Raw genomic sequence first — 113,992 nt, 5'->3', positions numbered from 1 at the left:
CGCAGAAGAGAGGTAAGTTTCTTCCTTTTACGCAGAGTAAAATCCACAGAATGTGCAAGTGTGTACTGACTACACCGTGCACTCACTTGAGGTTTCAGCGTGGACATATTCTGAAATCACTCTCTACGCCAAAAGCAAAGAAGTTAATCTATTTTTTCTACACCCAGATATAGCACGGGTGTCAACCTAAACGTATGGAGGGATTCGTTCAGTGAATTTTAAAATGTGCCAAATGAACATTATTTGCGACAATGGCTTTGTCTCAAAAGTTTAACAATTCTGTCAGCACCAAGCGGAAATTCTCTCAGGTTATTGCACACCCCTATTTCATACTGATCTGGTACATTCTGATACTCGGAAATATTTTCTGCTGGTTATTGGAACTCTACACTAACGCGTAACGGTTGGTCTCAACTGAATGAGTTCCACTATAAAAATAGGCAGCCCGATTAAGCCCCACCCTTTAGGTGTTCGGTTCCTCCCTGGCCTGACCCGACTTCTGAAATAAGGGTGGTGGCCCCCTCGGTTGCAGGCGAGTGGGTGACGACTGGTGAATTTCGTGTCAGCTGGATTAAGGGAGAGTGGGGTAATTCCGGACACGGGGTAATTCCGGACACTTCGATTTTCACTGGGTTCGAGTGAAGATAACTCAAAAGCCCGCCTAACAGAGGAAGATAATATGATAATTCCAAATCTCCAAGGTAGGAGGTCAAACCGTTTGGCTGTGGTCGCTTCACGAAATTTGAGTACCATCAAAAACAGGCGAAAGCTGCATCTTTACCTCGTATTTCCATGTACTTATCGTACCTTACCGTCAAGTTCAGTCCCATGACTAAAATTTTGCCATATTATATGGTCATTGGACTTTACTTTGGCGTTTCGGGAGTAGTCGTATGGCTCGCCGTTTCCTTACAATTGAACATCAAAGGTTTTCACTACCTGTGGGGTAAATCCGGACAAGAAGGGTTATTTTCTTCAATTTCCCGCATAATGTTAAGGTAGTGGGTTCAAAATTGTGGACATGCATCCCCTTCGTTAAGAAGGATAAAGAAAGAACGAAAAATAGCATTGCAGCTATGTTTAAGAGCTTTACTCAATATATTGTTGTCAATTTAGGGGTTTTGATAGAAACTATTCCTTATAATATGCTTTGAGTAATAATCAAGTACTTCAGTTCGCAGCAAATGTCCTTGTACGCCTTCTAAAAGCATGCCTCACATCAAAACAAGCGAAAGTAATCTCGAGTAGTGTCAAATTTTAAGGTCATCCGGAATTGCCCCATAGGCCGTCCGGTTATTACCCCAGCCTGGGGTTATTCCGGACACGTGCAGGGCTGTTGTTAGGCGCCTATATCTCCCTAACCGTTGCTGAGATTTGGCTTTCATGTATATCATTTTGAAGGTAAAGGTCCATACTTTACTCTCCTGTAATAACATTTGACCCAAAAAGCATATTCAAGCTCAAAGACCAAAAAGAAAAAAGCGTCCGGAATAACCCCACTCTCCCTTACGGATTACACGGATCACCCACGCATTAAGGGAGAGTGGGGTAATTCCGGACGCTTTTTTCCTTTTTGGTCTTTGAGCTTGAATATGCTTTTTGGGTCAAATGTTATACAGGAGAGTAAAGTATGGACCTTTACCTTCAAAATGATATACATGAAAGCCAATATCAGCAACGGGTAGGGAGATATAGGCGCCCAACAACAGCCCTGCACGTGTCCGGAATTACCCCAGGCTGGGGTAATTCCGGACGACCTATGGGGCAATTCCGGACGACCTTAAATTTGACACTACTCGAGATTACTTTCGCTTGTTTTGATGTGAGGCATGCTTTTAGAAGGCGTACAAGGACATTTGCTGCGAACTGAAGTACTTGCTTATTACTCAAAGCATATTATAGGAATAGTTTCTATCAAACCCCTAAATTGACAACACTATATTGAGTAAAGCTCTTAAACATAGCTGCAATGCTATTTTTCGTTCTTTCTTATCCTTCTTAACGGTGGGGATGCATGTCCACATTTTTGAACCCACTACCTTAACATTATGCGGGAAATTGAAGAAAATAACCTTCTTGTCCGGATTTACCCACAGGTAGTGAAAACCTTTGATGTTCAATTGTAAGAACGGCGTGCCATACGACTACTCCCGAAACGCCAAAGTAAAGTCCAATGACCATATATATGGCAAAATTTTAGTCATGGGACTGAATTTGACGGTAAGGTACGATAGTACTGGAAATACGAGGTAAAGATGCAGCTTCGCCTGTTTTTGATGGTACTCAAATTTCGTGAAGCGACCACAGCCAAACGGTTTGACCTCCTACCTTGGAGATTTGGAATTATCATTTTCTTCCTCTGTTAGGCGGGCTTTTGAGTTATCTTCACTCGAACCCAGTGAAAATCGAAGTGTCCGGAATTACCCCGTGTCCGGAATTACCCCACTCTCCCTTACGTCCGGATTACAAGAAAATAAAATTTCCTGGATTGCCTTTGGATCAAGCAGGATTACCCAGGACTACCTTAAAATTTATGGTCATGATGATCAGGGTACTAAGGAGGAAAGCTAGAACGGAAGAGGAGAAGAAATCAAGCACAAAGTATGAAAAAATTGTGAGAGTGAGCGTCTGCTTCGCCGTTCTGCCGCTTCCGCAGAGCTGTACGAATTCTCATACAAGGCCAGCATTTCTTCTTCTTGATTTCTTCTCAAGTTCCGTCCCAGCTCTTCCCGGAGGTAAGGGAGAGTGGGGTAATTCCGGACGTTTTTTTTCTTTTTGGTCTTTGAGCTTGAATATGCTTCTTGGGTCAAATGTTATCACAGGAGAGAAAATATGGACCTTTCCCTTCAAAATGATATACATGAAAGCCAAATCTCAGCAACGGTTAGAGAGATATAGGCGCCTAAAAAGGCCCTGCAGTGTCCGGAATTGCCCCAGGCTGGGGTAATTCCGGACGACCTATGGGGCAATTCCGGACGACCTTAAATTGACACTACTCGAGCTTACTTTCGCTTGTTTTGATGTGAGGCATGCTTTTAAAAGGCGTACAAGGACATTTGCTGCGAACTGAAGTGTTTGATTATTACTCAAAGCATATTATAAGGAATAGTTCTATCAAAACCCCTAAATTGACAACAGTGTCTCGAGTAAAGCTCTTAAACATAGCTGCAATACTATTTTTCGTTCTTTCTTGTCCTTCTGAAAGGTGGGGATGTTTGTCCACAATTTTGAACCCACTCCCTTTAAACATTATGCGGGAAATTGAAGTAAATAACCCCTCTTGTCCGGATTTACCCCACAGGTAGTGAAACCTTTGATGTTCAATTGCGAGAAAGGGCGAGCCATACGAGCACTCCCGAAACGCCAAGTAAAGTCCAATGACCATATAATATGATAAAATTTAAGTCATGGGACTGAACTCGACGGTAAGGTACGATAAGCACATGGAAATACGAGGAAAAGATGTAGCTTTTGCCTATTTTTGATGGTACTCAAATTTCGTGAAGCGACCACAGCCAAACGGTTTGACCTCCTTCCTTGGCGATTTGGAATTATCACATTTAACTGATTATCTTCCACTGTTAGGCGGGCTTTTGCGTTATCTTCACTCAAACCCAGTGAAAATCGAAGTGTCCGGAATTACCCCGTGTCCGGAATTACCCCACTCTCCCTTACCCTACTTGCTGTCAGCCGCGGGCTGCTGAAGTCGTTACCCCCTCGCTTGCAGGCCGTCCGACATCCGCTTCGTCGACTTCCTCGGTGCGCTGGCGACGAGATACTTGGCCGCGTCGCCGCGCAGCGCTCTGGTGCTGTGCCTCGCCGACGAAGGGACACACTTGCCCCGGATGCACCGGCTACTGCCCGCCGTGCCCGTCGTGCTGCTGTGCCCGAGCTCCGAGCACAAGACGCTACCCGACAGTGTAGCGGGCGTCATGGTGGTGGCGACGCCGCAGCGCGTGCAGCGGGAAACGTCGGCACTGTCTCCTCTGCCCGTCACCTCGCGCTGGTTCACCACCATGCTGATCGTGGTGCGGTCGGACGAGTACGCCCTGAGCCCCGCTTTGGAACCGCTCGTGCGCCAGCTGATGGCCACGATGTGGTCCCGGGCCTGGGGGCGGGTGGCGGTGGCGCTGGCGGGGCGCGAGGCGGCCACACTGTACGCCATGGCGCCTTTCGCCAACAGCTCCGGCGTGTGCGGCAGCCAGGCGCCCTCGGCCGTGCCGCTCGGGACGGTCCGTTTCGGCCGGGAAATGCCTGCGAACCTGCCAGCGACGCTCCACGGCAGTGGCGGAGTCGTACCACGAGACCTCGGCGGCTGCGTGATGCGCGTCAGCTTCCTGGTGAGGCGAGGCGACCGCTGCGACGACGCGGCCAGGAACGAACTCTCGGCCGATTCCAGGATCCTCAGGGACGTGATGCTGGCCGTGGCGCGCTACCGGAACGTCACCTTGCAGTGGCACTACCGGTCCGACGAAAGCGCCCTGGACTTCGAGAGCGCCGCCTTCTTGGAGGAAATGCGCCGGCTCCTGGAAAGCACCGACGTCGTCCTGGGGGCGCTGGTGATGACGCCGACGAGTGTGAGGCACATGCGGCCGACCGCGTCCTACCTGCACATGCCCGTGCACATCATCGTGCCGTGCCACGTCAACGCGCCCGGGTCGCACGTGTGGCAGACGGTGACGCGGAACCTGTGGGCGGGCGAGGCCGGGTCCAGCCGCGTCTTCATCCTCGTCGGTTTCTGCGTGTCCGTGGCGTTGCACGTGCCCATCTCGCGCCTGCCGGGACTCGCGCTGCCGCGGCCGCCGTGGTGGGCCGTGGTGCGCGAGGCCTTGCTCGGCCAGCTGGCCAGGGAGTGCGAGGTGCCGACGCCCGCGCCGCGGCTCTGGCCGGACGTGTGGTCCGCGCGCTTCCTGGCCGCCGCCTGGCTGCTGTTCGTGCTGCACTACAACGTGTTCATCAAGGTGAGGTGTGCACGGTAAAAACGGTACCTGGTTTTCCCAGGAAGCCTATGGTACACAGTAAATTTCTTACGGTGAAAGGCTGCACCAACGTATTGTCGTAGAGATTTTCTCCATAATATCAACGAAATTCGTCAAAATATGAATTTTCATTGGTATGTTACGAAGTCAGCTGCACCACCATACTATGGAACATTTTCACCATAATATGGAGAATCTTCACTGTAGAACATTTAGAGTGTAGAGACATAGACGATTTCCAAGGAGTTCCTGGGAAAACCAGGAACCGTTTTTACCGTGTGGGTGAAACTTTGCACCAAAATTGATTGAACTGATAAATTTAATTCATTCGATATTTTAATGTACAATATTCTTCTAATACCGACATCAAGTTCTAAAGGTCTGTGTTACTATGAACCCTTGAGAGAGTGGTTCATGTAACATGGACTGATGTGTAAGCACCTTTTCTGGTCACTTAACACTTACAATTCATGTCGAAAAAAAAATTCTACTCCGTCAACCGGCCACGCACACAGTTCCGTTTTATACTGACCATACTTCTTGGAGAGATATTTCAAATATCTGGCCACTTTCTCAAATCGTTTAACTTAAAGTGGTAAAAAATGGAGAAAACACAAACTTTTTCCTATAAAAAAATTGTTAAGTTTGGTCTGTCAAATCAAAAAAATAAAATTCAAATACCTCTCTGTTAAGTTGAAGTTATACGGGTCTAGGTAACTCAAAAACAAATTTCAGGTCATCGCGTCAAAAAACTTTGCGTGGCTGATTTTTCTACTGAACGCTTAATTTCAATGAAAACAGCCTACTGTGGCTAAATGGGAGGGTAGATTAGGATCAAATTTGGTGGGTAAGAGTGTCCTACCTAGTACTTAAACGCCCTACACTCAGTCCAGGAACGTGACATCACGTTGAAACGAACGTGACAAAATGTCACGTTCGTTTGAGTATTGTGTCACATTCATTCGGGTGTGAATTGGTCAAAAATCAGCTTGTTCACATTCAAACGAACGTGCCACAGCTCAAACGAACGTGACACTTTGTCACGTTCGTTTCAACGTGATGTCACGTTCCTGGAATGAGAGTGTATAGTTTCGGCCACCGCAGCCAATTGGTATAGAAGTGCGTCCATTTTCACCCACACCTCATCTCAAGGCGCTGCTCTTCACCGAGCGCGCCGCGCTGCAGCCCGAGCACTGGCCGCGGACCGTGGAGGAGCTGCTGGCCGTCGTGCCCAACCTCACCGTGGCCGTGGGGCCCAGCTACTTGCGCCACGTGGTGCGCAAGGCGGGCATCCCGCCGCAGCGCATCGTCACCTGCAGGACGCAGCGCCAGGTCCGGCAGTGCGAAGACCGCTTCGACATCGGCTCCGGCTTCGCGGTGGCCGCCACCAGGCAGCTGTCCCGCTTCCAGTGCCTGCGCGCCTGCCGCTACCCGCTGGCCGCGCAGCTCATGCAGGTAGGGACGCGATAGAATAATAGGGCGATGCATCCGGTCAGCAATGGCTACAGAGCGCTACGCCCTCCCAGAACGAAGTGAGAAGACCGACAACAGCAGTCAAAAATAGCAGTTAATATGCAAAATCTACGCGGCGAATGAACTGCCATCTCTCACTTCCGTTCTGGAAGAGCATTGGAATACCCTATCCTAACTGTCGAAGCAGTCCCAAGACAATCCTAGCTGTTGGTGTCGATTCAGAACTATATTAACTGCACATGACATAAAACGCGGTCTTTTCTCAAAGTCAGTGACGCCAACATACTCATTTAAGTTGCTTGCCGAAAAAAAGTTTTATCCTTGTTTTGTATTTCAGAGATATCGCGCGATTCACTGATGCGCAGCGAGGGTAGGTCATGAACACTTTTAGGTACCTCTACAGTTCGGATAGTTCTAGATCTGCGCTGACAGGATTGTCTGCGATCTAAGTCTGACAGTTAGGGTTATTCTTTAGGAGGTGTTGACATTAGGGATCTACTGTGTTTCATACTACAAAGCTAACTGTCAACTTCGTACGCACATGCTTAGCATAGAGTTATACGGCGCCAAGTATACGTTCGTAAGTGTCTACTTGCTAAGCATGCGTTTGTAAGTGTGTACTTCGTAGACAGTTAGGTTCCTAGTGCACCAGTAATTTACATCCCATCCTCGACCATGCTGCAGGCCAGCCACGTGAGCTACGTGAGGAAGACGTACGCCCTGGTGGGGGTCCTGGACGAGACCATCCTGAGGCTGCAGAACGGCGGAGTCCTGCAGAGGGAGCTGCTGCTGCAGCTGTCGATGAGGAAGCACAGGGTTCTCAAGGGCTGGATGAGGTATTTGAAAGCACTGCGTCGGGGAAGCGAGTGGTCCGTCGTCGTGGATCTCCTGCACGTGCTGTGCGCGGGTTACCTGGCGGCGTCGGCGGTGCTTTTGGCGGAAATTGTTGCTCACCGACTGGGTCACACCGAGTCTACACCAAGAAGCATGTTTCGCCCAACGTCCGGGTCTTTGGAAGCTACGCACAACTAGAGACCCTTGCGTCAGAGAGGGTAGTCCCGCCTGGCAGTCCCTGGGCCAGGCTAGTGGAGGACCCAACGCGATATCTTTTAAAGGGGGGGCCCCGGTGAAACTTTCAAGTAGGGTTCAAAAAATCCCAGGAAGTTGAAACTTTGCTTAATTATTAGGGTTTATTGTGGTGAGTTCCCCAAAAAAAAATTCAATCCAAAATGTTGAACGGTCTCTGAGAAAAGTGGCTTTTTTGTGTTTTTGGAGCGTTGGGGGAAAATCTTCCTGCGTTTTTATTGGGACGGAAAGTCTTGAAAATTTTTTTGGGTTATCCTAAAGATGTATTGAAGAGATTTTTGTGACGGAATTTTCAAATTCAACTTCTGTCCTGAGGTATGAGTTTTCAAAATTTAACATTAAAAAAAAGGGATTTTTTTCCCTTTTTTCGAACTTTTAGGTGTGTTTAAAAAAAAGGAGAGCTGATATCAAGATTCCGTCACTAAAATTTGTCGACAAGTCATCAATGAATAGAGTCCATACAAGACGACTCATGTAGGTGTCAACCAGGAACGCAGGAAGTCTTTCTACGACAAAATTTTTTGTCGACTGCGCAAAGCTGTGAAGTTGAGGGTAGAAGCCAACGACAACTGACCTCAATGTTATTTCCTTCCAAATGATATAGAAACTACCCACTTAGCTTAAAGGTGTTCAAAGTGTTAAATCTGAAACCTTCTATGCACATTTTTAGCTATGAACTTTGAAAATACTATTTTTTGGAATTTTGGCGATTTTTTCACCAGGGTCCCCACTTAACATTTTGTGTCCTAAAAGCCACCGATTAATCGGGCTGAGCTTAAGGGTTCCAACACCCATATGATGATTCCTCGATCGTAACTGCATCTTCTTGTTAAGCGTTGAAAATCATTAAGCTTTTGTTTGCTTCATTGCTATAATTTATTTCAGCTGTTCATAGGAAATGATTCGTGTCCCCTTAAATAAATAATTACACACAACGTTTTTAGAGCAACTGAACTCACACAATTGACAAAAAAATGCACAAACAATTTTTGAGCATATTTCAGAAAGTGGGAAAGGTCCTTTGCCAAAGGCCGCACCTAACACGAAACATTTCCGGGCAAACCTAATGTGCGCAGCGCACCCTAACAGAAGTCATAGCCTAAAAGAACGGCTTCACGCACTTGAAAGGGTGTCCGATTGTTTCCAACCCCGGACGTTTACGGCTCTTCCCCACCCTGACCCTACAGGGTTTCTTTAGAATACTGTAAATATACTGGATACGAGAAAGGATAGTTTTGAAGTGTGAAAACTAGCTTCATTGCAAGATTTTCGGGCCTTGTCACGATCCTTTCAGAGTTCAAAGGTGACACTGATGGTCAAGATTCTGCGAGACAACAAGTTGAAGACATGAATTCTCACCTTTAAATTTTCAGTTGAGACATCAGAGGAGACAGATGAGAAGTTCTGCGGAAGTGCCCTACGTGTTGCATGAAAAGCAGAGTGACGTGTACATGCAGGTTTGCGCTACCTGGCTGTACGTGGCAGGCGTGCTTCAACAACGCATCCTCCAGAAAACAAGGATGGTCTAGCGGTACACTGCTAGCGCTGGCCGGTCCATTCGTTTACACGGCCCTCTCATACCGCCAATTGGAGAGGTCTAGAGGGCCAAACAGCGTTAATGGGGCAGTCAGACGAAGCTGCCGGCGGCGAGGTGGGGCGTAGTGCGGCACAGCGTGGCGTGGCAAGCCCCTCGCGATGCTCCACTGGCAAGGCCCCCGGCGGTGCCCCAGTCGACCACGCTACTGACACGGTCAGGATGTCCCGGTGGTTTGCGTTCCTCCTCGCGGCGGCTCTGGTCGCGGGCGCGGCCGCCGACACCCCCGCCCAGGGCGGACTGGCCCGGGCGGGCGGGTTGAGTATTCCCGCCCGGGCCGCAGGCCCGGGAGGGCCGCGGGCCGCAAGCCATGGGCCGTCGTGGGCCGCCGTGGGCCGCCGCGGGCCGGCTGTTGCGACCGTGGGCCAAAGCAGGGCTGCAGGGTCGGGTCGGCCGTGGGCACGAGAAGGGCATGCCGCGAGCTGCCTGCGTGTCCTGAGAGTGTTTCCCGGGTTTCCGCACTGTGCACTATGAGAGGCCATCGGTCTCTCCGAGTGAGCTTTCGCTCCGCAGAGGAATTAGTCAACAGCTCGGGCCACGGCCGTTAGCTTCAGCCTCACTTGGTACCTAGTGTGAGGCGCGGCACAGTGTAAAAACAGGCAGAAAAAGTGCGCGTTGTTCGTAAACCACTGTTTTCAATATGAAACGATGCAGAATGAAGTATTTTAAGATTTGGGGTTAAGGGACTAAAGGTAGGCAGCCACCTCAGACAAAACACGCTTTTTTCGACTGTTAGAGTCTATTTCCAGCAATTATGAGTTTGGGCAGCCAAGCTCTTCTCGACACTTTAGTTTGGAGTTTTCTCTACAAAAGGAGGCCTCTCCGACCTGCAGAACGGAGGAAATGGAGACGTGTGCCTCCAAAGATCAAAAGACGGCTTTTTATTCGACCAGTTTCAGTAGGCCTATGTTTTCGGCAAACTTTGAATATTGTAAAATTCTTTTCAAAACCTTCGTTTTGAGCCGTATTATCTGTCCGACCGGAAACTGAAGATATAGTGCCTCCATGGATCGAAAAACGGCAAAACAATTGCAATAAATAAAGGTTTAAGCTGCCCCCTTTACCTCACATCTCGTGAAACTTCATTTCTTATCGTTGTATCTGACAAAAAGTAGTTTAAGCACCGAAAATTCTTTTTTCGCATTTTTTGGCCTTTTCTTATACTGTGCTGTGCGAGGGTGGGTTTATGAAATATGTACCATTGTAATGTGTGACCTCTCTTTATGCCCGTATATTGCATTTTTATAAAATGTATACGAAAATAAGGGGCTTATCTAAACCACCGCTCAGAACGCTGCTTTGGCATGAAAACATGGGGAAGACCGCCGGGGGGGGGGGGGGGGGGGGGGGGGTTGTGGGCAGGGCCGTCCGATGAATTTCCCGCTCGGGCCGTTTGGGTCCCAGTCCGCCCCTCCCCCCGCCAACTGCACGTCCGAGGACGTGGTGGGCAAGTGGACGCTGTGGCGAAGCATGCGCGCCGTCAAGCCCGGCACCGACTGCGCCCAGGACCCAGGTGAGGCCCACAGGAAAAACGCCACGAAGAATCGTTTCGAAATACGAAGGATACAAAGTCGTTGTAAAACCTACGTAGAAACGCTTCGTCAAGTCAATAAAAATAAATCGCAATACGAAGCGTTTATTCACTATACGAATTAATTCTATGATGCCTTTATTTTATTCGTAGCCTATCTGGAATGACCCGGTGATCTCACTGTGAGAAAAAAGTACGGAACATGTCTGGTCAATAATTTGCCTGGACCGTCCGTACTTTGCCAACTATGGAACGTTCCGTACCTTTTTTCCGTACCCATTTACATGGGTTCATATGGAGCAAGTACGGAACGTTCCGTACTTTTCTCCGTACCTCCGTACGATATTTTTCTGTACCATTTCCGTACAAAAGTACGGAATTTTTTACAGTGCTCGTACCCTAGGGCACTAGAATCTGACACACACTCCCAATTTCCTACCTGTTGTCGATGTTACTGACTTTGAAATTTATGAAGTAAAAATAGAATTGAATTCTGTCAGTATCTGAATCTGTAAGGAGTTGTGAGGATCAGCGAAACACACGTCTGAAGAGATTTGTTGTCTGATCCGAAGTAAGAATCACAGTACAAACAAAAAACAGTCATGGCGTACACGGGCTTGTAGAATGTCATACTAAAATTGCAACAACTTTCCCCCTTGTAAGGACAGTACAGCTGTATGTGCAGCAGAGGTACCTGCTCCAGGAGTTGTCATCTTCAAGGCTAGCAGTCACAGTCGGGAAAATATTTTGGTCGGGTGCAGGAGGAAGGTGGATCTTTGGGAGCTGAAGAAGAGTTATGTGGTCCGCATTTGGATCCCGCAGGAAAAAATGCTCAGCTGAAGTGTGCCGAGTTATTCCTTCCAATTCTGTCTGTCCACTGCCCCAGAAGTACGTAAACAGATAGATCCAATCCTGTCCAGAGTGTTGCTCGTCGTACAATAGGTGGCCAGTGGATGGCCGAGCCTAAAAAGACTACAAGAGGACACGTGATGAATTGACTTTGGAGACTGGTTGCATTCTTTGGGGTTCTAGAGCGGTCACTCCAAAGTAACTCACAACTTAGATACAATACATGTTGCATGCGGACCATTCAGGAGAGTCAAGGATGAAGAACTTGGCACGAAGCTATGTTTACTGGCCAGGCATAGACTCAGACATTGAAACACTAGTGAGACAGAGTGGGGCGTATCAGGTAATGCAACCGCTCAAGAAGAATATCCCAGAGAAGCCTTGGTCCTGGTCCACACTTGGACAAGAATCTACATGGACTTTGCAAAGACGAAGCCACCTTTCTCATCAGAGTGGATCACCATTCAAAAAACACCCTTTGTCCAGAAGATGGAGAGCACAACAACAGTAGCTGTAATTGATTATCTGTAGTGACTTCAGTAAGGTCCTTGTTTGCCCAGTTTTGGTTACCAACCGTGGCAGTTGCTGACAATGGGCCTCCACTCAATTCTCAAGAATTTGAGAAATTCCTCAACAAGAACCATGTAAACTTGGAGCATTCGCCTGTCAACCATCGCGCATCTAGGGGAAGCAGAAAACATGATAAAGAACTTCAAGAAGACACTCATGAAACAGCTCATTGATCCAGAAAGTTGTGACAGGATACCAAGTCAGCAAGTAAGGGAGAGTGGGGTAATTCCGGACGCTTTTTTTCTTTTTCGTCTTTGAGCTTGAATATGCTTCTTGGGTCAAATGTTACTACAGGAGAGTAAAGTATGGACCTTTACCTTCACAATGATATACATGAAAGCCAAATCTCAGCAACGGTTAGGGAGATATAGGCGCCTAACAAAAGCCCTGCACGTGTCCGGAATTACCCCAGGCTGGGGTAATTCCGGACGACCTATGGGGCAATTCCGGACGACCTTAAAATTTGACACCACTCGAGCTTACTTTCGCTTGTTTTGATGTCAGGCATGCTTTTAGAAGGCGTGCAAGGACATTTGCTGCGAACTGAAGTGTTTGATTATTACTCAAAGCATATTATAAGGAATAGTTTCTATCAAAACCCCTAAATTGACAACACTGTCTTGAGTAAAGCTCTTAAACATAGCTGCAATACTATTTTTCGTTCTTTCTTTATCCTTCTTAACGGTGGGGATGCATGTCCACAATTTTGAACCCACTACCTTTAAAATTATGCGGGAAATTGAAGAAAATAACCCTTATTGTCCGGATTTACCCCACAGGTAGTGAAAACCTTTTATGTTCAGCTGTAAAAAAACGGCGAGCCATACGAGCACTCCCGAAACGCCAAAGTAAAGTCCAATGACCATATAATATGGTAAAATTTTTGTCATGGGGCTGAACTTGATGTTAAGGGACGATAAGTACATGGAAATACGGGGGAAAAATGCAGCTTTTGCCTATTTTTTATGGTACTCAAAATTCGTGAAGCGACCACAGCCAAACGGTTTGACCTCCTACCTTAGCGATTTTGGGAAATTTTCATTTTTTAAATGATTATCTTCCTCTGTTAGGCGGGATTTTGAGTTATCTTTACTCAAAACCCCGTGAAAATCGAAGTGTCCGGAATTACCCCGTGTCCGGAATTACCCCACTCTCCCTTAAGTGCATTCCTTCCTACAGACGGAAACACTCCACATGCCTTAACGGGAGGTACGCGTTCAGTTCAGAGTTGTCCCTAAAGAGGAAAGTGAGAAATCATTTCTCAGAATTGAATCCTCTGGCCAACCTTGCTACGAAGATGCAGGCATCCCAGGTAGAGACGTCTAAGAACAGAGGAGGAACACCTAAGAGTTTCAATCATAGTGAACTCGTTTCCAGTCGGACAATTCGACTGTTCATAATTGATCCAGGAAGCGGAAGAAGGGGATAACTCAATTTTGGCCATTTTTCAGGAGAAACAAAAACTGTTAGCGGGGAAAAACTAAAACAAAACAAATGAATGTTGCAGATGTTAAAAATTTCAAAAAGCATGAGTAAAATTTTGGAAAAAAATCAAAAGTGTAACGTCACTCAGTAGAGGATTTCTGCGACTTATCACTTTCCGTTGAAATGGAAAACAGAGTCAGCTCACCTTATATTTCCTAAACAAAGTGGAATTTGGAGACAAGTCAAGTGGAACAATAGTCTGCATAAAGTGTACGTTACTCTGGTGTATTTTTGGACTTAGCTCTTTTTTCCAAATTGCAATTTAAAAATTTAAAGGGGGGGGTTTAAATTGAGTTGATTCTTTTTACACTAGATTCATAAAAACACAAGTTGAGTTATATCATTTTGCCAAATTTTTCAAACGGACTCATGTAGACTAAGGTTGAGTTATCTCCATTTTCCAATGAAATTTAGACTGTAAAAGGGGTTAAGTTGAGTTATACCCTTTTTTCCCTGTGGGTTTTTCTCCTAACTGCTTGGAATTCAGTCAAATAAATTTTGGGGTAATGATGTAAACCATTCTAAGGCACAATAATAAAATAAAAACTCAATTTGGGGATAAGTCAAGTTATTCCCTTCTTCCGCTTCCTGGATCAATTCCAAACGGGGTGACTCCGGTTTATTGAGTCTTGACTACTGAAAAGAGACTTTCGCCCTCGGACTTATTGGCGTTGTACTAATGATCAAGGACTATTGACCACGGACTCTTGACCTTGGACTATTAGATACACATTGGATACGTGGTGTTGTAAGAAGTTAAGTGTGACCTTCAAACTTTGTTCGCAGTGTGGGCGGGCCTTCCCTGGTTGCATTCGGTGTACGTAGACCTGCTGCTCCCCAACAAGGCCGTGGACGAGTTCGGCAATGAGGGCTCGTGGACCATGGTGCACAACCAGGGCGTCCACATCGACGTCAACGGCAGGACCTACTTCGGCTACTTCGCCTACTCGAAGGTGCGCCGTCGCCGCACTCTCGAAAGCTTGCAAAGGAAAGACTTTGTAGTCCGAAGTATTCTCCGGCTTTGTATTACGAACTGGCTTGCGAACTTTTTTCTTCGCTTTGCAAAGAAATAGTTCGTAAGTTGCGAAGAAAAAAGTTTGCAACGTTTCGAAGCATTGGTCAGTAACGTTGCAAAGCATTTTCTTTGCAAGTTGCGAAGTAAAACTTCGCAATGCAAAGAAAAAGTTCGTTACAGAATTTGGGAAAAAATGCTGAAGAATACTTCGCAAGTATTATCGATTGCGCAACCCTCACTGAGAACGGGAGTCTTCGTCAGTACCATAATTTAGGCAAAGTACACTTCATGACCTGAATTTGCACTCCCACGATCCTGCTTTGCCTTTTCTTCGTATTACGAACTAAAGGTTTGGTATTATGACAGCGCAGCGAATGGTAAAGAGCTCTCAGTAAAGAAACGTATAATCAGTTTCTTTTCATTACGAACAAATTTCTCTGCATTATGATTTGTTTCTATCCCGAAGTACTTGAGAATTGGCTTGGTATAATGACGGCACGGCGTTTCTCAGGAGTTAATTGGGAGTGTGAAACCTATCACCCAAATTCAAAGTCCTCTGGACCTGTGCTCAGTATGAACTGAACAATTTCTATCGCTGTAAACCACACGTTCAGGTCCTAATCGATGCTCGTGTTCAACAGGACGGACGGAAGATCACGAGCTACTGTCAAATGGTGGGCCGCGGTCTTTCCCACGACGTCAACATGCGCCACTGGGCCTGCTTCTACGGACAGAAATCCGGCTATGCGCACTCTAAGACCCACGATGACGTCCTTCAACCCCATGGTACGTCCAAAGCCCCCCGGAAGGATAACAGCCCTCCTCGACCCCTAGATAGCCGCCCGAAATTAAAGTATGGTGAAGATTTTCCTCATAAGACAAACGAAATTCGTCAAAATATCTATAAGGTACAGTGATTTTGCAATGGCATGTTTTTAAGTCAGCTGCGCCACCACAATATAGAGAATTATCACCGTATCGTAAACACGGAAAAAAGGAATTCGTTGACCCAACGAAAAAGTACGTTGATTGCGTGAGAAAAAATTTGTTTGTGACGAAAAGTTTGTTCGCGTAACGAAAAATTTGTTGGTACGACGAACAATTCGTTGGCGGAGCAAAACAGTTAGTTGGGGGAACAAATTATGACTTTGTTCCTTTGACGGATCTTTTGGTTGCGCTAACAGATTGTTAGTTATACCAACAAATATTTCGTTACTCAAACAAAGTTTTCGTAACTCCAACAAAATTTTTCCGTTATCACGGAATCAACGCACATTTTCGTTGGGTCAACGAATTCCTTTATTCCGTGAAGAATCTACAACTTTTAGAGTGGGTCACTAGACAATCCCACAGACAGTAGGCCAAACCTGCTGTCAGTTGCATACACCTCTTGATCTTAAACTTGAACTCGCTGGCGATCGCAGGCCCCCTGGAGGGCCATCTGACCAAAGAGGACCACCAGAGGGTGGTGGCCGCCGTCAACGCGCGCACCCAGCTGTGGAAGGCCGAGCTCCACGAGCCCTTCTCCACCCTCAGCGCCGAAGACCTCCTGCGCGTCCGCGGGGGCCGCAACTCCTGGACCGGGCCCCGCCCCCGCGCCGCCCCCGCCACTCCCGAGCAGCTGCGCGCCGCCGAGCTGTTGCCCCCCGCCTTCGACTGGAGGGACGTCAACGGCGTCGGCTATGTGTCCCCTGTGAGGTAGGCCAGGCCGCGAGCGGACACTAGTGAGATATAGAAGGCTGAATTTTGGTGTGTGGCGAGCCAGGGACATCCCGAATGACCTTGACTCACAGCCAGATCGGCCGAGCCGATCAGTGCACACACACGCTTTCAGACGGACAGAAAAAGTTTGTGTGTGTACCCCACCTCTTTTTCCCAATCGGACTTGCCAAATCTGTTAGACTTTTCAACGAAATGCCATTTATGTGCAGACACGTCAAATAGTTTTAAAAGGCTGTGAATCGAAGGATGAGAGTGATAGGGTGGGCGTGGTTGGCGGACAGGGACCAGGGCTCGTGCGGCTCCAGCTACGCCTTCTCCTCCGTGGGCATGATGGAGGCCCGCCTGCGCATCCGCGTCAACAACACCAGGACGCTGTCGCTGTCGCCTCAAGACGTCGTGAGCTGCTCCGGGCTGTCCCAGGCAAGGGGCAACAAGTATTCCAAATACTTTGTGCACCGAAAGTTTATATCGAAATGCAAAGAAATTGGGCTGCAATTCATTAAAATTTACCCGAAGTTCATGTTCAGTCTACTCACCAATATTTGCAATTAAATAAAATAGTCACAGCTATTGTCATTATTAACAAACCCTCCTGCTCTACCATACAAATACTAAAAAGTTATGAGCACTCTCTTCTATAGTCCAAGTCATGTTTGAAATAGGTTGTTTTTAAATTAATTCGCCTAGTGGTTTGTTTCTAGCAGAAAAATGTGGATTTGAAGCGTGCACTGCTAAGCCGGTGGTAAGTTTGCTTGCCACAAATTTGGCAACCCGTTTTGAATGCCAAAAATTGGTAAGCTTGGCCCGGCATTACCACTCGGCTTGCCAAAATTTGGTAAGCGTATGAAGATTTCCGACCAGAGCTTGCCAAATTTCGTCATTCAAAACGGCTTTGCCAAATTTGTGGCAAGCGAACTCACCACTGGCTTTGCAGTGTGTGTACACTAAAATTCAAAGTCATTACCCCTTGGTCCCAGGGCTGCGACGGCGGCATCCCCTTCCTCATCGGCGGCCGCTACGCCCAGGACTACGGCATGGTGCCCGAGCAGTTCGCGCCCTACACCGGAAGGGACAGCGCCTGCCCCCGAGAGCTCTGCGACCGTGTATACGCGGCCAGCTACGAGTACATTGGCGGTTGGTTGTCCCTCAAACTCCCACTAAGCTTTCACTTCGTAATTCATATCAAAATGTTGGTTTTATGACAGCAAATCGCAAGTGGACGATTCTTGGTAACTTACGTAGGGTTCTAAAAAAGCGTGAAAAATAAAATTTGGAAAAAAAACCATGAAAAAAAACGGTTTTTTTCCGAAAAAAACGGAAAAATATTTTTTGAGCCTGAAATGTCGTTTAAACGGGTGGCGCGAAGCTAGAGGGGAAGGGGGGGGCGTAGTGGCGCGTTAGGTGGCAAAAAACCGAAGCTCACGCGGTGAGGGGCGGAGGGCAGTGGAGGCAGCGGAGGGGAGTGGCCGAGTGGCGTAGGCGGCAAAGGCGCGAAGGCGCAACGAGTGGCTTTATAGCGAGGAAATTTCTAAAACGTGAGTTGTGCCTTTTACTACTGCCTTACCAATCGGTTCATGTGGCATGGCTATCTTTTTTATAGATTTTTGACGTAATGCTGTGTCACATGTTTGTCACACGATTGGTCTTATTGAACTGGCATTGATCTAAAGTAGGGTTATGTAACTAACTTTATATTTATTATTTCACAGCTCTACAGTATGGGTCGTAAAAAAGGAAAGGTGTGGGCCCATTTTGAAACGACAGATCTAGAAAGTAACCAAGCTGGAAAAAAGAAGTCTATATCTGTCTGCAACTATTGCAATACTTCATATCACTTTCCCAACGCACCAGACTCAATGAACACTTAGCATCTCAGTGTTTGCCCTGCCCTCAGGATGTTAAAGACGACGCCAAGAAAGCTTTGAAGGGCACCAAGTCAAGCAAGGCAAGCAAGAAAAGATGTGATAGTGACAGAAGTGAAAGTGTGGATGACTGCGATGCTTGTGATATCACAGAAGTAGTTAAGAGTGCATCGAATGTCAGTGCTCAAGAAATACAGGTGACCAAATCTCATGATCATCCCATGAAGCAATGTCCATGTCTTCTTTTGTGGAGAAGACATCTGATGACAAAAAAAAGAAGATTGATGAGAAGATTGCTCGAGCTATATATGTTTCTGGAGCGGCCTTGAGTATGTTTGAGAATCCGTACTGGATAGATGCCTTGAAAGAATTGAGGCCTTCATATAGTCCTCCCTCTGCATATGAATTTTCCAACCCACTCTTGAATGCTGAATACTCAAGAGTAATGAGCAGTGTTTCTGGTAAACTTAAGTCTGCAGTCAGTTGTGCCTTACTTAGTGATGGATGGTCCAATAATAGGCGTGAAGGTATTATTAACTTTCTTGTCTCAACGCCTGCGATAGTGTTTATTAAAAATGTTGTTCCAGGGGAGCAACGTGAGGATGCTGACTTTGTTTCGAATAAGTTGATCACTGTTGTTGAGGAATGTGAAGAGAAATATGATCTTAACAATAAGAAGTTTTTTATTCTGATAACTGACAATGCATCAGTGATGAAAGCCGCCTGGGTTTTATTTCTAGAACGCTTTCCCCACATGACTGCAGCGGCTTGCAGTGCTCATTCGTTCAATTTATTGTTGAGTGACATCATGAACTTGCAATCACTGTCTGATTTTTATTTAAAAGTTAAGGCTGTTGTCAAAGCGGTAAAATACAAGTCTGTTGTCAAAGCTGTGTTCAAAAGTAAGCAAGAGTCAAATGGAGTATCACTGAAACTTCCACCTTCAACTCGTTGGTGTTATGTTGTCATTTGCTTAGAGTCATTGTTGGCCAATAAGTACCCATTGCAAGAAACTGTGATAAGTGTGCAACTTAAGGATTTAATTTCTAAAGAAGTGCGTAATGATGTCTTAGATGATGATGGCTTCTGGGAAAATGTCAAGAAGTTCCATGATTACTTACTTCCTTTGCATTTAGCTATTAAGAAAGTGGAGAGTGATTCTGCTACTTTGTCTATTGTACCTGAATTATCACATGATATCCGCACCAAAATGCAAGTGAATTATTGTCAAACCTTAATATAACATCAGGGAGGAAACAATTGTGCAAAGGGCTATTACTGAAAGATTGTATCACTGTAATTTAGAAGTCCACTTTGCTGCTAATTTACTAGACCCTCGCTTTAAGGGGAGAAAATTGGATAGTTTTGAAATCCATGCTGCAATGGATTACATAAACCAACAATGTGGCCACCTTGGCCTCAACAAAGGTTTAGTTTTAGCAGATCTAGCTTCATATAGAACAAACACTGGGTTCTATGAAAGGCAATATTTGTGGGACTCTGCCAAAGCTCTTATGCCTGCTGTTTGGTGGGGTGGGCTGTGTGCGAGTCAGCCGTTGGAGCCCTTAGCTTCTCGCATACTCTCAGTGCCCCCAACTTCAGCTGGGTGTGAAAGAGATTGGTCGATCCAGGCTGGAATCCATACAAAGACCAAAAATAGATTTAAGAATGAAAGAGTAGAGAAGCTGAAAGCAATTAAGCAGAACCTTCAGTACTCTGCAAATGCTTTGTTGTCTAAAAAGAAAAAAAAAGCAACATCCTCTGATGATACCCAAGTGACTGAAAATTGTGATAATGATAATGCTGACCCTGGTCCGGATGAAAATGGGATTGAACCGTTTGATGAGTTTGCTTCAACTGACTCGGGTTCTGATTCTGACACCGCTGTGTCAGATGCTGAGTCACAATTTACAAGCGGGGATGAAGAACCCCTTTCTATGGTTAGGGATAATGACGCCTAAAAACAGGCAGAGAGTATGACTAAAAAGTAACGTCCTAGTTCATAAAATGTGATAAACATTTTCTCTTAATTGAAAACTATTACTATATGTGTTAATTAAGATACATTCTATGTATGTTTATGTTCTTAAGCAATGTTTTGACATTTTATTTTATTTTATAGAAATGTTTCTTTGTTAAACATGTGTCCATCTAAGTCACAATGTATGAGTGTCTTTTACTAGTATTGACATTAAAACCAATTATTTCAAAGTGTGTTTTTTATTTTTATTTTCATACCTGGGTGTTGATATTGACCTAACTAAGCTTGCCAGCATGTCAAATAAGCACAAATAGCAAAACTACATCAAAAAGTACCAAAATTAAGAAAAAAACATATTTTTCCGGAAAAATTGCTGAAATAAAAAGCCGAAAAAAACAGTTTTTTTCCGTTTTTTTCATGTTTTTTTTCCGGCCTTTAGAACCCTAAACTTACGACCAGTTTCCTCTTACAACAAATCAGAGACTTTTGTCTTACTGTGCTGGAAAATAGATTAGACGAGAGGTCTCAGTTTGACGACCCTGCCGCACAGACATCTCTCAAGTGGGAGCCCGACATTCTTGGGGATGAGAAATGGTGGCATTATTTTCACAATATTTAACAGCAATATCAAAATGCTCACCTTTAGAATGCAAACAACAGTCATACCACAAAACCAAATCTGCCCTCCACTCCCCTTCACCCAACTCCCTCTACCGAGATCAAAAAAGGAAATAAAGTGAAGGCAGTTTAAATCCATTTTAAAACAGAAATAACCACTACAATGATCACAACAGCCATCAGAAATAGTAAACCAAGGTTTTCCTAACCTCAACATCAAAACAAACCGACGACCCAAGCTTGTCTCTCTCCCTGAAATGAACAGCACATTACTAAAACTTGCAGCAAAATTGATCGGGAAGGAGCCGGTTAAACGTCACATCAAAAGTTAAAAAAAATTCTCGTTTGGATTTCAGATAACTATTCGGTTTCCGAAGACGCAAAGATATAAGTGAGAACACAGTGTTTCACTGTGGGATATTGAGGGTTCTATGACAGTCTGTGCGCCTGATCGCGCCCCTGTTTCAAGGTTACTACGGTGCCTGCAACGAGGCCGCCATGAAGCTGGCCCTGGTGCGGCGTGGGCCCCTGTCCGTGAGCCTGAAGGTGCACCCCGACTTTATCCACTACAAGACGGGCGTGTACCACCGCGTCACCCTGGACTCCGACCTGGAGCTGACGCCCGACTTAGAGGTAGGACGCCGAGTCTTTAGTGTGGAAACTAGAAGCTCTGCACTTCCAAGTGCTGCGGAGACCGAAAATTGCTCACCTCCGAACACTTGGTTTCACAGTGTCCTCCGTCCGGGATGCCATTCGAATTTGCTTTCCTGACCGCCACCCTCTCACGCCCAAAATTCTACTGATCTTCTTCTCAATAAGGTTGATAATCGCATTATTTTGAAGGCACAACGGGCACGCCAGGCGGGACAAATTGCCTAGTGAAAGTACAAGTTGCAGCTGGCGCCGGACAAAATGTGTCACCAGACGGGAACAAAATTGTATCAGCGTCGGATGTGCTTAAAATTGCATAAACCGTGGGACAAAAAAAGTCCCATGACATTTAGTGTGTAGTAACAGTGGAGATCAGTGACTTATGACCTGTTTCTGCGAATTACGAACAAATTCCTGTGCAGGTAATAGAGTAGTACGCAAAGTACTGAGAATAAGCTGACCGTTTAAACGGTTCATGGTTTTCCCCGCAACTCCCTACAAATCACCTACGTCTCTACTAAAAGACTGTGGTGTGGTAGTCAATTGACAATTTCCAGCCTATCCTTACAAGGATGCCGTAAAACATTGAAAGAATCAAGTTCAAGCCCTCAAATCAGCGACCCTAAAGGAAGTAAATCTGGCCCCAAACACAAATGATCCAAAATCATCCCAAACTGAAGCAAAGGAAAGATTCGAAGTCACCGTTGTGATGACATAGTTGTCACCCCATGCAGTAAATGCAGGGCAGGAGCTTAAATGAAAATGTCACCACTCTGTGATGGCAATGTCATTGTCATTATTTCTCAGTGATTAAGATTTAATCCACGATTGAGTCATTAAGTGACCACAAATTTTTACACACCCTTAAAACCTTACGAAGTATTTTGAACATACATAAGTACAAACTAATTTACTTTGTTATACGAAGAAAGAGTTCTTTAATTACAAAGCATTTTCTTTGAAAGCTTATGTCTGCTCAAAATACTTTGTTACAACAAACTGATTTGCTTTGTAAGGCCTGGAATAGTTTGTAAGGTTTTCTCAGTGCAGTGAGGCTACCTGGGGAAACCGCAGGGGCATTTCCCAGTGGGACATCGGGAACGCGCGGCTCATCCATGTCGTGGCTCGTTGCAGGTTCACCACGCCGTGCTGCTGGTGGGCTACGGCGTGGACGCGCAGAGCGGCGAGAAGTACTGGGCCGTGAAGAACAGCTGGGGCCGCGACTGGGGCGAGGACGGCTTCTTCCGCATCCGCCGCGGCCAGGACGAGGTCGGCATCGAGAGCCTTGGCATGGAGGCCGAACCCATCCCGTTCTAGAGGGCAGCACACTGCAAGATGTAGTGCCAATGGTACCACAAAAGTACATCGAAAACTGCGCGAAAAAAAAGTGCCAATGGCACAACAGTGTACAAGTATGGGAAATTATCACATCACAACACTAGCATCTACGATTATTTCTTTTTTTTCTTATTCCTGAAACATCGACAACAAATGATTAAGGTAGGGTGAAAGTGCGGTGAGAAAAACGGCAACAGATCAAAAAAGTCACCATAATTAGCCTTCCCACAATGTATGAAAATTCTGTTGCAGGCTCTCCGTAGGAAACCTGGAAGGTTGGGGCGCCCCTTTTCCACAAGTGTATTCAACAGCCTTTTGATTAACCTCCATGGCTCTCGAGCCTGTGAACAATACCACCTGTTTGCCGCCAGTGAGCAGTTGGGAAGGACTTTACAAAACTTATCATTTCACTGATGATTGGCTGATAGTCAATCTCCAATATCCAGGAGGGGAAGAGGTCTGTAATGTTCCCCATAAACTTACAAACACCTGAACTGTGGAGACCTGGTGTTGATTTTCTCTGCTAATATGTGAAGCATTTTTAACATAACACAAGTCACCAGAGTTCAGGATCGAAAACTGCGAAAAAAAAGTGCAACGAGGCCTTCTTGACTGGACTGCACTCGTCATGCCGGTTCCACTATACTTAGTATCAGAATTTTTGTTCTTAAGAAGGACATAAAGTTCCCGAATCAAAACTTGGCAGGTATTCTCGCAGGTTTCTTGTGTTTCTTCTCGCAGTGCACACTCTCATCCTCTGTAGACATTTTGTTTGTGAACCGCTGACGCTTGGGTGCATGAATGAGATTTTGTTTGTAAGCTACATGAAAATGTGAGCAAGTTACATTGATAATAAGCTATTTTCATTAATAAATCCGTTTATAACCCTATTTGCGCCCTATAGTCAATAGGTTACTGGCAACATAATCGGTATGAGATTGAGGGTGCATCTCATTTACCGAGTACTGACGAATGGTGTACAGACCACTCGGAATTACGCTGTGTTATTGTCGCATTAAACTTTTCCTACGGCAGTGAAATGCAGCAACTTGGTCACAAATGGGAAGTTGCCAAAATTAAGGGTCCTTTTGGCTCCTAAAAGAAATACAAAAAATATATCGTTCTAAATTGCTTTGAATTTATTCCTGTATTACAGTGGGCATTCTAAACACGTTTCCGAAGTAGGACAGGATTTTCTCGTTGGTGCATCTCTGTCCAGCAGACTTTCAAAAGATAATCGAGATATCGATCTTTCTTATTCCTCATGTTCTTCGCTACAACGCTTATAAGCTTATAATTTTCGAAACATAATTTCTACTCTAATTGTCTGCGTTGTATTCTGAATACCTTCTCTCCAATTCATCAACAGGTTATGGGCCCAGGTATCGTTCCAAGTGTTCTGAGAAAGTGCTCTGTTTTGAATTGCCAAAAGTTTTCTGTCGTGCAAAGTGCTCTGAGGAAACCTGTCAAGATGACAGACAAACCCGGTAACTACAACTTAACGATCCTGAAACATGCAGTTACGTATTCCATGTGGTCCATGTTTGACCGCATATCCAATCAGTTGTGTCTGGGCGGAGCTGGCAGCTGGCACGCAAGTCATAAAAGTTTTAATTAAGACCATCCCCCGTCCCGGGAAGCTAGTTCTGCTCCTAGGCATTAATGGCATTCCAAGGAAAAGAGATCTGAAGGGCACCTGGCAGATTTATAGTGCGTACACTTATCGGGAAGGGCAGGGTTGCCACTCTTTTGAACTTTCGGATTTCCCTGACATTTCCAGGTTTTTCGGAGACATTTTTTGTCAATTTCCCTGACATTTTGGCCATTTTTTTCGAGGGAGTTGTCGCGCGTGGAAAGAATATCCCATCCGGCGGGTGGGCACTTTTTGACTTTTTGGAAAGAGAGTTGAGATTTTGACCTGCCTTCCACAAATTTCCCTGACATTTCCAGGTTTTCCCGGTTCTCCCTGATATGGTTTCATTTTCCTTGACAATTCCAGGTTTTCCCTGTTTTCCAGGTGCGTGGCAACCCTGAAGGGGTGCCTTGTTGTTGCCGCTTGCCGATCCTTGTTGTGTCCCGCTGGCCCCCAAGGTGACTCAATTTAATTTTTGGATTAAAAGCCTTTCTCAGCAGCCTCCTGTGCACCTGCTTGGGTTTTCCAATGCCTTTCTAAAGTGTGATGGCCCGGTCAATGAGGCCTTGTATGTCCCACGCTCAGCCAGGGGTATTGATTTCATCCATCCCAACTCGGCTGGACTGAAGGTCCTCCATGCCATTATCGTGCAGGCTGTGAGTGACTGAGGGCGGTCCATCGCTCCGGCATGGGCTTCCCGTCTCTGAGGCCGCATGGTAGTATGTTTGGTACTCTTGGTTACATTGACACCTACTAGTTTCGTTGCTTTTAAATCTCCTTGAAAGAATTGTTGTTTGCTTAGCGGCTTAGCTGCCGCTTAAACTTGTGGTTTTTATTTTTAAATTTTGCTTGGTTTCGGGTTGCTTGTCGCATGTGTATCTAGCATTGTAAATAGTATGCTTTCATGCTTATAATTATTTGCAAAAATATGGGGCGGTAATCGCAGGGGGACTATTTACTCCCATACCGATTGCCCCTTTGCACCTGACCCTGTTCTGAAATCTGTGCTAAGTAACTCTTCCAAGAAACATCAAGGCAGTCAAGAAGAGGACTGTGAAAGAAGTAATCCAGTGTTGTTGCCAATTTACTGAAGACAGAGTGCCTCTATATTCTAGACCAATACGCCATACTTATGCAAAGTCAATTTTCTTGTTTGATAACGGTAAAGACAAGCCAATCTTCAGAGTGTCTGTAAATGACTCTGTTATTGATGATGGGTTGGAAGGTTTTACAACTTCTTAATACAATGCCTTAAATCATCGGAAGTATACCACGAAGCAAGTCCAGGGCATTCCACCTAAAAAGAAACGTCGCCGCTTGGCAGTGCAACCGGAGACTGAAGAATCTGTGGACGATGGTTCTTCAACTGAGAGTGAACCTCGGTCCTCAAAGGTGGATGATTATGGCTGCGTGCAGTTCAACCCTCCCCTTCCATGCAATGAAACAACCGCCACTCAGGAAGAGAAACGCCTACCACTTCTTAGCCTTGTAGGTCCGCCTCGGCTGAATTTTTTCATGCATTTGATGCGAGCGGAGCGCGATCTTGCTGAACGGTACCGCTTCCTTTTGGGAAACCATGCCGATAATCTTCTGAATGAGCATGCACTGGGGGAAGCACATTGGCTTCGTGAACGGAACGCGGGGCGCGACCCACCGGTGACCGCCACACTGTGGCGAGAAGACAAACGGATGAGAGGGTACTCAACAAATCGTAAAGCATACATTGTATGCTCTACCTGGGGCATGCCTGCAAGCATGCATTTACTAGTGCAATAATAAACGTGCCATGTACATGCTTCCTGATGCAGCCAACTTCCTATCCCTTATGCACTACATGTATGCTTCAGTGCATCTTAATTTAAAGAAACTTTTTTATGAAGCAGTTTACAAAGACTTTTTGGTAGTAAAAGTAATAAACTTTGAAAGAGAGACCGCTCAAATAAACCGTCATGCATAGGGCTACAATCTGCATTAGTCGGATTTTGATTCATATCAGTGCACACTGGTAACCTTTTAAGCCTCAGTGGAATTCCTGATTTTTCTGGAAAGTCATGTCCATCTTTGAGTCCACTTTCCTCTTTTCTTGCCAAGATATCGGTAAAAAGTGGCCTTTTTGTTCCGAACAGATTGGTATCTGATTGATTGCTGAGCCCTTAATCTCTACCCCTATCTCTAACTCAAACTTTAGTTGGCGAAGCAATCCAATCGAGTTCCAGCCGTCCCAGCCCCGAATCTTGAGATGAGGGGTCCGCTCATGGGGATCCAACATAACAGTGCAAAGGCAGAGAAGTCTAACACTAAGTTTGTCTTACGAGAGAAACTAACTATTTCGTTTTTAAGTGACTTCCTCAGCAAAGCAGACTTCGTCATAGCGAGACCTGGTTTTTATTGAGGAAATAGTTTGGTGATAAATGTACCAGTAAATCATGGTTGTGTTGGTATCATGACTTTGGCATTTTGTTTCTGCTAGGCAACACGCCACAAAACGTTTAACCCGATTAGAAATACCAATTGGGAAATCGCATTCAACACAATAACGCAATAAGTTTCCAAGCGGAAAACTGACTTTAAGTTTCCAAATCATAAAATTCACTCCTATTTGAAATGAGCAATAGTTGGTTATGTATTTGTTTACAATTTTGCTTGTGAGGCATAGTAGTATTTCATCCGTAAAATTACGTTTATTGCACATTTTCACTTTCTGAGAGGTTAGATAAGAGTTTATTGGCTGAGCGATAGCGAAGCCTGTTACTCGGGTGGGTTTGGAAAGTTTTGTCTGTCTGTCTGTCCGTGTGTCCGCACTACTCCTCCTGAACGGCTCGGCCGATCTCGGTGAGATTTTGCACACTTTTTGGGTATGTCCTTGCCTCGCCACACGCGCAATTACACTATCCTAGCTCAACTGGTTTAGTTTTTACAGCCGAAAAACGCTCAAAATACGGCGAAAAATCGAGTTTTCTGCAGGCAGATCACTTCTGCCTTGAAGAAAGGGGGGTCTGGGGGGCGGAGCCCCCCAGCACGCATCAAGTTAGAAAAATCGACGATGGACAAGCTATTGCCTGCCGAAGGCAGGCTAGCGCCGCAGGCCAAGGTAGGTACGCCAGGCGCGGATTGGAGAAACAGGCAGCGAGACATCGCGAAGCCTGTTACGACAAGACGCAGTCTGGCGTAAACCTACCTTGTAGTAGTATTTCATCTGTAAAATTACGTTTATTGCACAATTTCAATTTCTGAGAGGTTCGATAAGACAAGACTCAAACTTCGAGACCTGTATCAAGTTCTATTCTCTGGCAGCATCAAAGATCTTCTTAATAGTTGGGCAGCACCAAAGATTTTTTTACTAACTGAACAAGGTAGGTTTACGCCAGACCGCGTCTTGTCGTAACAGGCTTCGCGATGTCTCGCTGCCTTCCTCCAATCCACGCCTGGCGTACCTACCTTGGCCTGCGGCGCTAGCCTGCCTGCGGCAGGCAATGGTTGTCCGTTGTGGGTTTTTTTTTAAACTTGTTGAATGCTGGGGGGCTCCGCCCCCTACATTCTAAATGGGGTTTGTTTTATCTACAAATAACACGATCTTGACCCTTGTCACTTTTCAACTTGTCGTAGCTGGGGGGCTCCCCCCCCCGACCCCCCTTTCTCCAAGACAGAAGTGGTCTATCTGCAGAAATCTCTATTTTTCGCCGTTTTTTAGGTTTTTTTTCCCCTTTATAAAAACTGAACCATTGAGCTAGGAGGGGTGAAATTTCGCGTGTGCCGAGCCAAGGACATACCCAAAGTGTGCAAAATCTCACCGAGATCGGCCGAGCCGTTCAGGAGGAGTAGTGCGGACACACAGACACACAGACAGACAAAACTTTTCAACCCCACTGGAGTAACAGGCTTCGCTATCGCTCAGCCAATAAGCCATTTTTTTCTCCTCTTGATTGCCACTCTGGCATTGATTTTAAGTAATCTCTTGAACGGGAAGGGCTCCAAAAGAGTGCCAGCAAGAGATTTTGCTCTGGTAAGTGCAACATAGGTTGTTCTAGTGGACATTTCCTTTGATCCCAAATTGACAACGACCTAAAACAAAAAATGAAAACAAAAAATGTTCGTCAAGAAAATAAAGTACACTAGCATAATGTCAACTTAATTGTTCAAGACAGATACTGACCATATCAAGACTCAAGCTTTGAGAACTATGTATAGAGCACGCATAACACAACACTAAGGGAAACTGAACTCTTGAACAAGACTGCCCAGCTTTATCAGTCCAAGATTTTAAAATAGGGACAATAGGTACTGTTCGTTCATTATTGTTCAGAAATGGACCATCATAATTATCAAATTTACAAACAATGACTGAAGGAGGGTCATTTGGTGGAGAACTGGCTTCATCATACAAAATATCAATTATAGTACCCATCGCACCATTAACAAGTCCTTGTTCTGTCCACAAATTACTTTTTAACATGATCCTACATCTTACTGAAAAATACAAAACTGAGTGGAGCCCTTCAGCATCATCAACTGTTCCTTTCTTTGCACCTTCACAGTTATGTTTAGCTGGAACTCTTGCGATTGGACACCGCTGGTTTTTGTCATCTCTTCTGCTAACCAGCTTTTCCTTGTTGTAATTAAGTACTTCCAGGCGAGTACCAAACAACCGGACAGCATTCTTAAATTTATCTCTCTCTTCCTTAGATACTGATGTTGTAAACCTTTGTTTGAGATATTTACAAGGTAGGTGTACGCCAGACTGTGTCTTGTCGTAACAGGCTTCGCGATGCTGCGCCAGTTACGACAATCCACGCCTGGCGTATACACCTACCTTCGCCTGCGGCGCTAACCTGCCTTCGGCAGGCTGCCTTCCTTGGCAGACCGTGGAAATGGGCGTGATCCCCTCAAAAAATGCATTTGGTCACCTAAATCTACACTAATGGGGCTAAACTTTCGGTCGGAGGTCTGAATGGGTTCTATTTTCGTCACCAGCAGCCTCAAAAACATTGAAAACGACATTGAACTTGACAAAAAGTTGAAAGTACCAAAAAAGTTGTCTTTTTCCTGCCGTTTTTAGAGTGTTTTTTGGCTAATATGACCGAATGGATTGAGATAGAAAGCTGAATTTTGGTGTGTGGCGAGCCAAGGATATGCCTAATGACCCTGCAAAATCTCAGCAGAATCGGCCGAGCCGTTTAGGAGGAGTAGTGCGGACACAGACACACACACAGACAGACATGAAGAACTTTTTAACCCCACTGGAGTAACAGGCTTCGCTATCGCTCAGCCAATAATCTTCAACTGTGACACAACCATCGGCAATGTGGTTTAAAACAGATTGTAACTTTGTATCTTTCTGTCGTTGGATTTGAGACAAAATCTCAGCTCCATCAAAATTCTCAAACAACATTTGCCCGCGTAATCTTTCAGCTGATGTTATATTGTCAGAATATACTGAAGAGCCACCAATTGGAGGGAGTTGTTTAATCTCCGAACAGGTACACATATGCTGAGCTAAAGTCTTCTCCAGTATCACATTTAGCTTATTGAATTCTTTGCTCAATCATATTCATAGCACCAACACCCACCATACTATATTCATCAATCAGAAAAAAAAACAGAACCTTTCCGATCTCATTCTGTAATTTACGAGCAGCCTGACCTTTCAGAGGGACATGTTCATTGCCTTAACTGTTAATATGCAGTTTTGACTGATGTGTTACCATTCACATTTTTGGCACTTACTCCTGTTGGTGTAACAACGACATAAGCCTCACGACCAAATGCTTTATGAATTTTGTGTTTCATAGCTTGGATGACACAGCTCTTTCCTGTTCCTGTACACAGAAATTTAAAAAACAGGAAAAATTAAAATTACAAGACTTACTTACATCAATAATATCTATTCGGAAACTCTTGTCGAGCATCCTTTCGCGGTATACTAAAAATGGAAAGCGCTGTGCAGCACTGTCATCTTTGAAGCCTTGGATCATAGGGCCGCTGTTTTTATCTCTCAAATATTTTCCTGGCAACTGCACTCTCCAGCGGCGTCCCGAGGTTTCTTCAATAGTGGCTTGCTCCCCAGGTCCATATTCCTTGTGATATGTCGGGTTAATTGCCAAGATTTTGTAACCCTTGTTTGGGGTCAATTTGCCCATTTGGACATATCTCGCCCATTGAGCATTAGCATACGTTGAATTTCTTGTAAGGGCTAGCCTGAAAGCAAAATAAAAAAAAAAAACGATTTCAAGAAATCCTAGGAGTCACGAAGTCAATATGGTTATTGTGTAGGAGTATTCACAAATTCAGTAATACATTTGGACCATTGATTAGACAAGCGATATACAGGTTATAAAAGTTCAACAGACATAATAAAATTTAAGAACTGACCATTTACTTATTCATCTTCAACGTCAATGAGTGTGGGTGGATCCAAATAAATGGGGAGAAGGTTCAATTCAGTACGGAGAAAGGAAAAAAGTTGTGTAAAAGGGATAAGGGGTGGTTTGGGTACGAATGGCAGCGGTACCAATGTGGTCAATGTGTGTCGATGTGCCACCCGTCAAAATTTAAACTTGGCAACAAAAAGAAATCAAAATGCCGTAAAATTCGAAAAATTCCAATGCCAATCAATGTATTCCACAGTGGAACATCTTTGAAGTCAATCATTATTAAAATGTTCGTGGGGGAAAGGAGGCAGTAAACCGGGTTGGCAACAATCTTCTCGGCGCCTGCGCCCTTGCGAAAATAGCGAAGCCGAAAACACGAGTAGTCGCGCATTAAAACTGCCCCTCCATTGTTGCTGACGTTGAATTGTTTGGCTTGTTTCAAAAGGCTACGGTTCTCTAGTCATGTTTTCTTCAATTCTGTGTAATACACTCACTCACAACGTAACAACACCACGACGGTTGGTTTGACAAACTTTATAAACTCAGGAGGGATGGTTTCGAATCGCAGGTGAGTCTGTTCGAGGAACATGAGCACTGAAAGTCGCGAGGTGGAGCGATGTGGTCATCGTGCTATCTGAATGAGAAGTCCCATCAAACAAAAACTAGAGCTTCCCAATAAGACAAATGTAAGAAATATAGTTTTGTTTTGTTGATTCAGTAAAAAGTTGATAAATGAAAAAATTGTTTTATTTTTTCAATATTTTTAAATCTTTTCTTCAACATGTGTCCTCAAAATATATTCAGATGTAATGTCATAATTTATACAGATTAATTTTGTGGTAGAAAATACACATTGAAAATGAAACAAACACAAGACTCACTATGAGTGTAGGTTTCCATATTGGTAAGTCTGTGTAATGTTCCGCGCATGAGCAAAGACATTCCCATCAAAAATTTTCATCAGGCAGTGCAAATGAAAAGACTGCGTCCAAAAAACCCTCTTGTACTATTGTTACATCCGTTCTATCACGGTCGCAGAAAGTTCTTTATTCGAACGTCCTTTTACAAAGAAGCGACTGTTTTTGGGGTAACCTGTACACAAGCGAAAAGGAGCCGTGCTGTTGGTTGGGTTTGGCTCGGCTCCCCCCTCTCTCTTCCCTTTTCCTTGACGAGACGAGCTTTGCTATGGAAACAGTGATTTTGACGGCAATTTTCTCAAAATTTCAACCATATTCCAGAATTGAAATCACGTCTCAGAATTCTACCAGTCTGCAAAATCTCATCAAAATCCTATAGAGAGGTTTCGACTTGCATAAGGGGCCACGCGATCAAATCCCAGCGAGGCTGAATCCTGGGGGATACTATAAGGCTACTTCGTGCCTAAAAACAGTTAGCAACAGAACAGACACACCAGGCAACAAAACAATGATGAGCCTACATAACCCTGCTAACGCTGTCTAGGACCACCATACGATAATAAAACATTACCGCACATACTCTGCAAACTGAAGTGTGTACATAGTACACTCTTATTAGAGCATACTTCCAAGTACACTCTTATTTACAGCATACTTGCTAGGCACACGCTAAAAAAGAGTGTGCCTGGCAAGTACACGCCAAATAAGTGTGTACCTTCCATGTACACGCTAAAATACACTCGATAAGTCCTATCTAAAAGCATGAGCCAGTTTAAGTGTACTTGCCAGGTACACTCTTATTTAGCGTGTACATGCAATATACACTCTTATTTAGCGTGTACATGCAATGTACACTCTATTTTAGTGTGTACCTAGCAGGTATGCTGTAAATAAGTGTGTACTTGGAAGTATGCTCTAATAAGAGTGTACTATGTACACACTTCAGTTTGCAGAGTAACTGAATTTACAATCAAAACTATACAGAGAATCTAAAGACGACATCATATTGACAGAGAATTGAGGAAAAATGAGCGGATTAAGATTCACACGTGTTAGGCAAGAACCGGCACGTCTGGAGCGACACTCACACAAAACCACAATCAACTTGAAAATTTCTACTGACAAACGAAATTTGAAACAAAGTGTTAATTAAAATAACTTATTAAACAGGAGAAAGAATCTGATGGCGTGTCGCTACACCCGCACGTAGTTTTCAACGACTTTGCCTTATCAAAAATTAATGGAACTCGACGACAAAAAATTACGCAGCTGCGACCCAGCAACTTTCAACCTTTCTACAAATCACACAATCACCAAATAAGTGCAACTTACCATTTCAAAACTGAGACAAAACAATAAAACTGGACGGAGCAGCAGGGGCAACCAAACGAGTCGACAGCCTGAGACCAAATGATGAAAAAGCTGACAAACGGAACGGAAACAGGAAGCAGTGCGAACTAACTACAAAGCACAACAAGAAGGCCGTGACTCGATTCCCAAATCGATTACTTACCGACAAAGTTTAGAAAACAAATTAGTACGACAGAAAATCGTCTAAACCCTTGATTTTTAAAGCTCTTTAAACTTTGGCTCAGCCTTGAGTGTGGACTCTACCTAGTTGCTGTGGGACCAGAATTGGCCGAGATAGAGCGCCGAGACTTGAGCGCCCTAACCCGGCCGGCAGGAGGCATAGTTTGCACCCGGCGCCATTAATGATCGTTCAGGGTTCACTCTTAAACGAAAAGAAGCGCAAAGGTCTATCCTACAACGTGGATGTATTGCATTTGTACTCGTTTGAACTTTTTTCCAGAAACTATTCTGAGAAGGTCCGTAAACTGAGTTAAACAAGAATGGTCGTCGTGGTCCAGATTCCAGTTTCCGAAACTTCGGAGAACTTCCTGCTTTTATAGTTTGCTTTCAGAGGGAGCTCCGTACACATGTTTCGGTAAGGCACCATAATTTTTCCATAATTTATTTATCGGAGAGTTTGTGGAGGAACGGGAGACTCAACTCAGTGCCACGTCTGGGCGTAACACATATGAAAAAATTCAATGGCGACACAACTAGCATTAAGAGAAGACTAACGGATGAGAGGGTACTCGACAAATCGTAAAGCATACATTGTATGCTCTACCTGGAGCATGCCTGCAAGCATGCATTCACTAGTGCAAACATGCCATGTACATGCTTCCTGATGCAGCCAACTTCGTATCCCTTATGCACTACATGCATGCTTTAGTGCATGCTTGGCAGGCATGCGCTAGCTAGAGCGTGCTTGCAGGCATGCTCCACTTAGAGCATACAATGTACGCTCTTCGATTTGTTGAGTACTATCGCGGAAAACCAGTTCCTAACCTAACCTTCTTTCATGTCTAGATAGGTTTCCGGCCAAGGCGGCGTCATTGGACTTTCGCTCTCCGATCCACGGAAGTAACTCACCTTCGCTGGTATACCCTTTGCTGTTTCCTGTTAGCTTCCCCACACTCTCAGCACGTTACTGACTTTTCCTCATTCATTACGTGTTCGTACAAACAACAATATTTCTTAGTATTTTCCAGGTATATACGACAAATTTCCCATGTACAAATCCAAATTGTCAGTGCGTAACTTAACATTTCCTAAGTAGTTCTTTGCAAAAGTAAACAACGTGGCAGTCCCACTTACGTTAGCACTGTCAGAATGATTACAGTAACGTACTGAGAGTGAAGTGCTACGCCAAGACGTGGTTGGGAACCTGCCTTTAGGGTTTCTAAACAGTTCGGTTGACCGCAACCACCGGACTTCCGGTCTCTGCTTCCTTCTCAGTACTTCATCCCTTTCAGTTCTGGCCGAGTGAAGATCACAAGTAAAGCAAAAGAGTCAGGAACCAGTAGGTACGTCCCCAGTGGTTCCTGCCTTCATCACTTTTATTCTTCACTCGGCGCGAGGATAGGGTACTTTCGTAGAATCCTGAACCGGAAGCAAGCAGACCAGCAGACGCCAAATTGGCCGGAAACTAACCTCTCTTCGGATCCAAAACTATAGCCGAGCTGTACATATATTGCTCGCGAAACACATATGCACTGCAAACAAGTATCAAACGACTGTTTATGTTTATGTGGCCGATACCTTTGACGAACGTCTCTTTCCCATGTCAAGTTTGGATCTACTTCCGCCAACATGGCGTCTGTGTGCTTCCGGTTCAGGGATCTACAAAAGTACCCTATTGAAAGGATCTATCAGAGAACATTATTGCATGGCAATAGGGTACTCTAAGGGAGATCCAGGCCGGAAGTTAGCGGGAGAAACAAAAGAGCGTCGCGCGGCCGAACCGGGTGGAGCTGGGGAGCGAAGCAGGCACAGAGGGGGTTAGGTGGCGCGCGCATGTAACCCCCACTCCGCGCATTTCGGCCCCCACCATCGTTCAGCAGGACCGCGCGACGCTCTTTTTTTTTCCATTCAGCCGCTGACTTCCGGTCTGGGTCTCCTCCAAAAGCACCGTTCTATAAATTTTCAAATATCGTTGTGTCAAATCCTGACCGTTTTCGTTGCTTTGGTCTTGTTCACCTGCGTGTCACTTTATGTTCCACTTCCGGCGACCGTTGACAGTTTAAAATTCTTTTCGGCAGAAGGAATAAATATCCCTGTCAACATCTCTCTTCGTAAATAGGGTACTTCGGAGAATTCCTAGACCGGAAGTCAGCGACAGAACGGGAGAATCCAAAGAGCGTCGCGCGGCTGTGCTGAGCGGTGGTGGGGGTCCAAATCAGCGGAGTGGTGGTGAAGTCGGCGCGCCCATGCTGCCCCCACTCTGTCCATCCACGCCCCCACCCCCGCTCAGGACGGCCTCGCGACGCTCTTTTGTTTCTCCCGTTCTGTCGCTGACTTCCGGTCTAGGTTTCCTCTGAAGTACCATATTGACTTCTATACCTTCTCGTCTTTCTCCCAGCTTCCGATTTTCAGCTTCTGTATAAATTTGTGCATATGCCTATAGAAATAGTTTGTAAATTTCAGTATGTTCACGGTGTAAACGGAACCTGGTTTTTCCAGGAAGCCAATGGTGAGGGTACGGGCGATTTCCAGGGAGTTCCTGGGAAAACGAGGAACCGTTTTTACCGTGTTTTCTTTGTGAGCTTGCGTATGCTCGAAATGTTGTGTTAAAACAAGCTACTTTCGTTAGTGAAGCTTCCAACAACGTGCAAGTTTTCGAGAGTGCATCCGATGAGGACTCCTGTTGTAAATGTGCCACGTTAATGCCTTGTTTCAGGTGCAGTTATCATCATGGAAAACCTGCCCACGGAGGTTCTGCTCAACATATTCGGCCGTTTGAAGGACGCCACGACACTGTTGGACTGCGTGAGTCTGGTCTGCTGGAGGTGGAATGCCTTGGCCAAGGACCCGCGCGCTTGGGCGAGTGTCAGCTGCACGGTGCGTTAATCTGCGTAGCTTGCCTTCTCTCAGAGCCATACTGATAGTTTTGTCAGCACTTCTTAAAAATTATTTCTATGTTTTCTATGAACAAGTTTTTAGGTATCTTACCCACAATAATCTGTTCATAACATGTTGACATTTTGTATGTTAGCCTTTCTAACAAATCTGCCACTACTTATTCATACGTATAGAGCACGGAGGCCCCCTATTGACTTTATGTGGGAACTTCTGCGGCTAATTTGTTAGTACCTTCATAACACAGATATTTCGTCAGTAATAAGAAAGAAACGGAGTCAGTAGTAAAACAATTTAGTCATTTTTACATCCTTCATGCACATGATCAATATTGCCGCAGGATGGAATATTGGGTACAGGGAATACAGGACACCCTATTTTACTTAAAATACCGTAGTTACGGAATAACACTATCAAAAGTTCCGTATAGCGGTTCTTACAAAAGTTGTTTGCCGTCATTACTGATTTGAAGTAAATTGGACGCCTTTTAATCACTGTCCTATGTCCGCCCTGACCCTAATCAAAGGAAACGGGTCGTAGTGACTATAATTTAGTCAGTACCTAATTTAAATTCTACTTCACTTCAATATTTGCCGCAGCCATTACTCAAATTTTAGGGACGTTACAGTACTTGTCGCTGACTTGTCATTAATATGCTACTTACGAAATAGCCCCTTTATGAAGTAATGTCAATATGGCCTTGAGAGTGTAATGCTTAGTCTTTTATGTTTTAAACTTAAAGCTCAAATGGACGCCTTTTAACTGGAGATGTACTGCAAGCAGTTTCAAGACATTCCAGAGCATGCAGTTTTAAACTTTTGTTACTGCAAATGTACACGAACTGTTCATAACACTTACTGCAAATAGGGATTTCCTTTCTCTGAATTAAGACGCCCATTATGAAGTTATTAAAAATGCCTTGAGGCTAGTAGTTGAGCGTGCTTGCAGGCCTTGGATTTTGAGTAAAACGTTACTCTTGTTGTGACATTCTTTCTTCGCATTGCAAAGAAATTGCTCGTAAGTTACGAAGCAAAGAGTTTGCAACGTTGCGAAGCATTTTTGTTCAACATTGCAAAGCATTTTCTTCGCAAGTTGCAAAGTGATACTTCGCTATACAAAGGAAATAGTTTGTAAGAGTTTGCAATACAATGCCAAAAAATACCTCTGCTTGTTTTGCGATCTTCCTATGTTGCATTAGCCGGTTTTTTTGTTCTTGTTTTTTTTTTGCAGTGCTACGTGATGCAGAAAACCTCCACGATCTTCAAGTCGACCGCTCGGATCTTGAAACACGCTCCTGCTCTGTCGAAGCTGACGTTCCGGACGCGCGAGTTAGTGAGCGCTGAGGAGGCTGCCGACCTAATCGCAGACGGGCTGACCTTGGGGGAAGTCCTGAACCTCTGCCGCTGCTCTATCAGCACCGTGGATGTCTGCTGCACCTTGACAATGGCTGCTACTCAGGTGAGTACAATGCATTGTGGAGTCCACACTTCAGAAGTCTTTTAGTGAAGGTTCTCTTTAAAGGCCCTCTTATGGTGAAAATTCTTGTGAATCTTTCTTGGAGTTATGATATTATGTTCGTACAGCTGACTTGGTATCTTACCTTCGAAAAATTCACCGGAGGTTTAAGTGCCATGCTTAAATTAGGCCGGCAATCTCCGGTCATTTCTGTAAGGTAAACCGCACCCGTAAACCAATAGACCAATTTACCTAAGCTTTTCTTTTCATTCAAGTTTTTCACGAGCTGAATGATTTCACCGTACCCCTTGCAAATGAAGAAGTGTCTCTCAAGCGCAGTGCGAAAACTGCCTCGTTCCAGGTTAGGTTCGGAGTCAAATTTCATTTATCAGAAATGTCTTTATAAAGACTCGTTCAAAATTTCGGCGACCGGAAGTTATTTGGAGGTCCCTGTCACAACGCGAGCGGGGCCGTTGCTTGTCTGGGTCGGTTAGACCCCAACAGACCGGACCATTGAATTCATTGAGATTCCAAAGCTCTGGAAATTTCGAAGTATTCGTTTTCGAGAGTTCTTGAGAGGAAAGAGGAAGAGGAAAGTTGATCCATGTTTGGGAACCTTTCCCGAAAACTCATAGACAGTTTGTCGAATAGGGTATTCCGATGGAACTGAACCGGAACCCCGAGCAGCAGAAATATCTGGATCCGGTATGAGAAATCAGGTGTGCGGAGGTCATCCGATTTTGCATAGTCCTCCGCACACCTGATTTCTCATACCGGATCCAGATATTTCTACTGCTCGGGGTTCCGGTTCAGTTCCATCGGAATACCCTTTTTTCTGTTGTTCCATGTATTACGTGGCGTTGTAGGTTGGTGAAACCTGCCCCGGCCCCGTTAGTCTCGGAGGTACCCAACAAACGCTCTAAAAAAAAAATCAGTACAGAATTTTGTAACATGGTTACGCAGCTTTTTCAATGTTACAGAAATTTGTATCACGATGGATACAGTTTTATTCTTTGTAACTTATTTACAAAATTTCGTAACGGTTACAAAATTTGTAAACAGTGATATTCTTCCAAATCAAGCTTCGAAATGAGAATTTCGCTCAAACTAGGTGCTCTCAAGCTTGACCCCAGTTCACTGAACGAAATAAATTTAGAATGTCGAAAGTTAGAAAAGGTGTTACCGAAAGTTCCCCCTTTAGTTTCGGACGATTCTCCGTTAATTTCCGGAGAATTATGATGATTTTTCTAAGGATCTTTTTCAGTATTCACGGAATCCTCTCGGAAATTACTAAATGATCGAAGGTCCCTGCTGCAAAGTTTTTTTTCCAGAGGCATCCTGGAGATTTATTTTGACAGTGTGGCATTTGCTCTAAAATGTTCGTTGCTCGACAGGCCGTGTGTGCGTGGATGGAACGCAACAGCCACACCCTGCGTTCGCTGAGCATGTTTGTAAACGGAAAGTTAAACCAGCGCAGACGACAACTTAACTCCATTAAAAGCCTAGTTCATCTCCAAGAGTTGGTGCTGGTGGTGCGTGAGAGTCCGCGGTAAGTCTTAGGGCATGTCCGGTCAGAAACTTTCATCCCAGTCTTGCACGGAGCATGCGAACCAAATCACTGTGGCTAGAAACTGTTTTTGGATGAAATTTTCATCTTACAGTTGACCTTTGTTCATGATTGTAATTCATGCCATAGCCACTTCAACTTTCTACGTTTTGGCGCAAACGGGGATCTTTATTTTTGCAGACTGAGGACTTCTACACTGTAAAAAAATCCGTACTTTTGTACGGAAATAGTACAGTAAAATATAGTACGGAGGTACGGAGAAAAGTACGGAACGTTCCGTACTTGCTCCATATGAACCCATGTAAATGGGTACGGAAAGAAAGTACGGAACGTTCCGTAGTTGGCAAGTACGGACGGTCCAGGCAAATAATTGACCAGACATGTTCCGTACTTTTTTCTCACAGTGTACCAGTTCGATTTCTGACGAAAATATGATTGGCAGCTGCTCCGCTCCCCGACGACTGATCGACGTCATTCTGGGCGTAAAATGCTTCTTTCCTTCATGTTAACCTCTCCTGCAGGTACCAGCGGGAACTTCACGAGAGCCTGACCTCCCTTCGCGTGTTGAAGTACAGCGTGTCGACCCCTTTGAGGAAGGTGCCGGAGAACCATGTGCGGCTGCTCGCCGACCTGCTGCGGGGTGCAGCCGCCACACTGTGCCACGTCGACATCGACGTCATCCTCGGTCCCTCGGCAGTCCAAGCCCTCAAGCAGTGCACCCGCCTCACAAGGTAGCGATGCACTCTAAATGTTCTACAGTGAAGATACTCCATATTATTGTGGAAATGCTCCACACTCTGAATGTCTTACAAAGAAATTTCCCATAATACGAAGAAAATGGCGCAAGCATAATATGAAGCTGGTTTGCGCAGCTTCCGCTGTTTTTAAAATATTTCCAAGACTGAATCTACGATCTTTTTTGGCTTTCTCAAACTAGATTAGTACCGGATGCATCATTTGTAAGGGGTGATACGGAATGATTTTAGACTGTGTCTTGAAAATATTTTCTGGACAGTGGAAAATATTAAGAGTTACGTCATCACAAATTCACGACAATGTCATTACAAATTCATGACAATGTCATCTCAAAATGACGATAACGATGACTTGATGACATCCTTGTAAGGAAAACAAGCCTCAATTTGTCATCAAGTGACAACCCAAATTTTCACAGTGTGCCTCCGTTTTTTGCAGTGCCACGCTGAATATGGGTGCGGTGGGCGCCGTCCACGCGATGGCTTCGCTGCGCGAGCTGACGCTGGCCGTGCGTTCCCCGGACGACCGCTGCCCGCGCAACGCCGAGATGCCGGCCGTGGGCACACTGTGCGGGCTGCGGCTGCTGCGCCTCAACGTGGAGACCATCGTGAAGGCGGACGTGGGCTGCGGCCCCATGCTGCAGGCGCTGGGCCTCGCCGCCCCCAACGTGGCCACCCTGGTCGTCAACTACGGCCGCAGCGCCAGCGCCCTGGTGCCCGCCATGGAGAAGGACGTGTGCGAGTTCCTGGAAACGCACCCCGGTCTCACGGCCGTCACCATCTCTTCCGGTGGCGCGAGCCTCGTGCCCAGGTGGGTGTCTTGTGAAGCAAGAGCTCAGATGCACCGTGTAATGGTTTCATTCATTTTGCGATACTTTTACTACCAACTATTTAACTATTTAACATAGAAAGCGGTTATTGCAGTCAGATAAGAAGCATTTTCTCACTCTGGGCGTCTGCTTTTCAGGTTGGCGGGCCTCACCGACCTGCAGGACTTGCGCGTCGACCTGCGCATCCCTCTCAACGACTGGGGAACTAGTTGTGAAACCTTTAGGTCGATGTCCGGTCCCATCCGAGGGGTCGTCAAGCTTATTCCAGTCGAAGTGGAGCCCAAAACGTTTCGGTGGATGCAACGCTGAAGCAGCAGCAGTGTTTCCTCCCATTAGTCGCTGGTCTTGGACTTTCCTCTTATTTTATTTTATTTATTTGTCTAATTTCTGAAACTCAAAGAAGAGGTTTTAATCGACGGAGAAGATACCGTTTATTTTCCCAATTAAATCACGTTTATTTTTACCTTGTGACTTAAGTGCCGTGTTGCACACGAATTACATTTTAAACAGGAAAGCAGTGTGCGTTATTCATCGTTCGTCGAAGAATGCATTCACATGAAAACATATATTTGACTTGATTTTGAGAGAGTTTACGGGTGCATGACCAATTACACTCTCATTCCAGGAACGTGGCATCACGTCCCTAACGTCCCTAACTGCAGGGATATTTCGCTGCCCCTTTGTATAGGGACGGTCCCCATGGATAGGGACAGTCCCCTTGCCAAAGGGCCGCGCAATATCTCTTTGGTAAGGGACGTGCCGCGGAGTGTTCAAGTGTTCAAAACATCTACCTCTTGAACATCAATGTACAATCTAAGAAACGCTTACTGAGTAAACTTTTGACGCTGATAACAATGGTAGTGTCGCCGACACTATCTGAAGCCGTTTACAAGTTACCCTTAATAGGTGTACAGCGGGTTTGCCTACCTATATCACCCACATTTTGCCTAACTGGCAGGCTGATTTATAGGGCCTTGTGGTCTGGAGGGCGGATCCCCAAGTCCAAAGGGCCGACCACTAAGCTCATAGGGCCGGTTTCGGAAAGGGACCGTCCCTTTAAAATCATAGGGATTCTTTCCCTTGGGGCTTGCCCCCAACTGGCGCTAGAACGCGTCGATGCTCCGTGGGGGATCCCCTCCCTGGGCAGCCGCACGGCAAAAGTACCGCCTGGGATTCCCAGGCGCATCATAAGGAAAAGGGCCTATTTTCCAGGCACCGCCTGGGAATCCCAGGCGGTACTTTTGCCGTGCGCTGCCTTAGCGCTCTGAGCCACGAACCCCTCAAACTCGGACTGATTGCACCGGATTTCTGTTTGAGACGTGATGCAGGGTACTTTCGTTGATCCTGAACCCGAAGCAAGCAGACGCCATATTGGCCGGAAACTAACCTCTCTTCGGATCTAAAACTATAGCCGAGCTGTACAAATACTGCTCGCGAAACACACATGCACAGCAAATAAGTATCAAATGACTGTTAATGTTCAAGTGTGGCAGATACGCGTGACTATCCTACCTTTCCATGTCAAGTTTTGATCTACTTCCGCCAACGTGGCGTCTGTGTGCTTCCGGTTCAGGATCTACGAAAGTACCCTATACATGAAACATATATGGCGTCATATATTGCCATTCATTTCCCATATATTTCCAAGGGAACTGAGGAAAATTTCGTCGAACCCACTTCCCTTTTTTTTATTTCGGAAGGGCTGCTACCTTGGCGCGCGAAGTCATTATGGGCTGGCAAGCTCGCCGGGACCCAACGCCGAGGAATTATTGTCAAGCCTTACATGTCGAATGTGTTCCGTTTTTATCTTGCAGCTCTCCCCACAAAAACAGAAAAGTTTTTACTGTATCAAAAATTTATTACATAAAATAAAGTTAAAGTATATCACAAGGATCGGCGTTACTGTCTTCGTTCTTCTCCTTTGTCGATTCAGGCTCTGTCCTTGACGGTGAAAGTGAGCGGGTCAATGAAGCTGAACAAGGTGCGGAACTTTGTCTTGGGAGGAGGGCGATTCCACTCCAAGCTGAAGTTGCGGAACACCTGCAGGCAACAACAACGGACTTTGTCAGCAGTAACCCTTCACGAGTACACACTTGCAAACACTACAAACCTAACTGTCTACTTAGGACGCTTACACACTAACAAATGCATGCTTGCAAGTACACACTTACAAATGCGTGTTTGGCAAGTACACTCTTACAAACGCATGCTTGGCGCCGTATAACTCCATGCTAAGCGTAGGCTTGCAAGTGTGTACTTGCCACCATGCATTTGTAAGTGTGTACTTCGTCATGCGTTTTTAAGTGTCTGCTTTGCTTTTAAGCATGCATTTGTACGTGCGTGTCTACTAAGTAGACTGTTGGGTTTGCAGTGAATGGATGCTTGGAAGTGTGCCCGGGTGGAAAGAAGTTTAAGGGGGTAGTACAACGAATGTGACAAAATGTCACGATCCTTTGAGCATTATGTTACATTCATTTGGACGTGAGAAGTTTAAGGGGGTAGTACAACGAATGTGACAAAATGTCACGATCCTTTGAGCATTATGTTACATTCATTTGGACGTGAATCAGCCATTAACAAGCCTATTCACATTCAAATGAATGTGATACAATGCTCAAAGGGATGTGACATTTTGTCACATTCGTTTCAACGTGATGTCACGTTCCTGGAACGAGATTGTACCATTTAGACAGTTAGGTTTGTAGTGTTGCCACAACACGTATCATGAATGCCTAGATCATGAAGCGTACAATGGCAAAACAAAGGCATAAACAGTCTTTCCTGGCTTGGTTTTTCAAGGGCGTGAGTCGTTTAATGTTTAATGCCCTTGAAAAGGACGTGTGAATTGGTAAAGAACTTTCAGGCAAAATTTTAATGCCCGTCCAAAGTTATGAATCGATTCACGCTGTTCCATAGGGGCGTAAATCATTTACGCCTTTTAAGGGCATAATGTTAATGCCTTTGTTTTAATGCCTTTGTTTCAACAGTGTAGAACTATACTATGGTACAAATGATTTCTTTCAGTGTATATAAGCATCTCTACGGGCAAGATCACCCTTTTCAGGGTGTTACCTTCGCCAAGACGGTCTCGATCTCCAGGTCGGCAAACCGGCGCCCGACGCACATTCGCGGCCCGAAGCCGAACGGCAAGAAGGCGAAGGGGTGCGTGGCCTTGATGTCGTCGGCGCCGGGGAGCCACCGCTCCGGAAGGAACTCCCCGGCCCGCGGGAAGTAGGCCTCGTTGGACGCAAGTGCGAGCGTGCTCATAACCGTCATGGTCTGTGATAAACAATGAAAAAAGAAAACCCGGACGTCAGTAAGTACCCTCTCACAGTGAAGGCATAAAGGGAAAATGAACACTGAAACAAGTATAGTTTTTGAGCGAAAACCGTCAAAGCGTCGATGATAGCTTTACAGGCGCGGTTTAAGGAGCCCCCGACAGAGGAGATTGTGTATATTTTGCCTACCTACAGGAGCATGATGCTGACGTCCACACACAAAATCTATGTGTGTACTCAGTACACTCCTCGAGTCGCATGCTTGTGCAGAGGGTAACAGTACGCTTTAAAGCGTGTGATGGTACTTACTCCACTTGGCACCTGGTATCCTCCAATGACCAAGTCCTTGATTGAGGTGCGCGCATTGCCAATTAGGATGGGCATCACCCTCATGGATTCCTTGATGCACGATCGCAAGTACCTGCAGCAACCAAAAACAGGTGGGCATGTTTGTTGACGGAAGTAAACTTTGTTCCTAACGCGGGAGCTGCTTTACTATGGTCGCACTGTTAAAAAGTCTGCACAACATCTTTGTTTTAGAGTCCATTGAGATTCAAAACGCTATGAGTACAGCACGTATGGTGCAATGCAGCTGAGATATCGCACCATACGTGCAATGTGAAAGCCATATTGCACCTTACGTGCAATGCATCCCGAAAAGGCCCCACGCTAATGCATGGGAATGGGGAGGTTGCACTTCATGTGCAATGCTTTTGCATTGCACCAGTTGACGCTATAGCCGTAGCGTTTGGATTCTCAGTGTCGATTAATAGCTGACCTACTTCCTATTGGTGAGAGCTAACCGCGGCGAACCAATTGTGTAATGAACTGCCTGTAATCATCAGCCCGGAGTTCCACATCAACACCCAAAAGCGCGCAAGATTCATACTAAAATCCGAAAATCAGTACTGCATCACGCGAAATCAATTGGAATCTGCAATCGCGTGCAGAAAACAGAGTGCTTCATTTCACGGTGGCGAGGTTTAATGATCGAATAGAGCAGTTGAATTTAAATTTAATGTCAACGCACGGATACGATTGAATGGCGTGGAAAACGTCAAAATTCTCCGCTCCGCGGCAAGGCCGACGCCGACTGGAATAATGGCCTCAAATTGTAGGCCCGATGGACGTTTTCCGACTCGGGAAGCTTCGCGCAGCAACCCCGTCCACCTATCCCACGCGTACTGGCTTGCCTCAGCAGCCATTCTTAAAATAGACTCACGTTTGGTAGAGGGGAGGGAGGTGTGGGGATGGGGAGAAGGGGGGGGGGGGGGGCAGCTGCCGTGAGGTGACTCGAGAGGTACAGCCGCTTACAGGAATACAGAGAATGAAAAAGTCTTGATCAATACCCTATTTTGGGTGAGGTATTCTTTATCACCCAAATCAGGGCGATGAAAGCTTCTTCGCCCAGAATTGGGTGAGGAAGGGTGTATCGTATCAGCTGTCTATATGGCTCCATACTATTATGACCCAAATTTGGGTGAGGAAACCTTCCTCGCCCAAATTAGGGCAATAAAGAATTCCTCGCCCAAAATTTTAGTCATGATCATGACTCTTTCATTCTCAGTGAAGTAGAGCCAAATTTCTGACCAAATAACAAATAATAGAACAGCCAAGCTATGAAGTCAAGTTGAAGATGCTGGCAGTCGCATATTGGAAAATTAGAACGTGACAGCCCGGTTAATTGGCTATTTGGTTTTATTGACATCGTTCTCACTTCCAAAAACAATAGATGGGCGAAATTTTCTTAAAGACAAGGTTCTAATTCTTTAAAAATCTGTTCCAACAAGAATTTAATCCTGACAACATTTTGTCAGCAATTTGGCTTTTATTTCAAAATCAGAACTGACTTGAATAGGGAACCTGGCTCAGCTCTTTCTAACCACTCCAGTCTATTGTTTCTGAGGTAAAATCCTTTCCATATTTTTTTGACATAGTAAAATTGTGCAATGTGCAGTAAAATTGCGCATTATCCCAAAACTTGTGGCCCATCAGCCCTAGCCCCTTCCCTTCGTAATGCGTCCCTGATTGCTGGCTGGGCTGGAGCCAGGGACGGACTGGCCCGGGTGGGATTTGTTGGAATCCCACCCGGGCCCCCCGCCCGGGTATGGGATCCGGGCCCGCAGGGCCCGTCGTAGGTCCGTCAGGAGGCCCGGAACTCTCGGGTTCGCAGGGCCCGCGCCGTGGCCGTGGTGACGCTGGAAGGCCCCTACGCTCAACCAGCACCTTATAATTGGGCCCGAGCCCGGCCGCCAAGGGCTCCCACAGGGCACAGAACAGTTCACTCAGTGGGCCCAGGGTCCGGCCCAGGCAGTTGAGGGGGCCCACCAGCACAGGGCATCCTGGCTGCCGAGCGAGGGGGCCCGCATTCATACGTCTCTTCACGGGCCCACGTGCCTCCTGTGATACCGAAAATTTTGCCCGCGTTCTTAAACAGTCGGAAATTTTTCGGCTCGCTACGCTCGCCGATAGCTACACCAGTCGCTATTCATGTCACAAACCACAAGCAAATCACCGCCAGACTATATCAAGAGGGATCAATGTCTTGCGGCCCGCCACGTTCGTAGTTAAACGCCGATCTAAGTTTAAACCTTCAAAACCAATTAAAAATCTGACAATATTTTCACGAAATCGAGAGGTTGAGGCTCGCTTCGCTCGCCAGGACAACGCGTTTTCATATTTCATCCACGCCTTTTTAAGTTTAGGCTGCACAGTACCTACATTTTCAACCCGCCGCTGCCCCTGGATGGTAGGCAAATCCGGGCCCCTTGGGTGTGTTTCCCACCTTAATCTTTACACCCCAGTCCGTCCCTGGCTGGAGCCCACTCCAGCCTAGTTTCAGTTACCTCATGTCCTCAAGTTGTTGCGCGGTTAAGGGCTTTGAAGGATCTGGAATCACCCTGTCCAATTCTTCATGCAGCTTCAGCTGCTTGTCTGGGTTGGTGGCCAATTGGTACAGTGCAATCGCCACGACAGTCCCCGTCTGAAGACAGAAAAAAGGTACAAACGTTTCCATACGAGCAAATTACAACGCTACTGAAACTTAACGAGTGAAACTTGTGAAAAAGAATGAAAAACGGCCGTTTTGTATCTTGCAACGAAAACACTTTGAGCGCGGTCATAGAGAAAGTTTACTTTCTCTACATTTCTTGACGCGAGTCATACCCCATCACATAAAATGGTTGATCGATCATGGCTGCCTCTGCTCTGCGGATCCAAGGCAATCCTAACTGGCAGTGTCGATTGATAACTATTCTAACTGCACCTGACGTCTTAAAAGACGTCTTAAAGACCCGAAAACGAACAAGTCAGGCATTTTCCATAAGTGACTTATTATAGTGACTTATATGACTTATTCAGCCAACTCACAGTGTCGATGCCTCCCAGCAACATATCGATGGCCATGGTCGCAGCTCTTTGAGGGTCTTTGGTGCGGAGGAGCAGGTTTTCCAAAACACTCAAGCTCCTCTCGTCGTTCGGCGGTAGGTTCTTGAGTCGCTCCATGGCCAAGTTCACGTGCCTTATCGCCACTCTGCAACATCGACTCGTTTTAACGTTTATAAAATATGCTTTCAACTCATCTTTTCTTGTTTTCTTAGCGCGGAGAAAAGAATACTTAAACAAGCACTGAAAATTGCACTTCATTCAAATGCGTGATATTTCAGGGCCCAAAGATTAAACGTCACCCCGCATTTCACAATATAAAATTGTATGCTTTTGCGAGAAAGCCACGCTTTTAATCTACGTACATTGTGAAATTGTTCCAAAAGTTGGCGTATAGCTGTTGGAAGGGACTGTTTCCTCTTCCTAAGAAAAAAAAACTCTTGACCATTATAACTGTGGAGAATCTCTTTTGTCAAAATTTAACATCGTAATTTTGGTTTGAAGGTGCTTTTGTGATCTTTCAGAGGGGAAGTTACCAATAGGAGAGAAGCTAAACTTTGAGAAGAAGGTTGCACGTCGGGTAGATTGACATTGTTTTTAGAAGCCCGTCGTGGTAGTTGGAACACCCTTGTAATCAAGACTCCATGATGTCAAAGGTTCATTTACGGAAATTTAGGAATGGGATCAAATAACTTAAGTTTATGTTCGTCGCGACAGCGAAAGTACGTTATTCCTATGCGTTACCGTTCCGTCCCGGAACAACCTGATAGTGATCGTGCTTCACTCACCCGTTGACAAAGTCCATGGCTGCGACGAATCGTCTGTATGCTGGCGTTGAAATGTATTTCCAGGGAGACGGTTCCACGTCGAGCTCGTACATGCCTTCGAACACAGCGTGCTCGGCCTCCAGCATCTTCATAGCTTCAGAGCTGGGTTCCGAGTTCCTCAGTAAACCAAGTTCGGCATCCAAGGCAACAAACGTAATCGCTACGCAAATACAATACAAGTTAATGTTAAGTTAACTACGTTCAACGACAACTAGTTGAAGTGCTTAGAGTGTCAGCAACTATTGTGAACCAAGTTTCACGTCCCGGGAATGTAACGTCACATTTAGAGCGTGGCGGCGGTCGCCAGAAAACTGTCACTTTCGTTCGACCGTGAATCAGTTAGAATTAATCATAATTGAGTCTCGATTCATACTCAGGACAAACGGGCCACGATTCACTTCCAGCAAACGTTACGTCACATTGTTCAAAAACCAGTCCGCTAGTTTGATTGCCCGTTTGATGGTTTGATCAGTTATTTTGTGCGTCGTAAAATTACGTCGGATACTCACATTCCAACGCCCATTTCACTATTTCCTGGAAGAAATCTGGGGGCATTTCAAATGTATCGCTCCGAATAGCCTTCATTCTGTCAACAGACCACAAAATGGTGTTAGAACAGTGATCGCAGCAAACATGGCGTAGCATAACTTCACAATGACACAACAGATGGGCTCATGTAGCATCACTGAAATTCAAAGAGTAAGACATATCACCAATTTTTTTGCGATAAGAAAAGTATTACCAAGAGAAGGGTCGTACACAAATGTGTCACCGAAAAAAGGGCGTTATTACAATGTACATGGCCTATCACCGAAAAAAAATGTCAGACGGACCCTTGTTTTCCTGGGCGAAACATCGCCGTTTCACGGTGATCCAAAAAAGTATCATCCCTTTTTTCAGCGCTGCATCGAAGTATCACTATTTTCTCGGTGATATGTCAAAAGTAGCACCTTTTTTTCGGTCATACAGTTAAATCTCGCCTCTCACACGCTTAAAACCTTACGAAGTATTTTGAGCATACATAGTTCAAACTTTACTTTGTAGTACAAAATTTATTTTGTTAGAGAAATATTCCGCAAATTACAAAGCATTTTCTTTGTTCAAAATGCTCAAACAACTTTGTGAAAACAAACTGCTTTCCTTTGTAAGGGCTTAAATAGTTCGTAAGGTTTTCTCAGTGCAGAGAGTGAGGCGTGTCACTATATTTGATTTTCAGTGATTATTTGATGTTCATCTGCATTTGTTCCACTCAGTCCTACCTGTCCACGAACTCCTGGCTGACTCGGTCGATGGGCAGGACGTACTGCTTGGTGTTTCTGGGCTGCATCATGACCTGATTCACGGCTGTACGGAAGTCTTGCCATTCCTTCCCCTGACTGAAAGGAGGAGTGAATGCAAGAGGTGAAACAAAAGACACGCTGGCTCTCTCTCTATTGATGGACGACACGAAACTGCTGTCCCGTGAGATAAAAAACAAAACAAAAAACACGCTGGCTTTCTATTGATGGAGGACACGAAACTGCTGTCCCGTGAGACAAAACAAAAACAAAAAATACGATTTCAAGAAATCCTAGGAGTCACGAAGTCAATATAGTTATTGTGTAGGAGTGTGGAGAAAGGAAAAAAGTTGTGTAAAAGGGATAGGGGGTGGTTTAGGTACGAATGGCAAGGGTATCAATGTGGTCGAAGTGCCACCCGTCAAAATTTAAACTTGGCAACAAAAAGAAATCAAATCAAAATGCCGTAAAATTCGAAAAATTCCAATGCTAATGTATTCCACACTGGAACATCTTTGAAGTCAATCATTATTAAAATGTTCGTGGGGGAAAGGAGGCAGTAAATTAACTTTCGCGTGTTGGCAACAATCTTCTCGGCAACTGCGCCCTTGCGAAAATAGCGAAGCCGAAAACACGAGTAGTCGCGCATTAAAACTGCCCCGCCATTGTTGCTGACGTTGAATTGTTTGGCTTGTTTCAAAAGGCGGTTCTCTAGTCATGTTTTCTTCAATTATGTGTAATAGTTCTCATTCACAACGTAATAACACCACGACGGTTGGTTTGACAAACTTTATAAACTCAGTAGGGATGGTTTCGAATCGCAGGTGAGTCTTGTTCGAGGAACATGAGCACTGAAAGTCGCGAGGTGGAGCGATGTGGTCATCGTGCTAACTGAATGAAAAGAAACATCAAACAAATGTTCCGCGCATGAGCAAAGACATTCCCATTAAAAATTTTCATCAGGCAGTGCCAATGAAAAGACTGCCTCCAAAAAACCCTCTTGTGCTGTTGTTACATCTGTTCTATCACGGTCGCGGAAAGTTTTTTATTCGAACGTCCTTTTTCAAAGCAGCGACCGTTTTTGGGGTAACCTGTACACAAGCGAAAAGGAGCCATGCTATTGGTTGGGTTTGGCTCGGCTCCCCCCTCTCTCTTCCCTTTTCGTTGACGAGTCGAGCTTTGCTATGGAAACAGTGATTTTGACGGCAATTTTCTCAAAATTTATCGCTAAGATTTCAAAATTATTCCAGAATTGAAATCACGTCTCAGAATTCTACCAGTCTGCAAAATCTCATCAAAATCGTACAGAGAGGTTTCGACTTGCACAAGGGGCCACGCGATCAAATCCCAGCGAGGCTGAATCCTGGGGGATACTATAAGGCTACTTCGTGCCTAAAAACACATTGGTTTAAATTTTTGACGAAACAATATTGGACCGGTCAACGTCTGAGCTTTCAAGTCTAAGCATCTAGCATTGTGTATATTGTAACAACCCAATAAAAAGCTAGAGCTCAATGTCTTACGACCCTTAATACGAAATAATGGCGCAAGCATGATACGAACGCAGTTTTTCTTCGTATAGCGAAAGTTATCCCTGGTATCATACAATGAAAATTCAAAACAGATTTGTTTAGTGGTAGAGTTTTGCTTCGTATTATGCTTGCGCAGAATCCACTGTAACAGTGACACATTTAGAGTGTAACCAGGCTTGCTACTCTACTCACACGACAACAAGGCTCAAGGGTAAGTCTTTTCTCAAATTGCGATAGTAGTACTCCAAGGAGTCCCCTCCCAATCGAAGTGGCCAGGGTCCTTCACTGCGAAACACCTAAATCAGAAAGAACGCCTAAAACCAACTCTACAAATCGAAGAGTGTACATTATATGCCCTTACTGGAGCATGCCTGCAAGCACTCTAGCTAGCGCATGCCTGCCAAGCATGCACTATCTAGGGCATACATGCTATGTACACACGGCATGTATGCAGTAGTAAGTGCATGCTTGGCAGGCATGCGCTACACTCTCAGAGCCATACTGACATTTTTGTCTGTACTTTTACTTAAAAATTATTTCTATGCAATTTATGAACAACTTTTTAGGTATCGTACTGATAAAAATCTATGTGTAACGTATTGACATTTTGTATGTTAGCCTTACTAACAAATCTGTCACTAGTTATTTAAAAGAAGTATAGAGGCCTTCTGGGACTAATTTGTTAGTGCCTACTAAGAGATTTTGTCAATAGTAAGAAAGAAACGGAGTCAGTAGTAACTAATATATAAAGTCAGTACATACAAATAAAATTCTATGTAAATGATCAATATTTGTCGCAGATATTACATATATTTTTATGGACTTGCAATACTTGTCGCTGACTAACAAGTGGTCCCACAAGCTATCCGTTCCAAAATAAATCTTGTCGCTGACAAGATTAGCATTAAAAGTGTCGTTTAGTAACGACAAAAGTTTTGTCAGTGATTATTCTGGTAATTTTTTATCAACAAATTTATCAACAATTTTATCAACAAATTTGTTAGTAATGTACTAAAAATATTGTCTATGGAATTGTACATATACCATGGACTTTTTATTCGTGGTATATGAACAAATTTCTGAGTATTATTGTTGCGTAAAAAAATTCATATGCTCCTTAGGAAATGTTGCTGCTGCTATGAACAAAAAGTCAATATGGCTCTGAGAGTGTAGCTAGAGCGTGCTTGCAGGCATGCTCCAGTTAGAGCATACAATGTACGCTCTTCGATTTGTAGAGAAGAGTTTCAGAGTTTCATAAGGACAGATAAGTTTTATAATCACTGAAAATATTTAAGGTTCGCCTAAGCATAAAAATATCCGGTAAATGACTTTGCGGATTTCAATTATTCGTAGTTATATTCCTGTCGGGCTTCGTAAATTTACAAAAGGATCTCAGCTTCGCTGAGATTCGAAACGCAATGAATACAGCACGTGTGGTGCAATGTATGGAGACAATGCACCATACTTGCAATACCATAGCCAATGCACCTTACGTGCAATGCATCCTGAAAATGCCCTATGCTAATGCATCGGAAGGCATTGCACTTCACGTGCAATACAAAACCATTGCACCAATTGGTGCAATGCAAACATCTCTGGAAACGTCTACAAACTCATTGCACCAGTTGCACTCCAAATTGAAAGGCGGTAATATTTCCACCCTTTTGTGGCGGTACTTTTTTTAAAGGCGGGCTCCAGATTTTACCGCCTTTGGGAAGGCGGTATAGTTTTACTGCCACAAAAAGGCGGTACATTATCAGGCCAGGAGAAAAATTAGTTTGAGGTACTTGAATGGCGGTATGAAGTTACCGCCAATTAAGAGAAGGAATTTTCATTACCGCTAATAAATATTACCGCCAATGGAGGAGACCATTTTGTACTGTCAATACGGGGAAGTGTGGCCATATATGTATAACTCGCGCTGCTCGCTGGGGGCTCCGCCCCCAGACCCCCGCATGTGTGGAGCGCGTGCCGAAGTATTTTCAGTAAGTCCGTGGTGAGCAAAGGCAAATTTTCTAAGGAAGTATATGTCCTGCTTCTTTGAAAGCTCTATTTAACCGCTTTTGACCATATAATAAGGCTACTTTTACTGCCCAAATAGATAGCTTGTTGGCTGAGCGATAGCGAAGCCTGTTACTCCAGTGCGGTTGAAAAGTTTTGTCTGTCTGTCTGTGTGTCTGTCTGTCTGTCTGTCTGTCTGTGTGTGTACACTACTCCTCCTGAACGGCTCGGCCGATCTGGCTGAGATTTCGCAGGGTTATTAGGCATGTTCTTGGCTCGGCACACGCGAAATTTCACCATCCTAGCTCAAGTGGTTCAGTTTTTATAGCCGAAAAACACCTAAAAACGGCGAAAAATTGAGTTTTCTGTCGGTAGACCTCTCCTGCCTGGATGAAAGGGGGGTCTGGGGGGCGGGGCCCCCCAGCCGCGACATGTCGAAAAGTTACAAGGGTCAAGATCGTGTAATTTGTAGATGAAGCACCTCTATCTAGAATGAAGGGGGGTCCGGGGGGGCCCCCAGCATGCAACAGTTCTGAAGTAACTGATGATGGACGAGCATTGTCGGCCGAAGGCAGCCTAGCGCCGCCGGCCAAGGTAGGAACGCCAGGCGCGGATTGGAGAAACAGGCAGCGACACATCGCGAAGCCTGTTACGACAAGACGCGGTCTGGCGTAAACCTACCTTGTTGGCTGAGCGATAGCGAAGCCTGTTACTCAGGTGGGGTTGAAAAATTTTTCCTGTCTGCGTGCGTGCGTGTGTGTGTGTGTGTGTCCGCGCTACTCCTCCTGAACGGCTCGGCCGATCTCGGTGAGATTTTGCACACTTTTTGGGTATGTCCTTGGCTCGTCACACGCGAAATTTCACTATCCTAGCTCAACTGGTTCGGTTTTTATAGCCGAAAAACACCTAAAAAACGGCGAAAAATCGAGTTTTCTGCAGGCAGATCACTTCTGTCTTGAAGAAAGGGGGGTCTGGGGGGCGGAGCCCCCAGCCTCGTCAAGTTAAAAGTCAGGCCAATGCAGCCCTAGGCACGAAATCAAATGCTGTTTTGACCTCCAATCACGCAAATCGGTATGCGGGTGCCTGGAAATGAAACCTAGCCTGCCGAAGGCAGGCAAGCGCCGCAGGCCAAGGTAGGTGTAACGCCAGGCGTGGATTGTCGAAACTGGCGCAGCATCGCGAAGCCTGTTACGACAAGACACGGTCTGGCGTACACCTACCTTGTATTGCATTGGCTACTGTGGCAGTCAATGGGTGCATACAAGGTCCGGAAAATATTGAAGACTGCTTTGACAAGGATAGAGGTGAAAGGAAAAAAACCTTAAGTCTCTACGACCACTCCTCGACCCCAAACATTTCTTTGAGTGAGTAAGTGAGTGAGTCAGTCAGTCAGTCGGATTGGGGCTATATAGATTCTTGAAGATGATTGCCCAATTGCCGGTGGCGGGGTCCCGATTACGGCACAGTTTCGGAAATTCTCGACCAGACCTACCGATGGGGCGAATAAAATTTTTTAGTCATTCGGTCCCCTTTTTGGAAGATTGAGTAGCTTTGCTCGGAAACAGTGAGAAATTTTCAACTTTTGAGATTTTTCCCAATTTTCCCATTTAATTTGGAATCGAATGGAAAAACCCGCAGGTCTCTACGACCACTCCTTGACCCCCAACATTTCTATGAGTGAGTGAGTCAGTCAGTCGGATTGGGGCTATATGGGTTCTTGATGATTGATGAGTGAGGGAGTCAGTCAGTCGGATTTTGGGGCATTATAGGTTCTTGATGACAATTGATGATTGATTTTGTGTATGTTGCCGGTGACGGGGCCCGATTGTGGCACAGTTTCTGAAATGTCTCGACTTGATCTACCGATTGGGCTAATAAAAATTTTTAGTCGGTCGGTCCCCTTTTTTGAAGATTGAGTGGAGTTTGTTAAATTTAGGCCTATTTAATCGTTTTTGAGAATGTTGCCGGTGACAGGAACCCGATTGCGGCACAGTTTCGGAAATGTCTCGACCAGACCTACCGATGAGGCGAATAAAAATTATTAGTCGGTCGGTCCCCTTTTTTGAAGATTGAGTGGACTTTGTTAAATTTAGGCCTATTTAATCGTTTTTCAGGATGTTGCCGGTGACCAGGACCCGATTGCGGCACAGTTCCAGAAACCGCTCGACCAGACCTACCGATGGGGCGAATAAAATTTTTTAGTCGGTCGGTCCCCTTTTTTGAAGATTGAGTGGACTTTGATAAATTTAGGCCTATTTAATCGTTTTTGAGGATGTTGCCGGTGACGGGAACCCGATTGCGGCACAGTTTCGGAAATGTCTGGACCAGACCTACCGATGGGGTGAATAAAAATTTTTAGTCGGTCGGTCCCCTTTTTTGAAGATTGAGTGGATTTTGTTGAATTTAGGCCTATTTAATCGTTTTTGAGGATGTTGCCGGTGACGGGGACCCGATTGCGGCACAGTTTCGGAAATGTCTCGACCAGACCTACCGATGGGGCGAATAAAAATTTTTAGTCGGTCGGTCCCCTTTTTTGAAGATTGAGTGGATTTTGTTGAATTTAGGCCTATTTAATCGTTTTTGAGGATGTTGCCGGTGACGGGGACCCGATTGCGGCACAGTTTCGGAAATGTCTTGACCAGACCTACCGATGGGGCGAATAAAAATTTTTAGTCGGTCGGTCCCCTTTTTTGAAGATTGAGTGGATTTTGTTGAATTTAGGCCTATTTAATCGTTTTTTGAGGATGTTGCCGGTGACGGGGACCCGATTGCGGCACAGTTTCGGAAATGTCTCGACCAGACCTACCGATGGGGCGAATAAAAATTTTTAGTCGGTCAGTCCCCTTTTTTGAAGATTGAGTGGATTTTGTTGAATTTAAGCCTATTTAATCGTTTTTTGAGGATGTTGGCAGTGACGGAGACCGGATTGCGGCACAGATTCGGAAATGTCTCGACCAGACCTACCGATGGGGCGAATAAAAATTTTTAGTCGGTCGGTGCCGTTTTTTGAAGATTGAGTAGGTTTGCTCGGAAACGGTGAGAAATTTGTTCCCCTTTTTTGTAGATAAAGTATGTTTTCTCGGAAACGGTGAGGAATTTTCAACTTTTGGGATTTTTCCCAATTTTCCCATAAAATTTGGAATTGAATGGAAAAAACCGCAAGTCTCTACGACCACTCCTTCACCCCAAACATTTCTATGAGTGAGTGAGTGAGTGAGTGAGTGAGTGAGTGAGTCAGTCAGTCGGATTGGGGCTTTATAGGTTCTTGACACCGCTCTAAACCATAATGTTGTACCACATTGCAAGCAAGAATTATAATTACCGCTCATTGTAAGCAGTAAATTTTGTTTCCGTTTTTTAACTTAGAGGTCCTTGTTCACTTAGCAGAGCCGCTAACATTCAGCTTCCTGAAGTCAGATGTACTCACATTAATCACTGTGGCACTGCTTCTTTGATGAAATTAGCAGAAATGTTGAGTTAACTCATAAAGCTTGTACTCAAACATGTAGGATTGTACACTGTTAAACTGGGCCCAGAGCACAGGAGCTCAGACCACAGACTGTGTTGATGAACTTCTATAAACTTTTTACAGTTTATCCACTTCACTCGCAGTTTCACAGTTGCTTCCATGGTAAAGAACAATCCTCGCCCACACTCGACCCGGTTGGTGCGAGACGTCATTGCCCAAAACTAGAAGAAACTGAATAATATTGATATGCATGCGCAGTCACAGGCGTCCATTTTCTTTCTGCAACTTGTTTTGTTAACGCGACGAGTGACTGCGAATATCTGATATTGTTATGGGCAGTTACGGGTCGGCTGTACGCACGACATAGGCAGTATTCGCAGTTAGAGGCCTACAAAAACAAAAGCAGAACTAACCTGAAAATCATAGACAAAGGGCCGCTGTCGGTTCGCGTTTTTGTCCAATATCCATAAATATAATACCGGACTAAAGTTGGCCAGGAAAATTTCCTGGCCAGGAAAATTTTGCCTTTTTTTTGGGTGCTATAAAAATGCGTCCCATGACTTCAGGAACAACATATCAAGAGATGGCGGAAGCAAATTTCCAAAATTTTACATGACTCTGGACTTAGAAAATTTTTGCGGCCAGGAAAATTTCTTTCTTTGGCAGTCATATAGAAATGCCTCTCATGACGTCAGGAACAACATGTCAAAAGATGGCGGAAGCAAATTTTGAAAATTTTATATGACTCTGGACTTAGAAATTTTTTGCGGCAAGGAAAATTTCTTTCTCTGGCAGTCATGTAAAAATGCCTCTCATGACGTCAGGAACAACATATCAAAAGATGGCGGAAGCAAATTTTAAAAATTTAATATGACTCTGGACTTAGAAATTTTTTGCGGCCAGGAAAATTTTACTCTATGGCAGTCAAAAAAAAAGAAAATGGGGGTTCAAACGTGTTCATCAGCGGCCCCAGTGACTCTTTGAAAACATCCCACAGTTAAAACAAGTACCGATTTTCTTCTGGTAACCTCTGAAAATGGACTTAGCCGCAAAAGCCGATGAATCTATGAGCTGAGGGACCGTTTTCAAAGTGTCTTAGACGGCTTCGCGTACTTGTATAAATTAAAATGGGCATTCAAACTTGTTCATCTGCGGCCCTAGTAACCTTTTGGAAACATCTCACAATTTATACAAGTACCGATTTTCTTCTGGTGGCCTCTGAAAATGGACTTAGCCGCAAATGCAACCGACTCCGTGGTCCAAGTGACCCTTTTCAAAGCGTCTTGGACGGCTTCGGGTACTTGTATAAATTACAATGGGCATTCAAATGCGTTCAACTGCGGCCCTAGTAACTTTTTGAAAACATCTCACAATTTATACAAGTACCGATTTTCTTCTGGTGGCCTCTGAAAATGGACTTAGCCGCAAATGCAACCGACTCCGTGGTCCAAGTGACCGTTTTCAAAGCGTCTTGGACGGCTTCGGGTACTTGTATAAATTACAATGGGCATTCAAATGCGTTCAACGGCGGCCCCAGTGACTTTTTAAAAACGTCTCACAATTTATACAAGTACCGATTTTCTTTTGGTGGCCTCTGAAAATGGACTTATACGCAAATGCAACCGACTCCGTGGTCCAAGTGACCGTTTTCAAAGCGTCTTGGACGGCTTCGGGTACTTGTATAAATTACAATGGGCATTCAAATGCGTTCAACTGCGGCCCTAGTAACTTTTTGAAAACATCTCACAATTTATACAAGTACCGATTTTCTTCTGGTGGCCTCTGAAAATGGACTTAGCCGCAAATGCAACCGACTCCGTAAGTGACCGTTTTCAAAGCGTCTTGGACGGCTTCGGGTACTTGTATAAATTACAATGGGCATTCAAACTTGTTCATCTGCGGCCCCAGTGACTTTTTAAAAACATCTCACAATTTATACAAGTACCGATTTTCTTCTGGTGGCCTCTGAAAATGGACTTAGCCGCAAATGCAACCGACTCCGTGGTCCAAGTGACCGTTTTCAAAGCGTCTTGGACGGCTTCGGGTACTTATTAATTGAAATTGGCGGTCAAATACGTGCAACAGCAGCTCTAGTAACGTTTTGAAAACATCTCACAAATTATACAAGTACCGATTTTCTTCTGGTGGCTTCTGAAAATGGACTTAGACGCAAATGCAACCGACTCCGTGTTCCAAGTTACCGTTTTCAAAGTGTCTTGGACGGCTTCGGGTACTTGTATTAATGGAAATTGGCGTTTAAATACGTTCAACAGCAGCCCTAGTAACTTTTTGAAAACATCTCACAATTTATACAAGTACCGATTTTCTTTTGGTAGTCTCTGTAAAATGACTTAGCCGCAAAAGCCGCTGAATCCGTGAGCTAAGTGACCGTCTTTAAAGCGTCTTGGACGGCTTTGGGTACTTGTATTTATTGAAATGGGCCATCGAACGTGTTCATCTGCGCCCCTTGTAACTTTTTAAAAACATCTCACAATTTATACAAGTACCGATTTTCTTCTGGGGGCATCTGAAATTGGACTTGGCGGCTGATGCAACTGAATCCGTGATCCAAATGACCGTTTTCAACGCCTCTTGGAGGGCTTCGGGTACTTGTATAAAATAAAATGAGCAGGTTTATTTAAGAAAAGCAGGACCTTACAACGACCCCCTTGGATTTCGCTGATTTTTTGGTGGTTAGTAGTCCCCCATGGTGGGAGTTCATGGCCAAAATTTCAGACCTCAAAAAAATTTTCTCTGGGAGATATGGGGATTTTAAGTTTTTTTGGGTATTTTTACACTAATTTTGGGTATTTCTTATATCTCAGGGACTTTTTGTCCGATTGGTTTCAGATTCGGGTTCTAGCTTCAAAATTGAACGGGGAACACGATCGTGCCGTCAGATTTGACCTAAAATAATTTTTTCACGGGAAAAACTCACTTTTCTCGAAAAAATTACATAAAAAGTCCCAAATCTTGGGATTTTGCTGTTAAAATTACCCGATCTTTTTGAAACGGGTCTTATCTTACGCAGAAAGGTCCGCTAAATCCAAAAATCACAACCCCAGATTTTTCCGACGAACCGTTCCGGAGATATTCCACTTCAAAGTCAGGCAATTTTTTTTTCGGCCTAAAAGTTGTGCCATTTTGCTGGGCTTTTCATTCTGAGGAATTGGGCAGTGAGTTCCAGTGACGCTGGCCTTGTGCACCCACTGTAAAAAATTCCGTACTTTTGTACGGAAATGGTACGGAAAAATATAGTACGGAGGTACGGAGAAAAGTACGGAACGTTCCGTACTTGCTCCATTTGAACCCATGCAAATGGTACGGAAAAAAGATACGGAACGTTCCGTAGTTGGCAAGTACGGACGGTCCGGGCAAATTATTGACCAGTCATGTTCCGTACTTTTTCCGTACTTTTTTCTCACAGTGCCGGCTGGTGTTCCCTAGCGTGCCCTTTTAGCGCCTGCCAGGTAGGCCAAGCCGTACCGCAACACATGCGTGTCCGACTGGTGGCCCATCTCGCCCCTGACGCAAGCCGCTACCGCCGCAAACAAAGGCTATCCGTGCGTTGGCTGGCTAAGCCGCTTCGCCCTCCTAGAGTCCCACTCTAGGTCACTACGCCCTCGCTGTTTCCACTCCCCTCTGGTCCTTCGGCACCCAATGACTCCCCCTCATATGGAAGATAGGTCGGAGCGACCGAGATGCATGCTGGGCAATGCTGGGAGACCGGGCAAGCCGGCAGGCAGCACTGTGCGAAAAAAAACACAGTGAATCCCGTTTATTTTTTTGCCGGGATTTACTGTAGTTCAGAACACAGGATTTACTGTGTCTGGCTACAGTATTTACTGTACCTGGTACAGGATATTCCGTACTCTACTCCTGTAGTACAGTAAATCCCGTACAAAGTACAGTAGGTCCTGTAAAAAAGTACAGTAAATCCTGTACTCTGAACTACAGTGACAGCTGTACTAATCACTACAGGATTTACTGTGATTTTTTCCCACAGTGAGGCAGGCGGTCCTCCGCTGCATCCGGCGACGGCTTCGGAAGGGATTAGCTGCCCGGTCTCCCAGCATGCATCTCGGTTGCGCCGACCTATCTTCCATATGACCTTACTCACCCCTCTCTTCCCCACCCTCAACTCCCCCTCACCCAAAAATTAGTCAAAGGGGTTGATGATGGAAGAGGGAGGGGGAGGTGGTTAAGAGAAGACCGGAAGGACCAGGAGCAGTGGAGTAGGGAGGGGGCCATGATACGCCTTGAAAAAGTCGAAAAAGTCACCACAAAGTCTTTAAAGTCCGTACAAAAGTCAGAAAGTCAGAGACAAGTCAAACAGTTAGGGACAAGTCGAAAAAGTCACCATTGAAATTAGTCACAGTCAGCCAATCTAGTCTCAAGTCATTGTCCACCTTCTCATCCAGTGGCGCCCCCTCGCCCAGCATGCATCTCGGTTGCTCCGACCTATCTTTCATATGACCCTAGGGCTGAGGGGGAGTCATTGGGTGCCGAAGGACCAGAGGGGAGTGGAAACAGCGAGGGCGTAGTGACCTAGAGTGGGACTCTAGGAGGGCGAAGCGGCTTAGCCAGCCAACGCACGGATAGCCTTTGTTTGCGGCGGTAGCGGCTTGCGTCAGGGGCGAGATGGGCCACCAGTCGGACACGCATGTGTTGCGGTACGGCTTGGCCTACCTGGCAGGCGCTAAAAGGGCACGCTAGGGAACACCAGCCGGTGCACAAGGCCAGCGTCACTGGAACTCACTGCCCAATTCCTCAGAATGAAAAGCCCAGCAAAATGGCACAACTTTTAGGCCGAAAAAAAAATTGCCTGACTTTGAAGTGGAATATCTCCGGAACGGTTCGTCGGAAAAATCTGGGGTTGTGATTTTTGGATTCAGCGGACCTTTCTGCGGAAGATAAGACCCGTTTCAAAAAGATCGGGTAATTTTAACAGCAAAATCCCAAGATTTGGGACTTTTTATGTAATTTTTTCGAGAAAAGTGAGTTTTCCCCGTGAAAAAATTATTTTAGGTCAAATCTGACGGCACGATCGTGTTCCCCGTTCAATTTTGAAGCTAGAACCCGAATCTGAAACCAATCGGACAAAAAGTCCCTGAGATATAAGAAATACCCAAAATTAGTGTAAAAATACCCAAAAAAACTTAAAATCCCCATATCTCCCAGAGAAAATTTTTTTGAGGTCTGAAATTTTGGCCATGAACTCCCACCATGGGGGACTACTAACCACCAAAAAATCAGCGAAATCCAAGGGGGTCGTTGTAAGGTCCTGCTTTTCTTAAATAAACCTGCTCAATGGGCGTTCAAATGCGTTCAACTGCGGTCCCAGTAACTTTTCAATAACATCTCACAATTAATACAAGTACCGATTTTCTTCTGGTGGCCTCTTAAAATGGACTTAGCCGCTAAATCCGTGACCCAAGTGACCGTCTTCAAAGTGTCTTACATGACTTCGGGTACTTGTATAAATTAAAATGTGCGTTCAAATGCGTTCAACTGCGGCCCCAGTAACTTTTTGAAAACATCTCACAATTTATACAAGTACCGATTTTCTTCTGGTGGCCTCTGAAAATGGACTTAGCCGCAAATGCAACCACGCTGGCGTAAGCATCCCCAATGCACGCCAGGTGCCGCACACCTGTAAGTACACCGCAGTTCTGCCTGTTAGACGGTAGAACCTCAGCAATAGAAAACATGGATGTATGCAACGAAGCGTGTACTTTGCGATCATGGTGCAGAGTGGAGTGGACATGCCACGTTTGCTCCAAATAAAGTGTACTTGCAGGCATGATTCAACCTGGTTCAACCATGTTTTGTAGACACTTGAGTTTGCACGGTTTTTAATACGTGATACTTTTGTTTTCGAGGGGAAACTCACTTTATATTCTGTACACTCCCAAGATCCTACTGACCTTCTTATTAGAAATACCAAAAAACTCCCAGTATATTAGAGGCTCAACGGAGGTGGAAACCTTTGGTTCAGGGTTGTCTGCAACTTATGATAACTTAAGAAACTGAAGACACTCACATTTCATGAACGAGACATCACGTTGAAACGAACGTAGGAAAATGTCACGTTCCTTTGGGCACTGAGTAACGTCCGTTTCAACGTGAATAAGCTACTTTATAGCTGATTAACGTCCAAACAAACGTGACACACTGCCCAAAGGAACCTTACATTTTGTTACATTCAATTCAACGTGATATCACGTTCCTGGAATAAGAGTGGAGAGTGCATGCCATGCTCTACTAGCGACTCAGCCACATACAACGCTCCAACCGGGAGATTGCTGAAAGCATGCACCACTGAGTACCGTGATTGCCATGCACGCTCTTGGTAAGAGTGTTTTTGGAACTTTCTCCAGGATCAATCGTATTTCCTAGTTCACTACTGGAGCATGTCACGCTCTCTTATGAGTTTCTGGAACACCTTCTTCTATAACGAACAAATTTCTCTGCATTATGACAGATCTCTGTCTTAAAGTGCGAACAATAGACTAAATTATGCAGATCATTTCTCAGTACAAAATTGGGAGTGTACTTCATGGTGTTCCGCATGTACTTTACTTAATAAGAAGCTCTGCTTTAAAGAAAAAAAAAGCTTCAGGCAGAAAATGTAAAAATTTCAATCGGTAGACAACTACTTGTGGTCTTGTTTAGATAATTCAAAAAGGAAAGGGCATTTGCAACAATATGCGTGTATTCATCAAGTTATTGTCCGACTTTGATGTGATTTCACTAGATTTCAATGGGATTTTTCAAGAAATCGGTAAAATTTACGCGAGAAACCGGCAATAAAATTTCACGATTTTGAAAGTAGTTGCCCCTTCGATTGAAATTTACCCGACCTTGTCTGCAACTATTTAATATTATGAACCAAATAATGTTCTAACCAACTGTTTCATTTTACATATCAGCCTGTTTTTAAGTTTCTTTCAAAAATTAAGAACGTCTTTCTCCTCAGCACTATTTCATAACTATCACGAGGTGTATCCGGGTACGCTGCGAATCCAGGAATGTGACCTCACGTTACTTTAAACGTGAATCATGTCACATTCGTTTGATATCTGTGTAACTCTCGTTTAAATGCTGATCGGCTGGTCCGGACCTGGTCGAGGCCAGACTCATATTCAGACCAATGCGATAAAGTCATTAAACGAACGTGACACGCTTCACGTAAAAAAAAACGCGACGTCACATTCCAAGACTCCAAATGTACTTGGCAGCTACGCGGTGCTGTAACTGTAACGTATACTTGATCGAAATTACATTTCTGTCAGATTCCTTGTTTAGAAATCTTTTCCTTGCCTCTAGTAAATAAAAACGACGAATTTTTTTTTCTAAAAGAAAGCCCTTGTTTTAATCACTTAAAAACCGACCACACAAATAAGACGCTGCGACGCCAGAAGTAAGCCATCAGAAGAATGTCGGTACTTGTATTAATAGTGAGATGTTTTCAAAAAGCTTCAAGGGCCGCAGTTAAACGCCCATTTCAATTTATACAAGTACCCGAAGCCGTCCAAGACACTTTGAAAACGGTAACTTGGATCACGGAGTCGGTTGCATTTGCGGCTAAGTCCATTTTCAGAGGCCACCAGAAGAAAATCGGTACTTGTATAAATTGTGAGACGTTTTTAAAAAGTTACTAGGGCCGCAGTTGAACGCATTTGAATGCCCATTGTAATTTATACAAGTACCCGAAACGTCCAAGACGCTTTGAAAACGGTCACTTGGACCACGGAGTCGGTTGCATTTGCGGCTAAGTCCATTTTCAGAGGCCACCAGAAGAAAATCGGTACTTGTATAATTTGTGAGATGTTTCCAAAAGGTTACTAGGGCCGCAGATGAACAAGTTTGAATGCCCATTTTAATTTATACAAGTACCCGAAGCCGTCCAAGACGCTTTGAAAACGGTCACTTGGACCACGGAGTCGGTTGCATTTGCGTATAAGTCCATTTTCAGAGGCTACCAGAAGAAAATCGGTACTTGTATAAATTAAGAGATGTTCTCAAAAAGTTACTAGGGCCGCAGTTGAACGCATTTGAATGCCCATTGTAATTTATACAAGTACCCGAAGCCGTCCAAGACGCTTTGAAAACGGTCACTTGGACCACGGAGTCGGTTGCATTTGCGTATAAGTCCATTTTCAGAGGCTACCAGAAGAAAATCGGTACTTGTATAAATTGTGAGATGTTTTCAAAAAGTTACTAGGGCCGCAGTTGAACGCATTTGAATGCCCATTGTAATTTATACAAGTACCCGAAGCCGTCCAAGACGCTTTGAAAACGGTCACTTGGACCACGGAGTCGGTTGCATTTGCGGCTAAGTCCATTTTTAGAGGCCACCAAAAGGAAATCGGTACTTGTATAAATTGTGAGACGTTTTTAAAAAGTTACTAGGACGGCAGTTGAACGCATTTGAATGCCCATTGTAATTTATACAAGTACCCGAAGCCGTCCAAGACGCTTTGAAAACGGTCACTTGGACCACGGAGTCGGTTGCATTTGCGTATAAGTCCATTTTCAGAAGCCACCAGAAGAAAATCGGTACTTGTATAAATTGTGAGACGTTTTCAAAAGGTTACTAGGGCCGCAGATGAACAAGTTTGAATGCCCATTGTAATTTATACAAGTACCCGAAGCCGTCCAAGACGCTTTGAAAACGGTCACTTGGACCACGGAGTCGGTTGCATTTGCGGCTAAGTCCATTTTTAGAGGCCACCAAAAGGAAATCGGTACTTGTATAAATTGTGAGACGTTTTTAAAAAGTTACTAGGACGGCAGTTGAACGCATTTGAATGCCCATTGTAATTTATACAAGTACCCGAAGCCGTCCAAGACGCTTTGAAAACGGTCACTTGGACCACGGAGTCGGTTGCATTTGCGGCTAAGTCCATTTTTAGAGGCCACCAAAAGGAAATCGGTACTTGTATAAATTGTGAGACGTTTTTAAAAAGTTACTAGGACGGCAGTTGAACGCATTTGAATGCCCATTGTAATTTATACAAGTACCCGAAGCCGTCCAAGACGCTTTGAAAACGGTCACTTGGACCACGGAGTCGGTTGCATTTGCGTATAAGTCCATTTTCAGAAGCCACCAGAAGAAAATCGGTACTTGTATAAATTGTGAGACGTTTTCAAAAGGTTACTAGGGCCGCAGATGAACAAGTTTGAATGCCCATTGTAATTTATACAAGTACCCGAAGCCGTCCAAGACGCTTTGAAAACGGTCACTTGGACCACGGAGTCGGTTGCATTTGCGTATAAGTCCATTTTCAGAGGCTACCAGAAGAAAATCGGTACTTGTATAAATTGTGAGATGTTTTCAAAAAGTTACTAGGGCCGCAGTTGAACGCATTTGAATGCCCATTGTAATTTATACAAGTACCCGAAGCCGTCTAAGACGCTTTGAAAACGGTCACTTGGACCACGGAGTCGGTTGCATTTGCGTATAAGTCCATTTTCAGAAGCCACCAGAAGAAAATCGGTACTTGTATAAATTGTGAGATGTTTTCAAAAAGTCACTGGGGCCGCAGTTGAACAAGTTTGAATGCCCATTGTAATTTATACAAGTACCCGAAGCCGTCCAAGACGCTTTGAAAACGGTCACTTGGACCACGGAGTCGGTTGCATTTGCGTATAAGTCCATTTTCAGAGGCTACCAGAAGAAAATCGGTACTTGTATAAATTGTGAGATGTTTTCAAAAAGTTACTAGGGCCGCAGTTGAACGCATTTGAATGCCCATTGTAATTTATACAAGTACCCGAAGCCGTCCAAGACGCTTTGAAAAGGGTCACTTGGACCACGGAGTCGGTTGCATTTGCGTATAAGTCCATTTTCAGAGGCCACCAGAAGAAAATCGGTACTTGTATAAATTGTGAGACGTTTTTAAAAAGTTACTAGGGCCGCAGTTGAACGCATTTGAATGCCCATTGTAATTTATACAAGTACCCGAAACGTCCAAGACGCTTTGAAAACGGTCACTTGGACCACGGAGTCGGTTGCATTTGCGGCTAAGTCCATTTTCAGAGGCCACCAGAAGAAAATCGGTACTTGTATAATTTGTGAGATGTTTTCAAAAAGTTACTAGGGCCGCAGTTGAACGCATTTGAATGCCCATTGTAATTTATACAAGTACCCGAAGCCGTCCAAGACGCTTTGAAAACGGTCACTTGGACCACGGAGTCGGTTGCATTTGCGTATAAGTCCATTTTCAGAAGCCACCAGAAGAAAATCGGTACTTGTATAAATTGTGAGACGTTTTCAAAAAGTCACTGGGGCCGCAGTTGAACAAGTTTGAATGCCCATTGTAATTTATACAAGTACCCGAAGCCGTGCAAGACGCTTTGAAAACGGTCACTTGGACCACGGAGTCGGTTGCATTTGCGGCTAAGTCCATTTTCAGAGGCTACCAGAAGAAAATCGGTACTTGTATAAATTGTGAGATGTTTTCAAAAAGTTACTAGGGCCGCAGTTGAACGCATTTGAATGCCCATTGTAATTTATACAAGTACCCGAAGCCGTCCAAGACGCTTTGAAAACGGTCACTTGGACCACGGAGTCGGTTGCATTTGCGGCTAAGTCCATTTTCAGAGGCCACCAAAAGAAAATCGGTACTTGTATAAATTGTGAGACGTTTTTAAAAAGTTACTAGGGCCGCAGTTGAACGCATTTGAATGCCCATTGTAATTTATACAAGTACCCGAAGCCGTCCAAGACGCTTTGAAAACGGTCACTTGGACCACGGAGTCGGTTGCATTTGCGGCTAAGTCCATTTTCAGAGGCCACCAAAAGAAAATCGGTACTTGTATAAATTGTGAGACGTTTTTAAAAAGTTACTAGGGCCGCAGTTGAACGCATTTGAATGCCCATTGTAATTTATACAAGTACCCGAAGCCGTGCAAGACGCTTTGAAAACGGTCACTTGGACCACGGAGTCGGTTGCATTTGCGTATAAGTCCATTTTCAGAAGCCACCAGAAGAAAATCGGTACTTGTATAAATTGTGAGATGTTTCCAAAAGGTTACTAGGGCCGCAGATGAACAAGTTTGAATGCCCATTTTAATTTATACAAGTACCCGAAGCCGTCTAAGACACTTTGAAAACCGTCCCTCAGCTCATAGATTCATCGGCTTTTGCGGCTAAGTCCATTTTCAGAGGTTACCAGAAGAAAATCGGTACTTGTTTTAACTGTGGGATGTTTTCAAAGAGTCACTGGGGCCGCTGATGAACACGTTTGAACCCCCATTTTCTTTCTTTTTGACTGCCAAAGAGTAAAATTTTCCTGGCCGCAAAAAATTTCTAAGTCCAAAGTCATATTAAATTTTTAAAATTTGCTTCTGCCATCTTTTGATATGTTGTTCCTGACGTCATGAGAGGCATTTTTATATGACTGCCAGAGAAAGAAATTTTCCTTGCCGCAAAAAATTTCTAAGTCCAGAGTCATATAAAATTTTCAAAATTTGCTTCCGCCATCTTTTGACATGTTGTTCCTGACGTCATGAGAGGCATTTCTATATGACTCCCAAAGAAAGAAATTTTCCTGGCCGCAAAAATTTTCTAAGTCCAGAGTCATGTAAAATTTTGGAAATTTGCTTCCGCCATCTCTTGATATGTTGTTCCTGAAGTCATGGGACGCATTTTTATAGCACCCAAAAAAAAGGCAAAATTTTCCTGGCCAGGAAATTTTCCTGGCCAACTTTAGCCCGGTAATATAATCAAGTTTCCTCTGGTTTTGTGAGATGGCGACCTTTTGCCAACTGTGTCGTGCGTGGGCGAAGATTGTTTGCTATCATCCAAGCTACAGTGAAAGTGCGTGTAAAATGAGAAAACCGTCAAAACTTCATAAGTTTAACACATCTGTGCTCTACCAAGCCCAGTTTACCAGTGCTGAAAGCTTCAAGATTTGATGCTGTCTGTTTTGGGTGACTCAACCTGTTTGCCATATTTATCTTCTGAGCAGCAGTTTCACTGCTATGCACTCAATCATGATTCATGTGAGTACATCTGACCTCAAGAAAACTGAATGACAGCGGCTATGCTGCAAGTATGGTATGGACCTCTTAGTTTATGAGCGTCACAACTGTCGTTTCTCCTAAGAGTCCCCTGTGGGCCTGACAACCTACACCCGTAATTAGAAAAGTTTTCTATTGATTTTGTGTCCAATCATAATCTAGTAATTTATCCAATCTGCCATGAATCCACACATTACCTAGGATAAATTAACAATTTTGGATTCAGCGAGACATTTAAATCTGACCACAATGGTACAGTGCAGGCGGTAAATCAAACAACTGCCTTTTGATGAGCGGTATTTATGGCTTGTGTTTGGCGGTAATTTAGGTACTCCCTCTGACTGGCGGTACTGATTCAATGTTTTAATAACTGATGGAATAGTTGTGGCGGTAAATGAAAGTACCGCCTTTGATTGGTGGTAATGATGGCATGTATAAGGCGGTAATTTCAATACCGCCTTTTTTGATACATTTGTACCGCCTTTCAATTTGGAGTGGGTGTGCTACATTCATGGCGTTTGCATTCTCAGTGTTGTGTTTCAATTTGGAGTTTTGTGAATTTTGTCGGAACAGCAGTTAAATCGCCACAGGCATCGTGTTTAGGATACGTGTGTCGACGTTTCTTCACATGCACTCTCCGCGTACTCTGACCTGTCCTTGATGCCATCACTGCTACTAAAGAGTGAGGCAACGTTAAGTGTAAAAAATATCCACCTGAGGTCATGAACACATACCTGAGCCACTGCGTCAGCGTCAAATACTGCGACGAAATCTGGTTTACCTAGAATGCCAGTCAATTTTACCACTGGTCCATACGTCTTGTACAAGGTTTTAAAGAGACCAGAGCTATCTTTGTTGAAGAATTCACCTTGAGAATGAAAACAAAAGAACAAACAATCAAGAGGATGTTGAGCTTGTGGTCGGTAATGTCGATGCAGATGCTGTGTGATACTAACCACCGGGCATGAAACGGAACAGATTCCCGATGACTGGAAGAGGCTCTGGCCCTGGAATTTTGGCGTAAGGTATTGCACTTTCCCAATCAGGTTCGGCAGTTGAACCTGTCGCATCATTCTGGATCCGGCTACTTCCAGTGGACCGAAAGCGAAGGGGATTCTGCAACAGCCCAAATACAGTAAATGGTACTTTGAAAGTAACGTCCGCGAAGTTGTAGACCCGTAGCCAATGATATAATAATAAGGAACGTCCGGAATCTCAAGCTTGTCACCAATTGAAACTCGCGGGTTCTCTACCACCAATTTTCCTTAAAATATGGATAACCATCCAAAGAACTCACTGTCTAATCAATCAACGCCAAACCTTTAAAGGAAGTAACCAGCCTGCAAGTGTGTTAGGAAAGAATAGGAAAAGTACTGGAGTAACGGATTTGACGTTAGAGGTGACCAGTACCCCTCTGAAGACGAGGACGCGTATCTTGCCAAATTTTCGACAGTTATTCCTAACAATCACAATCTCCAAAGTTGTCATTTATAAATCTGGACACTCGGTGAATGTAATCCTCAGTCCAAACACAACCACAACGACAGAAGTAACTGCTACTGCTTGCTTCCATGGGGGACACCGATGTTTCGGGGATCCGACGTAACCAACGAAATTGAATCAGGCACCCAATCTAGCTCATGTACATAATCTATAAAAAGCGTGGCACAATCTAGGAGTAACCTAGCAGAATCCCGAAAATTTAAAAAAAAAAAAAAGTGAAAACCCTAGGTGAAGTACCCCAGCCCGGCTGCAGGATAGTGTGGAATGAAATTCAGTGTAAATATGGGCTCACCTTTTGAATTCCGAGAACTGGACGAGCAGATAGCGATATCCTAAACATTATTGACGTGTCCACCTGTAAGAAGGCAAATGTAAGTATCGCTATTGAAGTATTCTAGTCAAAATTAGATTCCGGCCTCTCCCTGCTCTGGAATGTTCCTGGAAACCCATCAGTTCATTGTTAAATGCTAAATGACATCTTTCGACGCATTGTAAGGAAACTGAAGGAAATGATGTTGATGCCTGATGGACGACTAGCTACGACGCCCGAGGGGTGAATCACTCGGCGTTCTGGTGTACACATGAGTACATGAGTACGGGTGAGTACACCTTGCTTTACTCATAAATTTCACAATTTGAAACGTTTTAAGGCTTTATTTAGCGTTTTTAACGGCAGTCGACGTTAAATCAGTCAAAAAACTAGAGAATTTCACCTTTTTAAAACTTGTGAGTACACTGAGTACGGGCAAATTTGTACACATGAGTACACTAGTGATTCACCCCTCGACGACGCCGCTAGTGTAGAGGCACATATAATCCAAATAACTCGATTCAACGCGATTTGGCTAGGATAATTTGATTAAATCTTCTAAAACCTCATAAAAACATAAAAGGAAGAAAGAGAACTTTTGAATTCTGCACGATGGCGGGGCTTGGAAGTCCCTAGCGAGGGACTCTGCTACAGATCCTTCTACCCGGTTGGTTTGGAAGGTCCAAGTTCCGCATGGCTCGTCGCATTGAGACTGACACGGCCAGTGGGCGGGGTGGTCTTAAAGGGCGTGAGAGAAGCGCTTGAGTTCACGGATAAATCGAGATCGTTACATTTGACCTTTCTTCAAGCGTACTTCAAGTGTGCCTCAAGCAATCTTAAATGCACTGGTCTACTGTCACAGAACGCTTCAAGGAGAGCACAAGATCTTTGATCGATCGTGACGGCTGACTTTTGGCTCATTATCGAACCCTTACACTAGTGAGAATGGGTAGGCCGTGGCGAAGGTGAAGGTGTGTGAATCGGCCTTTTAAAAGTTCCAATCGAAAGTTGGAAAATTTCTCTGAATCGAACCAGGGCACATTCGATTCGCCTACGCATCAATTGTATTTATGTGTAGAAAAGGGTAAAATGAGCACTGTTTTTGCTGCACTTTCATTCCAGGAACGTGCCATCACGTTGAAACGAACGTGACAAGACGTCACGCTCCTTTGAGCATTGCGTCACACTCGTTTAAATGAGAATGGGTATATTTTTGGCCGATACACATCCAAACGAATGTGACACAATGCTCACAGGAAAGTGACATTTTGTCACACTCGTTTCAACGTGATGTCACGTTACTGATGTGAGAGTGTTCGATTTGATTCGAAAGCATTGGCACAACAAATTGCTTACAGTTGGGGTTTGATAACCTAGCGTTGTGCCAATGCTTTGGAATCAAATCGAAAACTCTCACACATCAGTGTGGTGACTCATAACAATTACAGAATTTCGAGCCCCAAGTTAATAAGATCTTGAAATGGATATCAAACCCCAGATGTATAAGAAATTTTTTCAACTGGCGTCACCGTGGGTGTACGTATAGTTCAATGATGAAGTCACGATAGTGGAATTCAGAAATTGTACTTGAAGCAACAGTGAAGCACAAAGAAAACGTTGTTAATTAGCCACTCCGTAAACTTAAGGTACGCAACAAATGTCATGGGCCTTTTTTGTGCCATGGATGATGCAATTTCATACACATCGGACGGCGGCACATTGTGTTCAACAACTACGGCAAATTGTTCTCATTAGACAATTTGTCCCGCCTGGCGGACTTAAAATTGTACCACCGTACCACCGTTAGATTTGCTTAAAATTGCATCATTTATGGGACGACAAAGTTCCATTACTTAGATAATGGTATTCGATTGGATTACGGAAAGAATCGGAAGGTACCCGATCACGCGATAAATGACGTCTCGGCACTGTGATATCGCGGTATCGCAGACAAAGGAGGGGCCAGCACTACGATTTTTGTTGTTCTGGTTTTTGAACCATTTATAAAATTGAAACCCTATTCAAACGTTGATATTGAGAATTGAGCTTACACAGAAAGCACACATCGACTCGACGGGCCCTATTCAAAATATCTTATCTGGTCGTTTTCGTATAAACAATCTTATCCTCAAAGTCAGCGAATTTCGCTAAGTTCAAGCATTTGAGACAGCTACAAATCAAAATAACAAAATAACTCGTAATTTTATTCACACCAACTCGGATGAAAGATCGAAGAAACCAGCGGTGCTTGTAAAGTTACGTTCCGCTCTTACCCGTCCCAAATGAACAAACTTGGGCAAAGTTACTTTCAGACAAGATTCTTTATGCGGGAACGAGCAGATAAGTTTTTTTGAATAGGGCGGCCCCTCGACATTATGTCATGGGACTTTTTTTTGTCCCATGAATGATGCAATTTTAAGCACATCCGTTGGTGATACATTGTTGTGTGCGCTATGTGATACGAATGCCTATTGCAATTTGCTATTTTATCGGACACTTTGTGTCACCTGGTGGACACAAAATTGCATCAGCGACAGATGTGCTTAGAATTGCATGATTCGTAGGTCTAAAGAAGTCCCATGCTAGTCAGCGTATGCTTCGTAATTTGCGAACTTTATCTTCGAAACTACATACGTAACAAATGCTTAAAGTACTCCGTAAGATTTCAAGCACGTACCATCTCGCTTAGAAGGCACTATGAGTGGTGAAACCTAGGATGATGACACTAGTCAGTTTTTCTGTTAAATTGATGGTTCCGTAACCAACCATTGTGCACAAACCACGTTTTGCACCGAATACAGTACTATCTTTCGTAATTTTAAAAAAATCTGAACCGTTCAAAAATAAAACGAATCTGGGTTAGTTTGATAAATCGGGGGTCGGCTTCTAATTATTTGGTCTACATTCGGACACCTCTGTTCTCACTGAAAACGTAATGGTCGGACACATGGCCAAATTATGGCGTGACAAAAAGTCACGCCAAAAATTGGCGTGACACGAAATTTACGCCGGTAAACGGCATGACTTGGGAGTTACGCCCTCATTTGGCGTGAATGACAACGGGTTTTATGAGAAAATTCATGCCAAAAAGCGGCATGACAAGAAATTCACACCGAAAATTGGCGTGAATTTTTGAGTCACGCTGATTTGTGGCGTGGCTTTTCTGTCGTGCCCTTTTTTGGCGTGACACTTTATTCACGCCCCTGCAGCGGCGTGCAGCGGCACGAAGTCACCCGATAGATTTTCAGTGCTGCGAGCCGTCGTTGAATTAACGTATCAAGCGTCCAAACGAGTGCACTGAACGGACAAGTGTGTACCCGGTACACATTTGTACTAAAGGAATGTGCGCTCAGTACGCACTCAAGGGCCTACGTGTCCACTCGGTTCACATCCAAGTGAACAGATAGGGGTGTCACGCTTCTCTTTTCTGTTCCGATGTCACCCACTTTGGGCGAGTGGCGAGCCGGCGCCCCAGATGTCGAGAGGGAACATGACAGCAGGCGCGCGCTGCCGGCGCGGTCGGAGTGGGGATGGCCGTGGCCTTGGAAGTCGCTGCGGCAGCACTGCCGCTCCGCACAGGCCACGCCGAAAGCCCAGAGGTGCGCGGTCTTCACTGCATTTTTAAAAAGCTCTCCAACAGTGTAGGTTGGCACCCTTACTTCATTGGAAGCTATCCTAGGGACTACACCATACGGGGTTAGCTCAGCTGTGTCCGTCCGTCCGGCCTCGATCGATCGATCGAGCCTCCACCCCCGCCCCCAACCTTCATGGGTACACGCGAGCAAGACATGAAAATGCCTGTGGGACGGGTCACTGCTTCCAGTGAACACAGTGAGGCCGCAGCTCACCTGGGGCGTGTTGCTGTGAGAATTGTTCTCTTTCCGTCTCGGCCAGCGTGCTTCTCGTCGCTAGAGCGGCCTCACTGATCCGCCGCACGGCAACGGCACGGCCTAGCTCGCTCGGCCGCTAGGGCCTGACTGCCTGCGCCGCGCCTGCCGTGCGTGCCGCCGGGTGCCGTGCCGTGGCCGTGCCGGGACGCCGGCCAGCTGTGGGGAAGGGGGGGACTCTGGCGTCAGCGTCAGGCGAAGCAGTGTGGTGGGGTCAGCCGGGAGACGCTCTGGCTCTGGCGTGGAAGAGGAGATAACTTTTCGAGCGTGGTCCGGAAACTCGACAGATTACAAGTGCCATTTACACCTACAACAAGGTGGAACTCCTCGCAAATGAATGCGTTAAATGTGTGGACACACGCCAAAGACGCGATGTATTCATACTAAATACACAGTAAATGTTAATGTAGAATTTTGTACGTGCCACTTGCACGATTTTGTGCATGCGGGGAATTTGCATTATATGCGTGGTGAAGAAAAGTGTGATGGGATATTGTTTGATTTAATGAACATCAGCAACTAAGCGACAAACTGTGGGAAAAATAATAACGTATACTCCGCGTACTTTGAAAGATTTACCCCTTTATTAAGAGCATAAAACGAAATAATCCGGAGACTGCTTTTGAAACCGCAGCTCGCGTCATTACAAACAAACTTTACAGTGCCTATGCGGGTACCAAATCTCATTTTCCTAAAATATCTCATAACATACAATTTCAAGACAAATTACTCCACAATAATTCCAATTCCCAGATGACAAAAAAAAAATGTAAATAGATTAAAAAACTCAAAAGGAAAGATATAGCACAATGCTTGTATTCCTAAAGGAAAAACACTCAGGAAAACAGAAACCATCTTAGAAATTATTTAGTCAAAATTATTGCACAATGATAGTTTCCCAAATAAAAAACACTGCGTATCTAAAAACAAATAATTTCGGAGACAAATGACTGGAAAATTCAATTTTCCACTGCACTGCACATCTCACACCAGTCTGTGTCCCGGAAACGTACAGCCTTGGAATCCCGAAAACAAAAAAATTATTGCAGTGCACCGAGCATGTTGGCGAATTCGGCGACGACGGCGGCGGGGTCTCCGGGGAAGTCGTACTCCTCGCAGTCGGAAGGGGCGGCGCAGGAGCTGTGGCCGCAGCGCGAGGGGAGGAAGAACAAGTCGAAGGCCGACTTCGGCTTGGCGTCCGCCACGTCCTCGTCCGACGCCCAGAAGCACAGGTCGGGGCGCTTGCTGTGCACCAGGGCCACGGCCTCGCGCCCCTTGGGCGTCAGCTGCGGGCAAAATTGGAAAATTTCGTGAGAATTCTATAGTGCAACCACTAGCGAGAAGAGAATCCGACCAACCCGGCGGCAGGGCTTGCCGAAACCCCGCGCCTAGGTGGCTGCTGGAGACGGCGGGTAGCCGTCTGGGCGCGGGGTAGCGCTGGGCCCGGACGCGGTGGTGGGATTCTCTCGCAAGTGACAGTACAAAACGAGTGCCCATTGCGTACAGGTTTAGATACACTGGTATCTCTAATGTGATAAGTTTCACACAATTAGCTGCGATAAAAAGGCTGATGTGATTCCTTCACAATCATCGGTTTGTTAGATTTTGGCCGGTCTGGGCCCTGTTTATCACAGTTTAGGTGAGATACAATGATTACTACGCTGATAAAGCGATAAATGCGCTGACGCAATGCAATAATTATTGCACTTTTAATGCAATAACATTTTGATGGCACTACTTGTGCAATAAAAATGTTCTTGCTTTTTAAATTAATTCATTATCACATTAATTCATTATCACACTTAGAAAATCAGTGCACAAATTACTGTGGTCAATCAAAGGCAAAAAAACAAAGCCCTTTAGGGCATAAATGTTCTTTAACGCGCGCGAAGGGCATAAATCGTTTAATGCCCTTGGAAAGGGCGTGAATATGGTATGGGGCTTTGAGATTGAGGCGAAATTTTGATGCCTTTTCAAAGGCATTCGTTTACGCTTTAAGGGCACAATTTTAATGTCTTTTTTTCACCACTGTAAGTAAGGTACTCTGGACAACAGCGAGTGTAATGTGGGGTAGTGCGTAGCAAAGTGTAGAAGAATGAAACACAGGAATATATATTGTGCAATACTGCGAAAAGAGAAATGCAGAAACCAGTACATATTGCGCAACACCACTGATATGGAAGCGTTATGGTGCACAGAGTATACCATTTTGAGTAGCTTGAGTAGAAAATCGAGCATACACAATGAAAGCTCTGAAATGTACATAGACAACATTGTATCAAATTTTCGTGCAACCTACGCACAAATTACGTATGTATACCGAAAGGTATGCTGAATCTCGTGCCAATCGTACTAATCTTCTAATCAGCGACTCTGGACTCATTCCTTTGCATCATGCCACCCACACCATCCACTCCACTCGACCGATTAGTTCACAGAACACTACAAACCGAACTGCCTACCTCGTACACATTTACAAATGCTTATTTGTAAGTGGTACCCACTTGCAACTGCATACTTGGCCAAGTACGAACTTACACTAGCTCACTTCGACCCGTAACTCCATGCTGAGTACATCGGATTACATGCACGTGTGGAGTTGCGCGTGTAAGAAGGTACTTTCTAACATACAGAATTTTGAATCGTAAGTAGAGATTTAGGTATCCGACTGACGCGTTACAGAATTTTGTATTATTGCATGCACGAAATCCTGCATTTTTATTAGAGTGCATGCATTTTAAAGAGTGTACAGTACTTGGAAGGCAATTTCATTTGCAGTGTACTCACCGCACACTCCTCCAGGCTGAGGGAGCCCAGGTTGGGCAGCGCGCCCTCGGCGATGCCCTTCAACACGGAGCTGGGCACCCTGGCCGCGAACAGCGTCAGCATCTCCAGGTCCGTGAGGCGTCCCAGCACCAGGTGGAGGTCGCGCGGGACGTCGATGGGGTTCTCCTCCGGGAAGCGGCTGTCCACCATGCCGAACCTCAGTTCCAGACTTCACACACAAGGAAACGAAATTCAGTGTACAGATTTTGGAATCTCAATGAATTTCGGTACGAACTCCACCAAGTGCACTCTAAATGTCTTACAATGAAATTTGACCTATTTTATTCGTATGTTACAGTGAATTCGGCGCAAGCATAATACGAAGCAATATTTCTTCGTAATACGAATCTTTTTAGCTTTTTCATTGTAGGATACAAAGAAAAACCTTCGTAATACGAAGAAAAACCACCTTCGTATTATGCTTGCGCCATTTCCTTCGTAATATGGGAAATTTCTTCGTAAGACATTTAGAGTGTGTTACAGAATTTCTTTGCATTTCGACTGAATTTCATGAATTTTGACCGCAATTTCATTGCAGGTTCACAAAGGGCCAGAAGACCGATGCGGGCAGCCATAATTCTATGCGCATTTCGAGCTCCTGAGTCGCTCAATGGGACTTGAACCAAAGATGTGACCGCACCAATGGTTTGCTCTCCGAACGAGGAATCCATCGGTGGGGTCACACTCTAAATTGGTGACCCTGCACTGTTAAAAGAGCCTACATTTCAAGGAAAAGGGTACGGCTAGACCGTACCTCACGGTGCACAGAACAACTGTACCCCAAAACCGTGCTTCCCATAAGAGCTCATGTTATGAAAACCCGTACTCCGTACCCAAAAATCCGTACTGGCTGAGGTACGGTAGTACCCAGACAAATTGTCTACCAGACTGATCCTGTACCTTTTCCCATGGATTTTTTCTACAGTGTGGAGCTTAATAAACGCGTCTGAGATTTTGGCTGTTTCCACCGGTCATCTGGTCCACTGAGAGTTGCCTCCCCTTACGTTTTCAGCCCGCTGCAGGCCTCCGCCACGGTCTGCAGCAGCCCGCGGTGGCCGAAGTACCCCATGTACAGCGTCAGGGACTCGAGCTTCTTGGCCACGGGGGCGGTCATGAGCGACTCCCGGGCGGCGCCGTGCTTCACGTCACCGAAGTCGTACAGTGTGAGCGTGCGCAGCTCGGGCCAGGCGTGCAGCATGGACAGGCTGCCGTCCCAGATGGGCACCGCGGCGCTCTCCAGCTTGTGGCACTGCACCAGGGCACGCCGCACGGGCGAGCTGCGAACGTGCACCCACGGGTTCTTCCTGTAGTAGTAGAGGTCGATCTGGAACAAAGGCGCGTGCAAACCGTCACTAGCACTCCAGAATACAGAAAAACCAAACGTGGCCCAGATCCCACCACTGGTGTGGTCAAATAGAACCACTTTGACCACACCGATTGATGCGGCCAAAATGGCACCCATTGGTGTGGTCTGGGCCATGTTTGGTTTTCAGTGCAGTGAACTGAGAGTCCAAGTGTGAGACAATCTCAGATTATTTAGAGTGAAACAACGTGTAAGGTTCGCAGGGCATATGCAGAGTTTTGCAAAGCTGTGACTCACCTCGAAGTTGGTGAGGGTCTCACGGCAGCTGACGACGAAGTCGGCAAGCACATCACCGCTCACTTCGAAACCCATCTCTAGTTCCGTGATCACCTTCGAGCTCCTGGGGTAACACTTGGCGAGCTTCCTCTTGACGTACAGCTCCTTGATGTCAAGAGTGTCGATGAACTTCAGTAGTCGCACCTCGTCCTTCCGGCCCTCCCTTGTCATCCTGTCGAGGCATCCTAGCTTCACGACCTGTCAAACCAGTGTGGAGGAAGGAACAGAGCATTACGAATAAGAGCAAAATGCAAAGAAAAGAAAGTAGAAGAAAACAACGACTGGCAAAGTTAAAACTGATAATGCGAGAGGTGTATTCAAAATGCTGCAACGCAGGCGCCGGCCAAACTAGCATCACCCACCCACCTCTCATTACATAGTGGAGTAAATACAAAAAGAGTCGTTAATGGCCGGGTTTTGGGAAAGTGTCGGTGGAGCAAAACCTTGATTTGACCTTGTTTCTAACGTATGCTCAACATCCTGCGAGAGCACTGAAAAACCAAACGTGATCTAGAACACACCAACTGATGCGGTCGGTCAAATGGGTGCCATTTTGACCGCATCAGTTGGTGTGGTCTGGACCACGTTTGGTACGAAAGACCACACCAAACGTGGTCTAGACCACACCAAATGTGCCCAAACGTGGTGAAGACCACACCACCTGATGCGGTCAAAATGACACCCATTAGACCGCACCAGCGGTGTGGTCTAGACCACGTTTGGTTTTTCAGTGAGGTCTTGGGTGTGAACCACACTGATAAGAATTTTGTCGTAACTTAGCGACACATTTATCGGTAACTTTTTTTGGCGACAAGATTTGTTGTGGAACGAATAGCTTGTTAAACCGTAGTCGTATTGGAACTAAGGGATAATTTCACAACGACCAACTTGCAATAACGCACCAACAATAACACATCAATGACAAGTATTGTAAGTCAAAAAGAAATTTTTTATTTAATGTCTGCGACAATATTCATAGAGTACTTTTGTCGCTGAATTTATTTTGCATGGTTTTTTTTAACAATAGTGATTGCCCTATGACTTAGAAAAACAAAATAGATGATTATTCATGATATGCTTTAATTGAGCGGATAATTGCAAAAGATGTTGTTTCCACACAAATTGTATCGTAAAGAGTGATAACAAGAAATTTGTTCTTCAATGACAAAATGTCGTTTACTAGACTAAACGACATTTGTTTCGCTTTGGTTCATGATGAAATTCTATGTTTTGGAAGGACTAAATTTTCACTCATCTGATTGTTTCTGTACAATCATTTTTGACCCAGCCTTCTATTCAAAAAATAGGGGGGGGGGCCTATGCATTTGCCTTTGTGTCTGTGTGTTGTTGTCGTTGTTGTTGGCGTCTGTGTACAAGGAAGGAGTTGAGCTAGAGTAACCAGATTTGGAGGGTACTTAAGGAGTACCGTCCAAACAAATAATCCGGTGGTGCAAATCCCGTCCGGGTCGCACAAGGGCTGCTGCAGGTGCATCATGGTTTACATGAGTGGGAGGGGGATTTCCGCCATTATTGGTGCTAGCAGGGCACATAGGGGTATTTTTGGAATCGGGGCGACGAGACAAGATGAATGGACCTGGTCCAGACCCCATCGGCTGCTTTTACAAGTTGGCCAGATCAGGATCTTCAAAAAAGGGGGTCGACCGACTAAAAAAATTTATTGCAGATTTCGATTGGTCTCAGCAAGACCTTTTCAACGAGGGGTCGGAAAGGGGGTCCAGGAGCCCGACTTCGTCTTTTAGTCACATCAGGATCTTGAAAAAAGGGGGTCGACCGACTGAAAATTTTTACTTAAGTTTTCGATAGGTCTTGGCAAGACCTCTTCAACGAGGGGTCGGAAGGGGGGTCCAGGAGCCCGCCTTCATGAGTTATGGGAAAAAGTGCGACGGACTCGTTTTGCGCTCCTGCTGTGCCTCTATTGCAAGGAGTTGCAGTAGCATGGCAAATATGGGTATTTTCGGAATGAGGGCTAAGAGACAAATGAAATGGGCATATTCTAAGGAAAGTTGGAGTAAAAAAAGTGTAAGGACTTTTACATATCGTGAATAGAAAGGCGGGCCTAAGTCACGATGGTACATCGATAACTTTGCTTTACCCGCTCACGGTGTGTGTGATGCGAGCGGGCCGAAGGCCCGGGCCTTCGACTGGCCAAGTTGGGTCTGATGCGAGGGCCGAAGGCTCGAGCAAAGGCCGCCGGCAGGCCAAGCTGGGCCGGCCCCCTGTCGAACCGAGTTGCCGGCGCAGCGAAGCGGAGCTGGCAACTCGGTTCGACGGAAAGGGCGGGCCCTAGCTTGTTTAACAGTGCAGTACTCACGTCCAGGTTGCCGCGGTAGTGGCGCAGCAGCGCGATGACGCGGTCCACGTCGTAGCCCTCCTGCTCGTACTCGTTCCACTCGAGGTGGAACTCCTTCACGAGGCGGGTGCAGCGCAGCAGGTTCACCTTGGGCGAGTTCAGCTCGTCCTCGCCCACGTGGATGGCGCGCAGGGCGGGCGCCACCTTCAGGACGCCGGCGCCCCTCGCGTGCCCTCCGTATCCGTAGTACGAGGACCGGCCGCCCTTCCAGGTCACGTGACTCCAGGCGTGCGGGTCGCGGCACACTGCCCGCAGCGCGCGGCACGTCTGGCCCAGCCGCACCAGGTCCATGGCGGGCAGGCGGCGGCAGATGCGCAGCAGCACCTCCACGCTCAGCGCCAGGATGGGCGCGTCCTGCAACACGCAGTCACACTGGAAAAGTTGCACCAGCACCTCAATTTCCAACAGAGAATCGCTGCGCTGCACAGTACTGATCAAGGGGCAAACAACTTGAATTTTGGTGTACATTTTCCTTGAAATAACGGTGAAAGAACGTAGAAATAACGATGAAGTGATGCGAAATAACGTTGAAATACCCTTGAAATAACGTGAAATTGAAATAACGGTGTTTAAATTTTGACGAAGTTGTTTGCCCCTCGGCACTGATTGGATTCTATTTTAAAAATAATTTACCGCAGTATAGAAATAGTGTCCCAAATTAATCTAAATAAAATTTGCACATCTTACGCTGGCACAAGTAAGACTATACACTTTCATCCCAGGAACGTGACATCACGTTGAAACGAACGTGACATCACGTTGAAACGAACGTGACAAAATGTCACGTTCGTTTGAGCATTGTGTGAACAAGCTAATTTTAGGCGGATTCACGTCCGAACGAATGTGTCACAATGCTCAAACGAACGTGACATTTTGTCGCGTTCGTTTCAACGTAATGTCACGTTCCTAGGATGAGTGTACTTATGGAGTATAAGTGTTCATGCAAACACTTGGTGCACAGATAAATTCCTACAAAGAACTGCTCTTTGTAATACAAAGGAAACGGTGGCTTTGCAGCCTGCGAAGAAAATCGTTTGTAATACGAACGATTTTCTCTGAAATACAAAGGTAAAATCCTTCGCAGGCTGCGAAGAAGTTCTTCGTAGGATACGAAGAATTTTTCCTTGATATTACAAAGAAAATCGTTCGTATTAGAAACAATTTCCTTCGCAGGCTGCGAAGCCACAGTTTTCTTTGGATTACAAAGAGCAGTTCTTTGTGGAGTTTTAAGTGTGTGTGTCGGCGGCCCCTCGGCCTTACCTGCGGCACGATGGGGTTGTCCTCGGCCGGCTCGGTGCGGGGGAAGCACCACTTGTCGTGCCTGGGCTGGTCCTTCTTGCGGTGGGGCTCCCCGCAGTAGGACTCGCCCTGGCAGCGCTCGCACCGCACGCTCGCCTTCTTGAAGCACACGGCGCACACCTCGACGTCCTGCAGGACGGGCAGTCAGAAAGCAGTGTCACACTCTGCTCCGACCAACTGTTTCAGTGCGCGTTCTGACTGTTATTCAACGAATGTGACGTCACATACGCCAGAATGTGAATTTTGTCACATTTGTTTGAACATGGTGTCACATTCGTTTGAATGTTGATTCACGCTCAAAACGAATGTGATGTCACATTCGTTGAATAACTGTGTTCTGACTGTCTCGCAGTGAAATTTGAGGAATGAATCACACGGTAAAAACAGAACCTGGTTTTCCCAGGAAGCCAGTGGTGAAGGCATAGGTGATTTCAGAGAGTTTCCTAAGAAAACCAGGAACCGTTGTTACCGTGCACTTCCACAATCATCGCTGGAATAATTACAACGAAAATTCGTGCAAAACTGCGCAAAAATTTAAACGGAAATCACTGATGCACAAAATCGTGTGACACGAAGTACAACAAATGTAGAAAGGAATATTTAGAGTGAGGGAAACAAGGTCGCTACATACTTGGGTGGGAGCTGCCCTCGCAGCTGCAGCCGCCGCTTCCCGGCTCAGGAGCTCTTCCAGGTCGTCCTCACTGCCGGCGCCGCTGGAAGAGGACTCGCGATCGTAGAGATCTCCGTCTTCTTCCTCCTCGACTTCCTCCTCGTCTTCGTCGTCCTCATCTTCGTCCTCTGCATCGTCCTCGGCGCACTCTCCCGAGCCGTCTCCCTCACTCTCGGCGTCGTCACCCGCGGCGTCCGGTCCGGGCACGACTGGGACTTCTCCCGCCACGGCGTCTCCTCCTTCGCCGGGTACTGCTATAGTGGCGTCTGCTAGACACACCAAGGTTTGTTTGAACCGCGAACGATTTCAGCACAGACACACTGTTGGAATTTGTTGTCACTTTATGACAAAATCAAAATCGTGGCTGATACTTTCATCACTTTCAAATGATGAAAATCTTATCACAAATTGATGACATTTTCGTCAAAGTCCCTATACTTTTTGAATGGGCGAGACAATAATGTCGTCAATTGTTTGGATGACATACTTGTAAGGAAAATTAGCCTTGAAATTGTCAAGTGACGACTTAAATTGTCACAGTGCACAAGTCTATGACGCATCGCCTCAGTACGAAGAATACGAAGGCATCGACAATTCTACGAAGATTCGCTTTGAATTACGAAGCGGAATCCCCTGCAATACGAATAATTTCTTCCAAATACGAACGTGAATCACGTTAAAACGAATGCGACAAAATTTCACGTTCCTTTGAGCGAGCATTGTGTCACATAAGTTCTGATGTGTATCGGCCATATATTAGCTTATTCACATTAGAACAAACATGACACAATGCTCAAAGGAACGTGCCTTCCTTCGCATTCGCTCCGACGTGATGTCACATTACTGGAATGAAAGTTCAAGAAAAAGGTCCCTCGGACAAATTAGACAGCTTTGCACCACTGGTGAATTTTAGATTTGAAATGCGACTGCAACGTGTCTTCCAATAATACACATGAAAGTTTTGGGTTACAAGACTCGTGCAAGCTGTCGTTTCGCAACGAGAAGAAAAACTCGTCTTCACTATCATTCTAGAAACGTGACATAACGTTCAAACGGACGTGACATTTTTACACATTCGTTGGAACGTGGATGTCACGTTCCTGGAATGAGAGTGTGGTACTTACTTTTAACTGCATCATTCAGCCCGGATACGTCCGCCACGTCAGCCGGCTTCAGTGCGTCGGTCGAATCAGACGCGGCCGCTGGACAGCTCAGGCACTCGGCGTCATCGCCGACTGACTTCTTTTCAACAGGGTCCTTGGCGTCGGACATTACGTGGCTAGGATGTTAGACAATTCTGCAACAAATCGGAGCAAGAAAGGCATCATTGTACAGTATATGCTAAAAAGAAAAAGGACCACAACAAAGCATCGTTTCTAAGGCATTGCAAAATCCACGAAGAAATCGAAAGCAATGTAAAATCTACCAAGAAATGCCTTGAATTGAGACAGAATCCCACATGATACGGCTAACTTCTTAATAGGAAGCAGTTCTATGCAGCTATCATTTATTCGCGGTTACAAAACAGATACTTTATTAGAAGTGTGAACCGTGAACCCGACTTAACAGTTACTGGGAAGGATGAACTAACTAGACGTTTCAATGTTTACACGATTTAACACGAAAATTGGGATGTGTGTGGAGGTCATTGGAGCAGAAACTGGTAAGTATCGTGCAAAATTATACACAACATTTAACACAAAGTAAAGGTGCCCCAAATCAACTCCAGCAGCAAACTCAAGGGCAAGTAAGAAATGGTACGAACAACAAGACCGGAAATAGCGCCAGCAACGTAGGCTAATTTGAGCCCGATAGTCATGGAGTTTACTCACGACTGTTCTAAATACTTTCAGGCACGAAAATTAACATGCTAATCACTTCCTGCCAGGCTGGGACTTGCACCCGTCACTCCTACTCTCCTCTATTTCCGGTTTTGAATTTCTAGACGACGACGACAAGAGCAGTCAGAAAAGGACGAGTTAAGCAATAAAAAAGAATGTATGGGAACATGGTACTGTGTTAGCGGCAGAGCGACAGCGCAGACGCTTCCTTTCGCCAATTTCGCCCTTTCAATTGTTCTTGTTTTCTTCTTGCCTACCGTTCCAGCTCTTCCCCAAGAGTGCTTTGGAGGATCTTTAGACCGGAAGTCAGCGACAGATCGGGAGAAACAAAAGAGCGTCGCGCTGTTGCTGGGCAGTGGTGGGGGCCGGAACGTGCGAAGTGGGGTTAACGTGTGCGCTCCGCCTTCACCCCCCACTCTGCCCATATCCACCCCCACCACTGCTTAGCACGGCAGCGCGACGCTCTGTTGCTTCTCCCATTCTGTCGCTGACTTCCAGTCTGAGTTCCTCAGCCCCGGGCCACTGCGCGCTGTGCGCGAAGGCCGGATAGACTAAATTATCTCTCTCTCCTTAAGTTTCTTCCGAAATACCCTATGACCTAAAAGATTTTCACCGAGTTGTAGACGTACGGAAGCAAGGATAAACCGAAGAGACAAAGCGAATGAGGGGTCAGAAATGAGCTATCGGTCGAGCCTATCCTATTCCGGTAGCAGTACAAATACAAAACGTTCTCGACGACTTCTACAATGTGCGCGATTCACAGCTAACCTAACACAAAAATTGCTTGTTAAGTTTGAAGACTGTCGAACAAACGACGGCTCCAGTCCAATGTCTCTTTAACCTGCGTTCAGGCCTCGATTTATCTTCCTTTCCGATCGGAACCATTAAATTAGGACAAAGAGTGTTCCAACAAACCTCTTCTGACTTATTCAGAATCCCTACATAAGGTAAGTACTGCGGCCAATATTAAGACTTGAAGAAAACCTTATGCTCACCACATGTGACCTGGCGTAACGCTCAATATTAAACTTTTATCTGTAAAAGCGATAGAAGAGGATGAACAGTGAAACTGAGAGGATAGAGGTCTCTGGATTCGGTTCGCTACAAGAGACAATTGGACCAAGGTTTTGAAAGTTCCTTAATTTTTCCTCATCCTGGTCCGGGCTTATTAATACTATAATATTTCACTTATTAAGGATGATAATACTTGTCAGATTAAAGTTGCAGGTACAGGAGTAGACAAAGGCAAAGCTTTCCCTATGATTGAGCCGTTAACTGGTTCAAGATGACATTCAATAAGCATAGCAGGATGCTAAACAGTTGAGGGGACAAGGAGATGCCCAAAACGAAACCAATCCAGGCCGTTACGACAACAATTTGCATGAATAGCTACAACTCAAATCTATAGCAGCTTTAAGCAAGGGAGCAGTTCTTCCGTTAAGTGGAGGGTGTACCGGAGTCTTGTTCCCCTGTTGTCCAAATCAAAATCAATATCGATGTTGTCTACGAGGCGCGAGTGCAACATTGTGACCGCAGCGCTTAGAAACGAGCTCGATGAATAAGACCAATACTTTACACTCAAACTTATAGAGCATAGGGCATTTCGGAGAAGCTTTAACCCGGAAGAAGAACCAAAACGGAAGTAAGAAACGGCAGTTTGTATGAGAAATATGCACTGCGGGTGAGGTCTGGGGCTCTTTCGCAGCCTCTCATACAAACTGTCAATTCTTACTTCTGTTTTTGTTCTTCTTCCGAGCTAGAGCGCCTCCGACATACCCTACTCGAGTCGTCACCGATCGAAGGACAAAAACGAGAACAAAACCGGAAGCCTGGAAGAAAGGGAGGAGGTAGCGAGGGTTTCAAGGAGAAATGTCGAGAAATTTTCTTACTCCTTGTTTCAAAAAGTATTTAAAACTGACGGAAGTGCTATAGGGTACTTTCGTAGATCCCTGAACCGGAAGCACACAGACGCCATGTTGGCGGAAGTAGATCCAAACTTGACTTGGGAAAGAGACGTTCGTCAAACGTATCGGCCACACTTGAACATAAACAGTTGTTTGATACTTGTTTGCATATGTGTTTCGCGAGCAATATTTGTACAGCTCGACTATAGTTTTGGATCCGAAGAGAGGTTAGTTTCCGGCCAATTTGGCGTCTGCTGGTCTGCTTGCTTCCGGTTCAGGATTCTACGAAAGTACCCTGTTGGAGGAGGTACATCCAGGAAAACTTAAAAACTAGTCCACTTGTAGTAGCCTGCAAGGTAATGTTGCTGGCGCTTGTTCCCGTTTTGTTCTTGTTCTTCGATCGGTGACGACTAGCCTAGCCTTCCGGTTCAGGTCTTCTTTGAAATGGCCTTCTTCGTCAACTCACCAGTGAGGAATAACGAAGACCGGAAGTTGACCCTGTTAGTCGCTCATTTGCCCGTACACCTAAGTTCTCGAAATGGATTCAAAATTGAAGGTTTGTCAATAACCCGTCAAACCTTGCAGAAGACATGTGGCTAAGTGGAAACTGCTTCCAGAGATTCGCATTCAGCTCCCCGTCACTTAGCGCTGTGGTAGAAATATCAACGCTTGCTCAGTCGTCGATCCGTGAGTAGCGTGTTCTCGTAGACAAGTTTCGTGAAAATACCCTGACAGCTAGGACAACTTATTTTATAGACTCTCACACTCGTCGTACAACTTTCACCAACGCAGGAAAGATATCGAAATCAAAGTATCTAGAGGGATCCCAGTTCTTTGCATATGCCGACTCACTCTTACCAAACACGAAGGCATTCTTGAAGATCCTGGACAGGAAGTTACCAGACTTTGCGTGGAGTGGTAGTAACCTTTCATGCAATCAAGTCAGTTGCTGAGTACAACAGCCAAGGTGACGCAGTTTCGACAGTTCCTGACCCCTCCCGACCCTCAGATTTAAAGCGGCTTCACGCTGGCCTAGACCTCCATAACGTAACGAAAAAGATTTGGAATGAGCTTCCCACCAAATATTGCAGTCAAGAGGGTACTGGGTACTAGCAGAGATAAGCGGGAACGGAAGTTGAGAAGAAATCCTAAAGATCAAGGACGTAGTATGAGAACGTAGGTCTGCGGAAGCGGCAGAACGGCGACGCAATCTCTCATTTTCACTCACACTTTTTCTGTTGCTATATTTTTCCCTGCTTTCGCTCCAGCTCTTCTCCAAAGTAAGAGCGTGCTCTCACGGTCAAGTGAAAGGACCCTTTCAGTCGTCGCTAAGTGAACAACAAAAATCTAGGAACTTATAGAAACGCACGTACTGATTCTTAGCTTTTTGATGACTTCAGTTCTTCACTCGGCCTAATCCGCCGGCCCGCCTGAATAAATATTTTAAGAAACAACTTGCGTGAAAGTTTTGAGCTATCTTGATTGCTGGAATCTGAAGTCATATGACAGTTCAGATTTTTAGTAGTATAAATTTAGAAGACTATGCTTGAGTTTTAGCTAGGTACGTCACACGTTCCGAACAGATCATTCAACATTGGGCCGGGTCGGCGAGTAGACCCTTTTAGTCGTCGCCGAGTAAAGAACAGAAATATCGAGAACGCCAGGAACCAGTAGGTACGTTCCTACGGGCCTCTGGCTTTCTTTTATTACTGTTCCTCTCTCGGCGACGACTTTAAGGACCTTATAGGCCACCGTTATCCCATTCCCACCTGGAGAGGGTCAGCTCCAGCCAGGCACTGTCTGACGGGGCCAGGCCGAAGTCAAGCGTGGTGGGGATGGCCTTTGGACAAACGTCAAGGGACAAAACAACTCAACCAACGAGGGTTCACTGTGGCAGGTGTAATTGTTGTTCGTGCAGAGGGGGCATTGTAGGAGGGAGGCCTCTGGTGGGAGTGGCGCTGGTTGCCCAGCCACTAATCTGGCTCATGAGAGCGGTGATACCCAGGGATCCTTAATTTACCTCGAATGTGCGCAGAGCATTTCTGTGACTTATCACTTTCCGCTAAAATGGAAAACAGAGGCTCAGAGAGCTTGTTCTTTCACAGTTCCGGTCCGGTCACATCATATCCGCTCCTTCAGTCAGTAACGTGCTTAGAGTGTACTGAGAAAGGCATTTCTTCGCGAAGTACGAAGCGCTAGGGTACTTCAGAGAAGATCTGGACCGGAAGTGGAAAAGAAATCAAGAAGAACAAACGCCGGACTTGTATGAATTTATCGGTCGCGGCAGAACGGCGACGCACAGGCTTATTTAGACAAATTTCACATACTTTGCTCTTCTTGGCATCCTCTTGTTTTCCGGTCCACCTCTTCTCCCAAGTACCCAATACTTCAATGCCTCCATTTTATTCGTTGTCACGTAACAAACAGGTTGCAAGGAATTCAGAGAGCTTGTTCTTTCACAGTTTCGGTCTGGCTGCGTCACATCGTATCCGCTCCTTCTTAAGGGTTCCGACCAGAGTTGCTGACTTCCTTTCGTTCCGAACAGTGGAGCGGACTCTGTTTTGCCACCACCACTCCACTCCACTGCTATTGCCGCCAGGTCGATCCACTTGCGGTAAGTGACACAGTCGTGTAAGCAACGTCTCTTGTCTCTTGGCCTGTATTGTGGTCATAAATCGGAAAATTTCAGCGGTCTTCGGCAAAGTGCACTCGGGGAGTGCTCTATCATGTCCCGAAACGTCGTAACACTTTCCTTTCAGGAGTGTGACGTCACGTTGAAAGCCGAGCGGCGAATCACCGCGCGTTCTGCTTGGAGTATACGTGAGTATGGGAGTAACCGAGGGGGAAAGCACTCGCGTAACAGTCGGGTCACTCTGTTCGTGATAGTGTCACTCTGTTCGTGATAGTGTGCATTAGTAGCGTATTAGCCAAGATTCTTCAAATTTGATCTATTTTTGGGTTTTGTTTGGTCTGTTTTCAGCTAAATCCCTGTAATTTTGAGTCGAAATAGACGTAATAGTCGGGTCCCAGGTTTGAAGTGTGATTTCCCCCTCGCGGAGTACAGATGGGTACACCTGAAAATACTCGAAACGTTAACATTTGTCAACAATGCTTGGCTTTCTTTAACACTGAGTGCGGTCAAATGTGTACACATGAGTATACTGATACTTCCATGATACTTCGTGTTCCCTTCGTACACTCCCGTTCCAGCAACGTAACATCATGTTGAAACGGATGTGGCAACGTCACGTTCCTTTGAGCATTGTGTCACATTTGTTTGAATGTGACTAAGTTCATTTATGGCTGATTTACATCCAAGCGAATGTGAGACATGCAATGCTGAAAGGGACGTGACATTTGAATGTGATGTCACGTTCCTGAAATGAGAGTCTAAATTTGAACGAAGTCATGTACTAAATTTTTCGTTCAAGTTCTGTACGCGGTCTCACAGTTTTGCGCACACGTGCTTTTCGTACGAATTTGAGCACCATTTCGCTCGGGTTTGTGCGACTCTGCTTTCAACACTCAAATTCATGAAGTGTGCAGAGATGTGATTCAGAAAATGTGTTCTCAGGTTTTTAGCTGCCCGGCCATGGACAGCCTGCCCAACGAGCTGCTGCTGGAGGTGTTCTCGCGGCTCGAGGACGGCGAGGCGCTGCTTGACGGCGTGGCACTGGTGTGCAAGCGCTGGCACGCCCTGTCACGTGACCCGCAGGCCTGGCGCGGCGTGCGCGTCGAGTTCGGCATGCTGGACTGGCACTGGCGAGGCGATTCCCGCGCCGAGCGCGTCAAGAGAGAAAAGGCCGCCATGGCCAAGGTGCGCGTGATGCTGCACGCCCCAGTCTTGCGCTACCTCGGGTCAGTTTCACTGTATTTCCCCTCTTCACTGGCTTTAATTCAATGGAAGATCCCTAAAAGTGAGCTCCGAAGCTCCGTTCAAAGTTTCCGGAGACGTTTTTAAAATATGTCTTTTTCGGCATTACACCTGCCGGAAATTGAAACCAAAATATTGGATGTTTCGGTATTTTCGGATCTTTTTATCGTAAAGTTCCCTGTAAATTCTAATGATTTTATTCCAAATTCCCACTTTTAGTACTCCTTTGAATGGTCGTTCCATGGTGGTGCATATAAGTTTACAACAATAGACTGGGAAAATTTTATATTTTTCTTCTGGTAAAGTGGGCTTGAGAGTCGGAGAGAGGGATTTGCTAACGTGGAAGGAAAAATGGTACATCTGAATGTGTATTTTCTTCGTTATCGATTGCAATTGCTAGGGCTCGATTAAGTTCCAAGTGGATTTTAAATGAGAGTACACACTGAATGTCATAGGACTTTTTTTTACCCATGGATAATGGATCTATAAGCATGGTAAACAAATTTGAGTTCGCCAGGTGGAACAAATTGTCTAATGAAAGTACAATCCGCTGTAGACGTCGGTCAATGCTCGCGACATTGGCACCTGCTGAATATTCAATCCAACGAGATCTCATTGATCGGTGCGTCTGACAGCAATTTGCATTAAGACCTTTTTTGTTCGAAATTGGATTCCTGACAAGTTGTTTTCAGAAAGTTTTGCTCTATCTCTTACGGTTTGTGGAATATGAGATGGTTTCGGACCAAAAAATATGTCTCTGCAGTACTATCTTGTTTTGATTAGCAACTCTTGAAACGCCTTTTAAACATAGCCCGCAAAGGCATTTTTTCGGGGACTGAAAGTCAAAAAGTGCCAAGTCCGCGGTGTAGATCTAAGTGCGCAACTAGTGTCCCATGTGGCAGGCCCCTCACCACTTGGTGCTTCATCAAGTATTCTGTGAAACAGTACGCATAATCACTAAGGCTTCTTTTTCTGTAGGTTTTTTCTTTGTGTCGAAGTTAAAATTTAAAAGTTTTTATTTTTTTTCCAATTAGCTGGTCGTGGGATTGCCCCGGGCCACACATCAACGTACCGCAGGCCATCACCCTGTCGGCTGTGCGTCGCAGCCGTGCGGCCATACGCGAGATCTACATGGGCGGCGTGTCCTTCATGGCCGACCCCGCCTGGGCTGTGTTCTACGGCCTGCTGTGGCGTAACAGGGAGCACCTGACCAGTCTGAGCGTGGAGACGCCTCAGGAGTGGGAGGAGGACGAAGAGGAGGAGGACATGGTCGACGCAGGTGAGAGTTATTATGTACACTGAGAAAACCTTACAAACTATTTTGGGCCTTACAAAGAAATGTAGTTTGTATAACAAAGTATTTTGAGCATACGTAAGCTTACAAATAAAATACTTCATAATTTACGAACTACTCCTTCGTATAACAAAGTATTTTAGTTCGTTATACATGCTCAAAATACTTTGTAAAGTTTTAAGAGTGTAGTACCCCAGAAAGTAAATTCTAATTACCTTTCAATGAAGTTTGAGCCATACTTTACAGTGAATTATGTGTAGGTTATTGGCTGAGCGATAGCGAAGCCTGTTACTCCAGTGGGGTTGAAAAGTTTTTCCTGTCTGTCTGTGTGTCTGTCTGTGTGTGTGTGTGTACACTACTCCTCCTGAACGGCTCGGGCGATCTGGCTGAGATTTTGCAGGCTTATTAGGTATGTTCTTGGCTCGGCACACGCGAAATTTCACTATCCTAGCTCAACTGGTTCAGTTTTTACAGCCGAAAAACACCTAAAAAACGGCGAAAAATCGAATTTTCTGCAGGCAGATCACTTCTGCCTTGAAGAAAGGGGGGTCTGGGGGGCGGAGCCCCCCAGCCCCGACAAGTTAAAAAGTGACAAGGGTCCAGATTGTGTTATCTGTAGATGAAGCAACTCTTTCTAGAATGAAGAATGAAGGGGAGTCTGGGGGGCGGAGCCCCTCAGCATGCATCACGTAAGAAGTAACCGACGATGGACAAGCCAATGTCTGCCGAAGGCAGGCTAGCGCCGCAGGCCAAGGTAGGTACGCCAGGCGCGGATTGGAGGAACAGGCCGCGAGACATCGCGAAGCCTGTTACGACAAGACGCGGTCTGGCGTAAACCTACCTTGTATACAGAGCCAAATTTCTCCAAGATACGAAACATTTTCGGGAATTAATTGCAATGGTCACAAATGTCATAGCATCTGTTTCGTTCCATGAATGATGCAATTGTAAGCAGATCCGTCGGTGATAAAATTTTGTGTCCACCAGGTGATTAAGGGGAGGTTCTGGTGAAAATGCTATTTTCTCCTAAATAGGTCCCACTGTGAAAATTTGTTAAAAATTTGATGTCTTATCAAGTATTTATTAAAATTTTTCATTGGGGAGGCACATTCTATGCCCTGAACCCAGTTGCAGAGCCATTTTCTCCCATTTAGGCTATAACTTTAAAAATCTTCTTGCGCATACTATTTTGTCGTAAAAGGTTGGCTTAGACATTTTTTCACTTCTTCGATTCATTTTTTAAAAATGCCGGCATGCACACCTCAAAATGTCAATTGCATTTTTATTCACAAGCTTTCTAACCAAGCATTTCACTATAATTGATCAAAAATGTACAAAATAGACACATTTTAAGGACTTTTCAGCTTAAAAAGTTAATAATTAATAATATAATGGAAGTTTTGAGCTATGCATGCCGGAATCTTTTGAAAATGAATTGAAGAAGTGAAAAATGTCAAGGTCAACCTGTTACGACAAAATAGTATGCGCAAGGAGATTTTTTAAGATACAGCCAAAATAGGCTCAAAAAGACTCTTCGACTGGGTTTACAGCCTGGCATGTGCCTTCAAAAGTCAAATTTTAGTCTCCTCAATGAAAAATTTTATCTTCCGAACAAATTATGACTGTGGGATCCACTTGGAAAATGGCGAGATTTTCACCAGAACCTCCCCTTAAACTGTTTAATCCGTCTTGCAAAGCGCTGTCATTGGACAAATTGTGTCACCTGGTGGACACAAAATTGTATCAGCGACGGATGTGCTTAAAATTGCAGCTTCAAAGACAAACCTTATTCGTATGAAGAAAAGCTGCATTCGTATCGTGCTTGCGTTGTTTCCCTCGCAGCATGGCCAAAAGCTACGGAAAATTCTGCAAACAAGCTTGTGATAGTTCTCCGTAGCCGTCTTACCAATATTCGAATCTTCGTCAGTATTATCCGTAGGTCCTATAATTTTCTGGGAGATCTATAGTCCTACGGGGAAGGGTTATGTTCTACGGAGAATACTGTGAGATCATTGACAAAAGGGCTACGGAGAATCTGGGCAAAATAATTTTGCTGAATTTTCCGTAGGTTTTTGCCACAGAGTGAATTAGGGAAATTTCAAGAGTGTAGGTCGTTGCGGATTTCATAAGTTGTATTCACGTCTGTTTCAACGTGTTTTCGCGTCCGAACGGATGTGATATCCTACTTCATTACAAATCCAAAGGTTAGACTTCTTGCCACTCCAGAGGTGAGACGCTAAGTGTCGCCAAGTTTTGGTCACACCTGGAAATGTCGCCAAAATTTGGTCAGACAAAAATGTCTCCTCACGAAAAGGCGAGACTGGCTGACCACTGTAAAGGCCGCACCACGATGTAGGAACGCTCCTACATCGTGGGCCGCGCAATAGGGTACTTTCGTAGATCCCTGAACCGGAAGCACACAGACGCCATGTTGGCGGAAGTAGATCAACTTGACATAGGAACGAGACGACAGTCAAACGTATCGGCCACACTTGAACATTAACAGTCGTTTTATACTTATTTGCAGTGCATATGTGTCTCGCGAGCAACATTTGTACAGCTCCGCTATAGTTTTAGATCCGGAGAGAGGTTAGTTTCCGGCCAATATGGCGTCTGCTTGCTTCCGGTTCAGGATCTACGAAAGTACCCTTTTACGGTACACCGCATGGACGCCCCAGCGCTTTCACAGTGGTCGGACAGATATGCCTGGCACTCTTGTGACGAGAAAGTTTTGTCTGACCAAATTTGGGGAAACTTTCAGGTCTGATTAAAACTTCGCGAGATTTTATTGTCTCGCCATATATTGGCGCAAATAGTTTCTCCTTTTGATTTGAAGCGTTCGCACTGACGTGGTACACTGAGAAAACCTTACAAACTATTTCAGGCCTTACAAAGCAAACAGTTTGTTAGAACAAAGTATTTTGAGCATACACTGAGAAAACCTTGCAAACTATTTTGGGCCTATTTTGTATAACAAAGGATTTTGAGCATACGTAAGCTTACAAAGAAAATACTTCGTAATTTACGAACTATTTCTTCGTATAACAACGTATTTTAGTTTGTTATACGTATGCTCAAAATACTTCGTAAGGTTTTAAGAGTGTACGTAAGCTTTCAAAGAAAATACTTCGTAATTTACGAACTATTCCCTCGAATAACAAAGTAAATCTGTTTGTACGTATGTATGCTCAAAATACTTGGTGAGGTTTCAAGGGTGTAGAACTACCATTTTAACAAGTGCGACGTAATGTTCTCTGAGCAGCAGAGGCTGCGGACGACGACGTGGCCCTGGACCCTGACCTGGCCCTGGAGAATGACCAGAACGACAAGGTGGCTGCCTGGGCCGAGGCAGACGGCCACGACTCTCGCTCCCTGCTGGAAGTGCTGGTGGAGCTGCGGTGCCTGGAAACGCTGCGGCTGGAAATGCAGTTCTTTCTTCCGTACGCCGCGGAGTTCCAAGTCAAGGAGGACCTACTGCCCGCGCTGAGGTTAGTGAGTCTGCCCTGCTTTCGCTTTTCCCTCTGCCCGTGCCCTTCCACCTCGTTCAACGGGTGCAGTACATTTTGGCGCCAGCGCAAGCGGGGAAGCGGTATCTTCATTTTTGCAGACTGAGCCCGCACGTCAGAATTTTTTCGGAACTTTGATTTGCAGTGCCTCCGATCCTTTGAACCATCCGCAAAATTTTGGGCCATTTTCAGTGTTTTGCCTCCTTAACATGTACCATTTAATTTTTCTGTTGTTGATGGTGGGTGATTCCACGCCAACTGAGTCAGTCACAAAACGGCATGGTCTCGGATCGGGACGAAACTTACGCAAATCGTTGGTCTAGTAGTGGGATGACTAAATCCAAAAGCATGTGGCCGAAAAATATCTAGAAGCCGAGATATTGAGAGGTTAAATATGGTGCCGGGACAGCGACACGCAGACAGTTTTTCGCACGCAGTTTCGATAATGTCCATCGGATCGAGAAACCAAGCATACCGTTGGAAAGAGGAGAAATTTCACAAAAAGGACTTCCTTTGTTTTCTTTTTAAAATTAAAAATAGTGTTTGACACCAAATAACCTTACCTTTGATTTATCGTAGAAAGTTAGTTGCACCACCAAATTTGCTGGGTAACGTCTTAAAAAATTCCCCGTGAAACATAGATAAGAAAAAGATAAACCCCAAAAAGTACTATTTCTCGTTCCCGAGATATCTGCATTTAACTATCTTGAAGTAGCGTTGCGAGTTCAAGCTCGCGTGGCAGACGAGGTATGAGAAATCCTGCGGCACACAGGGTTGTTAACAACTCTTGCATTTGTGATTTTGACCGCATCCACAGCTATGTCCGTCTCACACACTCTTCCTTGCACGTTTCGTACGTCACTTTGTCAGTATTGTGGATCGAAATGTACGTTTTACTCTAATTCGGGTCACCTAGCGACGCGCCTAGTGATTTCTCATACCTCGTCTGCCGCGCGATCTTGAACTTTTTGAACAGGATTCCCTTCGACATGGGATTCGAACCGAGTGACCCCACCAATGGGTTTCTCTACGAACGAGGACATAATTTGTGAAGTCGCTAGCTGGGTTCGAGTCCTGTTTTGTGATTCTTCTAGAGCTCAAGAGGCGTCCAGAGGTTTGACCGCCGGCGCCAGTCTTGTGGCTCACACTCTAAATGTCTTACAATGAAATTTGACCTGTGTTATTCGTATGTTACAGTGAATTCGGCGCAAGCATAATACGAAGCAATATTCCTTCGTAATACGAATCTTTTTAGCTTTTTCATTGTAAGATACAAAGAAAAACCTTCGCAATACGAAGGAAAACCACCTTCGTATTATGCTTGCGCCATTTCCTTCGTATTATGGGAAATTTCTTCGTAAGACATTTAGAGTGCACTGTTCAAACTGTGTCCGCAGGTCCCTGTACTTGCAGGAGGAGGGCCCTCCCCAGCTGATGGTGGACTTGGTGCGCGGCACTGCCGCCAGGCTGCGCCACCTCCGCCTGCCCGACGAGCACCAGCTGGGCAGGTTCCTGATCCGAGCCGGCAAGAAACCGCGCGGCCTGCCGCCCAAGCTGCTGGAGAGCGTGTCGCACTGCGCCCAGCTCCGCAGCCTGGCCGCCAACCTCATGCACGTGGGCTGCGTGGTCGGCTTGCGGCACCTGCACTCCCTGGAGCTGTGGCTGTCTGAACAGGAGGTGGGTGCACCTTACAACAGTGCCAATTAGTCTTGCGTACCTTTTGTTCATTGTCCCCAAAATGCGACCATCTGTTTCGTCAACAAAGGAAGTGAAGAGATGTATAATTGCTTTGGCGGCGTGCAAATAGGCCCTATTACGGCACCTCTTTTAGGCCGCTCTTTATGACCCCCTCCCCATCATCGGTTTAACCTAACCTTCCCATGTATTTAAGATAGTACCGCATTAGGGGCCAAAACCCTCCCCCCCCAAAAAAAACAGTGATGACGTAATATTTGCACGCCGCCTTCCGAAATGAAGCAAAATGCTTCGTTCAAGGAAGGATAACGAGGCGTTTTTTTCGTTGATTTGACAAAGTAGTCGTTTTCCTCGTGGAATTCGAAACGATGCTCCAGAGTCTTATTTCTTGTAGACATTGGGAACCCTAAATATTAAAACGAGATCATAAGTCAACAGGTTTTTCAAGCTATGTATTTTGAAAGATTTTGTTGTTATTGCGTCTGTGAGCTGATGACCTCTAAGTTGTTGAAAAGAGTTGAGGGGGGGGGGGGTTGCTCGCTTTTACCGTTCCAGTTTGCTCTACCTCCAACGCCTGAAAGGTCATACGGAAAACAATTTATTTTTAAAATAATCGTGTGGGAAAAAAGGTGTTCTGGTTTCTTCGAAGCCTTGCGAAAGGGGCATGCGTCTTGTTCTGGACTTCGGTTGTGCTCCGTAATGCACTATCGGTACCTTTGCCCAGACCTTCAAAATAAACAATCATGTGAACATAATTGGGTCAAGCTGTGTATAGTTGGCGATATTTGGCACTTCGCAGTTGTCACATTTCTGTCTAATGATTGTTGTGCCTCTGACGATGCAGGTGCAGCCCAAGGATGCCATTCGCATCGCAGTCCTGCTGGCACAGCACGGCGAGGCTCTGGCTGGGGTCCGTCGCCTCTCGTTCCAGTGCAACGGGGGGTTCGCGGAAGAGAAGTTCTGGGAGGCGGCCAGACCCGCGGTGGCGCAGCTGCTTTTGGCCGTGGCTCGCGCGGCGCACAACGCCACCCAAGTGCGAATATGGCTGGACGATGGCTTCGAGGTAACCATTCACGCAAGCTTAAAACCTTACGAAGTATTTTGCGCGCAATGCTAACCAATTTACTTTAATTTTGTTTGATATCATATTGGCCACAAATTGACACAGGCTCATTTAATAAAAAATTGTCTGTGATATATTCTATCGAGGATATCGAAAGAAAAAGTATTCATGAAGAAAAATTTTGTCGTATGTATTTTTCTGTCAAACAACCGTGTGTCTATTTGTAGCAGATGTGATTAACATTCAAAATGAAATCCGGCCCAAATTTTTAAACCAATAGGTTTGAATCGAAATCTTGTGTGCAAGCTCTGAAATCAGAATTCAGAAGTGCTCTGCTAACTAAACAGTGTACACAGTACACTCTTTATCGTGAACGCACGATCACACACTCTTCAGCGCGTACTCAGGAGTACACTCTCTTTGTCCTTTTCTCTTGAGTACACACTCTTTATCGTGTTTGCTTTATCGCCCACATTTGGGCGAGGAAGGCTTTCTCGCCCAAATCTGGGTGAGGAAGGGTCTATCAGCTACCTATATAGCTTCATAGTATTACGACCCAAATTTGGGTGAGGAAACTTTCCTCACCCAAATTTCGGTGGGAAAGGTTTCCTTGCCCAAATTTGGAAGATAAAGAATTCCTCAACCAAAATTTTAGTCATGATCATGACTCTTTTATTCTCAGTGAAGACACAGCAAGCAAGGCCACATCACGGTTTAGGCTTTGTCCGACTCACAGATGTTGCAGACTGTCTCAGAAACTGCCCGACCCTGGAGCTGTTCACATCAGCTGTCGAGGTTTCAATTTCACTGGTTAATGTATCCAGTACATCCAATCATGGCAAAACTCCATTTCGCGATCGATAAACTGACTTTTCCATCGTAAATCCGATTTTTCTGACGTTTTCTTACCTGCACTCTCCTCCAGGACTTGGTAGAGGAACTCCTTGGCTGCATGCCCCTCCTTGAAGATGTCGACCTCCATTGGGCTGGGAAGAACGACTACGTGAAGGCGCTCGCCGCACTGCCAAATCTGCGACGGTTATCCGAGATCACAAGCCCAGCGAAGCCAGCTGTGATCACAGCCTTGAAGGCGGCGCGACCAGACCTGGAGCACCTGGAGCAGGGGGTGCGGTTGTCCTGCGCGTGGGACTCTTGGGGGCTTTTTTAATGCCCAATTACGCATGCACAGATACTTGCGTCAAGTGTGCATATTATTACGCATCATTGTGTACATTTTATGCACATCCCTGCTTAAAATGTATACAGCGATGTATAATATTATGCACATCTTACGTACGTGTCTGTGCATGCAATATTTTGCATAGAAAAGTCCACAAGAATTGAGTGTGCTCTTTTAGAGGCTCTTGTGGTTAAGCAAGAAAGTCATGGCCGTTGCGCATGTCAACTTCAAGTACTAGGGTTGGTGGTTGGTTGAATGTGACACAATGTGTAGAGTTTATAATAAAATTAAAGTCTTGTTTATCAAAGCTGCAATGTATGTTGTTGCGGGCCCACTTTATTGGTGCGGCTGCCTGTCTGTTGACTTGTGAATGAATTTCAAGTTACTTTGTTCGTTCTCTTGTTAACATATCCGTGTGTAGTTTTTTCTTTGCTCCAAGAATTTAATTTTGTAATGAATTAAATAAAGTGTTTTCTTATTATTAAGGTGTTGTCACAAAATAAACGGTTTTGAAAAACTGAAGACTTAGTAAAGCGTTTTCTTGCCAAACTATCTAGTCGTACGTTTTTTAACTTATTCCAAATTATTTTATTTTACAATGCAATGTTGGGATCGAAAATTAAAAATGAAGTATAAGCACATCTGATCCATCTGCACATCTTTAATCTATCATCTAAACTATTCGTGAGGTTCCTACGGGTTTCTACGCCTGAACCTATAGGTGGTACTTACACTACGCAACATCAATACAAATACTAAGTTCTTCAAATCAAATAGTGATACATCTCATTCTCTGAGGGGTGAGACACAACTGTCTCGCCGAAAAAGGGCGATACAAAATGTATCACCGGAAAAAAGGTCGTACACGCATGTATCACCAAAAAAAATGGTCGTACACGCATGTATCACCGAAAAAAGGGTCGTACACAAATGTATCACCGAAAAAAGGGTGATAATTCCTCAGGAAAACAAGGGCCAATCTCGCTGATGTCTCACCTTGTACGACCTTTTTTTTTCGGTGATACATGCGTGTACGACCATTTTTTCGGTGATACATGCGTGTACGACCTTTTTTCCGGTGATACATTTTGTATCGCCGAAAATTGGTGATGTCTCACCCTTTGCATTACAGTGATTGCGGGTGTTATTTGTGGATAGAAGAAAAGTACGGGACTTTCTTGTTCTCAACTTAGCTGTTGCGACTACCGCGAAGATTTGGAAACAGCTGCCTTTAATGCACGGTACAGTGAACTCACGTTGTTTGTACCATCCTCGGGAGATCCAGCGGACGAAACTCGAGGGGGGGGGTGAATCACTAGTGTTCTCATGTGTACAAATTAGTCCGTACTCAGTGTACTCACAAGTTTAAAAGGGGTGAAAATCTCCAGTTTTTCGACCGATTTGGCGTTGAGTGCCGTTTAAAACGTTCACAAATGTGAAATTTATGAGTAAAATATGGTGTACTTACCCGTACTCATGTACTCATGTGTACACCAGAACGCCGAGTGATTCACCCCTCGGGGAGGGGTCATTTCCCTGCCGGCCGGAGCTGACCCTCTTCAGGTGCGGATTACGGCGTCCTGGCCGGAGCAAAGGTGGTGGGGATCACTCAGGGACAATCAACGTGGAACGAAACGGGAAGAAAAATCCGCAATACGTTTTAAACTAAACCTTTTCCTAAACTTTAAGGCATTACTACTCTAATTTATCTGATATTTGAGGCCGCAACTCGGGTGGAAGGATTTGTAGTTTGCACTATAACAATTAATATACTGTTTTTTTGTGTTATTGACTCTAGATAAAACTAACATATTATTTCAGTTAAAATAATGTTTAACTATTGCTGGAGTGCAAAAAGAGTGAAGCCCAAAGTACAGTTAAACTGTAGTAAAAGTGCCAGTTATTTCGGACAACTGTAGTTTTTGGCTACTATAGTTTTGGACAGCTGCAGTTTACGGCCGTTCCCTTCCCTTAAGAACTTCCTGATTCGGCTCCGAACAGAATTAGAGTAAAATGGTTGAAACGTCCGTTTGTTCCCTCGTCAGTAAATCACCCGCCAAAAATACGGTTGGGCCTCGCGTGTACCACCTCGTTTATCTAAGAAGGAAGTGAAAGTAGCCTCATGTTCCACCAGTGTATTGTTCCTCTGGGCGCTTTCGAATCAAGGTCCCCTTTAAATTATTCTCGGTATTCGATTCGGAAATTGTGACGCGTGCTTCGGCGACAATTAAGAGCATTAAGACAATTGGTCTCCTCAAGCCCTCAGTGTGGCCATCAGAAAGAAATTAACTGTGTGCTTTCAGTGGAGATAAGGGCAGTGAGTCGGAAGGCACCGGCCAGGTTACAACAGCAGCTGGAGAAGCAAAGTCGCAGTTCTAATGTGAGGAGCATTGCCGAATCGACCTTTCCAGTCATCGCCTAGTGAAGAAGAAAAGTTATTATAAAGCAGGCACCCACCTAGCAGCCGCTGTTGTGAACTTCGTCCAGACCTAGGCTTGTGACCGGTCAGCGTTGAGCTTCAGACAATTTACCAATTCTCAGCACGTTTCTGACTTTTTAATCTGTAACTACTTTACAAGGACATATGTATGCTTAGTACACATCTCTATGGGAATGTGCTTCAAAGCACACATCTGCAGGAGTGTTGCATGGGCAAGCATCAGGAGTGTGCCTGACAAGGATAGAAGAGTGTGACAAGCTTTAGGAGTGTGCTTTTGTGCTTTCAATTTGGTGAGGAAGAATGTCTGCTTCTCCAAGCACACTCCTGTAGATGTGTTCTTCTAAGCACACTCCCACAGCTGTGAACGAAGTACACATTTGATTTTGTAGTGTACGTATTTGTTTAAGCAGGGATAATAATTTGTATTTCCTAACAAAGTATGACTAATTCGTCGAAGCGTTGTTTCCACGTTGCGTGCATTCCAAGGGGAAATAACTCCAGCCAAATGTGTGCAAGTTGCACGTACAAAATTCTACCTAAACATTGTAGTTATGTATCATATGCAGGCTGCGTAGAAACAACACCCGTTTTGATTATTGACACGCAGAAAATATTTTGAAAGAAGGAGAGGTCTTTGAACCTGGGTCAAAAAAATTCGCAGTCATGCACGTGGGCACTCGCCCACCAGGACGCCGTGGCGGTGATCCCAGTGCCAACCCTTTTTTTCAGCCCTGCGTGAAAAAGTTGGTACCCGGGTTTTCAAATCCCGGTGGGGTACAATACGTCCATTTTTTTATAAAGTCAAATTTGCGATGTTTTAAATAGTCTTGAGGGTGTTGATAACGAAAATAACATCCATTTTGACCCGGACTCAGGTTCAAACTCCGTGAGGGTTGAACATATGCAAAATTCACGAATTTGAAAATGCACGGGACAGACCAAAGTTGCCGATGCGTGTCGCCAGTGTTCCCGTTATTATGCAAATGCTGCGTGTCTATAAGGACTTCGACCAACCTGAGTCTCATTAACCCCACCCACGACCCCGCCTTCCCCTCACCCTCCTCGAAGGAGTGGGACTCTGCTAGCTCTATCCGCATTTCTCCTACTAATTGCCTTATAATTTCAACAGTAGTTATTTATGCATTTCCCTGATTCGATTTCCTCTGAACTTTTATAACAGGAAAAGTAGCGACACATCGGCAACTTTGGCCCGTCCCTTACATCTAGAAATGTGCGAATTTCACCTATGTTTAACCCTAACGGGTTTTGAATCTGAGACTGGGGTCAAAATAGATGTTATTTTCGTCACCAGCGCCCTCAAAAACATGACAAACAATGCAAAAACTTAAAAAAATAATCATAATAGACCCCACTGGTATTTGAACCCGGGTCCAAACTTCTCCGATTCTCCCGAATTTGGCATAGTTGGCTCTGTCTCGTCACCCCGATTCCAAAAATACCCCTAAATGCCTTTCTAGCTGTATCCTTTGTCGAAAAACGTAAATCAATATCACTTTCACTCCTGAAGAGTTTTAATCATCCTAGAATGCCAAAAAACTGCCTCAGAACCTCTTTGAAAGTACTTTTGCCCTTAAGTTTGTTAAATTTACTGAAGCAGGCATAAGAAATTGGTCAGCGACACGCTGCTACCAACCTAGGCATAACAACGCTAATAACCTAGTTCAAAAGAATGTTTTGAATACTAAAACAATGCTAATTGTTAATCTGCGATCAACTTCCCCTGGAGGGGGTTTAGAAATTCGGATACTTTCCCTGAGGTATTTGCTGAGAAACGTGAGTGATTACATAAAGAAATAGACAGACGCACGACCAGTCACTTTTCGGTGCGCCCAAACACAGCCAAAAGACGACTGCTTTTTCAACCTTCAGCTGTCTTAGTGAAAAAAAGCATTTTCATTCCCCAAAATCTCTCATATTTTTAAAATATTACTAAGTTTAATGACCCAACTGATCAAATAGTGAGAGTAGTGAGTTTTTGGTTCGAAAACTGAGCAGCTCCGTTCTTTCGTTTCAAAAGTGAGAAAAAGTGAGAGTGAGCAGCTGGAATCGCTGCATACACCAACCAGAACCCCATCGAAGAGCACGTGTACACTGCAAATCCAAGTGTAGGACAGGTCGACACTTTAAGGCGTAGGCCAGTTTGTCCTACGCTTGCAAGTGTCGACCAGCTGTGTCCGACGCTCTGAAGTGTCGACCACACTCTGTCCGACGCCTGCATGTGTAGGACACTGTTTGTCCTACGGCAAATTACACTGAGTTTCCTATTGTGGGTCCACACTTCAGCCGTCGCACATGCTGTGGTCGACACTTGCAGGCGACGGACACAAGTGGTCGACACTTGCAAGCGTAGGACAAACTGGGCTACGCTTTGTCGACCTGTCCTACACTTGGATTTGCAGTGTACTTGAACACCCCTAAAGTGACAACTTAAATATTAAAATCAAAGGTTTCGACCTCTGATCGTGACATCGATTCTAAATGCCGATTGTTCCCATGTATGTTGCCGTGGCCAGACGTCCGGGGATGTCGATTCGCGAGGCGGCGGCCACAGAGCCGCCTGGGCCTCTGTCGGCGCACCTGAGCTGGTGGATGCACGACGTGATGCCGAACGCACACCACACCCGCTTGCAACGGGTGGTCACCTTTCTGCGCTCCTCCTGGGTACGCTCAAGAACATAAAATAACGCAATTTCGAACGGAAAACGTATAGCAGAATAGAGTAAGGAGGCACGGTAAAATGTGCGGGACGTTTTGTACTGTTCTCATGTAAAGGAGTACGGAAAAAAATAGTCCGAAAGTTCCGTACATTGTGAAGTCCTGATCAATACGAAATTTTGGTCGAGGTATATTATATAACCCAAAATTTTAGTGAGGATTATTTTATTAGGACAACGAAGGTTTCCTTAAAGGCCGTTCAGGTATGACGTCACACTTTTTCGGGCACCCGTCTCTATACTTTATACTGACAAATTGTCACACTTTGAACGGACCTCTCTCTCTCTCTCTCTCTCTCTCTCTCTCTGTGATGTCACAATGCCTCCCCCGTGTCTTATATGGTCGCGATTCAGCCGACCCCTTCCCGCCTTAAAAGTCTGATGTCATATTCGAATGGCCCTTACCAAGGCGACGGTGGTGACTCTCTCATTCTCAATGATACTGTATATGCACTCGCGTAATAGTCAGGTCACTCTGTCCATAATGAGCACTCATAATATGGTGATTCCAAGCCAAACCAACGAACTCTTGGAAATTCACCTCATCGATTTGGATGAAACTTTTGATAGGGGTTGGGGTCATCATGAAAAGATCCCATGACAAAGGATTCTGCGATATCTCGCCCTGTTTGGCTGTGACACGATATCAAAGTTTTAACTCTGGTCGAAGACATGACATTTTCATTATTGGTCTCCGAACATACTGAAAGTCTTCACATTTTTTTTCCAACAATGGTTCTTTAAGTAAAAAGAGCTGGAGAACACGAAGGAAATAGTTCGAAACGATTGGATAAGGTTTTAATGTCGCTTTCTTCATTTAAAATAATTTTGTTTTTCGAAAAATCGCTGTTTCTTAAGTACCTTATGTTCGATTTCAATGTGACTTTCCCCAAGATGGTCCCTTGATTAGGTTGGCTTAGGTTAGCCTCGCTCAAGATGACAACCCACTTATGTTCCCCTAGATTACCATCACGAAAGATACCCACATTTCTGAAAGTTCGATCCATGCAAAACGTGTCTAAAAAGTCAATTTTACTGTTAGTGTAGTAACTGGTGTAATAGACAGGTCACAGGTTATAAACTTAATGTCATGATACTTTCTTTGTCCCATGAATGCTGCAATTTTAAGTACATCGATACAATTGCGTGTCCACCAGGCGTGGTACAAATTGTCAATCAAATATCAAGAGGCATCGGGCAATCTGCGTCACCTGGTGGACACAAAATTGTATTATCGACGAACGAATGTTAGGGTGTTTCACTCGGTCGAATTTGATACCCACGGCATGTTTTTCTGAAAGGCCATAACGTAACTTGAATTTTGAGCCCTCGATGAGCGGAATCGGACAACGCTAAGTGACCGCGCATCGAACCTAAAGAATTTTCAGCCAACTCGAAAAACGCGCGCGCCACCGGACAAAGGCAGGCCCTGCGCCGAGCCGGTGCAATGGATTCACACCAGACCTTCTCAGCGTCGTTCACAAGGGTCCATGGTAGGTGCCTATACACTGAGAATGAAAGAGTCATGATCATGACTAAAATTTTGGGTGAGGAATTCTTTATTACCCAAATTTGGGTGAGGAAATTTTCCTCGCCCAAATTTGGGTGAGGAAACTTTCCTCGCCCAAATTTGGGTCATAATACTAAGGAGCTATATAGGGAGCTGATACACCCTTTCTCACCCAAAATTGGGCGAGGAAGCTTTCCTCGCCCAAATTGGGCGAGGAAACGTTCCTCGCCCAAATTTGGGTGAGAAAGTAAACCTCGCCCAAAATTGGGTATTGATCATGACTTTTTCATTCTCAGTGTATTAACATTTTGGACCGGCCGGTACTATAGCGGCGAAGGTTAGGTTACGCAAAGTCCGAACTTCGTCCAGCCGCCAAACGGTTTGAGCCAGTGACCCCGAATTTGGTATGCATCGAGTCGGTCAGACTAGTAACAGATTCAAAAACTTCACGTCGAGTAACTACACATCGATCCCCGCGAAAACGCGACGCGATTGTCGCGACGCGCCTGCCCAGCGTTTGAATAGAGTAGCGCGCTAGCCGGGCCGTGTCCAGCCGCCCGCATGCAGCGCACCCATTCGGCCAGCGGGCAGGCGGCGCCCGGCTCGGCACGTCCCGGTCGGCCCCGGCCCGGAGCCTGCGCCGGGCTGGATTCAAACGCTGGGCAGGCGCGTCGCGACAATCGCGTCGCGTTTTTGCCGGGATCGATGTGTAGTTACTCGACCGGAAGTTTTTGAATCTGTTACTAGTCTGACCGACTCGATGCATACCAAATTCGGGGTCACTGGCTCAAACCGTTTGGCGGCTGGACGAAGTTCGGACTTTGCGTAACCTAACCTTCGCCGCTATAGTACCGGCCGGTCCAAAATGTTAATAGGCACCTACCATGGACCCTTGTGAACGACGCTGAGAAGGTCTGGTGTGAATCCATTGCACCGGCTCGGCGCAGGGCCTGCCTTTGTCTGGCGGCGCGCGCGTTTTTCGAGTTGGCTGAAAAATCTTTAGGTTCGATGCGCGGTCACTTAGCGTTGTCCGATTCCGCTCATCGAGGGCTCAAAATTCAAGTTACGTTATGGCCTTTCAGAAAAACATACCGTGGGTATCAAATTCGACCGAGTGAAACACCCTAACGAATGTGTTTAAAATTGCATCACTCACGGGACAAGGAAAGTCCCATGACACTTCGTGTGTATGGTGCTCATCCTCTCGCAGTGAGAACCTTCGTAACAATGTTGCTTTGCCGAAGACCTGCATGGTGTGCATGGCGCTGTGCATGGCGCAAATGGCGGGCGAGCTGGTGATGGAACCCATCCTGTACGGCATCAACGCGCGCTACGTGGCGGCCTGCGTCTCGTGCGTGCAAGCCGTACTCATCTACCGATACCGCTGGCGACTACTGGTGGACTTCTTCCTTCACGCAAGCCAGATCGCTGCAGCGCTCGAGCGGGCCAAAGACACCGAGGTAGTTGTGACAGAGAGAGAGAGAGATTTGGTTCGATTAATTATGTTTTAGAAGCACTGAGAGGGTTCTAGGCCGACTCACCCAGGTGCGATTGACCCAGAGCATTTTCACCCATACGCTATTCACCCTCAAGTGTTTCACCCAGGTGCAATTGACCCACGTGTCATTGACCCAGAAAGCTGTTCACCCAGAATATCTTTTTTTATTTCTCGATATGTCCTATGAACAAAGACCGATGTCTTTTGGGTCGCTCGATCAAAGACCGATCTCCTTCAGGTCGCTCGAACAAAGACACTGGTGAAAATCAACTCAGAAATTTTCTGATAAACCTTGGAGTAATACTGTGGGGAGTCCTAACTGGCGCGGCGGTGGGCCGAGCTGTCCTGACGAATGCTAGAGAGAGAAAACCACCCGGTCGGAAAGGCACTCCATGAAACCGACCGAATTCATCGATGCTGATTACATCCCGTCCATCTCCTTCGCCTTCTAAATCCATGTTTCAAAACCAGAACCTTCTAAGTTGCCCCAGTCAGGAGCTATATGGTGGCAAAGTTCAGAAACTATCTCTTTCTCTCTCTACGATTCGCCGGACACCTAGTACCACGCACAGAAACGCCCTGAACTCCGAAACGGTATGGGTCAGCTCCAATCTGTTTGCATCCCGTAAATCCTCACTCTTTTTGTGACAAGATGAGCTATTGGGAAAGTCTCTTAGTTGAAAATCAAGCCTTCAGGGCGTTGGCAAACAGAAAGGTGCAGCTCTAGTTAGGACTCCCTAACAGTATTACTCCAAGGATAAACCGTGGATTTTCTAATAATTGGACAAAAAAACATCAGATTTTGAGTATTTTCTGATAACATCAATTATTTATCAGAAAGAGGTTATCAGAACTGTTTTTTCCTGATACTTTTATAGGTAATCAGAATAGAGACATCAGGAAAAAAGGCCTCTCTGATATGTCGATCTGATTTCTGATAACTGCTAGTTATCAGAAATATATTCGTCTGAAATGTTTCAGATGTCTGATGTTCAAAAAATAAGATCCCTGTAAAACAGAAAGTTTACGTAATTTCAGTTTCAAATTTGGTGAGTGCCTTGTTTGCAAGATTTGGCTAGGCCACTTTTTATCTCAATGAAATCGGATCACATTTACTGTCTTTTTGAGAGTTGATGACGAGCTAGCTCAATTTGGACTGCAGATTTGGATCGGACTCGGTTTCGACCCCCCGAAGACGTTTTCCCCGTTTCAGAGTCTCATGTAGATCAAAATATATAATTACAGAAGAAAATGTTCGTTCTGATATCTTTATGAGTCCAGCCTAGGTTATCAGAACTAAAGTAATCAGAAAATTAGGCATCAGAAACACAAACATCAGAAATAGGTGTCCGAAAAACATCAGAACTCAGACATCAGGCAAAAGTATCAGAAAATTTATGAGTTGATTTACACCAGTGGACCGATCTCCATTTCGGCCGTTTCTGCATTCGCCGCTTCTTTATCTTGTGGTTGTGTGTGGCAACCGACATCCATTTCAAAACAATAGTTTGCAGGTTTTGTTTCAAACATATTAGAGAATGATTATCTCACGACATATAATTCGTGAGGCGTACAAACATCCAATTTTATGATATTTCGAACTCCTGACGATCTCGTTCGTTGTCAGAACAAAATGTTTGTTCTGACCACAAATAGATAGTACGCCTAACAACTTTTTTAGCTATCCCAAAATCAACTACATTTTTGTTGTCACAACAAATTCTTTTTACGTGTCGCTCGCTGCTTGCACTGCGTTGCCGAAAAGTGTGAGAAGTAATTTCGCGGGCAAGACGGTCTTTGATTGTCTTGAGGGAAGACCCCCCGCACCGCGATCACCGATCGCGGTGGCTTTTGACAATACCCCTATCTTTAAGCAGCACTCCTCGCTCTCACTTTGGGCTTGGGCGAATTATTTTGGCGCGGGTGAGATCGAGAAAGGGTAAATGGACCTCGGGTGGATTTTAGAGGGTGAATTGGCCGTGGGTGTAGTGACTTTGGGTCAGTTGGGTTTTGGGTGAATAACGTCTGGGTGAGTGGGCCGGACCCCACTGAGAGTTAAGGGGGGACCCAGGTGAAACTTTCAAGTAGGCTTTAAAATAATCCCTGAAACTTTGCTTAATTATTAGGTTCATTATGGTGAGTTCCAACGAAATTCAATCCAAAATGTTGAACGGTCTCTGATAAAGGGGCTTTTTAGTGTTTTTTAGAGCGTTGGGGAAAAATCTTCCTGCGTCTTTCATTGGAACGGAAAGTCTTGAAATTTTTTTGGGGTTATCCTAAAGATGTATGGAAGAGATTTTAGTGACGGAATTTTCAATTTCAACTTCTGTCCTGGGATATGAGTTTTCAAATATTAACATTAAAAAAAGTGAATTTTTTGCCTTTTTTTCAAACTTTTAGGTGTTTGTAAAAAAAGTAGGGCTGATATTAAGATTCCGTCACTAAAATTTGTCGGCAAGTCATCAATGAATAGAGTCCATGCAAGACGAGGGGATATGCACTCGCGTAATGATCGGTTCACTCTATCTGTAATAGCACGCGTAATAATACGCGTAATAGTCGCGTAATAGCCGAAATTGTCAAAAATTTATCAATTTTGGTGTGTTTTAGGCCGTTTTTAGCTAAATTCCGATTAAGGGGGGAGACTCGTCTTTAACACCAAAATTTTAACAAATTTCAGGCTTAAATTCTGAAAATTCTGAAATTATTGCAATCCAAAATTATTAAAATTTTGGCCCCGCACCTCCACCACGTCGGGATGCAAGGCGAGGGGTTTCAGGACTATGGGACTGAACTGATGGCAGGAAGAACACAGTGTGTAGGGGTTGGTTCACCCCTCACTTACCAAGCTGGGTCCGAAAGGTGCTGCCGCTGTCGAGCGCAGCCTACGACTGACGACTCGCGGCCAAGCCAAACGCCGCGAGCGTATTCTACCTAGATCAGCATTTCCTCTTTTCCTATGGAGGCCCGTGCCTATCCCTGACGCCGACTGTTACGCGAGTGATTTCCCTTTCGGTGCGTGATGCCACCCCTCGCCCAGCCGCCCGCGTTGGTTCAGCGGCAGTGCCGCCGACCTCTTTCTATCGCCGTCTTGGCCACACCGTTCGAGGTTTCGATATGAAACTTGACACACACTGGTAAAACTAAAGCGCAACTCTATGCTTCAGTCAAGCACAAAGTTCCGCTTGAAGACGTTACGCTGGAAATGAGGCATACACTAGAAACTCCCTGTAGATAGGAGGAATCTTGGCGGATGAGCCTGTTGCGCTTGATTTCAAGCGTAAACTGATTACGCTTGAAAACAGTGGGTAATACTAAGCTTTAGTTTTACCAGGGCACAGGCTCAGTTGGGATCAATATCGATGACGGTGGGTTCAATAAATTTTTGGATTTATAAAATAAATGCATTAAGGGGGGACCCTGGTGAAAAAATGGCCGAAATTGCCAAAAATAGTATTTTCAAAGTTCATGGATAAAAATGTGCATAGAAGGTTTCAGATTCAACAGGTTGAACACCTTCAAACTATGTGGGTAGTTCCTTCATCATTTGGAAAGAAATAACATTGAGATTAGTTGTCGTTGGCTTGTACGCTCAACTTCACAGGTTTGCCCAGACGACAAAAAAAATTGTCGTAGAAAGACTTCCTGCGTTCCTGGTTGACACCTTTATGAGTCGTCTTGCATGGACTCTATTCATTGATGACTTGTCGACAAATTTTAGTGACGGAATCTTGATATCGGCCCTAGTTTTTTTACAAACACCTAAAAGTTTGAAAAAAAGGCAAAAAATTCACTTTTCTTAAATATTAAAATTTGAAAATTCATATCTCAGGACAGAAGTGGAAATTGAAAATTCCGTCACTAAAATCTCTTGTATACATCTTTAGGATAACCCAAAAAAAATTTTCAAGACTTTCCGTTCCAATGAAAGACGCAGGAAGATTTTTCCCCAACGCTCTAAAAAACACTAAAAAACCACTTTTCTGAGAGACCGTTCAACATTTTGGATTGAATTTTGTTTTGGGAACTCACCATAATGAACCTAATAATTAAGCAAAGTTTCAACTTCCTGAGATTATTTTAAAGCCTACTTGAAAGTTTCACCAGGGTTCCCCCTTAAAAGCATTCCACCATATAAGGTCCAGAGAAATAATGTCCACGACCAAAAAATGTCCATGATCTTTGAATGTCCATGTACGAAAATGTCCTCCAAATTAAGGTCCAGAAACAATCTAGTCCATGAGTCAAAATGTCCAAATTTATTTTACTCTCATCCCCGTAGCACCACGTCGCAGCACCAACCAGCACTCCGTAACAACACCCAGCAACACCGCACCACAGCTTTTATGAAAATATCTTAGTCTTTGTTTTACTAGTGCATCTCCAACTCATGTCAAGACCTGCGCTAGGGTCGGCTGGAGCGGACGGCTGCGTACTGCAATCGAGTCGTCAAGGCCCTCGGCTTTTTCTGTGTGATCACTGTGCTGCCTCCCATTTGGGTCAACCACAATGGCCTTCGATTTCATGAGCAATACACCTACGTGGTCGTGTGGGCGTTCGGTATCTCTGAGGTAACTGGTAATTCTAAGTCAGTGTTCATTGTGAATGGTTACACGGCAGTAGTAACGTAAAGTGTAGTCAGAGAGGTAATTTCGGTATTTTCGAATTAAAAGAGGAGAGGTTAGTTGCAAAATAATAGAGTCAGACTGGCTTATTATTTTTGATTTCTGTCGTGCCCGGCAGTCGTTTTATTATTACCGAACGACCGATCAATGCTATGAACAGTGTCCGCTTAGCCATCAGGCCAAATTTAAAGAGTACCGGACCAGTCAGAAATTAAACGATTAGAAACCTGCCCCCATGTGGCATGCACGCGCAGAGACATTCTCGACTGAAATAAATGGGGCGATTCCATACCAAACTAATGAGCTCTTGGAAATTCATCGCTTCGTTTTGGGCGAAACTATTTTTTAGGGGTAGGGGTCATTATGGAAAGATCCCATGTCAAAGAGTTTCGCAATATCTCGCCCCGTTTGGCTGTTAACATAGAACATAAGAAAGAAACAGAAAAGAAAATTACCTTAAATGAAGAAAGTGACATCGAAGCTTCATTCAATCGTCTGGAAACCATTTCCATCACGATCCCCAGATCTTTTTACGTAACGAACCATTGTTGGAAAATAAATCTAATCTTTTTCAGTAAGTACTGAGAAAAAAAAAGGGAACCGTTATGATTATGACCGAGGTGAAAACTTCGCAAACGGGGTGTTATCACACCCCAAAAACCCGCAAAACCCTTCGACACGAGGTCTCTTCATAAGGCGCGGGATCACCTAAAACTGAAGTTAACGGGAATACAGCGGTAGACCAAAATCTCGCTGCCCCTACCTCCGTTGACTCAAACACAAAGCTGGGAAGGGGCCGGTGCCGCAGTCGGGAGTACTAAACTTGTGCTTGTGTCAGTCCCGCTAGCCCTACGCACCGTCTTCGCATTCCCTAACTCGTTTTGGGGTAACGGTGGCACGGTGTTAGGGGTTGCGGTACCGTCGCGCCCAAACTGGGCGCAGCCCCTAACACCGTCTCCACTCCAATTGGAGTTTGCGGTTTCGGCGCCAGTGCACCGCGCCGCAACCCCTAAATCCGTTTCCCTGGGTGCTTCCCTCGGATGGGAAACCTGCTCCTGTGGCCCTGCAACAAAAAATACGCGAGTGAGTGAGGAAAACAGTCCGTACGAGCATAAAATTTAACGCCGCTAAAGCATTAGAGGCGACGCAGGGTTAGGAACGGACGAAAACGCACTTTTACGACAGAAAGCATGACATTACGAGGCAGACGCAAGGGTGCACACCGAGTCGGAGTGAATAGGAATTAGGATTGTTATAGAGCGAGAAGCAAACGCTAAAACGCAAATTTTCTCTACGACTCACATGACTAGGTTTGTGAAGACAAATCATAACAAACAGACGATCCTATTCGCACGATCGGAGGCAGATTAATCGCTTTGCATGAACGAAATTCTTCGTTCACAGCGAATAACGACGCCGTTAAAAATCGTTGCAACAACATAACACACCACACTTCGTGACAATGCAGACAGTGAAACGAAACAACAAAATTTCTTGTTTTTGATGTGATGCCTTGCCAGTCCTTCGCATTCACATCCAGCAGTCGGAAACTGGTTCGCCGCAGTGCCTGGGACGAGGCTACGGGCTCGCCGCACAGCCCGGTATGAGAAACGGCGAGGTGCGAATTGAAGGCCGTCGGCGCAGTACGCCCCCCACCCCTGCTCTCGCCTCCCTCCACTTCCCATCCGAGGGAAGAACCAAGGGAAACGGATTTAGGGGTTGCGGCGCGGTGCACTGGCGCCGAAACCGCAAACCCTAACCGGATGCCGTACACAATTGGAGGCTCCACCGAGCTCTGCCAACGCAGCCGGCGGAACCCC

General features: G+C 45.2%; 5 protein-coding genes across 63 annotated transcripts; 3 read left to right on the top strand and 2 right to left on the bottom strand.

The window, feature by feature from the left end:
* Positions 1-9,278: 9,278 nt before the first annotated feature.
* LOC117649276 (dipeptidyl peptidase 1-like) lies at positions 9,279-23,636 on the top strand. Its single transcript, XM_034391883.1, has 9 exons — positions 9,279-9,355; positions 10,547-10,645; positions 14,354-14,520; positions 15,224-15,368; positions 16,007-16,280; positions 16,586-16,724; positions 17,282-17,438; positions 21,235-21,398; positions 22,551-23,636. The coding sequence occupies exons 1-9, from the start codon at positions 9,295-9,297 to the stop codon at positions 22,731-22,733; spliced, it is 1,389 nt and encodes a 462-aa protein (XP_034247774.1). The 5' UTR covers positions 9,279-9,294; the 3' UTR covers positions 22,734-23,636.
* Positions 23,637-31,622: 7,986 nt separating this feature from the next.
* Positions 31,623-41,222, top strand: LOC117649755. Of its 16 annotated transcripts, XM_034392779.1 has the most exons (10): positions 33,072-33,209; positions 33,483-33,617; positions 34,053-34,119; positions 34,478-34,517; positions 35,919-36,079; positions 37,328-37,555; positions 38,947-39,101; positions 39,641-39,850; positions 40,314-40,685; positions 40,842-41,222. In XM_034392779.1, the coding sequence occupies exons 2-10, from the start codon at positions 33,610-33,612 to the stop codon at positions 41,011-41,013; spliced, it is 1,413 nt and encodes a 470-aa protein (XP_034248670.1). In that variant the 5' UTR covers positions 33,072-33,209; positions 33,483-33,609; the 3' UTR covers positions 41,014-41,222. The 16 variants fall into 16 exon arrangements, with proteins under 16 accessions (XP_034248674.1, XP_034248670.1, XP_034248682.1 ...); XM_034392788.1 differs by lacking the exon at positions 33,072-33,209 and having other exon boundaries at positions 33,331-33,617; positions 34,049-34,119; positions 34,478-34,545; XM_034392791.1 differs by lacking the exons at positions 33,072-33,209; positions 34,478-34,517 and having other exon boundaries at positions 33,330-33,617; positions 34,049-34,230.
* A 1,319-nt stretch (positions 41,223-42,541) lies between these two features.
* Positions 42,542-74,288, bottom strand: LOC117649466 (probable cytochrome P450 12a4, mitochondrial). The gene is made up of 13 exons (XM_034392306.1): positions 74,164-74,288; positions 70,298-70,360; positions 69,459-69,618; positions 69,237-69,370; positions 51,195-51,298; positions 49,453-49,569; positions 48,703-48,779; positions 48,155-48,353; positions 47,352-47,514; positions 46,829-46,965; positions 44,292-44,403; positions 43,777-43,983; positions 42,542-42,744 (listed from the first exon to the last, which is right to left on the bottom strand). Exons 2-13 carry the CDS (start codon positions 70,343-70,345, stop codon positions 42,634-42,636), a joined length of 1,569 nt encoding a protein of 522 aa, XP_034248197.1. The 5' UTR covers positions 70,346-70,360; positions 74,164-74,288; the 3' UTR covers positions 42,542-42,633.
* An 818-nt stretch (positions 74,289-75,106) lies between these two features.
* Positions 75,107-99,227, bottom strand: LOC117649400. 30 transcript variants are annotated; one of them, XM_034392141.1, is made up of 10 exons: positions 86,303-86,406; positions 85,844-85,883; positions 84,132-84,304; positions 82,969-83,276; positions 82,299-82,466; positions 81,000-81,392; positions 78,629-78,865; positions 78,033-78,352; positions 76,990-77,197; positions 75,107-75,488 (listed from the first exon to the last, which is right to left on the bottom strand). In XM_034392141.1, the coding sequence occupies exons 3-10, from the start codon at positions 84,277-84,279 to the stop codon at positions 75,243-75,245; spliced, it is 2,028 nt and encodes a 675-aa protein (XP_034248032.1). In that variant the 5' UTR covers positions 84,280-84,304; positions 85,844-85,883; positions 86,303-86,406; the 3' UTR covers positions 75,107-75,242. The 30 variants fall into 30 exon arrangements, with proteins under 30 accessions (XP_034248032.1, XP_034248039.1, XP_034248042.1 ...); XM_034392148.1 differs by lacking the exon at positions 86,303-86,406 and adding an exon at positions 86,056-86,219; XM_034392151.1 differs by lacking the exons at positions 85,844-85,883; positions 86,303-86,406 and adding an exon at positions 99,094-99,227.
* On the top strand, positions 85,700-99,871 carry LOC117649402. 15 transcript variants are annotated; one of them, XM_034392165.1, is made up of 8 exons: positions 85,700-85,795; positions 89,215-89,366; positions 90,327-90,610; positions 91,661-91,905; positions 95,183-95,408; positions 96,824-97,103; positions 97,966-98,184; positions 99,110-99,870. In XM_034392165.1, the coding sequence occupies exons 3-8, from the start codon at positions 90,345-90,347 to the stop codon at positions 99,350-99,352; spliced, it is 1,479 nt and encodes a 492-aa protein (XP_034248056.1). In that variant the 5' UTR covers positions 85,700-85,795; positions 89,215-89,366; positions 90,327-90,344; the 3' UTR covers positions 99,353-99,870. The 15 variants fall into 15 exon arrangements, with proteins under 15 accessions (XP_034248056.1, XP_034248062.1, XP_034248059.1 ...); XM_034392171.1 differs by lacking the exon at positions 85,700-85,795 and adding an exon at positions 86,734-86,752; XM_034392168.1 differs by lacking the exon at positions 85,700-85,795 and adding an exon at positions 87,038-87,108.
* Positions 99,872-113,992: the final 14,121 nt, after the last annotated feature.

The sequence above is a fragment of the Thrips palmi genome, unplaced genomic scaffold, assembly GCF_012932325.1.
Source record: "Thrips palmi isolate BJ-2018 unplaced genomic scaffold, TpBJ-2018v1 HiC_scaffold_4, whole genome shotgun sequence".
Classification (NCBI taxonomy): Eukaryota; Metazoa; Arthropoda; class Insecta; order Thysanoptera; family Thripidae; genus Thrips; species Thrips palmi.
The sequence above is the reverse complement of the archived record's forward strand: the minus strand, read 5'-3'. Positions and strand labels throughout refer to the sequence as shown.

Coding starts and splice junctions, on each gene's coding strand:
- LOC117649755 (XM_034392779.1), top strand. Junction 34,120..34,477: donor GAAGTAACTCACCTTCGCTG/GTATACCCTTTG, acceptor CTTCCTTCTCAG/TACTTCATCCCTTTCAGTTC. Junction 40,686..40,841: donor GGCGCGAGCCTCGTGCCCAG/GTGGGTGTCTTG, acceptor TCTGCTTTTCAG/GTTGGCGGGCCTCACCGACC.
- LOC117649466 (XM_034392306.1), bottom strand. CDS start 70,345: ATGTTTAGGATATCGCTATCTGCTCGTCCAGTTCTCGGAATTCAAAAG. Junction 51,299..69,236: donor ACGCTGACGCAGTGGCTCAG/GTATGTGTTCAT, acceptor TTTCTGATTTAG/GTGTTTCGCAGTGAAGGACC. Junction 44,404..46,828: donor CAACAACTTGAGGACATGAG/GTAACTGAAACT, acceptor TGGTTGCTGCAG/GTACTTGCGATCGTGCATCA.
- LOC117649276 (XM_034391883.1), top strand. CDS start 9,295: ATGTCCCGGTGGTTTGCGTTCCTCCTCGCGGCGGCTCTGGTCGCGGGC. Junction 9,356..10,546: donor CGCGGGCGCGGCCGCCGACA/CCCCCGCCCAGG, acceptor AGTCCGCCCCTC/CCCCCGCCAACTGCACGTCC. Junction 17,439..21,234: donor CAGCTACGAGTACATTGGCG/GTTGGTTGTCCC, acceptor CCCTGTTTCAAG/GTTACTACGGTGCCTGCAAC.
- LOC117649402 (XM_034392173.1), top strand. CDS start 90,345: ATGGACAGCCTGCCCAACGAGCTGCTGCTGGAGGTGTTCTCGCGGCTC. Junction 95,409..96,823: donor GACCTACTGCCCGCGCTGAG/GTTAGTGAGTCT, acceptor CTGTGTCCGCAG/GTCCCTGTACTTGCAGGAGG. Junction 98,185..99,109: donor GGCTGGACGATGGCTTCGAG/GTAACCATTCAC, acceptor ACTCTCCTCCAG/GACTTGGTAGAGGAACTCCT.
- LOC117649400 (XM_034392151.1), bottom strand. CDS start 84,279: ATGTCCGACGCCAAGGACCCTGTTGAAAAGAAGTCAGTCGGCGATGAC. Junction 82,467..82,968: donor CGAGGGCAGCTCCCACCCAA/GTATGTAGCGAC, acceptor CCCGTCCTGCAG/GACGTCGAGGTGTGCGCCGT. Junction 77,198..78,032: donor GCCTGCAGCGGGCTGAAAAC/GTAAGGGGAGGC, acceptor TTGTGTGTGAAG/TCTGGAACTGAGGTTCGGCA.